This window comes from Pinus tabuliformis, chromosome 7 (assembly GCF_031772625.1).
Source record: "Pinus tabuliformis cultivar Carrire ecotype Pingquan chromosome 7, CPIR1, whole genome shotgun sequence".
Classification (NCBI taxonomy): Eukaryota; Viridiplantae; Streptophyta; class Pinopsida; order Pinales; family Pinaceae; genus Pinus; species Pinus tabuliformis.
Window position 1 is genome coordinate 484,900,271 of NC_142293.1, and position 144,179 is coordinate 485,044,449.

At 36.6% G+C, this 144,179-nt stretch overlaps 1 protein-coding gene, 1 long non-coding RNA gene, 3 other non-coding genes and 2 pseudogenes across 7 annotated transcripts; 2 read left to right on the forward strand and 5 right to left on the reverse strand.

Moving 5' to 3' along the window:
* The first annotated feature begins 35,108 nt into the window (after window positions 1-35,108).
* LOC149248130 (uncharacterized) lies at window positions 35,109-39,834 on the forward strand. Of its 3 annotated transcripts, none has more exons than XR_016266646.1 (2): window positions 35,109-35,815; window positions 39,544-39,834. It is a non-coding gene; the product is annotated as an uncharacterized LOC149248130 (long non-coding RNA). The 3 variants fall into 3 exon arrangements; XR_016266647.1 differs by having other exon boundaries at window positions 39,563-39,834; XR_016266645.1 differs by having other exon boundaries at window positions 35,109-35,673; window positions 39,544-39,815.
* On the reverse strand, window positions 36,139-36,239 carry LOC149248131 (U6 spliceosomal RNA). Its single transcript, XR_016267623.1, has one exon. It is a non-coding gene; the product is annotated as a U6 spliceosomal RNA (small nuclear RNA).
* Window positions 39,835-40,044: 210 nt separating the features above from the next.
* LOC149248132 (serine carboxypeptidase-like 35) lies at window positions 40,045-70,552 on the forward strand. The gene is made up of 5 exons (XM_089447789.1): window positions 40,045-40,136; window positions 40,283-40,335; window positions 40,555-40,628; window positions 69,639-69,717; window positions 70,379-70,552. The coding sequence occupies exons 1-4, from the start codon at window positions 40,045-40,047 to the stop codon at window positions 69,678-69,680; spliced, it is 261 nt and encodes an 86-aa protein (XP_089303915.1). The 3' UTR covers window positions 69,681-69,717; window positions 70,379-70,552.
* Window positions 70,553-101,876: 31,324 nt separating this feature from the next.
* On the reverse strand, window positions 101,877-101,977 carry LOC149248133 (U6 spliceosomal RNA). The gene has a single exon (XR_016267599.1). It is a non-coding gene; the product is annotated as a U6 spliceosomal RNA (small nuclear RNA).
* A 2,075-nt stretch (window positions 101,978-104,052) lies between these two features.
* On the reverse strand, window positions 104,053-104,152 carry LOC149248134 (U6 spliceosomal RNA). The gene has a single exon (XR_016267610.1). It is a non-coding gene; the product is annotated as a U6 spliceosomal RNA (small nuclear RNA).
* A 33,660-nt stretch (window positions 104,153-137,812) lies between these two features.
* LOC149248135 (mitochondrial dicarboxylate/tricarboxylate transporter DTC pseudogene) lies at window positions 137,813-138,748 on the reverse strand (annotated as a pseudogene).
* A 1,022-nt stretch (window positions 138,749-139,770) lies between these two features.
* LOC149248136 (DEAD-box ATP-dependent RNA helicase 8 pseudogene) lies at window positions 139,771-140,546 on the reverse strand (annotated as a pseudogene).
* Between the last annotated feature and the right edge of the window lie 3,633 nt (window positions 140,547-144,179).

Below are 144,179 nucleotides of genomic sequence, written 5' to 3' on the forward strand. Positions count from 1 at the left end.
CTCAAGGATATTTTACAACATATCATATCCATCTATGATTCCGTACCGAAAAAGCAACCCAAATCGAAAACTGTCAACAGAAATGTGCAAGAAGATTATCTCTCTAGGACCCCAAGGGCGTTTTTTGATGGCGCTGCTCAGCAAAACTCTTGTGGCTGCGGGATACACATTATAATGGACGAGAATCTTCAATATTGTATTTCATGGAATGCAGGAAAGGGCACTAATAGCATGGCTGAGGCGAGGGCCCTTGCGGGTCTTCTTGCTTTCTGTATTTTTTTTGATATACAGCCCATTTCAATTTTTGGGGACTCCAAGATCATGGTCGATCATGTCAAAGGAAAATGCCATATCAGGAGCCCACACCTCGCAGGTTGGATGGACAGGATTATGTTTTTTTGGGGACTTATGAGAGATTGCTCCATTCAGCACATTTTCAGGGCTCAGAACCAGCAAGCGGACAGCCTGTCAAAGGATGGTCTTCTTCTAGAAACAGGTACCTGGTCCATGAAGGTAATATATGGCGAGGAATCCTTTATCATACAGGATTTCTCTATCCCTGGCTTTTAATCTCCTTTCATTATCTCCAGGTCTGCTATTTTCATCCTTTTTGTTTTATCATGGCATATGTATGGTATATGAATGATTTTAAACAATCTCTGAATTTCATCCCAGAATCCGCATGTGGTGTATAATCAACTTGTATCTGTTTTTGATGTGCAGCAGCACAAATCGCCTTTTCCTTCATAGAGGGACTCATCCTCTAGTTTTTGTTCCTTATGTATTAGACTTTCCAGCTTCAAAAGCTTGACAATGTACTATCTGGAACCTTTATATAGTCTCAATATAATACAATTATGCTTTTTCTTTCTGAAAAAAAAAAGAAGCAAACTTGTTAAAAAGTATACATCATCCCATTCCATTTCTTCTCGCAATTTCTGTTCAGCGAGAACTGCAGAATTAATTTAATGCTCCGTAGCCGAGTAGATGAGTGCTTAGTGCTGACCAGGTTTAGAGTTTGATATTTTAGATAATGTTTTTCTTTTTAACTTCAGGATTTTATTGTTAACCAGAAAATTTTAAAATTTAACAGTAAATTTGAAGTTCACCTTCATAAATTTTAATAACTGAGTGTAAATATGTAGATTCAACCGATTGATTCTTATAAATCAATCTCTTATTTAGCCCGCCAAAGTATTGTTTCTCCTTATGCCAAAGAGCCGTCAATGCCCATGCCCTATTATATGCCTTCTTTTAAATATAAGGACAAATCTCTTATGTTTATTTGAAAATTTCAAACATGAAACATTGTTATCTAAACTTGTATATAACAAAAGGATAAGGATTTTCAGGGCTTAATCTGCATAGCCCCGGTAAGATCCAGGAAGAAATAGTAGATCACCTGTGTTGTAAGATTTTATAGGTCCTGCCCATAAAAGAGAAGATAGATCAGATCTCCTTGGAGCCTTTTATCATTGGATCAATTAAGTTTAAAAATTTTCATCTCTTTTCCAATTTTTGTAGCTGGGAACCTGGTTACTAAGAAATATGATTATTTTTAAAAACTCAAAAAATTAGTATAAAGATGGGGGTACATTGCAGAGAATATAACTCGAAATTAAAATAAAAAAGTCTAAGAAAGATCAATCTCCCTAATTTATCTCCATGTTTTTTCGTTGGTTTTTTAGATGGAGCTGCACAAAAGGATAGATGTAGAGATAGGAATGATAAGAATGACATAAAATAAGTCTTTTAAGTTTAGAATTGGTATAGAGAAAGGAACAAACAAAAAAAAAAAAAAGTTAATTGCTTGTTAGGCTCTTATTTATTTATTTTTGTATATTTGAAAAATATAAAATGCATATAATTTTTTGGAAATTCCAAATATCTAATAAATTTGGTTGACAAATAAAGTACAATTAGAAACTCTAAGCTTAGCTTCTTGAAAACTCAGAATTTCAAAAATAAAAAATTACTCCTAAGAACTCAACTTTCAACACATTCATAGAAAGCTCAATACAACAACCAACATTTAATCAAAAAAATCTCTTTCGATGCATACAAGATAATTATATTATGAAGAATGTGTTTACAATAAGTTTCAAAGTGCACATTCAATGTATTTAGACTAGTTTGGGCTATCAAGCTTCCACTGTTGTTTATATTTTTACCATACTCACTTTGGATACAGTTTGTTTTTTTGGGGGTCTTTTCAGTGTAAGCTTTTTCGGAGAAAGTGTTGCTTCTGACATTTACTTATTTTTTTAAAGGAATTTTACTTCAGAAAAGCCTCCAGGTGTATATGTGTTTTTTTAATTCTGAGTGAATAAAAAAGTCAATATTTTTTTAAAAAAAAAAGGGCACAAAATGAAAATTTTTGCATGCATAAAACATAAAAATGACTGCCGTGGAAAACAAATAACTATTTTAAAATTTTAATTTGAGAGTCGGAACAAATTTGAAATTCCATGCTTTAATTCAAGGTTCAGAAGAAATTTGAAATTCTAGGCCTGGTGCTGCTTCCCATTGAAGGAGCGTACCTTCTATTAAGATCTCGTACTTCCAAATTCACGTGGGTATGTCAGACTCAGTTGCTTAGTGGTGAGGGTATCGTGGGATTGACGTAAAAACAGGTGGGTATGTGAGTGAACTTAGTGGGTTGGTGGTGGGAAACTCCTATTTCCAATTTTATAGAAAAGTAAATGCGTTTTGATATGGGAGGTAAATAGCGTTGGCTCTCTGAGTGACAGCACGTGAATCGAGATAGCAACGTGGAGAGAGAGAGCGAGTACTATTTGCCTCGCATATCAGAGTGCATTTACTTTTCTATAGAGTTGGAAATAGGAGTTTCTTTGGTGATGAGGGTATTGTGGGATTGACCAAAAAGCAAGTGGGTATGTCAGTAGTTTACGGATAGGCCACTCCCTCCCTTTGGTCCCTTCGAAAAAGGGCTATCCATTCTACCAGACCCGCTATCGGAGTGCAAGAACAGCTATTAGTATGGATGGTCCCTTCGAAAAAGGGCTATCCATTCTACCAGACCCGCTATCAGAGTGCAAGAACAGCTATTAGTATGGATGGAATTTGAAGGGCAAATGGTTTGTTATCCGTATGGATAGAATTTGAAAAATAAATTGTTTATTAGAACGTGATTTGTCTTAATTAAAATAATTTGGTTAAAACAAAAATAAAAACAATCAAATTTAACGACCAAATCTATTTTGAAATTCCAACCTGGCTACCAGAGTCTAAGAAGTCACAGCGGAACGGAGTTTCAGAAGAGGTTATACACTTCATCTATTGCAGCACAGGAAGTGTTATTCAATAGAGTTTAATACGAGCTACCCTATAATTCATTTGAGGGATGGTGTTGACCCAAAATACAAAGGAAGTAGAGGTTAATCATTGCAGAATGTTTGGCCGTTTGGGGAATATATTGATTTTAGGTGGGCCCGTCTTAAAAGAATTAGAGGTTAATCATTGCTAAATGTGTGGTGCTTTTTGGAATAGATTGATTTTAGGTGGGTCCGTCTTAAAAGACGTAAAGAGGTTAATCATTGCTGAATGTTGGGTGTTTTTTTGAAATAAATTGATTTTAGGTGGGGTCACTCTCAATATTGATATTGGATAGAAAAATTAATAGTTAATTTGTATGATTTTGTTATGGGGATTCTGTAAGGCTGGGTTGAATTTGGATATTTTATTGGATAGTTTTATCTTTATAAGGGTTTTTATTATCACTTTTGGTCTTCAAACTAGTAATCTGATAACATAAACTCTACCGAAACCAATTTCAATTTTATGGATAATTATTAAAGAAATGTTACTATATTTAAAAGTTTATTGTTGAAGAAATGTGATCTATTTACTTTGTTACATAATTTTATTTTTATATTTATTACATTTATGTTTTGATTTGATGTAAAAAAAAAATATGGAGATTTCTTGGAATGAGAAGTTTAAGCTTTGTAATTTGCACAATTCAAGTTCTTAACAATTTTTTAAGGTGTTGAATTTAGTGTTACCCATCAGTGCCTTTCTATATTAACCTCATGGTAAGTTTTGTAATGTTGGTCACCATTATAAATTTGTTGATATAACACCATAGAAGTGAAGGATGATTTATAAAACTTTATAAGTGGGAATGAGGGAGCGTTGCAAGAGTGGAGCATATGGAGGGAAATATATTCCAACAAATACTTTTGTCAATAGAGCGTTCCAAAATTAAAAGGGTTGTTTCACACGACAGGCTTCAAGAAATACACCTTCATAAAGTTGCCCTTGCTTCAATCATTCACAGTGTTATCCAAATCCTAATAAGTTGTTGTGCCACGGATTATTGTTATGGCTAATAATATATGGTATATAACGAGTTGAGTTGCTCGAGATGATACCTGGCAATACAGGATGCAAGTCGAGAGTATGTCTTATGTGGTTGTTTTTGTGTGTGGGAGTCAATAAATTCTAGAATGTATTGACCCCCACACACAAAAACAAACACATAAGACATACTCTTGACCTACATCATGTATTGCAAGGTATCATCATGTATTATATTTTATTCTACATTCCCCAATGGGGGTGATACCGCCAAGCCCTACCCTGACAACAAGCATGATTTAGATGTTGAGGAGCAGTATGTCACAAGGTTTGGTGACATTTATTACATATGCAATGCTTGTGACATGTTTGACGAGAATCCTTGCGTGGCTCCTGCTGGCACCCACACCTATGAGTTACCTTTCCCAGTCTCGTCACTATAAATGTGAACGTTGGGTAGGTGTTAGGGGGCAATACTAGGGTGTATGGTTTTATAATCTCTTTTAGGGAAGAGTTATGGCAATCACCATACAAGATCCATTGGAGCAATCAACTATGATATTTGACATCACATTCGTCATGCCTATTCATGAGAGCATGATGGTCAAGTGGTTGGAAGGTATTGAGCAATGTGTCAGGCTTTCCAAATGTCTATTCAGCGACCCCACACTCACTACAGGATCTCCTCTCGGGCTAGTAATTTCATGCTCGTTTGAGCCTTATAGTTGCATGGGGATCTACCCTTGGTTGGTAATAATTACAACAATTGGGGTGGCAAAGCACACCATGTGATCCAAAAATGGATCCTGAATAAACCTCTAAGTCTAAAAGTCTTCACATAAGAGGTAAAAGGTGCCAAATGGCACAAATCCTTTGTAAATCAGAGGAAAATGAAAATCACAAGCTACTTTCAAAAATAGTCTCTTTGCAGAGATCCCTTTATTCTGAATCCAACGCAACTTGAATGGGCAGAAATGGACTTCAGATGGAGAAGTTATCACAAAAAGAAGTTCCCCTTTGTTTTTTGGGAAAGAGGCAAAAATCCTTTAACAATGGGCAAAAGACCCTTATAAGGGAAAATTGCATCGCATGAGGCCAAGAGGAGGACATAAAATCGGGCGGAAGGCACCACCAATCAACAACCTCCGATGATTGGATCGGGGGGTCGGATCGGAGGCAGGCAGTGTATACCCAAGGCAAAGGTCCCGGGCCGATGCGATGGTACGATCGCCGAAATCGGCAGATCGCAATCGGCGATACCACAAGGCAAAGGTGGGACCCCGGGCGATGAGATATCGCGATCGCCAATATCGACGGATCGCAATCGGAGCTACACAGAGGAGCGGCTATAGACATATATATATGCATGATGTGATTAACCAGACCCGATGGAAATCTAAACGCTATTTCATAAGATTTGAGATCCGTCAATTGGCCTTTTTAATGTATTTCCATGTATTTTGTTTACTAAACGAAATACAAAGGGAAGCCATAGAGAGGGATATGGCGACTTGCGATAGCGATTTCAAGCAGACCCGATAGAAATATAAGGCAGAATTCAGGATGTTTGAAGTCCGAAAGACTGTATTGTGGCGGATTTTCCCGAGTTTGAAGGCATTTCTCTGTGTAACCAGAGAATGGCCGTTTCAGGGATTTCAAAGGCCCAATGCCCTCATCCATCACAGATTAGGTGGTCGCCTCCCCTGAATGCGTTATGCAATGATTATTTAATGCTAGAAGAAGGATTTGGGTGGGCAGAGGCTAAGAGCCAAATGGCAGTTGAAGAGACAACGTGCAAGGAAGCCAAGAGCCACATAAGGATGATTGCACATAGAGAAACGGTTGGGGTAGCCAAAAAGCCGGAAGCTCACCTCAAAGGAGGCAGAGAGCTCAATTGAGAAAAAGTTGAATGTTGAAAGTAGTAGCAAAGCCGAGAAAGCAGGGAGAGCTGAAGAGCTACTACACAGGGTAGCTGAGGGAGCCTTTGGGGTCACTTGAAGTTCAAGTGAAAAGCTAGAGAGCTGAAGGTTGTAGAGGGCCAAGAAGCCAGAGCCGAAGAGCCAGAGCCAAAGCCAGAGCCGAAGAGCCAGAACCAGAGCCAAGAGCCAGACCCAGAGTCGAAGAGCAAAAGCGAGATCCAAGAGCCAGAAAGCCAAGAGCTTCAAGAGCCGGGGATAAAAATGGTATCTGAACCCACTGTTTTTGTGTAAAACAGTAGGAGTTGAGCCAAGGGCTTAATCCCAGAGAGCCTAGTCGAGTTGACCAGAGCTCAAGGAGACTTAGCCTAAAAGTTTTGGGTGAACTCCAAATTAAATTGTTGTTCTGTCTGTTTTGTTTATTGTTGCATTAGTATTTATTGTATGTATTTACATATCAGCATACATAGCAAATTTTAAAGCACATAAATAGCCAACAATAAATATAAGCATACACCTATAATTTCAAGCATATTATCATTTCCGCATTGGTTAATCAATAAGACTTGGGAATATTTAAAGCTTTGGGAGTGGGAGAGGTTCTTGTAAGTTAGACAAGAAGCCTAAGTGCCCCATTTTCAGATCAGGTGGTATCGGAGCCTGAGATTTGATTGACCTCACCTTCAAAGAAGGTTATATCAGAATGCTTGATTGACAGAGCAAAGATTGCTTGTCTGAAAGGTGTTTGGGCAGTCAAGGATTGATTGTCTGATTGATGTATGCTTGTTGCAGACTGACTATTTTTTGAGTTTGCAGAGGTGAAGAGAAAGCTATAGAAAGCTCGGTCCAGCAAGGACAAGAAGAAAGAAGAAGTCATTGGCATAATGACAACTTCTACAAGTGAGTCCTCGAATTCTTCTTTCTTCATCATAAGACTCTTTGATGAAGACATGAAGCAAGAATTGTCCACCATGATGGATATGGTGAGAGAAATGTATGAGGATGGAAGGAAGAGCAGCAGACTTAGAGAGCAGTTGAAATCTGTGGAGGAAGAGAAGCAGTTGCTTTCTGACAAATTGCAGGAAATGGAGAGGCAACTTCATATTGCAAATATGAACCTGAAAAGGATGCATGAGTTGGAGACACAGCTCTTTGTTGCCCAGGAAGCCTTGGTCGAGTATCAGCTTGAAGAAGAGGTAAACCATTCCAGTTTGTCTTCAAATTCCTCTAAGAATGCTTATATTGGTTCTTTTGAAAAACATACTAGAGGCATAAGTTCCAAGCTAATGTCCAAGATGGGCCATGAAGGAAAGGGCTTGGGCAAGCATGCACAAGGTATTGTTGAACCAATAATGGTTGAGGAAAGGCCTAAGTATTTGGGTCTTGGCTATGGAAAATATTATGGAGAAAGTTCCAAGGCTGCCATGAAGGCCATTGAAACAACTCCAAGGAGGGGTTGCATTACAGAGTGTGAAGATTGTATTAAGGAGGAATGCAATAGCTTGAAACATCATTTGCATGATGCAGGTGTTTAGAAGCACACACTTGAACCAGAGAGTTGGGGAGACTCCAACAACCTTAAAGAGATTGATGGTGTTCCAAAGGGAGCCACTTCTTCATTTGCTTCACCTCCTCATGAAGGCAATTAAGGTGAAAGAGAAATGTATAAATTTGGTTCTAAACATTTTCCTTTTGATTTTGCAAAGCATGGTAAATTTCCACATATGTATGGGAAAAGAATTGCATGTTCCTTTTGTGGTTTGGATAACCATAATGTTTCTAGATGTTGGAAGAGAATGGCCACACACAAGAAACATTTGAAGAAAAGGAAGAAAGAAGCCAAAGGTCCATTGGACAAGGCAAATCATGCTGTCAAGAGGATGCACATGCAATGCACTTACTGCCATAAGCAAGGACATCTTGCTGCAAAATGTTGGACTTTGAATCCAGCAATGCTTCCACAAAAGCTGAAGAAAGTGGAAAGAGAAGATGGCAGAAATGGAAGTGAAGATTCCATGAATGATGTGTCTCAAAATGATTCACATGATGATGTTGTTGTGCAGACAAAGGTAGTACCTTTGGAAGGGATTGGTAAGGAATGGTTAGAGTTCTTATCCGATTAAGATTACATGTCTATTGATGCATCTACATTATATTTCATTTCAGCTTCGAAAGTACAGTGTGCTTAAGTGAAAGTTGAAGGATGAAATGCATGCATGAGCATGAGATGCATGAACACAAGGATGTTGATGATTTCCTTGTTTTTGAACATGTATGTGTAATTAACTTGCAGGGTTGATTGCTTTGACATGCATGTGGTGCCATGTTGACTTGGAAGAAGTTAACTTGGTCTCCAAATGGAGATAATGATGAAGTGTTTCATCTTTTGAAAAAGAGTCCTAATGGTCTTTTCTACATGCTTGACTTGAAGAGTCATTTGTTTTAAAGGCATGTTTTGTGGGCTTGTTGTCTAGTCCATCATTTGTATGCAGATGTAAGACATGGAGGTGTTCACAAGATGTGAAATCTATTTCTTTTGTTGAAGCAGGAGTTTAGGCCATCCAGTTGTTGTCTATGTTTTTGTTGTTGTTAACAGTTGTTGTTGACAACTTTTCAAACAGGTACAAATGAAAGTTTGTGGAGCAGGTGTAATTCACATTTGTTTGAGCCACCTTGGATCAATGATCAAGGCAAAGAAGTTCAAACCACCTTCTATGACCAGTTCAACAGAAGTTTTGCAGAAAGGCAAGGAGGAAGACAATTCTTCCCAGGAAGACCAGCCCATCCAAGAAGGGAAGTGGTCGGAAACGTTGGTTCAGAGGCACTATGCAAAGGCAAGTTTAGGGAGGCTGAAAGAAGAGGGTGAGTCACTCTCATTTACTGCTCAAATCAACATATCAGTCTTTTGGAGACCAAAAATTCTCTTAGTGGGAAGGCGTGATCTAAAAATGGACCCTGGATAAACCTCTAAGTCTAAAAGGCTTCATATAAGAGGTAAAACGTGCCAAATGGCACAAATCCTTTGTAAATCAGAGGAAAATGAAATTCGCAGGCTACTCTTAGAAATAGTCTCTTTGCAGATATCCCTTCATTCTGAATCCAATGCAACTTGAATGGGAGAAAACGGACTTCAGATGGAGAGTTATCACAAAAAGAAGTTCCCCTTTGTTCTTTGGGAAAGAGGCAAAAATCCTTTAAAAATGGGCAAAAGACCCTTATAAGGGAAAATCACATCGCATGAGGCCAAGAGGAGGACTTAAAGTTGGGCGGAAGGCACCCCCGATCAGTGACCTTCGATGATCGGATCAGTGGGTAGGATTGGAGGCAGGTAGTGTATACCCAAGGCAAAGGTTCCAGGCCGATGCGATGGTGCGATCACCGAAATTGGTGGATCGCAATCGGCGATACCACAAGGCAAAGGTGGGACCCCAGGCGATGCAATATCGTGATCACCGATATCAGTGAATCGCAATCAGAGCTACACGGAGGAGCGACTATAGGCATATATATATGCACGATGCGATTAGCTGGACCCGATGGAAATCTAAACACTATTTCATAAGATTTGAGATCCGTCAATTGGCCTTTTTAATGTATTTTCATGTATTTCGTTTATTAAACGAAATACAAAGGGAAGCCATAGAGAGGGGCATGGCGACTTGTGATAGCGATTTCAGGTGGACCTGATAGAAATATAAGGCAGAATTCAGGATGTTTGAAGTCCGAAAGACTGTATTGTGGCGGATTTTCTCGAGTTTGAAGGCATCTCTTTGTGTAACCAGAGAATGGCCGTTTCAGGGATTTCAAAGGCCCGATGCCCTCATCCATCGCAGATTAAGTGGCAACCTCCCCTGAATGCATTATGTAATGATTATATAATGCTAGAAGAAGGATTTGGGTGGGCAGAGGCCGAGAGCCAGATGGCAGTTGAACAGACAACACACAGTGAAGCCAAGAGCCACAAAAGGATGATTGCACATAGAGAAACGACTGGGGTGGCCAAAAAGCCGGAAGCTCACCTAAAAGGAGGCAGAGAGCTCAATTGAGAAAAAGTTGAATGTTGAAAGTAGTAGCAGAGCCGAGAAAGCAGGGAGAGTCGAAGAGCTACTGCGTAGGGTAGCTGAGGGAGCCTTTGGGGTCACTTGAAGTTCAAGTGAAAAGCCAGAGAGTTGAAGGTTGCAGAGGGCCAAGAAGCCAGAGCCGAAGATCCAGAGCCAAAGCCAGAGCCGAAGAGCCAGAGCCAGAGCCAAGAGCCAGAGCCAAGAGCCAGAGCTAGAGCCGAAGAGCCAGAGCCAGAGCTGAAGAGCCAGAGCCAGAGCCGAGAGCTTCAAGATCTGGGGATAAAAATGGTATCTAAACCCACTATTTTTGTGTAAAACAATAGGAGTTGAGCCAAGATCTTGTAAAAAGGACTTATACCATAATCCTAGAGAGCCTAGTCGAGTTGACTAGAGCTCAAGGAGACGTAGCCCAAGAGTTTTGGGTGAACTCGAAATTAAATTGTTGTTCTGTGTGTTTTGTTTATTGCTGCATTAGTATTTATTGTATGTATTTACATATCAGCATACACAACAGATTTTAAAGCACATAAACAACCAAAAATAAATATAAGCATACACCTATAATTTCAAGCATATTATCATTTCCACATTGGTTAATCAATAAGACTTGGGAATATTTAAAGCTTTGGGAGTGGGAGAGGTTCTTGTAAGTTAGACAAGAAGCCTAAGCGCCCCATTTTCAGATCACCATGTGAGCTCGGGAAAACTTTGGTATCTCTAGTACACTTATCCCTTCATCACTCATGGTCAGTCTTATTTTTACTCTATGGTTATGGTAGATGATGTTTCAGTTCAATTAAATGTTGTCTAGAGTGTTCTTGTTCATTTTGTCACACTCCATCTAAGTCAATGTTCTTCATTTTGTTCCTCCATAACACCAGCTTGAGGCCATCCATCGAATTGGTGGCAATATTTTCACGTTCGTCACTCTAAAGCTCTAAACCAACTGGTGTATCCTTCAATTTCCCTATCTTGGTATGCGGGGTTTTGTATCCGGGCTCGATTTCCTTCTAGTTCTAAAAGGGTGACTTGGGAGTGGTCTCCTATTCTGCTTCCTTCCCTAGTCCTTTACCTCGCCATTAAGTGTCCAATCTTAGTCCCTCTTTCTACCCAGGGTTTCTGGTTTGTGGCTCCACCTCTATCAGATACCCACTCTATTTCCCCATAGGTGTTGCAAGCCACTCTACTCATTTCCTCTACTATTCACATTTTCTCATATGTTTGGGGTGACACCTGATTTCCTTTTGACGGGTTCTATCACCCTCTCTTACAAGTCTTTGCATTCAATACTTGGTTTCTGTTATTGGTCATCTAATTAGTGTGATTCAGGGGGGTACCTTCAGCGTTATGGCTCCTCGAGAGCGTCAACTCAGTCAGAGGGGTGGGCAGTGATCCTCCTCTTCATCAACACACAATCTCTTTGGATGGGATTCAGTGGTTAATTTCTTTGACTTCATCCCTCACGAAGTGAGAATACTGATCCTACTATTAGAATCAAAATAATTTGTAGGGACATATTATTTCTCATATTTTGGAGTCTCTAGACATAGATGTAATTGGGTTCTAAATCCAGAGAGGTTCGGGAAACATCGCCCCCATTTTCACCATTCCAGTAATCTTCACCAACAACTTGACATCCTTTTATGCATGGTTATAAGGGACAAACAAGTTGATAATTATCGTTTGTTTGCAAGACAATAAGATATCAAAAGAACCCTAACGAAGCTTTGCTTCAGCCTCGATGATATTGGCACTAGGCTGGCTAGAGTGGAGAAATACGTTGGCTCTATCTTGGATATTGAATAAGTGGAGGACCAACAAGAGGACCATGAGGCTTCGGGGGTTATAAACAATGTGCCTTAGCTATGGCACCCTTGAATGATCCCTCTCCTCAACAAAAAATAACACCTTCCTCATCAATCCTCATTTATGACTAGTATCCTAGCATCGGTCTCATCCTGCAAATGATGTGAAGGTGATGTGACGGTGGGCTCCCTCCTCTTGCACTCTTGGCTCTTGTTCTACTCGGTTGCAATGACTATCCTAGCTTTCATTTTGGTGGTACTCTTGGCATCTTTTTTTTCTGGTCTTTTCTCTAGTATTTTTAATTTCGCTTGTTTCCTCATCTCTTTTTTGGAGTTTCGTCATCTAGTATGTAACATTGTATGGAATATAAGGTGACCTCAGTGTTTTGATCTATAACACAAATATGCCTCTATGAATGAAACACAAGATTGCTAAATAGATTTTGTCTCCACTTATGGAATAGTTGTGTTTCGGCAAGTCAAGACTTGTTTTTTAATAGATATCATTATAATTTATTTTCTTTATAATAGAAATCATTTACAAGAATTCACAAAAAATTTCATTAGGGAGGGTAGCATAATAATGCGTACTATTTCCTTTAGAAGGGGATCAAAAGTCTCCTCGATGAAACCAACTTTATTCCTAAGGATTTGTAATGTCAAATATCTCTTAAATTGGTTAGAAAAAATCCTTCTTAGCTTGGTTATTTCTTTTATAAAATAAAGGTAAGGTATTGAGTTTTCAACGAACTTGTTTTTATTTGAATGTAAAACTTCCTTTTTTGTGCTAAACCTCCTTTTTTGTGTTAAACCTTTATACATTTATATTGTGAAATATTTTTTAAATTGTATTTTTTTTTTTTTAAGGAATGAAGTAACAAGCGGTTAACAAACCTAATCTTAATTTGAAAATAAAATATACATTTATAATTTTTATTTCTTTTATATTTATTTATTTATATTTATAATTTTTATTTCTTTTATATTTATTTATTTATTTTTATAGAATAGAGACCTAAAATGCCAAAAATTAAATTTTCCCATATAAGTTATTAACAAAATTAATTTTAATTGAAAAACAAATTTTTCTCTACATTGTATTATAAAATATCTCTTAAATTTATTTATTTCTCTTTACAAAATAAAGATATCAATTTTGTTGATTTTTTATGTTGATATACTTTTTCTTTTCATTTTTATCACATTACAAATAGGATGTGTGCTATTTTAATACGACATTTATATGAATTTTGAAAATATATTTAATAATTTTTATTAAAAAAGTTATATCTTTTATTTTATTATAAAAAAGAAAAATAAAAACATTTTTCATATTCTTAAAATTTAATTAAAAAATATAAGTGTATATTAACGAGAATACAAATGTATATCATATTTATAAGGTTAAAATTATGTAATTAATGTGTTTGTGATTTTTTCCCTTGAGAAAATAGCCCTTAATATTTTATTTTTTCTTTCTTTTTAACTTCTTGCCGTTCTATTAAACTAGTCACAATAAATAACAATTAGTCAGATGGAAGGAGATCATAGAGATCATAACTGAGCAAGAACCAATTCGTTAATGGAATCTAAGGTATCAATCTCATGATGTCTTTTTATTCCACTTAAATGAGATGAAACTGTCACAAGCTCCCTTAAGGAAGAAATCTGTGCATCCATTTCTTCTACTATATCCCTAAAGAAAAGTGCAGATTCCCCCAGCAACACATTTCAATTATTGATTTATCTCATTCTAATCAATGTTTGTATTCCATGCAAATTTACATCTTATTGATCAATGTTTTTACCCAAACATGATTCCTCTACAAACATCCATCCAATTTTTATTCGTCTCTTTTTTCTATGCAAGATGAGATTGAGCATGCGGAAAAATAGCTTGTAAATGTCTCGAAAGGCAATATATCCTTCAAATGAATGTTATATTCTCATATTCCAAAACTTGTGTGTATTTAATTTTTTTTTATTGAAGTTTCATTCTATATGGAAAAACTTCACTAGGTTCTAATTTAACATAGGCACGTACATATGTACATAAACCAACTACACCTCTATCAAGATTTAATTTGATGTAAGTGCCCAGGGTATTCCCAATATCCTCCGAAATGGTTGCATACCATAAAGGTAAATGAAAATTGGGAAGACAAACCCACACACATTTTAGTAATGGACCTAGTGTTATGATCAAAAGATGAGAACCAAAGAGTTATAAAAATTCCCACGGTTCCTAAAAAAGGAGAATCCTCCTCAAACATAAACTCTTAATCCACATGATCATAGAACTGAACAATTTAAAAAAAAATCGATCATCAAGAAATCTAACATTTATGAAGGTCCAACTCATCTGGATCTACTAGAACAATGTTGATGTAGGATGCCATTATTGATTAAATATTTAGATGACCATGTTTTTTTTTTTCATATAATGGATGTATAAAAGTGACCTCTAATGTTATGATATACATAGGGACCTCTTAAGCATGGTCCACTTTACATGAACTAGAAAAAATATAAGTTTTGAATTAATCATAGATATATATTTGTTTTTTGCTACATCCTTAAAAGACAAAAGTTTTGAAATAAAGGCATCATAGTTACCACAAATCTTACTTACAATTGCAATAATAAAATAGGGGTTGAATGTTTAACTATGTTGTAGTTGAATAAAGGATTGCAATGGTTAGGTTGTTTACCCTCATATAATAGAAATTGTTGATGCACCAAAATTTATTGTGTCATCTCCATTTTTTGCTTTGGTACTAACATAAAATCTCTAGAATGCACACACATATATAAGTGTCCAATAAGAGATGTAACCATAATTTGAACAAGGTTTTCTTCAAAAACATGGATATAAAATATTTCATAAAACACTTTACATTAGGAATTTCGTTAAAAATTTGACTAGCATCTTGCAAATATCCACCTTTAAGCTTAGTCCTAACAAGATAAACCATCATCTTACTTCCAAGCTCCTAACCAGGAGAAACATTTATGGTAACCAAGAAAAAGCATGGCTAGATCCTTGAACTCTAAGCATAATGTTAACGAGTTGTTATTGCAAGTTTAAAGTGGAGATAGTTAAACTCTCTAAACTCTAAGTTCCTAGAAAATTTCTTGATGTTCCATTTTGAACATCAAGAATAAAAAATGAACATGTAAATTCCGATCGTCATATATTTGTTAGGAAGGGTACACAATACTTTTTGCATCTGACCTGTAAAATTCCTAAATTTATAAAGAAATTGAAAAATCTATCTACTATTTTGTCAATCCATCTCCATTTACTGTTACAATGGTGTGCATATTCTTGAAAAACATAAAGGTAATGTTTCCATCCATGCTATTAAGAAATTGAAGAAATCAAGCTACAATGCTTACATTTATCTCTCTGCAAAATGTAAGTGAATTATATATCCAAAATTGTTCAAAATACCCATTGCATGATTACGTTGACATATGAATAAATCCAACCTCATCTGAATTTTTGCTTATATTGCCTCAATATAAATATCATGCTTTTTCTTCTGAAAAAAAAATGAATAAATCCATGTGAAGAAGAAGCGTTGCATGGTAAAATGAAATGAATCAATTCAATGTTTACATTGAAAAGAGCAGGTACATGTTAGTCCTTTGTGTTAGTTGAGTTCTTGGTTCTCTAAATGTGCGGAAAGATTTATGCAAGGTCTATTAAAATAATAAATATACAAATCTCTTTTTTAATTATTATTCAGGAACATATTTCGCAACTACTAAAGTAGCTATGCAGATGGAGTTATGAAAAGTTGGTTGTGCGGAGCTAGTTGTTCGAAGGTAGCATGTGTGGAGAACAAATGCATGTGCAAGAGCTTTGATTGTGCCGAAAGTTTTGTATAAACTTTAGTAAAATAATAACTATACAAATCTAATTTTCAATTCTTATTTAGGAATGTATTTCACAATGTATGCTCATTAATTAATATCAATTTTGAATGTCAATGACTGACCGAAGAGAGTTATTGAGTGTAAAAGTAGTTGTGTGGATGAAGTTGTGCAGAGGTGCTTGTGCATATGCGGAGGTTATCTGAAAGTTTTGTGCAAAGTTTATTAAAATAATAAATATACAAATCTCTTTTTTAATTCTTATTTAGGAATGTGTTTCACAATATATGCTCATTAATTAATATTAGTTTCAAATGTTAATGACTCACCAAAGGAAATTATTGAGTGTATATGTAATTTTGAAGTTGAAGTTGTGCGAAGGTAGTTGTGCATTTACGAAGGTTATGCAGAGAACAAATGCATGTGACGAATTTGTGTGGAATTAGGGAAGTGCACAAGGATCTTTTAAATGTAATGTGTTTTCATATTAGTAGATTGTGCACAAGAGAAGTTCTTATTCTATTATTAATATATTTTACAGAGTGTGGAGGTTCATTCAATGAAAGCTTGATCAATTTTTCCACACAATGGATGTGCTATTTGAAGGAAGCGTATGCGAAGAACAAATGCATGTGCGCAAACTTTTCCTTGTGCCAAAAGATTTTTCCAAGATTTATTAAAGTAATTAATATACAAATCTGTTCTTTAATTTTTATTTGGGAACGTATTTCACAACGAATGATTTCTGCCCACGATATCTGTGACACACATTTATTAATATCAGCTTCAAATGTCAATGACTAATCAAAGGGTGTTGTTTATGTTGACTAATATGTTGTCTTTGATGGAAACCTTATTGATAAATACACACTTGATGGTCCTGGAACTAATGCAACTATTAGATATATTGATACAGATGCTACAATGGATATGGACAGAGAAATGGAAATTCAATTACAGATGGATGACAAAGTCAGTTTTGAGAAAGTATACATGGTTCTTGTGAAGAAGAGTTGCGTACATACAAAGGTCTTGTGAGTAAAAGTCACGCACAAAAACCAAACCATGGAAATATGGTACCCAGGGGTCATTACCATGGTATTGGCCCATAGTAATTAGAGCAACAATGTTCATTTGATCCCGTCAACAAATACTAATGACATTACCAAAGAATTTACCTAAGGTATTGGCTAAGGAAAAAACTATATAAGGAGATGGAGATCAAGGTGTTAAGTGTGAAAGTGAATGAGTTATTCATATGTGATTTGATCTGAAATAGGTGTGCACCAAGGAGCAAGGAGAAGACTCAAATTTGATAGATCTGAAAGTGTAGTAAATACTAATGAATACACTTGCTTGATCTGTTTATACTTGTAGCTAATAATGGTAAATTTGTGGCTATAATGATGTTGTAATTTGAATATGTGATAGTGAGGTTTGTGGAATGGAAATTGTGTTTCCAGTGAAAATTTTCAGATCTGTATACAGGTTTGTTTTTGAATAGTCATGTACATACACAAAGTTGTTTCTAGGTAGTTTTGTATATATTTCGTGATGTATTTTTCAGTATGTTGAGATCTGTATGTGGGTGTCCCACATTATAAGTCTGTACATATGTTGTTCTACTTAATAACTGTCGCATATATATTCTGAGTCAGATTTGGTTAGGGTTTGCATTGCTTCTTAATGATAAATATTGATGGTTACTATTTTATTTGTTGTTGTTTGTCAATGATGTCTCTACGATCTGTATCTGACAATGTTGGTTGGGTTGATTGTGGATTGGAATATTGATTGGTAATGATGCCATAGTGTGGCCATATGTGATTAATTCTATGATTTGTTATTTGTTTAGTACTTGATTAAATGAGTGGTTCAATGTTACAGTGAGCTAAATTATTTAATGTTTAGTAATATGATATATGTATGCAGGTTTTATGCAGAGGAAGCACGTATATATGCAGGCTTTCTCAATAAAATTTATGTATATATTATGAAGTTCATTTGTTTTGAATGGTTTTTGGCTTTAGTGGTTTGACGATTTTGACATTCAGTTGATTTACATAGATTCAGTGGTTCAGATTTGTGTTTCAATATTTCAATCCAGATATTGGTTTGTGCTTATTGTTGGTGTGGGTCTAGTATGAAAATTTGATGAAAGGTGGCCTGCCAGTTTTGATGATTGGTTGACAGGTTGATCCATTCTAAAACATTCTGAAACATGGTCCACAAGGTGTTAGGGTTTGCAACCTTCAGTGAGGGGGTACAATCTCCTTTCCGGTAGGAGCCAGTAAACAAGATTAGTGGGTTGTATCTCCCTTCTAGTGGGTGTTGGAGAACGAATGGAGGTTATAGCCTCCTGTTGGGTAGTAGAAGCCCTGCGTAACAGTCATGGGGCACAAAGCCCGAAATTTTGGGTAAAGATAGGGTAAAGACTCCGCAGGATGCGCAGAGCGCGACTTGTAATAAGTTGAGTCAAAGGGTAGTCCGCTCAGAAATAATGTAAGGAAATGTAAATTGAGTCGGGCCGCCCATGGTTTGCGGACCATGGAAAGGTATAAATAGAGCGAGGCTCTATGGTTAGGGGCAGCTAGTTTTTGGGGATGATTTTGGATCTAAAATGTAATGGGTTTGTGAGAAGGAAAGCCTGAAAGCATTTGTAAGTCTGAGTTGAGGGATTGGGTAGTGGATAGAGGCTCTGCAGCTGTGTGTGCAGAGGCCTATAAGAGTCCGCGGTTGTGTGCGTGGACCCCTACAGCTGAGTGCATAGGGCAGATCGAGATTTATTGGTGATAAAGTGGAAATAAAGATAAGTTGCTTCTGAAATTCTGTGTTAAATATGAATTATCGTGGATCTGGCTTTTGTATGGTTAATCTAACTGTTTGATTAATGCGCATATGCTTATGTCAGGAATATATGTGACCTTATGTTTATTCTAAGTACGCGAACCGGTTAATTCTGATAAATGTTTACTTAAAGACCCTAAAACGAAGACTGAATCTATAAACAACGCATTAATAAGTAGCTAGGATTATTCTGGGTCCAGATCTGTGCGGAAGCAGAACAATGCGAGGCTGAAAAATGGCGCGGAAAACCGCTAGACCACATCTAGACATCCCAAGGGTGCGGAAACCTGGTTCCAACACCCTCCCCTGCTACCTCGGGTGAGACCTCAGTCCGCGCTCTACGGGCTGTTGACGAAAGGGCCGGTAGCTGTGGGATTTGTTTGGCTAAATAACTCTTCCGAACTTGGGTCAGGACCATATAAGCTAATAAATGGTTCCGTTGCCGAGACTGGGACCTGCCTAAGGGATGTCTGATGTAGGAGCGTTGGAACTCTATAGAGAAAGAATTTAAGCGTCGAAGGGATCAGGAATAGTAGTAGTTCAGAGTACACCAACACGCAAACTAGAGGTTAAAAATGACAAGCACGATCCAGCATTGAAATGAAATAAGCGGACTTGAATAAGTTGAAGTTTGTTGAAATAGAAGTCCTTAAAGTACCCAGCGAGCTCCTTTCCGAGGGCACTGAAATGAAAGAACATACAGTTTAGTAAAAACTTGGTTTAACTTTAATATTTCAAGAAAAGTTAATCAAATGAGCTAAATTTCGTTACAAGCTCATCTTAATTTCCACCTATGGATGTGGGCCTTGAATCTAGCATACGGTCGGGTAAGCTCTGTTGAACTTTTCAACTGTAAGGTGCATATCAATGATATAGTAATTTTTCATGTATATCCTCTTTAAATACAGTCACCTCGAGCTAACGGAAAATGAAAATAAGCCTTGTCGTTAGAAGAAATATTTAAAGGGAAATATGTTCTATGTAAACAAGTACTTAAAAACATTGATTGTTTCATCTTTAACTACCATCACTGTATCGAGTTAACTGAACACAATTTCATGCTGAAACCTGTAAGGAAAATAAGATTATTCTATTCATTACATACAAATCAAAAATTGAAGGCAGGTAGCATTCCAATTTAACAAAAAATTATAATGTTGAAAAAGAATACTCGGTCTAACATGGTAGAAACAAAAAGTGAACACAGACATAGTTGAAACCTGGTGCTAATCTGAAAGATCAAAACATTATCTGCATCATTTTGCATTTGTAATCTCGGCCACAAGAGGTCACAGGATCAAGTCCCCTGGGAAAAGTAATAAAATGATGCAGCGGTTGTGGAGGAGGGAATGCCCGCACATATTCAACTAGTCTGGCGAGGAAGAGGCCCCTGATCAAGAGAGGGTTTGTGCAACTATGGCCTATCATTGTACCTAATTATAACTAAAAATATTGGTTTTCAATCCGATGGTAGACGTTATTATAATCGTCTAACACCAAAATCAAAATATGGAGGTAAATAGTGATTAATTGAGTGACAAAGCGTGTGTGAGGATGGAAGATAATGAGTCAACATCATGGAAGGGTGGAAGAAATATATAAATGAGAGGGTAATAATGGGAGGAAAATAGAGTAGGAGATATGATGGCATCTTTTCCCATAGGATGAAGTCTTAGCATAGAGGCTCTTGCTGAGAGGCTTCAAGCCTCTTCCTCACCAGATTCGTTTTCTTAGGAGGACTAGTTGGATACATTGGCCGGGGATGAATGAATTCCCCTTGAAATCGTATGGAAAAGTGAGAATGAATGATGTGAAAGTTCTCTCCTCAATGGTATTGGGCACCATCCTCATGCATGAGAATAGATTTTACAAGCCACCTTTAAAGAAGTAGAGGGACATACTCCCAATGGCGTAGTTTAGAGGTTTCTTAGGATAATGACCCTCTATTGCTTGTGCGGGGATTCTGAAGATGAAAGAAACAAAAGTTCCACTGATGTTTTCCTTTATGTTCCTTAGTATGGAATGTGATATGTGATTTTAGTGAATTTTTAAACAACCTCATCCATTTGTCACTTAGAGTTCATGTAATTCATGTAGAATACCTAGGGGGGATAATATGGGGTATAGAGGGAGGTACCCAAGGGAATAATGTAATAATGGGATGGGCCATAGTAATAAATAATGTGGTTAACCGTATCATGTAAGGGACCACAAGTAGTTAGCAATAATGTAATAAGCCCATGGTATTAGATAGATGGTATTAAGGGAACCATGGTAATGACCCATGGTATTGTATGTATGACGCCTATATAGAGGCTAGAGACTCCCCATTGAAGGATGTCAAGGAATATTGTATGAACAAGAATATGGCTTGTGGAGTGTTCTCCTTCCTTAAGGAATGAAAGTATGGTGTTGCCCTACCTTAAGGGTTTGATATCAATAAAGAAGCATTTCTATCTATTTATATCTTCTTATTTCTAGGTATATTTGTATTATCATATATTTTCATATCAGATCTATAACAAGTGGAATGTATTATACCTAGGGGGGATAATATGGGGTACAGAGGAAGGTACCCAAGGGAATAATGTAATAATGGGATGGGCCATAGTAATAAATAAGGTGGTTAACCCGTATCATATAAGGGATCACAAGTGGTTAGCAATAATGTAATAAGCTCATGGTATTAGATAGATGGTATTAAGGGAACCATGGTAATGACGCATGGTATTGTATGTATGAGGTCTATATAGAGGCTAGAGACTCCCCATTGAAAGATGTCAAGGATTATTGTATGAACATGCATATGGCTTGTGGAGGGTTCTCCTTCCTTAAAGAGTGAATGTATGGTGTTGCCCTACCTTAAGGGTTTTGATCAATAAAGAAGCATTTCTATCTATTTCTATCTTATTATTTCTGGGTATATTTGTATTCTCATATATTATTAGATCGTATCTATAAAAAGTGGTACCAGAGCTATAACAAATGGTATCAGAGCACTTTCTTGGGCAAAGCAGAATTTTTATTTTACTTTTTGCAGGAACTCTTTGGGGCTGCGACTTTGTAGATCAGATCTATACATTCTGGTACAAAATATATGGAATATAATTGCATATCTAGGTTGCTTGCGAAAAAATACCCAATTTGAAAAATAAAATCAGCTGAATCGGAGTCCAAATGAGGGAGATATTGCTGATTTAAGAATCAGCTTTGTTGCAGACATTTTTCAGGGCAGCGAGTTTGTGGATCAGATCTGTACATTCTGGTGCAAAATCTATAGAATCTAATTGCATATCATGGTTTTTTTGTGAAAACAATACCCAATTTGAAAAAAAAAAATCAGCCGAATCGCAGTCCGGATGAGGGAGATATCGTTGATTTAAAGCTCAGCTGTGTTGCAGACATTTTTTGGGGCGATGAGTTTGTAGATCAGATCTATATCTTCTGGGGAAATATTTGTAGAATCTAATTATAGGTATGAGTTCTTTGTGAAAAGATACCCAGTTTCAAAAAAAAAAATTGTCGAATCGGAGTACGAATGAGGGAGATATCACTGATTTAAAATCGGCTCTTTTTCAGAAATTTTTGTGAAGGCGGGACAACTACAGTGCGAGTCTGAAATTCCAGTGCCTAGATCGGAATTTAATGAAGATGTAAAAATTTGATGGCTCTGATCCAGAAATAGGGTTAGCACAAATGGAACAGTATTTGTTATGAAACCAACTCACAAAAGGATAGAAACGATAGCTGAATGCCTTAGAATTCAGCCTCTTCGAGGGGGCAACCTCCTTTACATTACACAAATGAACAATTCTTGGATGATTCAAATGACAAAACCTCCTTTCTATATGTAGGAGTCTAAGGGGTCACAATATAACGAAGCCGACCTAACAATAACAATATAAAGGCACAAAAATAACAATAGAGGGATTCTATGGGGCACAATAATAACAATATGGGGACAATAGGGGCACAACAATATTAATAAGGGATATAAATACAATAGTAATGGGGGAATCACTAATATTATAGGGACCTAACATGCCCCTCTCCTTCAAAAAAGTGTTGTCCTCAATGCTTGAGTAGTTCTGGATGCTTCTGTATAAAATTCTCATCCTCCCATGTGGAATCTTCAACGGATAAGTTCTTCCACTAGATGAGATACTCCGAAATGGATCGATTTCGTAGCTGTCGAGTTCTTGTTTCTATGACTGCTTCCGGTTCCAATATATTTTTTCCTTCCTCATTAAGTTTTGGCAATATTGTTTGAACTGGGAGCTTGTCGCCTATAACCTTCTTTAAACATGAAACATGGAAAACTGGGTGCACTCGAGAAGCTGTAGGAAGCTCCAATTTGTATGCCATAGTACCAATATTTTGCAACACCTTGTACAGACCATAATACTTTGGTGGTAATTTATTATCCTTCTTAGCTTGCTTGAGGGATATTTGTTTATATGGTTGTAGCCGTAGGAATACCCAGTCACCTACATCAAAACTTCTTTCGCTGTGATGTTGATCTGCTTGTTGTTTCATTCTATTCTGTGCCAACATGAGGTTATCCTTTAAGAGTTGGAGAACTTGTTGTTGATGCTCCATGTGATGTTCCACTGATTGAACCTTAGAATTTTCTCTTAAATATGATGTGATGGATGGTGGCTGATATCCATAAAGTGCCATAAATGGGGTCATTTTTGTTGCAGTATGGAAGGAAGTGTTATACCACCATTCAGCCAAAGGCAACCATTTGACCCATTGTGTCTGTTTATCAGATACAAAGCAACGAAGATATCCTTCCAAACATTTGTATACTATCTCAGTTTTCCCATCAGATTGAGGATGATAAGATGAGCTATGAGCTAAGTGAGTACCAAGACAAGAAAATAATTCTGTCCAAATATTTCCAGTAAAAATGGGATCTCTGTCACTTACAATAATCTTTGGATTTCCATGTAGATTTTGAATTGTTTCCATAAATGCAGTAGAAATTGTACTGGCTTTAAATGGATGTGATAATGCACAAAAGTGTGCATACTTGGTAAGTCTATCAACTACCACCATGATGACACTCTTTCCCTTAGACTTGGGTAAACCTGTGATAAAATCCATTGAAACCTCCTCCCAACATTGGCTTGGAATGGGTAAAGGTTGTAATAGACCTAGCGTCCTAATTGTTTCAACATTATTTTGTTGACAAACCAAACATTCCGCCACAAAATTTTGAATATTTGATTTAAGGCCATCCCAAAAAAATTCCTTCTTAACCATGTGGTAAGTTTTTAAAAATCCTGAGTGCCCTCCTAAGGGAGAAGTGTGCAATTCCAGAAGAATCTTTTGTTTGAGTTGGGAATTCTTAGAGAGGTATAAGAAATCTTTGTACCATAACGAATCAATTTTCCAGCTAAATGTATCAAATGTACTGGAATCTTGTTCTAACTTTCAAATAAGTGCCCACACTTCTTTGTCATTCTTCCATTCCTCCCTTACTTCATTTATCCAATCTGGTTGGATAATAGAAATGGCACAAAAAGATGCTTCCACATCCTCATCCTTTCTTGAGAGTGCATCTGCCACAACATTTGGCTTCTCTTTTTTGTAGATGATTTCAAAGTCATAACCCAACATCTTTGTGACCCATTTTTGTTGTTCTTCAGAGGATAATCTTGTTCTAAAAAGTATTTAATGCTATCATGATCTGTTTTTACCTTGAAGTGTCTTCCCATTAGGTAGGGTCGCCATTTCTTAAGTGCATGTAGTATTTCCAACATTTCCTTCTCATAAATAGCTTTGTGTAAATACTTTCCCTTTGATTGGACGACTTTCGAAAGCAATGGGTCTTTCATCTTGCATTAAAACAACACAAATTCCATTTCCTGAAGCATCACATTCCACAATAAAGGTTTTTGTGAAGTCTGGTGTAGCTAAGACCGGTGCTTGGCACATTGCCTCTTTAAGATGTTCGAAGGCCTTTGTTGCTTCTGGAGTCCATGAAAATGCATATTTCTTCAATAATGTTGTTAGAGGTGCTGCTATTTTCTCATAATTCTTAACAAACTTGCAATAATACCCTATCAACCCGAGAAATCCTCGCAAATGCTTTATGGATGTGGGGATTTTCCATTCCATAATGGCTTTAATTTTGCTAGGGTCTACCTTAACTCCTTCATGAGATACAATATGACCCAAATATTCCACCTCTTGTACTCCAAAGAAACATTTGGATCTTTTTGCATATAATTGTTTCTCCTTCAATAGTTGTAGCACCCTGTCAACATGTTCAACATGATCCTTCCAAGACTTGCTGCAGATTAGTATATCATCAAAAAATACTAACAAAAATTTTCTAAGGAAGGGTTTGAAAATGGAATTCATCAAACCTTGAAATGTAGAAGGTGCATTGGTAAGGCCAAAAGGCATGACCAAAAATTCATAGTGACCCTCATGAGTTCTAAATGTTGTTTTTGGAATGTCTTCAGTCTTCATTCCGATTTGATGATATCCTGAACGAAGATCCAACTTGGTGAAGTAAATTGACCCATGCAATTCATCCAATAATTCATCAATGACAGGAATGGGAAACTTATCTTTAATAGTGAGCTTTTTGAGCTCCCTATAATCCGGACACATGCACCATGATCCATCCTTCTTGTGCACCAATACTACTCGAACAGAGAAAGAACTCTGGCTAGGTTGAATTATACCAGCCTCTAGCTTTGTTGCAACCATACGTTCAATTCCACTCTTTTGGGAATAGGGATATATGTACGGCCTGATGTTTGGAGGAACACTTCCTGGAATCAAATGAATAGTATGATCATGATCATGAATAGGTGGGAGACCTTTGGGAGTCTCAAATACCTTGGAATGATTGTCCAAGACATTTTGGAGATCTGGAGAAATAGATGATTTCGATGTGGAAACATCTAACGAACATAATTGTGAAATTACACCTCGTTGTTCCTTTTTTATAAGATTTGTCATATCGTTAGAGCTGATTATCTTTCCCAGTTTCCTTGCAATACCCCTTAATTCAACTTCCTTTCCTTCCGCATAAAATTTCATGAAAAGTTCTTGAAAGTTAAAAGCTATTATACCCAAGGATTGTAGCCATTGAACTCCTAGTACAACATCAGCACCTCCCATTGGAATGTAAAGCATTGGGCTATTCAATACATATTCTCCCATGGATAGCTTGATATTATGGCACTTTCCGGAGCAATTTATCGTTCCTCCACTTGCAACCATCACTTGACACTCTGGTGCTGGATATAGGATGCAATTCAATTTTTTTGCAACACTATTACCTTTTTCTACTTGATATCTCCTTCTATCTTGATGGTTTGAGGAGTGGTAATTCCAGCCAATGCATTACAAGTTATGGTCGGATTCGTTTCTTCTTTATCTAGGCTTTGTTTCTGGAGTATATCCTCTTCTTTTTACCTTTCTTGTTCCTTTTCTTCTTCCTCTTCACAATCTATGTAGAATAATTTCTTCTCAGCGCACTTATGACCTTTAGTGTATTTGCTATCACAACTGTAACAAAGCCCTTTTGCTCTTTTTTCTTCCAATTGTTGTGATGTCAACCTTATAGGTTGTGGAAGGCTAGGGGCAACAACACTTCCATATTTATAGTTGTGAGTGGTAGGCTTCCTGATTGCCATAATTTTTCTTTCCATTTTTCTTGCTAACCTGAATGCCTTCTCCAATGAATCAGGTTCCCAAAGTCGAACATCATGTTGGATATTCACCTTTAAAGTTCCTATGAACACATCAATCCTATGCTCCTCTAGAATATTTTTTACCCTTATGTTCAATTTTTGGAACTCCTCAATGTGCTCCATCATTGAAGCCTTTTGTTTGAGACTTATCAATTGGCTAAAAAAAGTGTTGCTTTTTGTATCCTCATAATGTGCTGCCATTTCTTCCATAAAAATTGCCCAAGTGACAATTTTTTACAAGAGCAAAGCTATTGATACCATACAAACTGATTTGGTTCCAAATATAAAGTTGCAATATGTACCTTTTGTGTGTTTTGCATATTATTGAGATCGAAAAATTGCTCCATCTGTAGTATCCATGTTGTCGGATCCTTGCCATAAAACTTCCTCATATCGATTTTTGGAATATGGTGGGTCTTAAATCCAACATCAGAGTCTATGAAATCATGATTATCATTTCTTTTGTTCTCGTCATGAGTTTCCTTTACTACCCTTTCACCATTAGTGACCATTTCTTGTAGCAACTTATTCAAATTTATCTTTAATTCTTCCATCTTATCATCCATGCCATCCATCTTAGTGTCCATGCCATTCATCTTAGCTTCCATGCCATCCATCTTAGCTTACACTGCATACATCTTAGCTTCTACATCTTTCTTTTAACCATCCATCTTAGATTCTATTACTTTTTGTGCGAGTGACATTTGTTGCACTTGGTCTCGTAATTTTGATATATCATGTTGCATTTATTCCTCTTCTTCATGAATCATGCTAGAGCTTTCAGGTTGCTTACTAGGTGTTTGCATTTTCTTTCCTCGGGGCATAAATTACCGATAATAATGCTTTACTGTGCCCTTTGAATTCCTTCAAACTAATTTTTCAAACCAAGCTTATGCAAAATTAAAAAAAAAACTACACACCTTTTTTTCACTTTGTAGGAGCTCAATATTCAATTTGATGTATTTTTGTAATTTTGGATCATCCAATTCTGAAATTGTGACCTGCAGTAGCCTTCTGTGTCATCTTTCCAATGCCACCAGTCTGATCGAATTTAGATTCTCCAATGTGGAGTTATGCACAATCTCCCAAGATGACCTGATTATAAACCTTTCCAGAAGAGAGAACTTGTATGAAGTTCCACGTGTCACTGTTTTGACCTTAGTATCTGAAAAATATACACAGGAAACTACAGTCTGTCCTCTTTCTGTAACTTCTTATGAAATTTCAATCTGATTCTCAAAAGAAAAAGTTATGACGATTTTCCCCAGGTCACCTGTTTTGAATGAAATTCGGGAGTCTGCAAAAATGTCAACTTCCTCAGATCATATTTCCACAAATATAGTGCGAACCACTTTGAAATTTGGACCCAAGGTTAATAATAATTTCATTCGAAATGAGTTTTTTTGTTAGTGTCTGAAACAACACAGAAAAAAAGTTATAGCGCAAATGCCATGATGACCTGTTTGGAGCAGCGAAACCCTAGAATTCAAAGCTCTGATACCAAATGTTATGCAACCAACTCACAAAAAGATAGAAAAGATAGTTGAACACCTTAGAATTTAGCCTCTTCGAGGGGGAAACCTCCTTTACATTACACAAATGAACAATTCTTGGATGATTCAAGTGACAAAACCTCCTTTCTATATATAGAAGTCTAAGGGGTCACAATATAACAAAGCCGACCTAACAATAATAATATAAAGGCACAAAAATAACAATAGAGGGATTCTATGGGGCACAATAATAACAATATGGGGACAATAGAGGCAAAACAATATTAATAAGGGATACAACTACAATAGTAATGGGGGCATCACTAGTATTATAGGGACCTAACAGTATTTCACTCTAGAACACATCATAGATGATGAAACTAAACTACGTGTGGGAGAACTTTGCTTGGACCAAGAAATATGGCAACGGTGGAAAATTACTTGGACCAAGAAATGCTATCCAAGGAAAATTACTTGGCAGATGTTTGCAAAATCCATTTGTGACCACTTTGACTGTAAATCTAATTTTTTGGGTCCTCCTAATAAGCTCAGACAGACGGGCACACAATCTAGCAAAGATTTTATTTTAATAGGAAAGAAAGAAACCAAGAAACCTAAAGGGTTATTTCTGCTGGTATCTCCTTATTGCAGGCTCATGGATATATTCAGAAGGAGAAAATCATTGTGTCTATAAATCCTAGTTGCAAGCAAAATCTTATAAATGTCAATTTGGCAAAAAATTACAAGTTCCAGCAAAACAAATGGAGCACACACAGGGTAATAATGAGGAGGTGCAAGTTTATAAAGATTTGAAGCTTTCTATGGATAAGTATGTGTTGCATTGTGATTTTTATACTTCAGATATGGATAACATAGATGTTTTTTTGGGATATCCTTGGATGGAATCTTTGGGTACTGTCAATATTAATGTGCAGAAGAAATTCATGAAACTCTGGTATAAAAAGAAGAAAATAACATTGCACGATATTTCTATTAAGACCCAAGTAGAGACTATGGAGGCAGAAGCACAAAGCTCTAATGACATTGACACATTAGATGATGAGCCTTTAATGGTCGATAACCAAACACAAACATCAAACCAGGTACCAGAAAAACAGGGACCATCCAAGGAGGCTGAAGCAGAAAATATTACAGGTACTAAAACATCAGATGAGGACTTGGTGGTTGAAGTAATATTGGAAGATAAGAAACAACAGCAGGCACCACAATATGTACCAGCTACCAATCAGGCGCCATTAGGTGGTGAATTAAAGAAAAAGACACTGTTGGTTAAAACTTCAACATATCACCACCCACATCACCCCACAAGAAAACAACGAACAAGATGGCAACGAATTAGCCACAAGGACAACAACCCCTGCATGACAACTAGAGAGGGGTGACGATCCACCTACTACACATCAACACAGAAGAGCTGCCAGGGTCAACTTCTATCTCAAGCGAGCGAGGCACCAACTAGATCGAGGGTTCACCTTTCCCTTGGATGGCTAGATGCACGTGCATGGTACCAGTGGACTACTCTTTTCAATAGATCTTATTATTTGTGTTCTTCGTATGTTTCAGAGACGAAACATGTTAAGGAGGGTGGAATGTAGTATACCTGGGGGGGATAATATGGGGTATAAAGGGAGGTACCCAAGGGAATAATGTAATAATGGGATGGGCCATAGTAATAAATAAGGTGGTTAACCTGTATCATGTAAGGGACCACAAGTAGTTAGCAATAATGTAATAAGCCCATGGTATTAGATAGATGGTATTGAGGGAACCATGGTAATGACCCATGGTATTGTATGTATGAGGCCTATATAGAGGCTAGAGACTCCCCATTGAAGGATGTCAAGGATTATTGTATGAACAGGCATATGGCTTGTGGAGTGTTCTCCTTCCTTAAGGAGTGAATGTATGGTGTTACCCTACCTTAAGGGTTTTGATCAATAAAGAAGAATTTCTATCTATTTCTATCTTATTATTTTTGGGTATATTTGTATTCTCATGTATTAACAGATCAAATCGATAACACGTACTCCCAATGGCATAGTTTAGAGGTTTCTTAGGATATGACCCTCTCTTGCTTGTGCAGGGATTTTGAAGATGAAAGAAACAAAAGTTTCACTGATGTTTTCCTTTATGTTCCTTAGTATGGAATGTGATATGTGATTTTAGTGAATTTTTAAACAACCTCATCCATTTGTCACCTAGAGTTCATGTAATTCATGTAGAAAAGTGACTTACCTCTTCCTCCACCAGTGTTTTTCCTATACTTTTCCTTTTTTTTTCCTTACTATGGAATGTAATTTTTGTTTTAAGTGAATTTTTTAACAACCTAATCCATTTCTCACTTAGAGTTCATGTAATTCATGCAGAAAAATGACTTACCTCTTCCTCCACCAGTGTTTTTTCCTATACGAGGAGTTGCGTAAGCGTGTGTTTTGATTTTCTCAATTCAACTTCATATCTTATGACTTGGTATGTACTAACATGTTCTTAAGATTTGTTTATGTTCAACTTTAGAACCCTTCAGTGCATTTCTCAAATCTTTGGCATTCCTTTCAAATCAAGTTAGTTGCATTTCAAGCATTTAGGAATGCCAATTTCAAATTGTCTTATGAAGGCTGAGGTGTGGACAAAATATATAGACAAAATGAAGAGGAAAATATAGCACTAGGGAATGCAATGGATTAATTTGGCCGGGAGGATAAATTTTATTAAGTCAATTCTCTCCGCCCTCCCCTTATACTAATACACAATTGTGGAAGCTCCAACTGGGATCCAAAAGAAAATTGAGTTAATCATAAGGAAGTTCCTCTGGCAGGGAGGTAAAACAAAGACAAAAAGATCTAGTTTAGTAGGCTGGTATCATGTAACACTTCCTTATGAAAACGCAGGAATATCCATCACGCATCGAGGTCTGATGAACTCAACTTTGGGAGGAAAGCTCATATGGCGGCTAATAACTGCAGAAGCTTCATGGTAGAAGAAAGTTTTAGAGCATAAATACATTAGCACCTCACAACATTAGTTTCTCACCTCCTAGATTCCTAATAGACCATGTTCTCAAATTTGGAAGCTATGCAAAAAATATCTTCCCTTTATACAAGCCAATTCTTCTAGAATCCCTGGGGGAGGATAAGAAATAAACATCTCTACATATAGCATTATGGATAAGCCTTCCCTCTCTTCCTTACAGGACATTCAATATCTCGAGTTATGGCGTCAAAATAAAGGCATTTTAAAATCATATCAAATGTCATCCTAGAATCAACATGACAATATATGGGACAAATGGAATCTTCCTACAGTCCCCCCTAAGCTTCTCCATCAAAGGAACCTCCTCCTCCACCATCTTAAGGGAGCGACCCCTATTCGTTTTAGGCAACAATACAATTTCAAGGAAGCCAACTAGAAGAGATTATTCAGTCAAATCTGGATATGGAAAATTCCAAGATGGTATTGAATAATAGCCCATATGCCCCTTTTGGAAAATTGTTTGGAAATCTGAAAGTCTCCCGAAAATAAAGTCTTCATATGGATAATGCTTAAGGGGAATATTCTCACAACTGACAATCTCATAAAATAAGTCGTCCATGGTCCTTAAATCTTCTCTTTTTAATTTAAAGTTGAGGAATCCATTCATCATCTTTTCATTTCATGCAAATTGTCAAATAATTGTTAGCAAGCCTTGGTAAGTCCTCTCCAAGTCCAATTAAATTCCACTCTTAGCATATATGAATTCTTTATCAATTGGAAGCCGAGTTATCCTTATTCTTTCAAAAATAAAATCATGCTTAAATGCTTCTAGACTATCCTCTCGACTTTTTTATGTTGGCAACACTGGTTAGCAAGGAACAAATATATATTTCAAAACAAAAAGCCCGAAACCAGGAAAGTCTTGGCCAAAACATGGAGTTTTTCCATGGAAACCATTTTCTCCAAAGGTAACAATAAAATATATATCAATCATTACAAAATGGTGACATTGGTTCAACTTCGTCTTGGATAGATCACCTCACATTATCTGTCTACGCATGAGAAATCTTCTTAGTTCAGTTAATTGGAAGGTTCATTTGAAAGATCAGACTTTCAAGGATTGGCTAAAATCTCTCAGGTGGACTTGCCTCTTCTTTGATGGTGCCTCTAAATCAAATCTCGGTCGAGCTAGCACTGGAGGTTTCATTATCGATTATCTGGGATCAAAATCAATTTCATTCGATTGGGGGTTAGGTATTGAACATAACAACAGGGATGGGGCCTATGGCTTCCTTCTCGGTGTTCAAATCCTTTGTGAGCGCAATTTCAAAAATATGATAGTGATTGGAGATTCAATTATCCTCATTCATCAGATGCTAAAAAATACGATTCCAAAAAATGTTGACCTTGGGAAAATAGTCTCTCAAATTCAACATCAAATGAGGATTTTAGGAGAGGTCTCCTATTATCACGTCTTCAGAGAAAATAATGGCAGGGTGGATGAATTCGAAAACAATGCATCTTGCAGACCCCGAGGAGAGGCCAGGATCAACTAGGAGATTTTTATCAAGTATATTACCTAATTTCTTAGTTGATCACATGCAAGAAAGGACTCCAGTCATAATCATTTCAAAAAATTGTCGTTTCGACTTTGGCGACAAACCCTTCAGAAACCCTCAGCATATCCTTATCGGTCAAATCTCTAATTTCCAAGCGAATAGGAGTATCTTCTCGACTTCTTCTCCTTTGAAATTTACTCAGATCACAATTGTTCACTTGACTCTTCATAGAGTTCTCATGACTATGTCCTGCTCTCTCCCTTCCATAAATTCTCCTCATTTCTCCCCTCTGAGGCCCATTCTTTCCTCCAGCATGCAACCTCCCTCTGATTCTCTTTCCTTATCTTCTTATTTGTTCTCTTTTCCCTGTGGTGCTTCGTGTCTCACTCTGCAACCTCACTGCACTTAGAACCATCATAATCCCCAGAAATCTCAGTTCACCCCTTTGTCCTCTCCTCCTTTTGCCCAATGGCTTTGATTCATGGTTGTCCCCATTGTAGCTCCCTGAAAAAAGAACTCGGATAAGTCAAAACTCTACATAATCAATGGAAGGAGCGTTGCTCCTCAGAGTTGGGGTTCTTATATCATTAATGCACCACGCTCATAAATTCTCTTGACAAGATTGTCAAATGTTGGCCCCATATCGAATAAGCCCTGCACTCTCTACGAGACATGGTAAAAAATATTTTTTTGAGAATTCAAGCTCTAACGATCAAAGCGACGTACATCTAGAGAAAGAGGAAAAATCCATCCATCAAGAGTAGGAGGACTAGACAAACCCAACTCAGCCCAAGACCCCATGACTTTTTTCTCTCTAGTGTTTTGTTTCTCATTATAGTGAACAATGAAAAGTAAATGTATTCTTGTACTGCAACAATATGTTAGAATCTACAAGTTAAATGTAGTAGGTAAAACAAGTGTTTTTCATTTTCACATAAAAGGAAGAAGACACAAATCTAGGAGTTTTTCTCTGGTTCCCCTTGCTTAACATTGTACCAAGGTGTTAGCCTCTCTTTTTTTCCAAATGAATATATCATAACCGACCCTATTAAAAAAGAGAAGAAAAAAGAAATATTATTTTTAAAGTAACTTATTTTGTTTATATTCAGTTATATGCCGTTCTTTTAATTAGTAAACGATGAATATATTTCAAAGCCTTGGGTCTATTTGTGATTTCTCTAATGGAAATTGTTGTTCAAGTGATGGCACCATTGAATCTAAGTGATCCAACAATCAACCCGATACTCAACCTCGACTAGGGTAATTTTTTTGTTATCTTACAAACAAATCTACTTTAATTTAGGATAATTGATTTTGGCTTTTACTATTAAACTCTATCATATGTTATAAGTTGGGTTATAACAAATTGAATTTTCTAATGTTTCCTTTGCTCTCAATTAAAGATTGAAAACTAAATCTTGCAAAACACTCATATTCCAACTGTAGGATGACATGGTGCAAATTACAATATTGTTTGCCCATATGCATTCTAGTTTAGATTTACTCATCTTTTGTATTTTGCCTTTTTATTTTGTATTTGACTTATACGACAAAGAAAGAAAGTTCTTAGTCTTTTACATGCTTTTTCCTCGTGATGTTGCAGGAAAAGTAACAATTTAATAAAGAAACATTTTAATTCCACTGTTTCCCTCGCGGCTTTTCCTTTACAACATGTACTGTAATTGCTAATTTTATAAACATTAAAACAAGTTAATTATAATTAAATTTATCTAATTATTAAAAATGAATATTTTTTATTATAAATATTTTAAGATCCTTCTTCGACTAGTAATTTTTCTTTGAACTCCCCTACTTTCAAATTCTCTTCGATATCTCGTGCTTATTGTTGATTCATGGGTTGACATGGAAAGCAGCTGCTACCGTAGTGTTGAAGGATGAGATTGACATAGAACTGTTTTTTTCCAAATTACGGTGCATCCATGATGATGGCTAATCTTCGCGAAACCGGAAACATGGAAAACAAAAATTAACCACCCGTTAAGCAATGTTATTTCTTTTTTCTTATCTCTAGATTGGATAGTTTGGGACATCCAACCAAATGGATAGGGACAACAGGAAACTCCTATTGGGTAGATTATAGAAAAATAAATGCTGGCTGACATATCAGGCATTTGCTTTTCGCCCTCTCTCTCACAGCACGCGAAGGGAGATAGCAGCTTGGAGAAAAGGGCGAAAAGTAAATGTCTGACATGTCAGCCAGCATTTACTTGCATTTGCTTTTCGCCCTCTCTCTCACAGCACGCGAAGGGAGATAAAATGGCGAAAAGTAAATGTCTGACATGTCAGCCAACATTTACTTTTCTATAGTCTACGAAATAGGAACCGCGACAACATAGCAAATATCTCAACCAAAATCATGTCATCCGTCCAATTTTAAGAATATTGCGAAATTTACAATCAAAATAGAGATAATCAACAAATCACAACCACTCATCCCCTTCCATTTCTGATCACATGACAGCCTCTATGAACCATTCATCTATTGCATTTCTGGTCACATGAACTCCACTAATCAAGGCCTCCTTATTTCATTGTGGACATGGAGGCGGAGAGTATCATCTCATAAAGCTGGAGCTCCTGCCGATGATGAGTTGATGTGTTGCCGGGCGCCCTGAGCAATGGGATGAGAAAAAGGAATGGATATGGAATGGGATGAAGTGTAGTTTTAAAGCCATGGGCTTGGCAACAGAGATTATCATCTCGTAAAGCTGGAGTTCATGGAGTGCATAAATGGCAGCCTGTATGCGCTCTATTGGCTCAATCCGCCGTGCAACAGATCAACTCATCACTTAAATCTGCAGCACCCCATGAGCTCCAGCTTTATGAAATGATACTTTCTGCCACCATAACTCGTTTCTTTATCATCCACTTTAAATCTGCAGCACCCCATGAGCTCCAGCTTTATGAAATGATACTCTCTGCCACCATAACTCATTTCTCTATCATCCACAGCAAGTGGATGATGATTTATAGAAAGTTATGACAGTCTCGGGCCGGGGCGTGGACCAGATGGAGGTTAATATGATCTGGCAGAGACCTTCAGCCGATGGAGTCATGATGAAGGTAATTCCACCATAACTCATTGCTTTATCATCCACAGCAAGTGGATGATGATTTATAGAAAGTTATGAGAGTCTCGGGAGTGGAGCAGATGGAGGTTAATATGATCTGGCAGAGTCCTTCAGCCGATGGAGTGTTGATGAAGGTAAGTATGGCAGAGAACTTAGTTCTTAATTAATAATAAGATTTATAATTTCAAGGGCTATGGTTGGTTTTTATTTTCATATCTTTATTTTTTTATTTCAAAGATGGGTGAATCAGTCTTTCATTTCATATTTTTCATATTTTTGATCATTTTCATGAAAATTAACCATAATGGCTGGTTCCAAACGTATATTATAAAATAGCATAGTATAAATGCGATATGAATCCAGAAACTTGTTTGCAGCTTAATAAGTTCATCTATGCTTTTGCATTTCCATTAAAAAAAATTACACTATTTCTCCATGGGTGTATCATCCTTGTATAAGGGTCATGCTAATCTTCTCAATGGGTGTATCATCCTTGTATAATGGTCATGCTAATCTTCTCAGTATCCTTCCAAATTTATTGGCTATCTTCGAAAAGACAATAAATTTACTTATCCATGATTGGGGACAAGGAGCGTGTGAAATTGCTGAAAAGAAGCGACCAAGGAACGGGAATGTCTTAATTGTGGAAGCAATTGTTGGAGGAGGAAGACGCTGAAAATATGTCGAGGAGATAGGGTTTCTTATTTAACATTGAGACGATGGTCTATATACAGCCGGGTGGGAAGGAGAGAACAGGGGAAGGAATTGAAAGGGCTGTTTCGGAGGGCAGGCTTCAAGAACTACTCCGTCAGGAAGCTGCCTTTTTCTCAAGAGCTCACAGTGCTGTCCAAGTCCGAAGAAGCTGTTAGCGCTCCAGATTATTGTGGTTAATGTTACTAGAAGCGCTCATAGTACCGTCCGAATCCTAATAACCTGTGGCGCTCAGGATAAATGTGGTTAATCTTGATGTATATATAATTACTTTGAATTATGGGGTTGCTATTATAAATGTGGTTAATTTTGATTTATATATAAATAGTTTGAATTATGGGGTTGCTAGTATAATTGCTAATTAGCAGTATAGATGTAAACCCAGAGATTTGGTTGCCTTAAACACTAGTTAGATTTCTGGATTATATATATAATTATATAATTTTTTTTTTTTAAGTTTAGTAGGGTTTTTTGATTTTCGTGTCTATTACACATCCCTATATGGGGCAAGAGTAGCCCAAGATTTGAATCCAAAACTTCTTGTTCGGTGAAGCTTCATTTCCATGACCATTGCCACTTAAGCTCTCCCATAAGAATATATAATTATATAATTTAAATTTAAAATATATATTACATTTTCTAATATATAAATAGATTTGATCTAGAAAATTATTTTGAAAAATTAGATTGTAAATTGGATTTTAAATAAAACTAATCAACAAAGATATACATAAAAAAAAATATCAATACTTAGATATCCCAGTTGCTTATTGTTGATTCATGGATTGACATGGAAAGTAGTCCGTGAACTTATCTGGATTGCCCATTCCCTGAATATTTTGGCAATCTAACTGACATGGGCGCTGTCAATCATCATCCATGTACCATAATTTGGAAAAAAAACAGTTCTATATTAATCTCATCCTTCAACACTACAGTAGCAGCCGTTTTTGGGTATTCTTATATCGATTGCGAATTTCCCAAATATTCGGCAGGCAATCGGATGGACATGGGCCGGGAGAGATCGGATGGACATGGCCAGTCAAAAATTTGACCGCGCCCATCTCTCTCCCTCCAATTGCAGAATATTCCAGGAATCGGGATTCGAGATAAAGATGCCCTAAAGCAGCTGCTAAGGTAGTGTTGAGGGATGAGACTGATATAGAACTGTTTTTTAACAAATTACGGTGCATCGATGATGATGTCTCATCTGGGCGAAACTCAAAACATGGAAAACAAAAATTAACCACCAGTTAAGCAGTGTTATTTCCCTTGTGCTTATCTCTAGATTGGAGATTCTGGGACACCAAATGGATAGGGACAAAATAGCGAATATCTCAACCGACGTTAAGTAAGTCAACGATCCAATTTTAAGAATACTGCGAAACATACCATCAAAATAAAGATAACCAACAAATCACAACCACTCATCCCATTCCATTTCTGGTCACATGAACTCCACTAATCAAGACATCCTTATCTTCATTGTGACATGGCGGCAGAGAGTACCATCTCATAAAGAGAGCAATGGTATGAGAAAAAGGAATTGGTATGGAATGGGATGAAGTGTGCTTTTAAAGCCATGGACTTGGCAGCAGAGATTATCATCCTGTAAACCTGGAGTTCATGGTGTTCATACATGGCAGCCTCTACGGACTCTATTGATCATGTTTTGGTTCATGGCCCCGTGCAACAGATCAACTCATCACTTAAATCTGCAGCACCCTCATTAGCTCCAGCTTTATGAGATGATACTCTCTGCCACCATAACCCATTGCTTTATCATCCACTGATGATTTATAGAAAATTATGAGAGTCCCGGGAGTGGAGCAGATGGAGGTTAATATGATCTGGCTGAGACCTTCAGCCGATGAGTCATGATGAAGATAATGAAATCATCTATGGTTTTCCATTTCCAAAAAAAAAAAATTGGACTATTTCGAAAAGACATGTAACAAATTTACTTATGCATGATTGGGGACAAAATTGCTGAAAAGAAGCTAACAAGGAACAGGAAAGTCTTAATTGTGGAAGCAATTGCTGGAAGAGGAAGAAGCTGAAAATATGTCGACCAAATAGGGTTTGTTATTTAACATTGAGATGATGGTCTATACAGCCGGGTGGGAAGGAGAGAACAGGGGAAGGAATTCAAAGCGCTGTTTCGGAGTGCAGGCTTCAAGAGATACACCATCATCAAGCTGGCTTTTTCTCAAGAGCTCACAGTGCTGTCCAAGTCCGAATAAGCTGTTGCGCTCCGGATTATTGTGGTTAATGTTACTAGGAGGGCTCATAGTACCGTCCGAATCCTAATAACCTGTGGCACTCAGGATAAATGTGTCTTGATATATAATTAGTTTGAATTATGGGGTTGTAGTTAATTTTGATCTATATATAATTAGTTTGAATTATGGGGTTGCTAATATAATTTCTAATTAGCTGTCTAGATTTACACCCAGAGATTTGATTGCCTTAAACGCTGGTTAGATTTCTGGTTTATATATAATTATATAATTTAAATTTAAATTATATATTGCATTTTCTAATATATAAATAGATGTGATCTAGAAAATTATTATGAGAAATTGGATTGTATAATAGATTTTAAACAAAACTAATTAACAAAAATATACATAAAAAAAATATTAATACTTGGAATATTATAAAAAAATTATTTTTTTTTAAATTTTTTTATATAATATATATCATATATAGTTGATATTGAATTTTTTTTTATTTTTTATTTTTTTATATAATATATGTCAGATATAATTGACATTTAAATTATTAAGCTGTAAGGCCTTTTGATAACAACTCTCTGTGTACTACTCTGCACCATGTATAGAGTGTTAGAGGATTGATGATAGACGATTGACGATATTTAAGTCGTAAGACAATAATTAATAGTAAAAAAAACTTATAATTAGTGTGTTAATGGTCATAGTTTAACGTGGAAGCTTATTCCCCTCTACGTTCTCAGAACAGAGTTTCTTGATGCTTTGACTTGGATTATTCTATTTGTTTATCAATTCTTCCCAAAACCTTCCCTTAGGATCTCAGAAGAGAGCTTCTCTTGCCGGGATTATTCTATTTGTTCATCAATTCTTCCCAAAACTAACGAAAATTTTCTTAGAGTTCCTATTCATTTTTTCAGGGTCTCGCTTTTCTTGCAGGGTTTCGCTGTTGCAGCTTTTACTTTCTCGCTGCACTTCTGATGCTTCTCCAATCTTTTAAGTGACTTTAATGAATGAGGTAAATGGATCTTTTCACCCTTTGTTTTTCAGAGAAGGAAGGATTGCCCTTAAACAAAGCCCGAACCTCAGATGTCTCACTAATTTAAGCATCATGAAAATAATATTTTAATATAAATAGCCTCGTACAGGAGAATAAGCTGTAAATAACCATCATGCCTTTAAAAACTTAACAATGATTTGTAGAAAAGAAACTGTTATATGCCTATAAACCTCACCTTATTAAGCTTTGCATATGGTGTTTTGATTTATAAAATAAAACCTGGAAGGACAAAGATGGTGCAGAGAAACATAAAATCTTTAATGTTTAACTAAGAAATTGTTATTCTTGGAAAACACATATATTTAAATATAAGACGTTTGAATTGGTCGAAAGCCTTAACCTTTTTTAGTTATGGTATTCTATGGACTGTTTTCTTGGACTCACCTGTTGGAGTTGGATTCTCCTATTCAAATACATTCTCCGAATTGAAGTGTCTCGGAGACAAAATTACAGGTAACATTTTAGCCTTCACCCTGCTTTGATTTCACATTTTTTAAACTTTGAGTCGTGTTAAGCTTATGTCTAAAAGCGTTGAATAAACTTCTAGTCGAACTAAATTTGAAAGACAATTACGGTTTTTTGTTAAAATGGTTGGAAAGGTTTCCAGCATACAAGTCTCTCGAGTTTTACATAACAGTAGAGAGTTATGCAGGTAATTTGACTTCAGAGTTTATATATATTTATATTTTAAATTATTTAAAACATCTTCCTATGCTGCATTATTATAATATACATCTTCCAATTTAATTCATTTGAAAGAGTTCCTAGTATATGAATATAATTGATTATATCAAATTACACTATGAGGTCGGATGTTACCTAATCAAAGTGATTTTCTGACATTGTGGTTGGCTGTATCATTTTTTCCCAGGGCTTGTAGAGGTGATATTTGATCGCAACAACGGCACAAACAAGGACACCGTCATTAATCTCAAAGGCTTCATGGTAAACACTTCCAAAAAAATTTCAGTTTCAAATCTCCACTCATGTATAAGTGTACTCACAATATTTGTTATTTGAATTCACATAAGATTACAAGTGACAAGTGCTTTTGCGTTTAATTCCACTTGGACCGACTTACTGTCCATCGCTTTTCTGCAATCAACCGTTTCATTAATTAAATTCTAGATATGACTCAGGTTGTCTGCTCTAGATAACGAAGTGTTAGTGGAAGGTTCGAGGACTAAACCCAATACTGTTTTAGGTCTGGACTTTAGAGAGGGATAGTCACAGAAGTTTGAGAATATTTCAACCAAATAATAAGCCGTGATAACCATCACTATGTGCACTTAAATTGTCAAAGGAAGATACAAAATCTCATCAATATTATCAGGGGAATCAGTTAGGTCATTTTGATTAGTAAATGACAAAAAGGCCTTAGGTAATTACTAGTATGAATGTATTATTATTAAGTTGGAGTTTATAAAAAATTAATAATAATATTGTGGGTAGAATCACCGTATTTCTATGGAATCCGTAATTTCCACTATGGGGATCCTATTTACTGGTTTGGAACGTTTACCAACACCTGTAGGTTTTGGTGTAACTAAAAACCTCTTCATGGTATGAGAGCCTAGACCCAGGTTCAATTCCCCCGAGTTGCGTTTGAGGGGGGCTGTTGGAAGAATCACCGCACCTCTATGGAATCTGTAATTTCCACCCTGGGGATCCTAGTTACTGGTTTGGAACGTTTACTAAAACCTAAGGGTTTTGGTGTAACGGAAATCCTCTTCATGGTATCAAAGCCTCGACCCAGGTTCAATTCCCCCGAGTTGTGTTTGAGGGGGCGTGCTGGAAGAATCACTGCACCTTTATGGAATCTGTGAGTTGCGTTTGAGGAGGGGTGCTCGAAGAATCACCGCACCTTTATGGAATCTGTAATTTCCACCATTGAGATCATATTTACTCGTTTGGAAAGTTACCCATACTTGTGGGTTTTGGTGTAACTGTGGGCACCAAGGGGGGTGTTGGAAGAATCACCGCACCTCTATGGAATCCATAATTTCCACCCTGGGGATCCTAGTTACTGGTTTGGAACGTTTACCAAAACCTGCGGGTTTTGGTCTAACGGAAAACCTCTTCATGGTATCAGAGCTTGGACCTAGGTTCAATTCCCCCGAGGTGCGTTTGAGGGGGGGTGCTAGAAGAATTACCGCACCTTTATGGAATCCGTAATTCCACTATGGAGATCCTAGTTACTAGTTTGGAACGTTACCAATACTTGCGGGTTTTGGTGTAACAGTGCTTGCGAGTTTTGGTGTAACTGTGGGCGCCAAGGGGGGGTGTTGGAAGAATCACCGCACTGTTATAGACATTTTTGTGCCTTACAGCATTGAGCATGAAATGTCCATAATCTAAGGGATCCAAAGTCCCTAAACATGTTGTTCCTACCCCTAGAGGAACAAGGCTAACTAACCACAGCAATTCACAGAAGTTCTCCACCTGAAACTGCTCAAAAACAAGTCAATTCAGGATCATGTCAACAACTCCACTGACCATCTACGCTGAATGTCAAAGGGTACACTGGCTACCTGCGCTGAATGTCAACTGCAACACTGGCTACCTGCGCTGAGCGAGATTGGACAAGTGGCAGACTCATTCCTCAAGGTGTCAATGCTCAGGAAGCTTCCAAAATGACACTTGCCTCAGGGAATTCGACTGGTGATGAGTAAGAGGTTCCAAATCTCCAAGTGGAAGCAAGAACCTCCAAGTGGAATCAAGAACTGAAAGTGGGAGAGGACACTAGTCAGATCTCAAGCTGACTCATCCTCTCTCCAAATATCTATATATGGATCTCTCCTCCATGAGATCCAGGAGGCTGGAATTTTGTGAATGCAAAGAATTGTTGTTGGTTTGAGGTTAGAGCTATTGGGTGATTTGCTTTGAAGGAGGTGAAGAGGAGATTCCTTTCTGCTGGGAAGGTGATGCTGGATTGGGCCTCTTATGGTTGTATCACTTCCTGAACTTTACTTCTTCATCAATAAAGCCATTTGAGTTTCTTCTATATGCATGTATCTCAATGATGTTTTGTTGTATTTGCATATTTAGTTTATTCTAATCCTTAAACTAGTTATGAATGTATGCTTCTTGTAGTTTCCCTCTCTTGCCATTTTGCAGGAACTTGGTGTAACTGGGCCAGTGAAAGAGCAAGGAGCTGGGGGCAAGCAGCAAGGAGTGAGATTGGGTCAACAAACTAGCGGAAGACATCGGTTAGTTAACTCCTTCTCCTCTCTTTACATTTCATAAAGAAGAACACTTAGATAGTTTTGTCTTGTTTGTTGCTGAGGTACTATCACTCCTTAGAGTGGGATAGGGTCATTCTGTATTGGATACTTTTCCCAACAACAAATTGGCGACTCCGCTGGGGATCGTATCTTGTTGGTTTGTTTGTGTTTTTTGCTATTCAATTCATAAACTCAAAGAGTACCGAATCGAACTGCATTTGGATTTTTCAAATGCAAAGTAGAGGGCAACTACTCTAGCCCAATTACTGGGCCTGTTTATGATCTGAAGAGCTGATCCACAAGTGCTCTAACAGCTCTTAGTGATAGATCTTCATCCTCCTTTGAATCATCCCTTAGGTTGTACTTGATTGCTAGCTTTGATTTGGCCAAAAACTGTGATTTTAACTGCAAACCGTAGCTCAAAACCCAGAAACAATTCTCGTTTCTGCTTCAGCGCAGACCCAGTGAAGAGGTTCTGCATTTCAACGCAGGTCCCGTGAAGGCTACCTGTGCTGAATGTCAAAACCTCTGTGTTAGACCTGCGCTGAAACAGTCCTTGCCTTGTGTAGTTGTGGTTCCCTGTGTCTTTTGCTCAGTTTTTATCCCTGTTTTTTGCAGCCTGTTATCAGTCAATGTACCTATCTGAAACCACTTTTCTTTGCATCAATTCCGCCTCGGTTGTATAAAGAAATTGTATTTGTTCTTTGTGTATTTCTTACATCATTTGCAGTTTCCTATTACGAAAGTTAAACTAGTCTTACTGTGACCCCTTAGATCTAGACCTGTCATAAGTGTCGTTTTGATCTTAGGAGTAAGTTTGTTTGCTGTTCACAGTTGATTTAGCTTTCACTTTCGTCATATGGTTTGAATTTATGCATTTCTAGTGTCGAAACAAGTAAATCATAAGGTGTCTTTTGATTTTGGACATTGAACTTGTTTGTGTTTTCAATTGAAATCGAATTCAAAGTTATACAACAACTTTCTTTATATAAACATCAATATTAAGAAAGAGAAAAGAAATACCTGCATTTGTGCATTTGCATTTTGACAGCTTGCATGTTGATTTAGGAAAAAGTGCATTATTGTGTGCTCTATGCTCTGTGAGAAAAGATGATGTCTTTCTTTTCCCCTAGTAGCTAGGATTTTCATATGTTGAAAAGATAGAAAAATATTGCTTATCATCTTTAGACTGCATTTAGGAGTTGTACCATACATCTCGTGGTGATCCAAAAAGGCAAACTTCTAAATAAGATCAATCTAAAATAAATTGAATGAACATAACAACGCTTTGTAACTTAACGCACAACATAGAGGTCTAGGCTAGAGACGTGTTCCGGCGTCGTTAAGCCTGATATCTTACCGTTGAGTGGTTGGGTGATTCCTCCACGGTGAAGCGATAAGTATCAGTACGGACTGTGCTCCCACGTACCGTCGCGTATATATTGGGAGACCCCTATAGGAATAAAGCCTTTATCCATAGGAAGCCGTGTCGGCCGCCCTACTGATCGCAATGCAGTGAACACAGCATTCACGAAGATCGACCGCCCGTACCTTAAAACGTATTCTGCAGTTTTGCGAAAAGTTTGGCACACCCTCTGCCTAGAACTCCAGAGCAGTTTCTTTTGGCCTTTCTCAAACTCTATAACAGAAAAAGTCCATCCGAGCATTTGTCACTTCGGGCTCGTTAAAACATCGAAGGAGACTAGAGTCATCTTTAACTTTTTCTCGACTCTTTAAAATTGAAAAAGCAAGTTGTGTCCAAGCGTCGTTAAAATTTATTTTAAACGGAATAATCATCACCTTTCCCTCGTTGATCTTCGAAGTTAGTCTCCCTTCATCACAAAGTTCTTGTAGAATCGCTAGGAAATCTTTTGGATAGACTAAATATGTCTGAACAACCGTCGACATCCAGGACTGTGTCATCCAGCGCAGCAGTGGCAGAACCTCCTGCTGCTACTCCAACGATGTTCGCTGGTATACCATCTGTCCCGGCAAATTGTCAACAACAGGCCGGAGTCCAATCAGGGACGACGACGTGGTTAGTTCCTATTTCTTCATCTGGATTATCATCTGGTATTTCTTATGTTGAAACTCAACAAATTAATCCAATGTGTCTTCAAAGGCCAATTTACCCTTTAAGTACTGGATTTCCACCATATGGAGGCCAGTATGCTCTTTCATTATTCCCTCCCAAAGGACAACCATATGGGAGTTTACAACAAAGTTCAGGTCAAACTGGAATTACATTCAGCGGTTGGGTACCGATACTGCCTCAACAACCAGGGGTTGTATATTCAATGCAACCAGTACACCCTGTGTCGAATATTCCCACCATACCTGCTATAGTGAATGCGTCACAAGTACAAGCTCTACCTGTTGTATGTCAACCCCAAGTTTCTCAGGTTGCAATACAACAGCCTCTTGTCTCTACGACTCAATCACAATCTCAGGGTAGTGCCTCCTTATCTGGAGCGACTCAGGCTCAAACAAGTACTGTGACTCCTCATCTTGGTCAATCATCCTGTATTGGTCAACAGCAAATGGTCCAACAACCAAAGCTGGTTCAATCTCAACAACCGCCATCCCAGCAATCATATCAAGGACCTGAGCAACAAGTCTTTGTAAGTAATGGGCAACCATACTATAATGGTTATGCCCATCAACCTTGTCAAAGTTGCCAGCATTATGCTGGTTTGCAAAGACCCATTGCTCAGGCGATCCCATCTTATCCTGGATATGCTTCGCCTAACCTGAATCAACAGTTGCCCTTTGTAGCAACTCTAGAATTACCAGATCTAAACCGACTGACGAATGATCCAATTGCTTATGCCCCTTGGTGGCCAGCGATTCCGCATAATCTTTCGTCAGATATTCCTAAATTTAATGGAAATCCGGGTGAAGATCCGTCGAATCATGTGATGAGATTCCATCTATGGTGTTCATCAAACACCTTGAATGATGATTCGATAAGACTTCGCCTCTTTCAGAGGATGTTAACGGGTCCAGCGGCAAAACGGTACATTGAATTGCCTAGAGCTTCGTTCGACAACTTCAGTACCTTAGCCACAACCTTTTTAACCCATTTTCAATTACCGATAAGGTATGAAACGGGAACAGAACTCCTTACCAACTTCAAACAGACGACCGCCACCCACATATCTGATCATATACATGAGTGGCGACGTCCTCGTAGGATGGTAAAAACGTACGTTCCCGATCAGCTATTAGCTGAATGGTTTATCAAGTCATTACTTCCTACCATCACGGAAGATGTGGCAAAGGGGGGAGTTGTAACGGAAGAGCAAGTTATCGCTCGTGCCCAATATCTGGATTTGGTCTATACCCAGTCAGGCACGCTCTACGACAAAATACCTGATGCCCCTAGACCGGAATTCTCAATTCCTCCTCCTCCTAAATCAAACAATGACTCTCACACCGGCGATGGCGTGATTGCCACGACAAACGCGAAATCGACAAAGGCTACTTCCAAGAAAGCCCGTAAGATTTCAGATCAAAATGCAAATGAGGAACTTCTTGCCTCGGAAGTAAATGCCGTGTCAACCAACAAGGGCAAACAACTGAAGCAACCAGGGGGCAAGAAGAAAAATAAAGGGAGAAAAAGGAAACCACCTGCGGGGTGTCATATATGCGATGAGGATCATTGGACGAGAGATTGTCCACATATACCTGAAGTTAAGAAACTCTTTAAGAGTTCAAAAACTTCAGCAGTATTGACTGATCCGTTTCCAAACCCGGGAACCAAACTGGTTGCTAATCAAAATGCTTCCCGATCCCAAGTGCTTATGTTGTCTACCTCAAAGCAGCAGAATGATGCTTTGACAAGGAATAAAGATTACGGGAATCCACAACTGTCGAATAACAAGGCTAATGAACAACCTAGTAGTTCGACGACAACTTTGACCGAAATTGGGCCACCCATCATTTCTGAACCAATGATAAAGTCGCCAAAGAGAGTAGTACACAAATCGACATTTAATCCTCGTGCCAAAGTAGCACAGAATTATAATATAGTAGAGGACCTGGCCCAATCGCCGTCCGCTATGTCGACACTTGAGGTACCGCAAAATTGCCCCTCCCAAGAGCAAGCTTTATTATCAGCAATAGGTGGGATTGGCCCAATGGATTCCAATCTTGTGGCCTTTGATCATAAAGGATATGACCCTCAGTTACCAGCTCAACTAGCTTTCCTTATTCAAGTGAAAGCCCTCAACAAAACTGTTCATCGAACAATTATTGATGAGGGGGCATCTACATGTCTTATGTCGATGAGTTGGTGGAAAAATTTTGGCTCACCACCCTTGTCGAAATCGTCAACGATGTTAAAAGCATTTGATGGACGATCATACACTCCATACGGGATTTTAAGTAACTTGCAAGTTGAACTGGGGGGCAAAACAGTAGAAGTTGATGTTGAAGTAATCGACGGAAACCTCGATTACAACATCCTACTGGGAAGGCCTTGGATATATGCCATGGCCGCAGTTGTGTCGACCTACTTCAGGAAGATTGCATTTCCCTTTCAAGGAGGAATTACAGTCGTCGACCAACAAACTTTCTTCCCCGACAGTTCACAAGTTACGGGAAGCATTCCAATGATCCATGGAAGCAATCATTCGCTTCAAAATATTGGAGTAGGTCTCCTAAAAGACCCTGCGTTAATGGGTACTTTTGCCCTACCGCCTGCAAGTAATCTGGCGGAAGTGGCCACAGTGGAAACCTACAATATGAAATCTTCTATATCTAATGGATTCGGAAGATTCCTAAACATTTTTTCAGCATGGATCATCGCCCTAATAGAAATACTGTAAATACAGTGGGCTCCGAGGACGGTTCTTATCTTATGTCAACCTCGTTAAAAAATGAAACAAGGAATCATGAGGATAGTTCTTTTACTGTGTCAACCTCATTAAAAAATGAAACAAACCCCCTTTTCAAATCTCAAAGGTGAACCTTCATTCCAACCACCGAGTTGAATGCAATGAAGCTTGGGGGGCATGCACCTCGATTTGCGTTATTATGCTGGGGGCATGAAAACTTATCACCGAGCAGTTTTAGCACACAGTTCATGCTCGTTAAAAAATAAATGCAAGATCCGAGCAGTTTTAGCACATAGTTCATGCTCGTTAAAAAATAAACATAAGATTGAGCAGTTTTAACGCGGAATTTATGCTCGTTAAAAAATAGAAAAGCGATTGTGAGCAAGCTTTCCCCTAGAGTTCAAGCTCATCCAGAAAAAATGAACCAAATTCCCGGTAAATAACCACTGTGAATGTAAAAGTTATCAGCCATTAAAGCCTTGGTCGTGTTTGCACCGTCACCTCCACTTTTCATTTGGCCGATCATTCACCTCCATTTGATTGTTTACCCATTTTGAGGAACAGCTGCGAAGAGTGATTTCACCTAGCCATCCTTGTGACACTGCCGTGATTGGAAAATTCCAACCTATACCTGGAATCAGCTGCTAACCCTGTTCATCACTCGTTCCTCAAAAGACAAGTCTTCTTTAAGCTCTTTTCAACTGACTCGTAAAATATGAAAAGATTGCCGAGTTTTGGCCTTCCAGCTTGTTAAAGCGACCGGAAGTGCTATCCCTCCTCTAAATTTTAATCTTTTTGGACCTGAGGGATTATTACACAAAAAGATCGAGCGCTTGTTTTGTTCGGCTCGTTAAAACTACCGAAAACTCATCCCTTTTGTATTGTTTTATACTTTTTCGGACTTAAGGGATTAGATGACGAAAAAGGAACTTTGGAGTTAACTTTATGCACCTTTTCAGACTCTCTAAAAATGAAAAGGACCGAGTTATCCTTGTCGTTAGACTCGTTAAAATCATTAAATAGCGACAAACTTGTCTTTAGACGAGAACGAGTTTCCCTATCGCTAGGCTCGTTAAAACATAGCGATGGGCTTGCCCGAAGGGCAGGTTATAGAACAAGAATATGTTATCCTCCTCAAGCTTGACAAAAATAAAGAGGTACTGGTCAGCAATGACTGGGGAAAAATTGGGAGAAACTCAAAGAAAGCTTCGATGGTAGCAAGTCGCTCTTGAACATGACACTTTTCCTCCACACCACAATCGGGTTGGGTTGTTTCATTCACCGGTCACATCACCATGGTCTCGCCATACCATCCATAATTGGGGTAATGCTACCGATCCATCGCATCAGTGTCGCCATATGTTCAAGAGAAGTCGTTCAGAAAGAGTCAACCGTGTCCCATCCACTGCCATACATTATCCTTCATCCTTTCATGACCGCCACCCTGAATCATATGTCACAGATCGTTTTCACCTCCATCAAAATCATTAGCTCCGTTCCGTGTCACTGATGTGGGATTCATTAAGGCCCTCCTTTGACGGATCGCTTCTTGTCGACATCAGCTCATTATCCACGAAGTTGATCTAGGAACACCCCCTTCAGTACTTTGAAGCTTGCATGCCTCAATGGCAAGTTTCTCACTTCCGGCGACGGGTATACATCAATGACCTTCGACCAGAAGATTTTGCGTGGTGTTCGACGCCAAGTCCTTTATTCACACCACGTAGATTGTACTGCAGTACCTTGAGGGTCATTGTCATTATTGGTGATTCCTCTCGTGCTTGTTAACAGTTTACATCATTGACCGGTAATCAAGCGATGTCTTTCCATGTTCGACTTCAGAACAATTCTCACATGGATCGACTTGTACTTAGAGTGAAGATCGAACGAGTTTGAAGACCCCGGATCTAGTTTCATCCATCCGGGCTGCGATATATATTCAGGAAAAATAAAGACATTTTGACATGTACATCATTGCAGCAGATGATCATCCTACTCAAAGGATGATAATTCCATCAAAATTATCAGTCTACCATCAGACGATCGTCTGTTCTATGTACGAAAATGAATTTATAAAGCTGAGCATGGGAATGCCCGCCTCAGCTAGATCATGAAAGCAGTATGAATCATAATGTATTGTATTGTATCTTATTACAGGTCTCCTTCCAGCAATTGGATGAACTTCGGATCCTCCTGGTAAAGCATTTCACCCGATAAACGACCTCATACTTTAGGGGGCAACTGTTATAGACATTTTTGTGCCTTACAGCATTGAGCATGAAATGTCCATAATCTAAGGGATCCAAAGTCCCTAAACATGTTGTTCCTACCCCTAGAGGAACAAGGCTAACTAACCACAGCAATTCACAGAAGTTCTCCACCTGAAACTACTCAAAAACAAGTCAATTCAGGATCATGTCAACAGCTCCACTGACCATCTGCGCTGAATATCAAAGGGTACACTGGCTACCTGCACTGAATGTCAACTGCAACACTGGCTACCTGCACTGAGCGAGATTGGACAAGTGGCAGACTCATTCCTCAAGGTGTCAATGCTTAGGAAGCTTCCAAAATGACACTTGCCTCAGGGAATTCGACTGGGGATGAGTAAGAGGTTCCAAATCTCCAAGTGGAAGCAAGAACCTCCAAGTGGAATCAAGAACTGAAAGTGGGAGAGGACACTAGTCAAATCTCAAGCTGACTCATCCTCTCTCCAAATATCTATATATGGATCTCTCCTCCATGAGATCCAGGAGGCTGGAATTTTGTGAATGCAAAGAATTGTTGTTGGTTTGAGGTTAGAGCTATTGGGTGATTTGCTTTGAAGGAGGTGAAGAGGAGATTCCTTTCTGCTGGGAAGGTGATGCTGGATTGGGCCTCTTATGGTTGTATCACTTCCTGAACTTTACTTCTTCATCAATAAAGCCATTTGAGTTTCTTCTATATGCATGTATCTCAATGATGTTTTGTTGTATTTGCATATTTAGTTTATTCTAATCCTTAAACTAGTTATGAATGTATGCTTCTTGTAGTTTCCCTCTCTTGCCATTTTGCAGGAACTTGGTGTAACTGGGCCAGTGAAAGAGCAAGGAGCTGGGGGCAAGCAGCAAGGAGTGAGATTGGATCAACAAACTAGCGGAAGACATCGGTTAGTTAACTCCTTCTCCTCTCTTTACATTTCATAAAGAAGAACACTTAGATAGTTTTGTCTTGTTTGTTGCTGAGGTACTATCACTCCTTAGAGTGGGATAGGGTCATTCCGTATTGGATACTTTTCCCAACAACACGCACCTCTATGGAATCCGTAATTTCTACCCTGGGGATACTAGTTACTAGTTTGGAACGTTTACCAACACCTGCAGGTTTTGGTGTAACGGAAAACCTCTTCATGGTATCAGAGCCTGGACCGAGTGTCAATTCCCCCGAGTTGCGTTTGAGGGGGGTGTTGGAAGAATCACTGCACCTCTTTGGAATTCGTAATTTCCACCGTGGGGATCCTACTTACTGGTTTGGAAAGTTTACCAACACCTGCGGGTTTTGGTGTAACGGAAAACCTCTTCATGGTATCAGTGCATGGACCGAGGGTCGATTCCCCCAAGTTGCGTTTGAAGGGGGTGTTGGAAAAATCACCGCGCCTCTATGGAATTCGTAATTTCCACCCTGGGGATCCGAGTTACTGGATTGGAACGTTTACCAACACTTGCGGGTTTTGGTGTAACGGAAAACCTCTTCATGGTATCAGAGCGTAGACCGAGGTTTGATTCCCCTGAGTTACATTTGAGGGGGTGTTGGAAGAATCACCTCAACTCTATGGAATCCGTAATTTTCACCCTTAAGATCCTAGTTACTGGTTTGGAACGTTTACTAAAACTTAAGAGTTTTGGTCTAACAAAAAACCTCTTCAAATATTAGGTTTTAATATTTAAGTTGTAATGTTTCTTTTTGAGAACTTTCTAGGTATGAGATAAGCATCTTCAATGAAAATCAATTGTTTTTAATTCTATTGAGCGTATAGAATATGGTATATGCAGTATCAATTGTTTTCAATTCATACAATTCGATGTAGTGACTTTGAACGGAATGAAAAAATAATTTTATTGATATCGTTTGGCCAAAGATGTGACCTGTCAAACATGGATACAAACTTTGAATAATTCATTTTAATATACTTTATCTTTGCAATGAATGATATAATTAAAAGCGAAGATGTTTCAATTTGCTTTGTATCCCTTGGGAGCAAAGTGTTAGCTTTAGCATTATAATAACAGGCTTAAATAGAATACTGTATGTGCTGGACTTGCACGTTTCTCTAATACCACGCTTGAATAGAATAGAATTGCACGTTTCTCATAACCGTTATATTTGTTTTTGAGTTAGATGATAGAAATAAACGTATTTGACATCTCATTGTTATCCATGTCTGCTCCGAGCCTTCCTAGTCAACCCAGAGGCCGATAAATATGCTTTCATTGGAAGTAAACGTCTAACTGAAACAAATGATGGAGGGCTCGAGATGCGATTCTCATGGAAGATTTCTGAGTGCATTTATTTAAAGTAACAGTCATGGTTTCATAATCATAGAAATTGAAATCATTCTATCAAATAAAACATAGATAACATATTTTTGAGATGTTACAGTTTTGTTTTCTTACTTGATTAAGCATCATCAAAATAACATAGCATCTAAATTCATCATTTAAAAATAAAACATATGTTATAATCTACGAGGATAAAGATAGTTAGTTATGAGTAAAAAGAAACTAAGGATTTATGTAGTGGGGAATATTTGTTTCGAGTAAAAGAAGATAAAAATAGTTAGCTATGAGTAAAAGAAATTCAGGATGTCGTGGCGAATATTTAGCTCCCAGTAAAAGAAATTGGCAGTGGGCAACAAATTTATTGTTAGGTAAGTTAGGTGATATTAAATCTTTGTATAAGTTACTTTGTACATGTTAATCTAGCATTATTATGACTTAGAAGAAATTGATATGTTTTGTGACATGGTGCACCTTACACTCATACATATGGCATATATATTATAATTGAACGTTTTTATTTTATTTTAATTTATAATATAAAAAACGCACATCTTTACCATTGTTATGAATTCACTTGGCAATCTATCATCATATAATGTGTTGGTAAAGTTATGGGTTCTTTCAATGAACTTATAAACATTCTTGAAATCATTTGAACGATTTTAGATTTTGTATGCCATGACTATAGAGGTGTTTTCATTTTAGGTTTCAATTTAAGGTCATTTTTACTTTTAAGTTTAATTTGTTAAAGTTTTCAAAGGAGTTGATTCCCATTAAGGTGAGTGACAAGATAATAGATGAGCTTATTCATGATATCACTTTTTCAAATATGTGTTTTTCATATCAATGCCCAAAACACTATATTTTGTTATTGCTTACTCATGAACCAATATGATTATATGTGTTTTTCAAATCAATTCCTAAACAACTATATTTGTTATTGATTACTCATGAACCAATCTTATTTACAATAGAATTTCCTCTACCCACATATACTACATAGTTTTGTAATGGTCCTCTTGACGGTGTTGGACCCGCCAACATGTCACAAGATCTCCCTGGTAAGAAGTCCCAACTAGACCTCAAACTGTTTGGTGTAGGAGTCCTAGCAGCGGGTTGTACAGTATCACCTTGACGCGGTTGCATGCAAAGGTAAGTAGGATGTCCTTGTTGATAGCAAGAGTGTGACATGCGGAGCAAGCCAAAGAAGGTGCATGAATGGTTCTAACACGCGGAAAGTGGAATGAGTGCGCCCCTTGGAAACTTGTGTAAACACGCAGCTTGGACGGGAACACACGAGAAAAGATGCATCACAAACTAGAAGACAGGTGAACCAACAATCGAAATTGATGGTTAAACCAACATCACATCTGAGTAAGATTCATACATACATATACATAAAGTGTCTATACATACATGTGTAAGCAAAGAGATACAAATATGATTAGAGTAACCAAGTTAAACGAAATACAATAACAACATATGCATGAAACGTGTTGGCTTTGTTACATTAAGAAGTGAAAGTTCCAACCATACAATACAACCATGACTAACCACTAGTCCAAATAACAGAACGTTACAGTCACTTCTGCCTGCTCCTCCAAAGAGATGGACTAACTCTGCAGTGTGGAGAAGTCAAGGCTCATTACAATACTCTCCAAAATTTCTCTAAGATACTCCTATTAGAAGCTTGGCTACCCAAAAGCCTCTACAATGAGTTATGAGATACTATAAATAACAAAGGGTGGGGTGACACTTGACATTCCCCTTTGCGACTCTTCACCTACCCTCATGACTCTTCAACTACTCTATGACGGTTACATTCAAATATCAACACTTGGACTTCCACTTTACAAGATGTTACATACAATTTGCACATGTAGCCCTGTGAGATAAAATAGGCTTGAGAAAGCCATGCAAGGCATCACTAAGACTCAGGCAACTCTGGGAAGACCAACTCTGTTATGAAACCAACTAACAAAAAGATAGGAAAGAAAGATAAACACCTTAGAATTCAGCCTCTTCGAGGGGGCAACCTCCTTTACATTACACAAATGAACAATTCTTCGATGATACAAATGGTAAGACCTCCTTTCTATATATAGGAGTCTAAGGGGTCATAATATAATCAGAGCCGACATAACAATAGTAATGTAAGGGCACTATAATAAGAATAGTGGGCTTCTATGGGGCACAATAATAACAATATGGAGACTACATGGAAACAAAAATATAATAAGGGGGTTTTTCTAATAACAATAAGGGGTTACACTAGTAGTATAAGGACCTAACATGCCCGTCTCCTTGAAAAAGTGTTGTCTTCAATGCTATAGTAGTTCTTGATGCTTCTGTATAAAATTATTATCCTCCCATGTGGAATATTCAGTGGGTAAGTTCTTCCACTTGATCAGATACTCTAAAATAGATTGATTTCGTAGCCGTCGGCTTCTTGTTTCTATAACTGCTCCAAATTCGAACATGATTTTTCCTTCCTTGTCAAGTTCTTGCAATATTGTTTGAACTAGGATCTTCTGCAACTTTTGAATGAGTGGCCACACTTCTTTGTCCTTCTTCCATTCGTCCTTTTCTTTGTTTATCCAATCTAGTTGGATAATAGAAATAGCACAAAACAATGCTTCCACATCCTCATCCTTTCTTGAGAGTGCATTTGCAACAACATTTTGCTTTCCCTTTTTTGTAGATAATTTCAAAGTCATAACCCAACATATTTGTGACCCACTTTTGTTGTTATCTAAAGATAATATTTGTTATAAAAAGTATTTAAGACTATCATGATCCATTCTTACCTTGAAGTGTCTTCCCATTAGGTAAGGTCACCATTTCTTAAGTGCATGTAGTATTGCCAACATTTCCTTCTCATAAATAGTTTCCTTGAGATGTAGTCATAAAAATACCCAATCACCTACATCAAAAATTCTTTCACTGTGATGTTGATCTACCTGTTGTTTCATTCGATTCTGCACCAAACTGGTGTTATCCTTTAAAAGTTGGAGAACTTGTTGTTGATGCTCGATGTGATTTTTCACTGCTTGAATCTTTTTCTTCTTGATATGTCCTTCTATCTTGAGAGTTTGAGGAGTGGTAATTTCTTCTAATGCATTACAAGATATGGTCAAATTCATTTCTTGACACTCGATGTGATCTTTCACTTCTTAAACATTTTTCTTCTTGATATGTCCTTCTATATTGATAGTTTGAGGAGTGGTAATTCCGGCCAATACATTACAAGATATGGTCGGATTCATTTCTTCTTTCTCGATGTGATATTTCACTTCTTGAACCTTTTTCTTCTTAATATGTCCTTCTATCTTGAGAGTTTGAGGAGTGGTAATTCTTACCAATGCTTTACAAGATATGGTTGGAATCATTTTTTGTTTCTCTGGGGTTGGTTCGTGGTGTATATCCTCTTCTTTTGATGTTTCTTGATCCCTTTCTTCCTCCTATTCATAATCTATGTAAAACAATTTATTCTCAGCACACTTATGACCTTTAGTGTATTTGTTATCACAATTGTAACAAGGCCCTTTTTCTCTTTTTTCTTCCAATTGTTGTGGTGTCAACCTTGTAGGTTGTGAAAGGCTAGGAGAAACAACAATTCCATCTTTATAGTTGTGAAGGGTAGACTTCCTTGTTTCCATAATTTTGCTTTCCACTTTCCTTGCCAACTTGAATGCCCTCTAGACCAATGAATCAGGTTCCCAATGACGAACCTCACGTTGAATGTTATCCTTTAAAGTCCCTATGGAGACATCAATCCTCTGCTTCTCTGGAGTATTATTTTCCCTTATATTCAATTTCTGAAAGTCCTCAATGTGCTCTGACATTGAACACTTTTGTTTGAGATTTATCAATTGGCTCAAGAAGGTGTTTCTCTTTGTATCCTCATAATGTGCTATCATTTCCTCTGTGAAAATTGACCACGTAACAAGTGGTTTACGAGAACAAAGCCATTTATACCATAAAATTTGATCTGGTTCTAAATATGAAGATGCAATAAGTACCTTTTGTAACAGTTGCACCTCATGTATATCAAAATATTGCTCCATCTGTAGTATCCAATTTACCAGATCCTTGCCATCAAACTTCCTCATATCGCCATTTCTTGATTTTAGGAGTTTGATCTTGAAACGATTGTAACTTTGTAACTTCAGATCTCCAAGTTATGAAATTTCATTCTGTAGTAACCATCTGAGTACTCTTTCTAACCCCACAAGTTTGATAGTAATTGTATTCCAAGAGATAGAGTTATGTCCACTCTCCCGCAATGACCTAATTATAGACTAGTTTAGTAGAGAGAATTTGTATGACATGCCACGTGTCACTGTTTCGACCTTAGGTTCTGAAGCTGATACCCAAAAAAATACAGTCTGTCTTCTTTCTGTCACTTTTTAAGAACTTTGAATCAGATGCTTCGAGCGAGAGTTATGATGATTTTCCCCAGGTCACCTGTTTTGGATGTAATTTGAGAGCCTACAAAAACCCTAAATGTATTGAACTATATCTCCACAAATAGAGAAACAAGATCTGAAATTTGGCGCCAAGATGCACCATGATTGCGTCTCAAATGGGTTTTAATTTCAGCATCTGAACCTTCGTAGAAAACAAATTATAGCGAAAATTCCATGATGGCTTATTTCAGATTGAATTTTGGAGCTTGCAAAAACCCTAGTTTCCTTAGATCATATCTCCGAAAATATAGCGAGACAAGATCTGAAATTTGGAGCTGAGGTTCCAAATAATTTCTGCTGAAATGTGTTTTTGTTTTAGCTTCTGAAACTTCGTAGCGAAAAAGTTATAGCGAAACTTCCACGCTGACCTGTTTGGAGTAGCGAAACCCTAGAATCCAAAGATCTGATACCAAATGTTATGAAACCAACTCACAAAAAGATAGGAAGGAAAGATAAACACCTTAGAATTCAGCCTCTTCGAGTGGGGAACCTCCTTTACATTACACAAATGAACAATTCTTCGATGATAAAAATGGCAAGGCCTCCTTTCTATAGGAGTCTAGGGGGTCATAATATAATCAGAGCCGTCATAACAATAATAATGTAAGGGCACAATAATAACATGAGTGGGCTTCTATGGGGCACAATAATAAGAATATGGGGACTACATGGGCACAACAATATAATAAGGGGATTGTACTAATAACAATAAGGGGTTATGGTAGTAGTATAGGGACCTAACAAACTCTTCAACATCCTCACGATGGTCGATGGTGGTGAACTAATGCCAAGCTTGGTAGTCCGCGATGGTGTCTGTGTACTCCGTGGTTACATCTTTCTGGAAATGAACTCTTACCTCCGTTGCATCCAGGAACACTAGTTTGGATCTTCTTTCCAACTTGTCTCATAACATGTGCGTCATTGTCTTGAGTTTTTCTGGACCAACGACATACTGATGCACAGTGTCCGTGCTGATCGCCAAGTCTACACTAGTGGCTATGCACATCAACTCGTCAAAGTACGTGTCGAGCTCCAGTCGGACTTGATTCTTTGTCTTTTCCTTGGTGAGTGTCCCAATAGATGTGATCACATGCACTTTCACAACAACATCCATGCTTTAGAAGACCCATGCATGTGAAGCCTGTAAACTAGTGATGAGCTGCGGGAGTTCCTCATAGTTCTGGATCTGACTTCGGATGCATGCCTTCAACTCAATCGCCTTGGGCTTTATCAACTTCGGAAAGTGTAACGAGGCTCCCTTGTATCTCATTGTCCATGTTTGCATGCGGTCGACAACTGATCCAGGTGGATATTGATGGCCACCCACCTATTCCACTTGGACCTCCACCATTGTTTCTTTCAGTTTTTTAGTTTCCTTATTTGCAGCACAATTTACTATTTTTGGCATTTTTTGGGTCCTAAACTTCTGGAGCCATTTTGAGGCCGTAAACGACGTTTCTTGGGAATGATGGGAGCAACATGGGTCCATGGACCGATGTTTCTCGCTCAAAAGTTGTAGTCCTTGGATAGATATTTGTAACGAGGTATTGTGTGCATCAAACGAAGATCGTGTGCCAAAGTTACGCCCCAGGAAGTTGATGTACCTATTTACCCAAAACAAGGCCCATAGTTTGGTGCTTCATCTCCTAGGGTAAGATTTTTGGATGTTTAGGGTTTTCCATTGTTTCTCAACAATAAATAGGCCTTCGAACCCCATTGTAAGACAGTTCAGAGGCATGTAGCTACCACATCTCTTCTCAGAGATAAGCTACCATTGCCCGAGCTAGTTTATTTCAATTTCTGTTTGCAAGCATATTTCAATGTTTTACATCAATGAAATGAAGTATTATTTCTGTTACATCTCTGTATTTATGGTCATATATGTAATCTGTTGCGTTCCTATTTAAATCTAGATCAACAACAGTATGCAGGGTTGAGATGGACAACTTCCTTATGCACGATACCAAATCTGGAATACAACATTCGCAATACTGTATCAAGGGACAATACTTCATCCAGTATCACCTTCTTCAACTCTGATATGGCGAATTCTATAACCTTTTCTCCTCCCTTCTTGGTCATCTGTAAATCCTTCGCCATTCACTCATTCTCTGCTATCAAGAAGCGAACACTCGAGCTAGTGGCTTCGACATATGCTCCGGTAGCATCGGCTCTTAAAGTACCCAATGAGCTCCTTTCCGAGGGCACTAAAATGAAAGAACATATATTTTAGTAAAAACTTGGTTTAACTTTAATCTTTCAAGAAAAGTTAATCAAATGAGCTAAATTTGGTTACAAGCTCATCTTAATTTCCACCTATGGACGTGGGCCTTGATTCTAGCATACAAACGGGTAAGCTCTGTTGAACTTTTCAACTATAAGGTGCGTATCAATGATATAATAATTGTTCATGTATATCCTCTTTAAATACAGTCACCTTAAGCTAATGGAAAATGAAAATAAGCCCTGTCGTTAGAAGAAATATTTAAAGGGAAATTTGTTCTATGTAAACAAGTACTTAAAAACATTGATTGTTTCATCTTTAACTACTGTCACTGTATTGAGTTAACAAAACACAATTTCATGCTGAAACGTGTAAGGAAAATAAGATTATTCTATTCATTACATACAAATAAAAAATTGAAGGCAGGTAGCATTCCAATTTAACAAAAAAATATAATGTTGAAAAATAATACTCGTTCTACCACGGTGGAAACAAAAAGTGAAGACAAACATAGTTGAAACCTGGTGCTAATCTGGAAAATCAAAACATTATCCGCATCATTTTTCATTTGTAATCTCGGCCGCAAGATGTCACACGATCAACTCCCCTGGGAAAAGTAATAAAATGATGTAGTGGTTGTGGAGGAGGGAGTGCCCACACGTATTCAACTAGTCTGGTGAGGAAGAGGCCCCTGATTATGAGAGGCTCTGTGTAATGATGGCCTATCATTGTACCCAATTGTAACTGAACATATTGGTTTTCAATCTGATGGTAGACATTATTATACTCGTCTAACACCAAAATCAAAATATGGAGATAAATAGTGATTAATTGAGTGACAAAGAGTGTGTGAGGATGGAAGATAATGAGGCAACATCATTGAAGGGTAGAAGAAATAGATAAATGAGAGGGTAATAATGGGAGGGAAATAGAGTAGGAGATATGATGCCATCTTTTCCCATATGATTAAGTCTTGGCACAAAGGCTCTTGCTCAGAGGCTTCGAGCCTCTTCCTCACCAAATTAGTTTTCTTAGGAGGACTGGTTGGATATGTTGGCCGGGGATGAATGCATGCCCCTTGAAATCGTATGGAAAAGTGAGAAGTAATGATATGAAAGTTCTCTCCTCAATGGTGGTGGGCACCGTCCTCATGTATGAGAACAGATGTTACAAGACACCTTTAGACAAAAGTAAAGTTAAAAAGAAGAAGAAAGACAAACTCACAATGGCGTTGTTTAGAGGTTTCTTGGGATAATGTCCCTCTCTTGCTTGTGTGGGGATTCTAAAGATTAAAGAAACAAAAGTTTCACTGATGTTTTCCTTTATGTTCCTTAGTATGGAATGTGATATTTGATTTTAGTGAATTTTTAAACAACCTCATCCATTTGTCACCTAGAGTTCATGTAATTCATATAGAAAAGTGATGTACCTCTTCCTCCACCAGTGCTTTTCCTGTACTTGTCCTTTTTTCCTTACTATGTAATGTAGTTTTTGTTTTGAGTGAATTTTTTAACAACCTAATCCATTTGTCACTTAGAGTTCATGTAATTCATGCATAAAAATGACTTACCTCTTCCTCTACCAATTTTTTTTCCTATACGAGGAGTTGCGTAAGCCTGTGTTTTGATTTTCTCAATTCAAACTCATATCTTATGACTTGGTATGTACTAACATGTTCTTATGATTTGTTTATGTTCATTTTTAGAACCCTTCAGTGCATTTCTCAAATCTTTGGCATTCCTTTCAAATCAAATTAGTTGCATTTCAAGTATTTAGGAATGCCAATTTCAAATTGTCTTATGAAGGCTGAGGTGTGGACAAAATATATAGACAAAATCAAGACCAAAATGTAGCACTAGGGAATGCAATGGATTAATTTGGTTGGAAGGATAAATTTGATTAAGTCAATTGTCTGCCCTCCCCTTATACTAATACACAATTGTGGAAGCTCCAACTGGGATCCAAAAGAAAATTGAGTTAATCATAAGGAAGTTCCTTTGGCAGGGAGGTAAAACAGAGACAAAAAGATTATGTTTAGTAAGCTGGTATCATGTAACACTTCCTTATGAAAAAGGAGGAATATCCATCATGCATCCAATTTTGATGAACTCTACTTTGGGAGGAAAACTCATATGGAGGCTAATAACTGCAGAAGCTTCATGGTGGAAGCAAGTTTTAGAGCATAAATATATTAACACCTCACGACATTAGTTTTTCACCTCCTAGATTCCTAATAGACCATGTTCGCAAATTTGGAAGCTATGCAAAAAAGATCTTCCCTTTATACAAGCCAATTCTTCTAGAATCCCTAGGGGAGGACAAGAAATAAACATCTAGACATATAGCATTATGGGTAAGCCTTCTCTCTCTTCCTTACAGGACATTCAATATCTCAAGTTATGGCTTCAAAATAAAGGCATTTTAAAATTAAATCAAATATCATCCTGGAATCAACATGACAATATATGGGACAAATGGAATCTTCCTACAGTCCCCCCTAAGCTCCCCCATCAAAGGAACCTCCTCCTCCACCATCTTAAGGGAACGACTCTTATCGTTTTAGGAAACAATACAATTTCAAATGGAAGCCAACTAGAAGAGATTATTTCGTGAAATCTGGACATGGAAAATTCCAAGATGGTATTGAATAATAGCCCATATTGCCCCTTTGGAAAATTGTTTGGAAATATGAAAGTCTCCCCAAAATCAAAGTCTTCATATGGATAATGCTCAAGGGGAATATTCTCACAACTGACAATCTCAGAAAATAAGGCATCCATGGTCCTTCAATCTTCCCTTTTTTATTTAAAGTTGAGGAAACCATTCATCATCTTTTCATTTCATGCAAATTCTCAAATAATTGTTAGCAAGCCTTGGTAAGTCCTCTCCAAGTCCAATTAAATTCCACTCTTAGCATATATGAATTCTTTGTCAATTGGAAACCCAGTTATCCTTATTCTTTCAAAAGCAAAATCATGCTTAAATGCTTCTAGACTATCCTCCCGACTTTTTTATGTTGGAAGCATTGGTTAGCAAGGAACAAATATATATTTCAAAACAAAAAACCCGAGACAAGGAAAGTCATGGCCAAAACTTGGAGTCTCTCCATAGAAACCATTTTCTCCAAAGATAAAAATAAAATATATATCAATCTATTACAAAATGAAGAGAGACATTGGTTCAACTTCGTCTTGGATAGATCACCCCACATTGTCTGTCTACCCATGAGAAATCTTCTCAGTTCAGTTAATTGGAAGGTGCGTTTGAAAGATCAGACTTTCAAGGATTGGCTAAAATCTCTCAGGTGGACTTGCCTCTTCTTTGATGGTGCCTCTAAATCAAATCTCGGTCGAGCTAGCACTGGAGGTTTCATTATCGATCATCTTGGATCAAAATCAATGTCATTCGATTGGGGTTAGGTATTGAACCTAACAACAGGGATTGGGCATGTGGCTTCCGTCTCGGTGTTCAGATCCTTTGTGAGTGCAATTTCAAAAATATGATAGTGATTGGAGATTCAATTATCCTCATTCATTTGATGGTAAAAGATAGGATTCCAAAAAATGCTGACCTTGGGAAAATAGCCTCTCAAATTCAACATCAAATGAGGATTTTGGGAGAGGTCTCCTATTATCATGTCTTCAGAGAAAATAATGGCAGGGTGGACGAATTGGAAAAAAATGCATGTTGCAGACCCTGAGGAGAGGCCAGGATCAACGAGGAGATTTTTATCAAGTATATTACCTAATTTCTTACTTGATGACATGCAAGAAAGGACTCCAGTCATAATAATTTCCAAAAATTGCCCTTTCCACTTTGGCGAAAAACCCTTTAGAAACCCTCAACATATCCTTATCAGTCAAAGCTCTAATTTCCAAGTGAATAGGAGTATCTTCTCGAGCTATTCTCCTTCAAAATTTACTCAAATAACAATTGTTCACTTGACTTTTCTTATAGTTCTCATGACGGTGTCCTACTCTCTCCCTTCCATAAATTCTCCTCATTTCTCCCCTCTGAGGCCCATTCTTTCCTCTAGCATGCAACCTTCCTCTAAGTCTCTTTCCTTATCTTCTTATTTGTTCTCTCTACCCTGTGGTGCTTCTTGTCTCACTCTACAACTCCATTGCACTTAGAACCATCAGAATCTCCAGAAATATCAGTTCACCCCTCTGCCCTCTCCTCCTTTGGCCCAATGGCTTCGATTCATGGTTGTCCCCATTGTAGCTCCCTCAAAAGAAGAACTCAAACAGGTCAAAACTCTTCATAATCAGTGGAAGGAGCATTGCTCCTCAGAGTTAGGGTTCTTATATCATTAATGCACCACGCTCATAAATTCTCTTGACAAGATTGTCCAATGTTGGTCCCATATCGAACAAGCCCTGCATTCTCTGTGAGACATGGTCAAAAGTAAATTTGTTGAGAATTTAAGCTCTAACGGTCAAAGTGACGTACATCCAGAGAAAGAGGAAAAATCCATCCATCAAGAGTAGGAGGAGTAGACAAACCCAACTCCGCCCCAGACCCCGTGACTTTTTTTCTCTCTAGTGTTTTGTTTCTCATTATAGTGAACAATGAAAAGTAAATGTACTCTTCTACTACAACAATATGTTAGAATCTACAAGTTAAATGTGGTAGGTAAAACAAGTGTTTTTCATTTTCACGGAAATGGAGGAAAACACAAATCTAGGAGTTTTTCTTTGGTTCCCTGGTAAACTGCTTAACATTGTACCAAGGTGTTAGCCTCTTTTTCTTTTTTTTTCAAATGAATATATCATAACTGACCCTGTTGAAAAAGAAAAGAAAAAAGAAATATTATTTTTAAAGTAACTTATTTTGTTTCTATTCAGTTATATGTCGTTCTTTTAATTAATAAATGATGAATATATTTCAAAGCTTTGGGTCTATTTGAGATTTCTCTAATGGCAATTGTTGTTCAAGTGATGGCACCATTGAACGCAACATCTACTAGGGTATTTTTTTTGTTATCTTACTAACAAATCAATTTAGGATAATTGATTTTGGTTTTTACTATTAAACGCTATCATATGTTATAAGATGGGTTATGACAAATTGAGTTTGCTAATGTTTCCTTTGCTCTCAATTTAAAGATTGAAAACTAAATCTTGCAAAACACTCATATTCCAACTGTAGGATGACGTGGTGCAAATTATAATATTGTTTGCCCATATGCATTCTAGTTTAGATTTACTCATCTTTTGTATTTTGACTTTTTGTTTTGTATCTGACTTATACAACAAAGAAACAAAGTGCTTAGTCTTTTGCATGTTTTTTCTTCGTGATGTTTGCACGACGAGTAACAATTTAATTCTACTCTTTCCCAAGTGGCATTTCCTTTACAACATGTGGTACAATTGCTACTTTTATAAACATTAAAACAAGTTAATTATAATTAAATTTATCTAACTATTAAAAATGAATATTTTTCATTTTTAATATTTTAATATCCTCCTTCGACTAGTAATTTTTCTTTGAACTCCCGTACTTCAAATTCGCTTCAATATCTCAGGTGCTTATGGTTCATTCATGGATTGACATGGAAAGCAGCTGCTACCGTAGTGTTGAAGGATGAGATTGACATAGAACTGTATTTTTCCAAATTACGGTTCATCGATGATGATGGCTAATTTTGGCGAAACCCAAAACATGGAAAACAAAAATTAACCACCAGTTAAGCAGTGTTATTTCTTTGTCCTTATCTCTAGATTGGATATTCTGGGACATCCAACCAAATGGATAGGGACAAAATAGCAAATAACTCAACCGAAGTCATGTCATCGGTCCAATTTTAAGAATATTGCGAAATTTACAATCAAGATAGAGATAATCAACAAATCACAACCACTCATCCCATTCCATTTCTGATCAGATGACAGCCTCTATGAGCCATTCATCTATTCCATTTCTGGTCACATGAACTCCACTAATCAAGGCCTCCTTATTTCATTGTGGACATGGCGGCGGAGAGTATCATCTCATAAAGCTGGAGCTCCTGCCGATTCCCATGATGAGTTGATGTGTTGCCGGGTGCCCTGAGCAATGGGATGAGAAAAAGGAATGGATATGGAATGGGATGAAGTGTACTTTTAAAGCCATGGGCTTTTAAGCTGGATGATAAAGAAATGAGTTATCATGGCAGAGAGTATCATTTCATAAAGCTGGAGCTCATGGGGTGCTGCAGATTTAAAGTGGATGATAAAGAAATGAGTTATGGTGGCAGAGAGTATCATTTCATAAAGCTGGAGCTCATGGGGTGCTGCAGATTTAAAGTGGATGATAAAGAAATGAGTTATGGTGGCAGAGAGTATCATTTCATAAAGCTGGAGCTCATGGGGTGCTGCAGATTTAAGCGATGAGTTGATCTGTTGCACGGCGCATTGAGCCAATAGAGTGCATAGAGGCTGCCATTTATGGAATCCATGAACTCCAGCTTTATGAAATGATACTCTCTGCCACCATAACTCATTTCCTTATCATCCACAGCAAGTGGATGATGATTTATAGAAAGTTATGAGAGTCTCAGGCGTGGAGCAGATGGAGGTTAATATGATCTGGCAGAGACCTTCAGCCGATGGAGTCATGTTGAAGGTAATTCCACCATAACTCATTGCTTTATCATCCACAGCAAGTGGATTATGATTTAAAGAAAGTTACGAGAGTCTCGGGAGTGGAGCAGATGGAGGTTAATATGATCTGGCAGAGTCCTTCAGCCGATGGAGTCATGATGAAGGTAACTATGGCAGAGACCTTAATTCTTAATTAATAATAAGATTTATAATTTCAAGGGCTATTGTTGGTTTTTATTTTCATATCTTTATTTTTTTATTTCAAACATTGGTGAATCAGTTGTTCATTTCATATTTCTGATCATTTTCATGAAAATGAACCATAATTGCTGGTTCCAAACTTATATTATAAAGTAGTATAAATGCGATATGAATGCAGAAACTTGTTTGCAGCTTAATAAATTCAAGGAACGGGAGAGTCTTAATTGTGGAAGCAATTGTTGGAGGAGGAAGAAGCTGAAAATATGTCGAGGAGATAGGGTTTCTTATTTAACATTGAGATGATGGTCTATACAGCCGGGTGGGAAGGAGAGAACAGGGGAAGGAATTGAAAGGGCTGTTTCGGAGGGCAGGCTTCAAGAGCTACACCGTCATGAAGCTGCCTTTTTCTCAAGAGCTCACAGTGCTGTCCAAGTCCGAAGAAGCTGTTGCGCTCCAGATTATTGTGGTTAATGTTACTAGAAGCGCTCATAGTACCGTCCGAATCCTAATAACCTGTGGCGCTCAGGATAAATGTGGTTAATTTTGATGTATATATAATTAGTTTGAATTATGGGGTTGCTAGCATAAATGTGGTTAATTTTAATTTATATAAATTTAGTTTGAATTATGGGGTTGCTAGTATAATTGCAAATTAGCAGTATAGATGTACACCCAGAGATTTGGTTGTTTAAGTGGTTGCCTTAAACACTAGTTAGATTTCTGGATTATATATAATTATATAATTATTACTTTTTGTAAGCTCAGTAAGATTTTCTGATTTTCATGTCGTTACACACCCTTCTACAGGGACGGGTAGCCCTAGATTTGAACCTAAAACTTTTGGTGCCACTTAAGCTCTCCCATGCAAACATATAATTATATAATTTAAATTTAAAGTATATATTGCATTTTCTAATATATAAATAGATTTGATCTAGAAAATTAGATTGTAAGTTGGATTTTAAATAAAATTAATCAACAAAAATATACATAAAAAAATGTCAATACTTAGATATCCCAGTCGCTTATTGTTGATTCATGGATTGGCATGGAAAGTAATCCATGGACTTATCTGGATTGCCCATTCCCTGAATATTTTGGCTATCTAACTGACATAGGCGTTGTCAATCATCATCCATGTACCATAATTTGGGAAAAAACAATTCTATCTTAATCTCATCCTTGAACACTACAGTAGCGGTAGTTTTTGGGTATTCTTATCTTGATTGCGAATTTCCCAAATATTCGGCAGGCAATCGGATGGACATGGGCGGGTCAAAAATTTGACCGCGCCCATCTCTCGCCAGGCAATCCGATGGACATGGGCCCGTCAAAACCGCACCCATCTCTCTCCAATTGCAGAATATTCCAGGAATCGGGATTCGAGATAAAGATGCCCTAGAGCAGCTGCTATAGAACTGTTGAAGGATGAGACTGATATAGAACTGTTTTTTTACAAATTACGGTGCATCGATGATGATGTCTCATCTGGGCGAAACTCAAAACATGGAAAACAAAAATTAACCACCAGTTAAGCAGTGTTATTTCCCTTGTGCTTATCTCTAGATTGGAGATTCTGGGACACCAAATGGATAGGGACAAAATAGCGAATATCTCAACCGAAGTTAAGTCAACGATCCAATTTTAAGAATATTGCGAAATATACAATCAAAATAAAGATAACCAACAAATCACAACCACTCATCCCATTCCATTTCTGATCACATGACAGCCTCTATGAACTATTCATCCATTCCATTTCTGGTCACATGAACTCCACTAATCAAGACATCCTTATCTTCATTGTGACATGGCGGCAGAGAGTACCATCTCATAAAGAGAGTTGATGTGTTGCCCGGGGCCATGAGGAATGGTATGGAATGGGATGAAGTGTACTTTTAAAGCCATGGGCTTGGCAGCAGAGATTATCATCCTGTAAACCTGGAGTTCATGGTGTTCATACATGGCAGCCTCTACGGACTCTATTGATCATGTTTTGGTTCATGGCCCCGTGCAACAGATCAACTCATCACTTAAATCTGCAGCACCCTCATTAGCTCCAGCTTTATGAGATGATACTCTCTGCCACCATAACCCATTGCTTTATCATCCACTGATGATTTACAGAAAATTATGAGAGTCCCGGGAGTGGAGCAGATGGAGGTTAATATGATCTGGCAGAGACCATCAGCCGATGAGTCATGATGAAGATAATGAAATCATCTATTGTTTTCCATTTCCATATAAAAAAAAAAAAAATTGGACTATTTCGAAGACATGTAACAAATTTACTTATGCATGATTGGGGACAAAATTGCTGAAAAGAAGCTAACAAGGAACAGGAAAGTCTTAATTGTGGAAGCAATTGTTGGAAGAGGAAGAAGCTGAAAATATGTCGACCAGATAGGGTTTGTTATTTAACATTGAGATGATCGTCTATACAGCCGGGTGGGAAGGACAGAACAGGGGAAGGAATTCAAAGGGCTGTTTCGGAGGGCAGACTTCAAGAGATGCACCATCATCAAGCTGGCTGTTTCTTAAGAGCTCACAGTGCTGTCCAAGTCCGAATAAGCTGTTGCGCTCCGGATTATTGTGGTTAATGTTTCACTTGTCCAAGTCCAAAGTCCGAATCCGAATCCTAATAACTTGTGGCACTCAGGATAAATGTGGTTACTTTTGATTTTTTTTTCAGAGAGAAAATCATCATAGTATTATATTAAGAAAATATAATGAGCATTTACAATAGAACCATTACATGTCAGCATCCAGAACTGAAAATGCAGGAAAAGTATAGCTGAAGCCTGGCTCAAGCTAGAATCTGGGACATTGTCGATAGAGATCAGAACAAATTCTTATGAGTAGACCCAAAATATCAAAACAAACAGGTTGTCTTCCAAAAAAGAAAAGGAGGAGCTGTAGAAAAGGATCAGCATAGTACAGAGAAAGAAAGCTGAGAGGGGATAGAAACAAAACAATAGAAGAAGAACCATCATTGACAAGCGGGCTCGAGCATAGCTGAAATGTGCACCAACGTGGAGCTGATAGGAGCCTTGGAGTCCTGAAAAATGCAGGCATTCCTCCACTTCCAAAGGCACCAACACGTGGTGATAAATAAGGATCGCCATTCAGGGCGTTGGGCGCTCCACCACTTAAATGCCTCTTGAACTGTAGAGAAAACCTGTAGAGAAAAACATATATAATTAGTTTGAATTATGGGGTTGCTAGTATAATTGCTAATTAGCTGTATAGATTTACACCCAGAAATTTGATTGCCTTAAACGCTGGTTAGATTTCTGGTTTATATATTATTATATACTTTAAATTTAAATTATATATTACATTTTCTAATATATAAATAGATTTGATCTAGAAAATTATCATGAGAAATTGGATTGTATAATAGATTTTAAACAAAACTAATCAACAAAAATATACATAGGAAAATATTAATACTTAGAATATTAAAATTATTTTAAATATTTTAATCATAAAAATTTTATTTTTTTATTTTTTTTATATAATATATATCATATATAGTTGATATTGAAATTTTTTAACTTTTAAATTTTTTTATATAATATATGTCATATATAATTGACATTTAAATTATTAAGCTGTAAGGCCTTTTGAGAACAACGCTCTGTGTGTACTGCTCTGCACCATGTATAGAATGTTAGAGGATTGATGATAGTCGATTGAATATATTTAAGTCGTAAGATAATAATTAATGGTAAAAAAAACTTATAATTAGGGTGTTAATGGTCATAGTTTGTCGGAACAGAGTTTCTTGATGCTTTTACTTGGATTATTCTATTTGTTCATCAATTGTTGCCAAAACTGACGAAAATTTTCTTAGAGTTCCTATTCATTTTTTCAGGGTTTCGCTGTTGCAGCTTTTACTTTCTCGCTGCACTTCTGATGCTTCTCCAATCTCTTAAGTGACTTTAATGAATGAGGTAAATGGATCTTTTCGCCCTTTGTTTTTCACAGAAGGAAGGATTGCCCTTAAACAATGCCGGAATCTCAGATGTCTCACTAATTTAAGCATCATGAAAATAATATTTTAATATAAATAACCATCATGCCTTTAAAAACTTAACAATGAATTGTAGAAAAGAAACTGTTATATGCCTATAAACCTCACCTTATTAAGCTTTGCATATGGTGTTTTGATTTATAAAATAAAACCTGGAAGAACAAAGATGGTGCAGAGAAGCATAAAATCTTAACACATATGGTATTCTATGGACTGTTTTCTTAAGAGGCAAGCATGTTATTCTTGGACTCACCTGTTGGAGTTGGATTCTCCTATTCAAATACATTCTCCGAATTGAAGTGTCTTGGAGTCGTGTTAAGCTTATGTCTAAAAGCGTTGAATAAACTTCTTTTTCGTTAAGGTAATTTGACTTGAGAGTTTATATATATTTATATTTTAAATTATTCTAAAACATCTTCCTATACTGCATTATTATAATATACATCTTCCAATTTAATTCATTTCAAAGAGTTCCATGTATATGAACATAATTGATTATATCAAATTACACTATGAGGTCGGATGTTACCTAATCAAAGTGATTTTCTGACATTGTGGTTGGCTGTATTATTTTTTCCCAGAGCTTGTAGAGGTGATATTTGATGGCAACAACGGCACAAACAAGGACACCGTCATTAATCTCAAAGGCTTCATGGTAAACACTTCCAAAAAAAATTCAGTTTCAAATCTCCACTCATGTATAAGTGTACTCACAATATTTGTTATTTGAATTCACATAAGATTACAAGTGACAAGTGCTTTTGCGTTTCATTCCACTTGGACCGACTTACTGTCCATTGCTTTTCTGCAATCAACCGTTTCATTAATTAATTTCTAGATATGACTCAGGTTGTCTGCTCAAGATAACGAAGTGTTAGTGGAAGGTTCGAGGACTAAACCTAATACTGTTTTAGGTCTCGACTTTAGAGAGGGATAGTCACAGAAATTTGAGAATATTTTAACCCACTAATAAGCCGTGATAACTATCACTCTGTGCATTTAAATTCTCAAGAGGTGTAAATGTGTTAGAAAACTTGCATAGATGAATCTAGCTAGTAAAGGTTGAACACATAGCTTTGCAGAGCAAAAACACTAAAAGAAAATCGAAAGAAAAAAAGAATAATTCATTAAAAAATAGGTTACAATGCTCATGATATAGCATTACTGGGTGAAGATCCCATGGTAATGCACCATAGTGGTGATCAATGAGAAGACTCAACACCTACAACAAGTTCCGGAGAGAACTAGCCAGTTGCAGAGTGAAAGGAGGAGCAAATCAGGGAGTAAATCATGCAGAAGAACTAACCAGTTGCGGATTTAAAGAAAGAGCAAATCAGGGAGTGAATCATGCAGAAGAAATCTTGCATATAGTCCCATGCTCTAACTAAGAGTCCGCATGTAGGTGTGTAGTACTTCTAACACCCCCCCTAAACACCACTATGGGGAAAAATAGAAAATGGGCCCTAGCAACGAAGGCCAAAGGTCACCCAAAACACAGTGCAACTTGTACTAAAATTGAGGAAAGAGGGAAAACTTCGTAAGAACCCCCCCCCCCCTTCAAAATACAATGTAATCAAAAGAAAAGAGGAAGAAAAGACAGTTGCTAAGCAACTGTGTCCTTCACTCCAAGACGATCGCGCAGAGAGCGAAACTTCTGCTCAGTGAATGTCTTGGTGAAGATGTCTGCAGTTTGTTCTGCTGAAGGACAGAACTGCAAATCAATGACCCGATCATGTACTAAGTCTCTGATGTAGTGCATATGGATCTCTATGTGCTTCGTCCGCTACCGCTGTACTGGATCCCTGCAAAATTTGAGAGTGCTCTGGTTGTCACACCAGATGACAATGGGTTGGTGGAACTGGACGCCCAACTCAGTGAGGAAGTGTTGTAGCCACAGAGCCTGAATGGTGATGTTGACTACTCCTCTGTACTCGGCCTCGGCTGAAGAGAGAGCAATAGCAGCCTGCTTCTTGCTCGACCAACAGATAGGGCCAGACCCTAGACTGAGTGAATATCCGGAGGTGGACTTGTGATCAATACTGTCGCCTGCCCAATCAGAATCAGTGAAGCCAAGGAGATTAAATGCAATGCCCGTTGCATAGTGAATCGTGAAGGTGATGGTGCCCTGCACATATCGGAGGATGCGCTTGGCAGCATTCCAGTGTAGCTCATGTGACTCCTGCATGTATCTGGAAACTGCCCCTACTACATATGAGAGATCTGGTCTGAACTGGGTGAGGTACAATAAGCTCCCCACTAGCTGTCGGTAGAGAGTGCTGTCAACTAATGTAGTGTCACCTCCATCCTCAAGGCAGACCCCAGACACAAAAGGAGTCGGTGCTGGCTTGCAGTTAGTCATGTGAAATCTCTCGAGAAGATCACGTGCATACTTAGCCTGAGAGATTTTGATGCCTATAACATCCTGGCTGATCTCAAGACCAAGAAAGAAGTGTAATGGACCCATGTCCATCATCAAAAACCTATCATGCAAGGCCCTCTTGACTGCAGCAATGGCTGAAACCGAGCTGCTGGTGATCAGGAGATCATCCACATACAAAACTAAGATAAGAAGATAATCATGTGTCCTAAGCATGTAAACATTTGGATCAGACTTACATCTTTCGAAGTTTTGTGATAAGAGAAAAGAATCCATCTTCGTATACCAAACTCTCAGGGCCTGCTTAAGGCCGTAGAGAGATTTCTTCAGTCTGCAGACCAAAGATGAATCCTGAATGAAACCATGTGGCTGCTCCATGTAAATCTCCTCTGATAGGTCTCTGTGAAGAAAGGCATTCTTCACATCCATTTGATGTACTTCCCATCCCTAGGCAGCCGCAATGGCAAGTGTAAGGCATATGGAATCCATCTTTGCTACTGAAGCAAAGGTCTCGTCATAATCAATGCCATGCACTTGTTGGAAGCCTTTAGCTACTAGCCTTGCTTTCTGTCTGGTGATTTGTCCATCTACAACACTCTTGGTCTTGTAGACCCATTTGCATCAGACAAGTTTCCTTCCTGAAGGAAGGGGGACCAGATCAAAGGTCTGGTTCTCGAGGAGGGGGTTATACTCCTCCTCCATGGCGGACTCCCAAGATGGATGCCCAATAGCCTCAACATAAGACTGTGGATCAGAAGAATGAACCAAATGACAATGCCAGGATGGCGATGGTTCAATGGCAGTGAGGGTAAGAGGAGGCTCAGTAAACTTTGAGCTAGTCCATTGCAAATCAGAAGTATCCCCCACAAGACCATTTATAGCAGCTGGGTGGTCTTGTGCATATATCTCATGTAAGCTCCTTGTTCTCTGATTTATGACAGGGGAATATGATTCACTGCTGGAAGCCCAATCTGGGCTTGGATGTGGACCATCATATGTATGCATTGGATTTGTATTTGAAGACTCTGTCTCTACATCTGCATTCTCTACCGCGACATCTGCATGCTCTGTATCTGCATCTGAGTGTACTGAGTCATCGTCTAGCACATGAGGTAGATAAAAGGTGTCTGCGTGCGGCAATTGAGGTGCATGCGAGAGACTTTCCTCAAATTTGACACTTTGCTCAATGATGAGCTTGTCTGTAGAGGAAATTAGGAGTCGGTCTCCCTTCACACCATCAGGGTATCCAACAAAGATGCATTCAATGCTCTGTGGGTCAAGAGCTTTCCTCTTTTTAGAGGGGATCCTAGCCCATGCTCGGGAGCCAAAAACACAGAAGTGGGTGACCTCTGGTTTAGTGTCGCTCCAAGCCTCAAAGGGGGTTTGATCCTTGATAGACCTATGAGGAGATTTGTTCTGGATGTAGTTAGTACAATTATGTGCTTCAGCCCATAACTTATGAGGCAGTGACTTAGCATGCAACATGCAGGAAGCCATCTCTTTGAGAGATTGGTTCTTTCTCTCAGCAACTCCGTTCTGCTGCAGAGTGTATGGAACTATGTACTGCAACTGTATGCTGGACTGAAAGCAAAGGTTCTGAAGTGATGTGTTAACATATTCCCCCCCATTGTCTGTACGGAGGGCTTTGATCTTTCTCTTTGACTGTGTCTCAACTAGTGTTTTGAAATCTTCAAAGTGCGCAAAAACTTCAGATTTGGCCCTGAGAAGATACACCCAAGTATACCGTGAGAAATCATCATTAAATGTAAGCACATACCTTCCTTTGTTGATGGAAGGATGAGGAAAATGCCCCATGAGATCACTATGGATCAGATCTAGAGGAGAGGATGCTCTGTGAGTCTTGCCAGTGTCAAAATTTTCCCTAGGATGTTTGCCAAGGACACACCCTTCACAAACTCCATTGGAGAAACTGATATTTGGCAAGCCTTCCACCATCTCATGCTTGCTTCGCTGTTGCATATACCTGTAATTTAAGTGACCAAACCTCTCGTGCCAAAGCCTACTACTATCATCAACATGTGTAAGCAATAAGGAGGATTCAGATTCAATAAATTCAGAAAATGTATACAGTCTGGCTCCATTATTTACCTCACCGGTTGCAATTTTGGAGCTGCTACGTAGGTCATATATGTTTACTACATCTGGAGTGAATTCCACTCTCTTTCCGGTGCCAGAATGAGTGATTTGATAAACTGAAAGCAGGTTTACCGAAAGTTTTGGAACATGAAGCACATCTTCAAAGCTTCCGTGTAAAAGTTCCACTCTACCTTTTTTGGTGACCTCAATAGGCGAGTCATCTCCCATGAGGATGGGAGGTCCTTTGCATGCATCCAAAGAGGAATAGACTTCCTTTGTAGTAGCCATATGATGTGATGCACTAGAATCTATAATCCATGCATCAGGGGAAGAATTAATTGCAACTAAAGCATGAAAATTGCTACCTTTCCCGCGTGGCAAATCCTCAGTTTTCTTCTTAGCGCCCTGAGGGATGTGGTCCCCAAGGTTGTGCTTCTGAAGGATTCTTGCGATTTGGTCAATTTGTTTCTTCATGCAAGAGGATTCTGGATGGAATCCTCTTTGACAGTTGGTGCATCTGTTTCCTTTCTTCCCTTTCTCATTTCTCGAGACGGAGGAGTCATTGAAGGGCTTGGTGTACCCTTTGTCTTTTTGCTGCTGCTTTTTCTGATTTGAATAAGATCTGTGATTTTTATTGTGGCTGCCATCATGCATAGCAAGTGCATGCGCTTTTGGAGGTTTGATTTTCCCCATGCCAATGAGTTTATCTTGCTCAAAAGTAAGGGACTCCATGAACTCTTTGAGAGAAGGCATAGTGTAGGATTTACCTGTTGCAAGCCTTATTGAATGAAATGTAGACACAAAGATGGAGTATTCCGGTCCGAGCTTTGACATAATAGAGAGAATTTGGTGACTCTCCTCCTTGGATTTGTCAATTCCACAACCCTTGAGTTGCAACAATAGATCATTATATTTGGTGAAAAAGTCTTGAATTCTGTCATAGTTCTGTGGATCCAATGACAACAGCTCCACCTCAAGTAGATGTCCTTTCATCTCATCCTATTTCCCGTAGGGTTCTTCAACCTTTTTCCAAATCTCATTGAGAGTATTGCAGGCAGATAAATGAAACTGCAACTCTGGAGAGATGCACATGCATATGGATCCGTGGGCCTCATCCATACGGTTGAGGTACTTGGATTTCTCTATGGCTAAAGTGGGTTCCACTTCTGCAGCCATGGTAATCCTGTACAACCCTTTTTGACGAAGGTATCGAGCCATTTGGTCCTTCCATTCATGATAGTTGTACGGTGTTAGGATCGATGCTTTGGGAAACTCCATTTTTCTGTCGATCTTCGATCTCCAAGCTGTAATACCTGCAAAATAAAGTACTGGTGCACCTTTTATCTAGCAACCTGTGGGCTCTGATACCATGTAAATGTGTTAGAAAACCTGCACAGATGAATCTAGCTAGTAAAGGTTGAACACACAGCTTTGTAGAGCAAAAACACTAAAAGAAAATTGAAAGAACAAAAGAATAATTCATTAGAAAATAGGTTACAATGCTCATGATATAGCATTATTGGGTGAAGATCCCAAGGTAATGCACCATAGTGGTGATCAATGAGAAGACTCAACACCTACAACAAGTTCCGAAGAGAAATAGCCAGTTGCGGAGTGAAAGAAGGAGCAAATCATGCAAAAGAACTAACCAGTTGCGGAGTGAAAGAAGGAGCAAATCATGCAAAAGAACTAACCAGTTGCGGAGTTAAAGAAGGAGAAAATCAGGGAGTAAATGATGCAGAAGAAATCTTGCATGTAGTCCCATGCTCTAACTAAGAGTCCGCATGTAGGTGTGTAGTACTTCCAACAAGAGGAAGATACAAAGTCTCATCAATATTATCAGGTGAATAAGTTAGGTCATTTTGATTAGTAAATGACAAAAAGGCCTTAGGTAATTACTAGTATTAATTTATTATTCTTAATTTGGAGTTTATAAAAAATTAATAATAATATTGTTGGAAGAATCATCGCAACTCTATGGAATCCATAATTTCCTCCGTAGGGATCATAGTTACTGGTTTGGAACATTTACCAACACTTGCGGGTTTTGGTGTAACGGAAAATCTCTTCATGGTATCATAGGACTGAGGTTGTTGCATTTGAAGGGGGGTGTTGGAAGAATCACTGCACCTCTATGGAATCTGTGGGATCCTAGTTATTAGTTTGGAACATTTACCAAAACATGCGGGTTTTGGTGTAACGGAAAACCTCTTCAGGGTATTAGAGCCTGGATCCAGGATCAATTCCCTAGAGTTGCGTTTGAGAGGGGGTGTTGGAAGAATCACTGCACCTTTATGGAATCCATAATTTCCACCATGGAGAACCTAGTCACTGGTGCATTTGAGAGGGGATGTTGGAAGAATCAGCGCACCTTTATGGAATCCGTAATTTCCACCCTGGAGATCCTAGTTACTGGTTCGGAACGTTTACCAATACTTGCGGGTTTTGGTGTAACAGTGGGCGCCAACCGGGGGTGTTGGAAGAATCACCGCACCTCTATGGAATCTATAATTTCCACCCCTGGAGATCCTAGTTACTGGTTCAAAACGTTTACTAATACTTGCGGGTTTTGGTGTAACAGTGGGCACCAATCGGGGGTGTTGGAAGAATCACCGCACCTCTATGGAATCTGTAATTTCCACCCTTTGGTGTAACGGTGGGTGCCAAGGGGGGGTGTTGGAAGAATCACTGCACCTCTATGGAATCCGTAATTTCCACCCTAGGAATCCTAGTTACTGGTTTGTAATGTTTACCAACAACTACGGAAACCTCTTCATGGTATCAGAGCCTCGACCCAGGTTCGATTCCCCCAGGTTGTGTTTGAGGGGGGCTGTTGGAAAAATCACCGCACTTCTATGAAATCCATAATTTCCACCATAGGGATCCTAGTTACTCGTTTGGAAAGTTTACCAACACCTGCAGGTTTTGGTGTAACGGAAAACCTCTTCAAATATTAGGCTTTAATATTTAAGTTGCGGTTTTTCTTTTTGAGAACAACTTTCTAGGTATGAGATAAGCATCTTCCATGAGAATCAATTGTTTTTAATTCATATTTAGCGCATAGAATATGGTATATGCAGTATCAATTGTTTTAGATTCATACAATTCGATGTAGTGACTTTGAACGGAATGAAAACATAATTTTCTTGATATCGTTTGGCCAAAGATGTGACCTGTCAAACACAGAAAGGTTTGATGATACATTAACTACAAACTTTGAATAATTCACTTTAATATCCTTTATCTTTGCAATGAATGATATAATTAAAAGCAAAGATGTTTCAATTTGCTTTGTATCCCTTGGGAGCAAAGTGTTAGCTTTAGCATTATAATAACCGGCTTAAATAATATATAGTATGTGCTGGACTTGCACGTTGTTCTAATAGCACGCTTGAATAGAATAGAATTGCACGTTCCTCATAACCGTTATATTTCTTTTTGAGTTACATGATAGAAATAGACGTATTTGACATTTCATTGTTATCCATGTCTGCTCCAAGCCTTCCTCGTCAACCTATAGGCCGATAAGTAGGTCTGTGCATGCTTTCATTGGAAGTAAACGTCTAACTGAAACAAATGATGGAGGGCTCGAAATGCGATTCTCATGAAAGATTTCTGAGTGCATTTATTTAAAGTAACAGTCATGGTTTCATAATCATAAAAATTGAAAACATATTTTGAGATGTTACAGTTTTGTTTTCTTACTTGATTAAGCATCATCAAAATAACATAGCATCTAAATTCATCATTTAAAAATAAAACATATGTTATAATCTACGAGGATAAAGATAGTTAGTTATGAGTAAAAAGAAACTAAGGATTTATGTAGTGGGGAATATTTGTTTTGAGTAAAAGAAGAAAAAAATAGTTAGCTATGAGTAAAAGAAATTCAAGAATTATGTCGTGGTGAATATTTATCTCCCAATAAAAGAAATTGGCAGTGGGCAACAAATTTATGTGTTAGGTAGGTTAGGTGATATTAAATCTTTGTATAAGTTACTTTGTACATGTTAATCTAGCATTATTGTGACTTTAAGAAATTGATATGTTGTGTGACATGGTGCACCTTACACTCATACATATGGCATATATATTATAATTGGGTGAACGTTTTTATTTTATTTTAATTTATAATATAAAAAATGCACATCTTTACCATTGTTATGAATTCACTTGGCAATCGATCATCATATAATGTGTTGGTAAAGTTATGGGTTCTTTCAATGAACTTATAAACATCCTTGAAATCATTTGAAAGCTTATTCATGATATCACTTTTTCAAATATGTGTTTTTCATATCAATGCCCACACCACTATATTCATTATTGCTTACTCATGAACCAATATGATTATATGTATTTTGCAAATCAATTCCTAAACAACTATATTTGTTATTGATTACTCATGAACAAATCTTATTTACAATAGCATTTCCTCTACCCACACATACTACATAGTTTTTTAATGGTCCTCTTGACGGTGTTGGACCCGCCAACATGTCACAGGATCTCCCCGGTAAGAAGTCCCAACTAGACCTCAGACCGTTTGGTGTAGGAGTCTTAGCAGTGGATTTTACAGTATCGCCTTGACGCGGTTGCGTGCAAAGGTAAGTAGGATTTTCTTGTTGGTAGCAAGAGTGTGACATGCGGAGTAAGCCAAGGAAGGTACATGAATGGTTCTAACACACGGAAGGTGGAATGAGTGTGCCCCTTGGACACTTGTGTAAACACACAGCTTGGAAGGGAACACACGAGAAAAGATGCATCACGAACTAGAAGATTCATATATACATATACATAAAGATTCTATACATACATGTGTAAGCAAATAGATACATATATCATTAGAGTAACCAAGTTAAACGAAATACAACAACAACATATGCCTGAAACGTGTTGGCTTTGTTATATTAAGAAGTGAAAGTTCAAACCATACAGTACAACCATGGCCAACCACTAGTCCCGATAATGGAACGTTACAGTCACTTCTGCCTGCACCTCTAAAGAGATGTATTAACTCTGCAGTGTGGAGAAGTCAAGGCTCCTTACAATACTCTTTAAAATTTCTCTAAGATATTCCTATTGGAAGCTTGGCTGCCCAAAAGCCTCTACAATGAGTTATGAGATACTATAAATAGAAAAGGGTGGGTGACTCTTGACATTCCCCTTTGTGACTCTTCACCTACCCTCATGACTCTTCAACTAATTTATGACAGTTACATTCAAATATCAACACTTGAACTTCCACTTTACAAGATGTTACATACAATGTGCACATGTACCCATGTGAGATAAAATAGGCTTGAGCAAACCATGCAAGGCATCACTAAGACTCAGACAACTTTGGGAAGACCAACTCTGTTATGAAACCAAATAACAAAAAGATAGGAAAGAAAGATAAACACCTTAGAATTTAGCCTCTTCGAGGGGGAAACCTCCTTTACATTACACAAATGAACAATTCTTCGATGATACAAATGACAAGACCTCCTTTCTATATATGGGAGTCTAAGGGGTCATAATATAATCAGAGCTGACATAACAATAATAATGTAAGGGCACAATAATAACAATAGTGGGCTTCTGTGGAGCACAATAATAACAATATGGAGACTACATGGGCACAAAAATATAATAAGGGGGTTGTACTAATAACAATAAGGGGTTACACTAGTAGTATAGGGACCTAACATGCCCCTCTCCTTCAAAAAGTGTTGTCCTCAACGCTTTAGTAGTTCTTGATGCTTTTTTATAAAATTCTTGTCCTCCCATGTCGAATATTCAGTGGGTAAGTTCTTCCACTTGATGAGATACTCTAAAATAGATAGATTTCCTAGCCGTCGTCTTCTTGTTTCTGTGACTGCTCCAGGTTCGAACATGATTTTTCCTTCCTCATCAAGTTCTTGCAATATTGTTTGAACTGGGATCTTCTGCAACTTTTGAATGAGTGGCCACACTTCTTCGTCCTTCTTCTATTCGTCCTTTGCTTTGTTTATCCAATCTATTTGAATAATAGAAATAGCACAAAACAATGCTTCCACATCCTCATCCTTTCTTGAGAGTGCATTTGCAACAACATTTTGCTTCCCTTTTTTGTAGATAATTTAAAAGTCATAACTCAACATATTTGTGACCCATTTTTGTTGTTCTTCTATAGATAATCTTTGTTATAAAAAGTATTTAAGGCTATCGTGATCCATTCTTACCTTGAAGTGTCTTCCCATTAGGTAAGGTTGCCACTTCTTAAGTGCATGTAGTATTGCCAACATTTCCTTCTCATAAATAGCTTCCTTGAGATGTAGTCGTAAAAATACCCAATCACCTACATCAAAACTTCTTTCACTGCAATGTTGATCTGCCTGTTGTTTCATTCGATTCTGCACCAAACTGGCATTATCATTTAAAAGTTGGAGAACTTGTTGTTGATGTTCGATGTGATTTTTCATTGCTTGAATCTTTTTCTTCTTGATATGTCCTTCTATCTTGACAGTTTGAGTAGTGGTAATTTCTTCCAATGCATTACAAGATATGGTCGGACTTATTTCTTGATGCTCGACGTGATCTTTCACTTCTTGAATATTTTTCTTCTTGATATGTCCTTCTATCTTGATAGTTTGAGGAGTGGTAATTCTGGCCAATGCATTACAAAATATGGTTGGATTCATTTCTTCTTTCTCGATGTGATTTTTCACTTCTTGAACCTTTTTCTTCTCGATATGTCCTTCTATCTTGAGAGTTTGAGGAGTGGTAATTCTTGCCAATGCTTTACAAGATATGGTCGGATTCATTTCTTGTTTCTCTGGGGTTGGTTTGTGGTGTATATCATATTCTTTTGATGTTTCTTGATCCTTTTCTTCCTTCTCTTCATAATCTATGTAAAATAATTTATTCTCAGCACACTTATGACCTTTAGTGTATTTGTTATCACAATTGTAAAAAAGCCCTTTTGCTCTTTTTTCTTCCAATTGTTGTGGTGTCAACCTTGTAGGTTGTGGAAGGTTAGGAGAAACAACAATTCCATCTTTATATTTGTGAGTGCTAGACTTCCTTGTTTCCATAATATTGCTTTCCACTTTTCTTGCCAACTTGAATGCCCTCTCGATTAATGAATCAGGTTCCCAAAGACGAACCTCATGTTGAATGTTATCCTTTAAAGTCCCTATGGAGACATCAATCCTCTGCTTCTTTGGAATATTATTTTCCCTTATATTCAATTTTTGAAAGTCCTCAATGTGCTCTGACATTGAACACTTTTTCTTGAGATTTATCAATTGGCTCAAGAAGGTGTTTCTTTTTGTATCCTCATAATGTGCTTTCATTTCTTCTGTGAAAATTGACCACGTAACAAGTGGTTTACAAGAACAAAGCCCTTTATACCATAAAATTTGATCTGGTTCTAAATATGAAGATGCAATACGTACCTTTTGTAACAGTTGCACCTCATGTAGATCAAAATATTGCTCCATCTGTAGTATCCAATTTACCATATCCTTGCCATCAAACTTCCTCATATCGCCTTTTCTTGATTTTAGGAGCTCGATCTTGAAACAACTGTAATTTTGTAACTTCAGATCTCCAAGTTATGAAATTTCCTCCTGTAGTAACCCTCTGAGTCCTCTTTCTAACCCTACAAGTCTGATCGTAATTGTATTCCGAGAGATAGGGTTATGTCCACTCTTCTGTGATGACCTAATTATAGACTAGTTCAGTAGAGCGAATTTGTATGATGTGCCATGTGTCACTGTTCGACCTTAAGTTCTGAAACTGATACCCAACAAAATACAGTTTGTCTTCTTTCTGTCACTTTTTAAGAACTTTGATTCAGATTCTCCAAGCGAGAGTTATGATGATTTTCCCCACGTCACCTGTTTTGGATGTAATTCAGGTGCCTGCAGAAACCCTAAATGTATTGAACTATATCTCCGCAAATAGCGAAACAAGATCTAAAATTTGGCGCCAAGATGCACCATGATTGCGGCTCAAACGGGTTTTAATTTTGGCGTCTGAACCTTCGTAGAAAACAAATTATAGTGAAAATTCCATGATGGCCTGTTTCAGATTGAATTTTGGAGCTTGCAAAAACCCTAGTTTCCTCAGATCATATCTCTGAAAATATAGTGAGAAAAGATCTGAAATTTGGGGCCGAGGTTCCAAACAATTTCCGCTGAAATGGGCTTTTGTTTTAGCTTCTGAAACTTCGTAGCGAAAAATTTATAGCGAAACTTCCACGCTGACCTGTTTGGAGTAGCGAATCCCTAGAATCCAAAGCTTTGATACCAAATGTTATGAAACCAACTCACAAAAAGATAGGAAAGAAAGATAAACGCCTTAGAATTCAGCCTCTTCGAGGGGGAAACCTCCTTTACATTACACAAATGAACATTCTTAGATGAAACAAATGACAAGCCCTCCTTTCTATAGGAGTCTAAGGGGTCATAATATATTCAGAGTCGACATAACAATAATAATGTAAGGGCACAATAATAACAATAGTGGGCTTCTATGGGGCATAATAATAACAATACGGGGACTACATGGGCATAACAATAATAAGGGGGTTGTACTAATAACAATAAGGGGTTACGCTAGTAGTATAGGGACCTTAAAAACTCTTCGATATCCTCATGATGGTCGACCGTGGTGAATTGATGCCAAGCTTGGTAGTCCGTGATGGTGTCTATGTACACTGTGGTTACATCTTTCTGGAAACGAATTCTTGCCTCCGTTGCATCCAGGTACACTGGTTTGGTTCTTCTTTCCAACTCATCTCATAACATGTGCATCATTGTCTTGAGTTTTTCTGGACCAATGACATACTAATGCATAGTTTCAACACTAATCGCCAAGTCTACACTGGTGGCTGTGCACATCAACTCGTCAAAGTATGTGTTGTGCTCCAGTCGGACTTGATTCTTTGTCTTTTCCTTGGTGAGTGTCCCAATATATGTGATCACATGCACTTTCACAACAACATCCATGCTTTTGAACACCCATGCAAGTGAAGCCTGTAAACTAGTGATGAGCTGCGGGAGTTCCTCATAGTTTTGGATCTGACTTCGGATGCATGCCTTCAACTCAATCGCCTTGGGCTTTATCAACTTCAGAAAGTGTAACAAGGCTCCTTTGTATCTCATTGTCCATGTTTGCATGCGGTCGATAACTGATCCATGTGGATATTGGTGGCTACCCACATATTCCACTTGGACCTCCACCATTGTTTCTTTCAGTTTTTTAGTTTCCTTATTTGTAGCACAATTTACTATTTTTGGCATCTTTTTGGGTCGTAAACTTCTGGAGCCATTTTGAGGCCGTAAACGACGTTTTTTGGGAAAAATGGGAGCAACATGGGTACATCATCCAATGTTTCTCCCTCAAAAGTTGTAGTCCTCGGATAGATATTTGTAACGAGGTATTGTGCACGTCAAAGAGAGATCATGTGACAAAGTTATGACCCCTGGAAGTTGATGTACCAGTTTACCCAAAACAGGGCCCATAGTTTGGTGCTTCATCTCCTAGGGTTAGGTTTTTGGATGTTTAGGGTTTTCCATTGTTTCTCAATAATAAATATGCCTTTGAACCCCATTGTAAGACAGTTCAGAGGCATGTAGCTGCCACATCTCTTCTCAGAGATAAGCTACCATCGCCCGAGATAGTTTATTTCAATTTCTGTTTGCAAGCATATTTCAATGTTTTACATCAATGAAATGAAGTATTATTTCTATTGCATCTCTGTATTTATGGTCATATATGTAATCTGTTGTGTTCCTGTTTTAGTCTGGATCAACAACAATATGCAGGGTTGAGATGGACAACTGTCTTATGCATGGTACCAAATCTAGAAATCAACATTCGCATGACTGTCTCAAGGGACAATACTTCATCCGGTATCACCTTCTTCAACTCTGATATGGAAAATTCTATAACCTATTCTCCTCCCTTCTTGGTCATCTTTAACTCCTTCACCATTCACTCATTCTCTGCTATCAAGAAGCGAACACTCGAGCTAGTGGCTTTGACATATGCTCTGGTAGCATCGGCTCTTAAAGTACCCAGTGAGCTCCTTTCCAAGGGCACTGAAACGAAAGAACATAGAGTTTAGTAAAAACTTGGTTTAACTTTAATCTTTCAAGAAAAGTTAATCAAATGAGCTAAATTTGATTACAAGCTCATCTTAATTTCCACCTATGGACGTGGGCCTTGATTCTAGCATACGGTCGGGTAAGCTCTATTGAACTTTTCAATTGTAAGGTGCATATCAATGATATAATAATTGTTCATGTATATCCTCTTTAAATACAATCACCTCGAGCTAAGGGAAAATGAAAATAAGCCCTGTCACTAGAAGAAATATTTAAAGGGAAATTTGTTCTATGTAAACAAGTACTTAAAAACATTGATTGTTTCATCTTTAACTACCGTCACTGTATTGAGTTAATAGAACATGATTTCATGCTGAAATGTATAAGGAAAATTAAGATTATTCTATTCATTACATACAAATAAAAAATTGAAGGCATGTAGCATTCCAATTTAACAAAAAAATATAATGTTGAAAAATAATGCTCGGTCTACCACGGTGGAAACAAAATGTGAAGACAAACATAGTTGAAACCTGCTGCTAATCTGAAAAATCAAAACATTATCCGCATCATTTTTCATTTGTAATCTCGACCGCAATAGGTCACACGATCAAGTCCAAGTAATAAAATGATGCAGTGGTTGTGGAGGAGGGAATGCCCGCATGTATTCAACTAGTTTGGCGAGGAAGAGGCCCCTGATTAAGAGAGGCTCTGTGTAATGATGACCTATCATTGTACCCAATTGTAACTGAAAATATTGGTTTTCAATCTGATGGTAGACGTTATTATAATCATCTAACACCAAAATCAAAATACGGAGATAAATAGTGATTAATTGAGTGAAAAAATGTGTGTGAGGGTGGAAGATAATGAGGCGACATCATTGAAGGGTAGAAGAAATATATAAATGAGAGGGTAATAATGGGAGGGAAATAGAGTAGGAGATATGATTCCATCTTTTCCCATAGGATAGGAGTATCTTCTCGAGCTATTCTCCTTCGAAATTTACTCAAATCACAATTGTTCACTTGACTCTTCATACAGTTCTCATGACGGTGTCCTGCTCTCTCCCTTCCATAAACTCTCCTCATTTCTCCCCTCTAAGGCCCATTCTTTCCTCTAGCATGCAACCTCCCTCTGAGTCTCTTTCCTTATCTTTTATTTTTTCTCTATGCCCTGTGGTGCTTCTTGTCTCACTCTGCAACCCCATTGCACTTACAACCATCAGAATCTCCAAAAATACCAGTTCACCGCTCTACCCTCTCCTCCTTTTCCCCAATGGCTTCGATTCATTGATGTCCCCATTGTAGCTCCCTCAAAGAAGAACTCAAACAGGTCAAAACTCTGCATAATCAGTGGAAGGAGCGTTGCTCCTCAGAGTTGGGGTTCTTGTAGCATTAATGCACCACGCTCATAAATTCTCTTGACAATATTGTCCAATGTTGGTCCCATATCGAACAAGCCCTCCACTCTCTGCGAGACATGGTCAATAATAAATTTGTTGAGAATTCAAGCTCTGGCGATCAAAGCGACGTACATCTAGAGAAAGAGGAAAAATCCATCCATCAAGAGTAGGAGGAGTAGACAAACCCAACTCCGCCCCAGACCCCGTGACCTTTTTTCTCTCTAGTGTTTTGTTTTTCATTATAGTGAACATTGAAAAGTAAATGTATTCTTCTACTGCAACAATATGTTACAATTTACAAGTTAAATGTAGTGGGTAAAACAAGTGTTTTTCATTTTCACGTAAATGGAGGAAAACACACATCTAGGAGTTTTTCTCTGGTTCCCCTCGTAATTTGCTTAACATTGTACCAAGGTGTTAGCCTCTTTTTTTTTTCAAATGAATATATCATAACTGACCCTGTTGAAAAAGGAAAGAAAAAGAAATATTTTTTTTAAAGTAACTTATTTTGTTTATATCCAATTATATGTCATTATTTTAATTAATAAATGATGAATATATTCCAAAGCTTTGGGTCTATTTTTGATTTCTCTAATGGAAATTGTTGTTCAAGTGATGGCACCATTGAACGTAACCTCGACTAGGGTATTTTTTTTTGTTATCTTACTAACAAATCTACTTTAATTTAGGATAATTGAATTTGGTTTTTACTATTAAACTCTATCATATGTTATAATATGGGTTATAACAAATTGAATTTGCTAATGTTTCCTTTTCTCTCAATTAAAGATTGAAAACTAAATCTTGCAAAACACTCATATTCCAACGGTAGGATGACATGGTGCAAATTACAATATTGTTTGCCCATATGCATTCTAGTTTAGATTTACTCATCTTTTGTATTTTGCCTTTTTGTTTTGTATTTAACTTATACAATAAAGAAACGAAGTGCTTAGTCTTTTCCATGCTTTTTCCTCGTGATGTTTGCACGATGAGTAACAATTTAATTCTACTCTTTCCCAGATAGCATTTCCTTTACAACATGTGGTGCAATTGCTAATTTTATAAATATTAAAACAAGTTAATTATAATTAAATTCATCTAATTATTAAAAATGAATATTTTTTATTATAAATATTTTAAGATGCTCCTTCAACTAGTAATTTTTCTTTGAACTCTCATACTTCAAATTTGGTTCAATATCTCAGGTGCTTATAGTTCATTCATGGATTGACATGGAAAGCAGCTGCTACCGTAGTGGTGAAGGATGAGATTGACATAGAACTGTTTTTTTCCAAATTATGGTGCATCGATGATGATGGCTAATCTTGGCGAAACCCAAAACATGGAAAACAAAATTAACCACACATTAAGTAGTGTTATTTCTTTGTCCTTATCTCTAGATTGGATATTCTGGGACATCCAACCAAATGAATAGAGACAAAATAGCAAATAACTCAACTGAAGTCATGTCACCAGTCAAATTTTAAGAATATTGCGAAATTTACAATCAAGATAGAGATAATCAACAAATCACAACCACTCATCCCATTACATTTATGATCAGACGACAGCCTCTATGAGCCATTCATCTATTCCATTTCTGGTCACATGAACTCCACTAATCAAGGCCTCCTTATTTCATTGTGGACATGGAGGCAGAGAGTATCATCTCATAAAGCTGGAGCTCTTGCCGATTCCCATGATGAGTTGATGTGTTGCCGGGCGCCTTGAGCAATGGGATGAGAAAAAGGAATGGATATGGAATGGGATGAAGTGTACTTTTAAAGCCATGGGCTTGGCAACATAGATTATCATCTTGTAAAGCTGGAGTTCATGGAGTCCATAAATGGCATCCTCTATGCACTCCTATGTTACCAGAAACGGGAAACGGGAAACGGGAAACGGGAAACGGAACGAGAAATGGGAACGATACGAGAAACAGAGTCTGTAGGTTTCGTGTATAAGAAACGAGGAGAGATAAAAAACAAGATTAAAGGTTAACAATATAAAACACAACATTAATCATAAAAATCTAATGTTTCCACATGTGAAGTTTTAAAGAAACATTTATAAAGAGTGTTTTACTTTTAATCATAAAAATCTAATGTTTCCACATGTGAAGTTGAAAAGAAACATTTAAAAAGAGTGATTTTGTTTTAAGAAAGATGTCATAATTTTCCAAATCCAAAAATTTAGCCAATCATTAATTCCAAAAAAATAGCAAACATTTATGAGAATAAGAGATTTGAAATATAAATAATTAAATGTATCTCTAAAGCCACTTCTAGCAATTCATATGCAAAAGACAAATAAACTTAATAATCTAGATTGTCAAGTTCATTTTCTAGAATGGTTGTTGAGCTTGACCCAATTCCAAAAGCATTATTATGGTCACTAGACTTCTTGGTACTATCAAGCATGTCTTCAGCATTGTCTTGTGTCACCTCAAGTGGAAGCTCATCATCTCCATCATCTTGTGAACCACCATAATCCCACATTCTAGTGGGTCCAGTTTTATACTCTAGTTGTTGTCGAGACAACAAGCGTAGATTTGAGTGTACAAACACCAAATCTTTTTCCTTTTTTGTACCTAGGCGATTCCTTTTTGATGAATGTATAAAGGCATATTCACTCCAGTTTCTTTCACATGCAGATGAACTAGTAACCTGTAAAACAAAATTAACATTATGTTAGCAATAGACATTTGAAATCTTAAAAGGAAAATAATAAAAATTGAACATTAGACTTAATTTCTTAAACAATAAATCCATACATTAAAGGTATTCAGTATTGATCATACCTGTGAAAGCAAATGGATAGCCAAACTATGAAGCAAGTGAGTCCCTATACCATATTGCATCCAAAAGTCTATGGGTCCAAGTTGTTCTCTATTGTATGCATAGTCTTCATTTACAAAGTGGTCTTCTGATTTCAAGTGCTTTCCCAACTCAAGTCGTAAAGTAGTGTGATCCTGACGATCGTAACACCTACTTATAAAAGTGTTCCAATTTTGCATCACTTCCACATCTGTAGATGGTTTCTTGTGAAACCATTTAGGATTGAGTAAGAATGAAATTGAATGAAGAGGGTTATGAATCATTTTTCACCTTGTCAAACTAAGTTACCACACTTCATTTCTACTGTCTTTGTCAATCCTAGAATTTTCATCTTCCATTATATCATGAAGTTTCTCTCTCATTTGATCCATACTCTCAAAAACATCTCCTAAGCATGGTTGATCACTATCAAATATGCGAAGGGTGGAAACAATAGGTGTGATCAATGTGACAATATCCTCCACTCTCCTCCAAAAATCCTATAAAGAAATGCCAATAATAATGTCCTCAACTTTTGGGTCATCTCCAATATGAGAACCTTTCCATCTTTGCGAATCCATTGATGCCACCTTCTCTCTCAAAGATTGATGCATTTTAATAAAACGTTGAAGCATGATGAATGCAGATGCAAATCTAGTCTCAGTGCATCGAAGAAGCTTAGGATTTGCATATTTCCTATAAATTGCTATGGATGCTGCATGATTAATAATAAAATTTTGTAGCATCTTTGCTTCATTTATAGTTTTCCCAACCCATGCAATGTTATTAATATCTTTCAGGAGCAAATTCATGTAGTGCACAGAACAAGGAGTCCAAAAAATTGCTGGATATTCATCCTCAATCAACCCCCCAGCAAGGACATTATTTGAGGCACTATCTATAATAATTTGGACCACATTTTCTCTTCCAATCTTCTCTATTGCCTCTTTGAAGAGATCCATTAGGTATGAACCATATTTTGTTTTTCTTGTGGTATCATGGGATTTTAAGAACATAACTCCTTTCAAGCAAGATGCCAAAATATTGATAAGGGGACGATGGTTGACATCTGTCCAATCATCTGAGACAATGGAGACCCCAAATTCTTTCCAACTATCTTTAATGTCATGAAGTCGAGCTTCAACCCGAGCCCTCTCTTCAGATAACACTGTCGTCCTCATCTTTTCATAACTAGGAGGCATGTAACCTTTAGGGGTAGTGTTAACTAGATCCCTCACCATTTCCTTCCAATAAGGAGATCTACAAACATTGAAAGCTATGTCGTTTGCGAAAAAAAATCACCCAATGGATGCATCGATATTTCACCTCCCTTTTACATCTCATAAATTTTCAAAGTGGGAAACTGAAACTTGATGTTGAGAATAAGAGTGTTGACCACCAACTGCCAATCCACTAGGATTGTTGTTGGTTTGAATTGAACCTTCAACAATATGTCTCAATTTTTCAAGTTCATTAAATTGTTTATGTAGAGATGCTTTCTCTGTTTTAGGTACATTCGTACATATAACTGTTTGTTCTTTTTTTCCCATTCCAAGTAAATGCCATCGAACTCTTGCTACACTCCCTTTTTTTGTGTTTTACAATAAGGGCAAAACCAAGATTTTGAACCGCTTGATCCACTTGCTCCTCCAGCATTTCACGGCCACCCATAGCCTTGCTTCAAAGGCCTTTTTTGCTTCTTGATATTTTTTGCTTTGGACTTTTTTTGATACTCCTGCGGAAGAAGTCTGTTGGGAAAGGGGTGGTCTACTTTGTGAAGCTGGTGAACTTTCTTCCATTGTAATGACAAATGAGTGGAATAAAGAATAGATAATTCTCTTCCACAACCAATTCTAATCTTCATGATTTGTATTTAAAAACTAATTAAAAAATAAAAAGAAAAATAAAACTGATACTTAATTAGAAAGTACAATTAACAAAGAGTTTGAAGAAATAAATGTATTCACTTGCATAGTTTAATGTATTGCATGAGAGAATATACTCATAGAGCAATCATAATTTCATTTGATGTAAAATTAAATTCAAAACTATTAAATTTCATTACTATACTTAAATTTTACAATGTGATATGTAGTAAGTGTAATTCTATTAATTATTTTAACTTCAAGATTAAAGAAAAACATAAAATTCTATTAGTGGTACAAAAAATATATATATTTAGTGCCTATTATTCAATTATTGTTCACTTCAATGTTTTTTCTATTATTGCTATTTGACCTTTATGGGTGGAAAAAGTAGTCCCTACGAAATTTTAACATAAATTTGAAACATAAACATTAATTAAGTAATTAACAATTGTGAAGGCTAAATTTATGTGCATTTGATACTATCCAAATGAGTTAAACTAAACTAATTTTGTGAAAACTGAAAAATCTATAACTATGCATACAACTAAAACTAAAGAAATTGTAAATGATAAATACGTAAGTACTTAAAAAAATAAACTAAAACAATTGTGAACACTTAAATTTTTACATCACTTAAGTGCTTGTACAAGAAGTAAGAGATAAGTGCTTGTACCAGGAGCATTTGAGTGTAATAACAATAAAAAAGTATAACATTGCTTGACAGAATATGGTACAAAGAAAATTAGATAAATTTATCTTAATTTGATGGAACTAAAAGAAAGTGGCCCTTACATGTTGAACATGTGTTTACACTATTTACGAGATTACTATTTATTAAGTTATAAAAGGAAAGAAATTATATTGTTACAAGAGATTACTATTTATGAAGTTATAAAAGGAAAGAAATTATATTGTCACAAATGACCTGGTCAAACATCAAGAATATAACTAGAGAGCACCTAAGGCTATGCAAAATGTCTTCTAACACTCTGGAGACATTACATTCATTTATATTATTTTCTAACCAATGAATCATTTGTTTTCAATAAAACTAAAAAAAATTGCATCACACAACACATTCATTATATTATTTTCTAACAAATGAATAATTTGTTTTCAACAAAACCAAAAAATAATTGCATTAGACAATGCATTCATTTATATTATTTTCTAACAAATGAATCATTTGTTTTCAATAAAAGGAAAAAATAACTGCATCAGACAATGCATTCATTTATATTATTTTCTAATTGTTTTCAATAAAACGAAAAAATAATTGTATCAGACATCACCGAAAAATATTTTGTTCCTAAGTGTTTAAAAATGCATAAATCTAGGAGGCAATTGGATTACATGGCAAATGATGATTGACAAGGGAGATTGGCAAGGGAGTAGTCTTCGCCCAAGAATAGTCATAGTGATCTTTTTGGAGTATTTGCAGGGCAATCCTAAATTGAAAAAAGTGTCTGATTGATTGGCATACTGTGATGGTGAAGTGAACAATGAAGTGATAGAGTGGTGGTTTTGGATTTCTTGGAAATGAAATGTGAGAATTCTTTCGTGGAGAATATATCTGGGACGTGAATTTTATTCTTGTTTTTATTATTGTTGTCTGGGTACTGGAGTCTCCCACCAAGGATTTGAAGCTCTGGTGAATTTGGGAATGAGGCTGATGATTTTTCCATGTAATCTGGTTTGGTTTTCTCAAGGACAAATCTCAATGTATAAAGTATGATGTGTGCATTTTAATAGTGAAAGCATAATAATGACTCCTTGTTCTACAAAAAAAAAATAGTAATTTAATTGTAATGTTATTATCAAGATAGACACCAGATTAGTGTATGACACTTTCTTACTTGTGGGATTGGGGAGCTTCCTTTACATAGCTATTCAATTTGTAAAATTTATAAGTATGATGTATGCATTTTAATGGTGAAAGCAAAATAATGACTACTTGATATAAGGAAAAAAAGAAAATAGTAATTTAATTTTAACGTCATTGTCAAATTAGACACCAAAATGGGTGTATGAGGTTTTCTTACTTGTCAGATTAAGAACATGTATTTACATAACTATTCAATTACTCAAATTTATAGATGTGTATATACTCTATTTCTTTAGACTTGAACCTTTAAACTTTCAGAAAGAAAAACATACTAACATAATGTAAATGTATGAAAATAAATTAATATATTAATATTTCAAAAGATAAATTTATTATTAAAAAAATTATAAATTAAAAAAAAAAACAATATTGACACTATTACATTAAAATAAAAACTTTATAATTTAAAATGAAAACTTTAAACTAAAATTATAAAGTGAAAACAAAACATTCAAACTTGATCGAAAAGATTATAAAGTGAAAACAAAACATTCAAACTTGATCGAAAAGCTTTATCAAAATTATTCAGGATAAAACTCTTAATTTGTTTAAATTAAATCTATTTTATAAAACAAATTAAATCTACATTATATTTTTATAAAGAATAATAACAAGTATCCAAAGAAAAGAAAGACAATACTTTAAATTAAAATGAGATATATAAAGGCTGAAAAAATTACTATCTAAGAAAGGAAAAGAAAAGAAAGAATAAAAATATTATCAAAGAATGCCGAAAACTTACAATAATAAATCTTATAGCTATACGGCTAGAGCTTCATGGAGATAGTGGCTACATACTCTTTTAATCAACATTATAAAACCTGAAGAACAACTAGCTTAGAGCTTCATGGAGATAGTGGCTACATACTCTTTTAATCAACATTATAAAACCTGAAGAACAACTAACTTAATGGCTGGTTGCTTTAAATTTTCGAAAACTTATATTAAATATAATATGCCATGTTTCATCAATAATTCAATATCATGCATTTTCAAACCTGCACAAGAACGACGCTTAAGAGTATCCATTTTGGCCCTGGCTTTTCCTTGCTTAAGGTTGAAGTAGCTTTTTGATGATCTCAAAGAAGACCTATATTTTCAGAACTTCAAAACAGCGAAGTTAAGTGTGTCCTTTCTCACCCTTTATTTTCGTTATGATAGCGTAAGGTTTAAGTAGCATTTTGAGGTTGAAGTATGTTTTTTGAGTTCTCAAAAGACATGTAAGATAAAACGTAGACATTTATCATTATCTAACCTTTTATTTGTACATGACCTTCTGCCATTTGGAATTGGTTCTATCGCAAAGGTTGGATACTTGAAAGAGCAGCTCGTATGGAAATCAATTTCCAGAAAACAACCATTTTATTAGGCTATAACCGCAATTAATCTCTACCTCTCACGAAACATTATTTGAAAGCATAATTAATAACTGTTTACTCGCAATTAATCTCTACCTCTCAGCAGGGGCATTTTGTCTTTGTTTGAAAACAGATGTTACCTACTACGGTTTATTCTGTCAAGAAATCTCCCCCCTCATTTAATAAATGAACATATTTCATGGTATCATATTCTTTAAATTCAACAAAAAAAATCGAAACCACAGCTAAAATAAGAACACCGATATTCTTTAAATTCAACAAAAAATTGAAACGACAACTAAAATAGGAACACCATTTACAGCGAAGCCCACAATAAGCATGTTAGTGTTCTACCCAACCGTGCAAACTATATTCAATGTTAGCAACAAAAATCCATTATCAATGCAGGAAGAGAGCAATCGAAATGACAATTTGTTGCATCTTAAGGATCAATTGCTAGCCTAGGTTCATTGAAATAATATGAAAACATACCCGGGAATTGGGAATTCTCACAAATCTAGAATGCTATGGACTCTCTTCGATGGGCTCCTCTGTGCTTCAACTGCTCTTGACCGGTGTCTATTGAATGGCAAATCTATGCTCCTCTCCAGCTTAAATCGTGCTTAAACCTCGCTTTATGGGCAGGGACAGCCGCTGACTCATAGAACTCGACTTGGAAACTGCTATTTTTGAAATGGACCAAATCAGAAACTTTTGTTTTTTAAATGGGATTTAACATCAATTGAGGAAAAACAGAGACGAAACCAAAACGTTGCAGCGAAACCAGATAAATGTTTTTGCATAAAAAGTTGTGGGAAACGATCAGTTTCTATTGGGAATTTTTCTGGTAAAATTCCAAAAACAAATTAACTGAACACAGAGACAATGCTCTGTTTTTGCCACAGGATCTTAACACAGGGAAGCTATAAACAAATTATTTTCTGAGAACAGAGTATTACACACACCCACAAAATCTTTGTATTCATTAATCAAAGACAACTGCTGTTACAAAAATATTCTTCCTCTGAGGGATTACACCAAGACCATTTCAACAAAAAAAATTACTCTGTCTCCTCCTGAGATTTTACACTGCTGTGTGTAAAAATCTCTTACATTCACTGCTATGTAAAAACAAAATCTTACATTTACTGCTGTAAAGAAAAATTTCTTTTAGATGTGCTACTGCCCATTATATTTCGTTTCTTCAACAACAAAAAATATATTCATGCTACTGCATTTTTCATATTCACACTGTTGTGTGAAAAAACTTTTACATTCGCGAGCTGCTCTGTTTTTTTTGCTTGGCATTACAAAAAGTCAACCTAAAAAAAAAACGTATTACATTACATATATTTTTAAAAACAAAAAAAAACATGACCATACTCCCGTACAAAATAACATAAATCTTTTACCTACATTTACGATCTTGTAATAAATTTCATTAAATATGTTACTCATAAAATCGGCGGTCAAAATGAAACTTCATGCAATCTCCATTTGCAGGCCTGTACGCAGCTTTGACTTTAATCAACGGTCATCATCCATCCTTGCAATTGGACAAATATCGCTTGCCCAAACAAAAATGAACAATACGTCCCGATAAAAAGTTGTTTTGCAAAACGTACAGGGGGCACACGTCAAATGGTGTACAGTAGCGGAGCCCCTCGGAGGAAAACCACTTGCTGAGCAAAAGCGGTGCGATGGAGGTTCAGTGGTTTTCTGAATTAAATGTGCACGATTCAACAGTTGCGCAGTTGAAATTATTAATATTTCAACACTCCCTTTTACTTTCAACCGCTGGGTTATCAGTTATACCCAAACATTTCCTCAAAAATTCGAAACTTTTCTAGTCCAATGGCTTTTTCAGAATGTCTGCAACCTGTTCCTGAGTCCTGCAATGTTTTAAAACAATTTCTCCATTTCTTACCAATTCCCTGATGTAATGAAACCTTTTGTCAATGTGTTTCGTTTTTTTATGAAACAATGAATTCTTGGATAATGCAATAGCTGAGCTATTGTCACAAAAAATCACAGTTCCTTTTGCCTGCTCTTGGCCTAAGCTCCTTAACATTCTTCTCATCCAAACTGCTTGACATGCTGCTGCTGTAGCTGCCACATATTCTGCCTCTGCTGTAGACAATGCTACAATAGGCTGCTTTTTAGAAGCCCATGAAATGGCTCCTGAACCCATGTGAAAAACATAACCGGATGTGCTTTTCCAATCATCTACACTTCCAGCCCAATCACTATCAGTGTATCCAACTAAATCTAAACATTCTGAGACAGTATATAAAATGCCAAACCTTTTAGTACCTTTAACATATCTCAGAATTCTTTTTGCTGCCTGCCAATGTGCTTCTTTTGGCCTCTCCATGAATCTGGAAATCAAACTAATAGCAAACATTATATCTGGCCTAGTTGTAGTCAAATACATTAGGCTGCCAACTATGCTCTTATACCAGCTAGGATCAAAATCCTTGCTGTTGTCCTCTTTGCTGAGTTTTAATCCCATCACTGTGGGAGTGATTGCTGCCTTGCTGTGTTGCATATTGAATCTCTGCAATACTTCATTAACATATTTTGTTTGTGAAATAAAAATTCCATTTTCATTTTGATATACTTCTATTCCTAAGAAGTATCTCAGCAAACCCATGTCAGTCATTTCAAATTCCTCTTTCATGACTGCTTTGAAATTTTCAATGAGGTAGTCATCATTACCTGTGAAAATAAGATCATCAACATATAACAAAACAATTAGCATTTTACCATCCTTTTTTTTGACGTAGAGGGTGGGTTCTCCCTCACACTTTGCAAATTCATTTTCCAATAGATACGAATATATCCTATTGTACCATGCTCTTGGTGCTTGCTTCAGCCCATAAAGAGCTTTCTTCAATCTGCACACTTTGTGTTCTTGCACTTTCTTTTCATAGCCTAGAGGTTGTTCAATGTAAACCTCTTCCATTAACACTCCATTTAGGAATGTTGACTTCACGTCCATTTGGTAAACTTTCCACTTGTTTTGTGCTGCTATGGATAGAACTGCTCTCACGGTTTCCATTCTTGCAACCAGTGCGAAATTTTCCTCATAGTCTCTCCCATACTGCTACTTGTATCATTGGACAACAAGTCTTGCCTTGTGTCTTTCTATTTTGCCTTCAACATTTCTCTTGGTCTTGTAGACCCATTTGACTCCAATGACTTCTTTACCTTTTGGTAGCTCAACCAAATCCCATGTCTTGTTTCTCTCTATGGCATTGATCTCCTCATCCATAGCTTCTATCCATTTCTTATCCTTAATAGCATCTTAGAAATGAATAGGGTCATCAACATGACAATATAATGCAAACAAAGAATTCATACCTTCATCATAAATGTCACTTAAATTTCTGAACTTCTTACCTCTTTCATTTGGTGTGCAAGTGCTTGAAGACACACTTGAATTTCCTCCTTGTGGTGTGCTTGGAGAAGCACTTTCATTTCTCCTCAAGGGTGTCTCTTGCTGTCCTTGTGTTGGCGCTGCTCTTTGGAGATGTATTTCAGCCATCTCCTCATCATTTTCATCATGAGACAAACAGTTTTTAACATTCACTGTTTTCTCTATGCTTCCATCCCAAGCTTCCTCCTCAATGAACTGAACATCTCTACTCACAAAAAACTTCTTGGTAGATGGGATATACAACCTGTAAGCTTTGGATTCCTCACTGTATCCAATGAGAATACATTTCTCCCCTTTGCTGTCCAACTTTTTCCTTAGCTGATCTGGAATGTGTGCATAAGCCACACATCCAAAAACTTTCATGTGGGTGACTTCTTGCTTTCTCCCACTCCATGCTTCTTCTGGTACTCTGTTCATGACTGCTTTTGTAGGACACCTATTCAAAATATATACTGCACAGTGTACAGCTTCAACCCAATAATCATTTGGAAAATGCTTTGCCTTTAACATGCTCCTCGCCATATCCATGATTGTCCTATTCTTTCTTTCAGCTACTCCATTTTGCTGTGGAGTGTACCTTGTGGTAAATTGTTTGAGTATTCTATTTTCTCTACAAAACCGTAGGAATTCCTTGGAGATATACTCACCTCCTCTATCAGTTCTTAAAACTTTGATATGCAGCGCGCTTTGGTTTTCTACAAGTGCTTTGGAATTTTGAAAATTTTCAAACACTTCACTTTTGTTCTTCAGGAAATAAACCCAAGTCTTTCTGGTGAAATCATCAATGAATGTTAAGAAATATTGGCTGCCTGCTAGTGATGGAGTTTGCATTGGTCCACATAAATCTGAGTGGACAATTTCTAAGGGTGCTTTTGCCCCTATGCTTTTCCCTGATGGAAAAATTTCTCGATGTTGTTTCCCCAAGATACAACCTTCACAAACGCTGTCCGGTTTTTCTATCAATGGTAATCCTCTTACCATTCCTTTTCTACTCAACAAGTTAAGTCCTCCAAAGTTGAGATGTCCAAATTTCAAGTGCCACAACCAATTTTCATCCTTTGGTACGCTTTGGAAAGCCTCTTGTGTAACCGCTGCAATTACTTCTTTATTTTTCAAATCTGCCTTTATTCTGAGAGGGAACATCCTGTTCCTTGTCATCTTCACTTCAGCAATACATCTTTTGTTGGGTGCTCTATCAATGATGGTGCATACATCATTCACAAAGAAAACATTGTAACCCTTTTGAACAAGCTGTCCAATACTTAAGAGATTACATTTCATTCCAGGAACATAATAAACATCTGCTATGGTTTTCCTTTCACCTTTCTTTGTAAATATTTTTACTTCTCCTTTTCCCATAACATAAATTTTACTATCAGTCCCAAGTGTGACTTGTGATTTTACATTTTGATCTAAAGCAGAAAACAGGGCTATGTTTCCTGTCATATGGTTGCTGCAACTGGAGTCTAGAAACCATATATCATCACTGTTTGTTTCATCCATATTACAAGCTAACAGTACATTATTTTGGCTGATATTTTCTCTAGTAATATTTGCACTAGATCTATTATTCATATCATGCTGCTTCTTCCTACATTCATTGGCATAATGCCCATATTTTTTACAGTAATAACATTGGACATTGGATTTTTCATACCTTTGTCCTTGAGCATGATGTTGTCCACTTTGTTGACTGCTGCCTTGGCCTTGGTTTTGATTTGGATTGCTGCCTCTTCCTTGAAAATTTGCTGGGTTGTTCCTTCCACCTCTGTTTTGGCTTCTGCCTCTTCCTCTCTTGTTTCTTCTGCCTTGACCTCTTCCTTTTCCAAAGGACATCTGGGTCTTAAAGGCTTGTTCTAGAGATGAGTTTTTATTTCTACTCAACCTCTGCTCATGTGTTATCAGTGATGCATGAAGTTCATCAACTGAAAAGTTTGTGAGATCCTTTGTTTCTTCTATGGTGGTGACAATCACATCGAACTTTGAGGGTAGGACCCTCAATAGTTTCTCCACAATCCTCCTTTCTTCAAGAACTTCTCCATGAGTCCTTATTTGTGTGACCAAACCAATTACATGTGTGAAGAATGAGTCAATATTGTCTGACTCCTTCATGCACAAATTCTCAAAATCTCTCCTCAGCAACTATAGTTTTGCTGTCTTCACTTTCTCCATGCCTTGATAGGCTGTCTTGAGAGTTTGCCATGCTTCTTTGGATTTCTTGGCTGCTGCTATCCTTGGAAACACACTCTCATGCACTGCTTGATACAAAAATACGAGGGCTTTTCAATCCTTCTTCTTATTGCTCTTCAACAGATCTTTCTCTGCCTGAGTTAATCCATTAAACTCATCTTCATCTCCTGGTTCTTCAAACCCATATTCAATAAGTTCCCATAAATCTTGTGAGGCAAACAGGGCTCTCATGGTTATTGCCCAATAGTCATAGTTTTTCCCATTAAACTGTGGGAACTGAGTATTAAATATGCCCATGCTAGTGCTGGTGCTGGAGCCAGCGATTCTTGCACTCATTAACTATGCTTTAAAATGTTTGACTGTGTATTAAAATAACTCACTGTCTTCAACAGCAACACAAAAAAAATTTGAGAAATACCTGGATCCTTTCTTGACTGAGTCTTCACTCTGCTGGAGAATCTGCTGCAGCAAAAGAACGTTCCTTCACATTCTTTGACACCTTCAAAGAGCCTGGGCAAGCTCTGATACCACTGTTGGGAATTTTTCTGGTAAAATTCCAAAAACAAATTAACTGAACATAGAGACAATGCTCTGTTTTTGTCGCAGGATCTTAACACAGGGAAGCTATAAACAAATTATTTTCTGAGAACAGAGTATTACACACACCCACAAAAGCTTTGTATTCATTAATCAAAGACAACTGGTGTTACAAAAATATTCTTCCTCTGCCTGAGGGATTACACCAAGACCATTTCAACAAAAAAAATTACTGTCTGCTCCTGAGATTTTACACTACTGTGTGTAAAAATCTCTTACATTCACTGCTGTGTAAAAAAAAAACCTTACATTTACTGTTGTAAAGAAAATTTCTTTACATGTGCTGCTGCCCATTATATTTAGTTTCTTCAACAAAAAAAATATATTCATGCTACTGCATTTTTCATATTCGCACTGCTGTGTGAAAAAACTTTTACATTCGCGAGCTGCTCTGTTTTTTTTGCTTCGCATTACAAAAAGTCAACCTAAAAAAAACGTATTACATTACATATATTTTTAACGACAAAAAAAACATGACCATACTCCCGTACAAAATAACATAAATCTTTTACCTACATTTACGATCTTGTAATAAATTTCATTAAATATTTTACTCATAAAATCGGCGGTCAAAATGGAACTTCACGCAATCCCCATTTGCAGGCCTGTACGCAGCTTTGACTTTAATCAACGGTCATCATCCATCCTTGCAATCGGACGAATATCGCTTGCCCAAACAAAAACGAACAACGTCTCGATAAAAAGTTGTTTTGCAAAACGTACAGGGGACATGCGTCAAATGGTGTACAGTAGCGGAGCCCCTCCGAGGAAAACCACTTGCTGAGCAAAAGCGGTGCGATGGAGGTTCAATGGTTTTCTGAATTAAATGCACACGGTTCAAAAGTTGCGCAGTTGAAATTATTAATATCTCAACAGTTTCGCCAGAAACCAGTTTCCTGTCAATAAAAACGAGAAAACGTGGTTTCGAGTCCCGTATGGTTTCTGGAGCTGTTTTTTGCAAGAACGCTGCCAATCGTTACGTTTCTGGTAATAGATGCACTCTATTGGCTAAATGCGCCATGCAACAGATCAACTCATCGCTTAAATCTGCAGCACCCCATGAGCTCCAGCTTTAAGAAATGATACTCTCTGCCACCATAACTCATTTCTTTATCATCTACTTTAAATCTGCAGCACCCCATGAGATCCAGCTTTATGAAATGATACTTTCTGCCACCATAACTCATTTCTTTATCATCCACTTTAAATCTGTAGCACCCCATGAGCTCCAACTTTATGAAATGATACTCTCTGCCACCATAACTCATTTCTTTATCATCCACAGAGAGTGTATGATGATTTATAGAAAGTTATGAGAGTCCCGGGCGTGGAGCAGATGGAGGTTAATAAGATCTGGCAGAGACCTTCAGCCGATAGAGTCATGATGAAGGTAATTCCACCATAACTCATTGCTTTATCATCCACTTGTACTCATTTCTTTATCATCCACAGAGAGTGTATGATGATTTATAGAAAGTTATGAGAGTCCCGGGCGTGGAGCAGATGGAGGTTAATAAGATCTGGCAGAGACCTTCAGCCGACAGAGTCATGATGAAGGTAATTCCACCATAACTCATTGCTTTATCATCCACAGCAAGTGGATGATGATTTATAGAAAGTTATGAGAGTCTCGGGAGTGGAGCAGATGGAGGTTAATATGATATGGCAGAGTCCTTCAGCCGATGGAGTCATGATGAAAGTAACTATGGCAGAGACCTTAATTTTTAATTAATAATAACGTTTATAATTTGAAGGGCTAGTGTTGGTTTTTATTTTCATATCTTTATTTTTTTATTTCAAACATTGGTGAATCAGTTTTTCATTTCATATTTCTGGTCATTTCCATGAAAAATGAACCATAATTGCTGCTTCCAAACTTATATTATAAAGTAGTATAAATGCGATATGAATGCAGAAACTTGTTTGCAGCTTAATAAATTTATCTATGCTTTGCATTTCCATTAAAAAAAATTAGACTATTTCTCCATGGGTGTGTCATCCTTGTATAAGGGTCATGCTAATCTTCTCAATATCCTTCCAAATTTATTGGATATCTTCGAAAAGACATAATAAATTTACTTATCCATGACTGGGGACAAGGAGCGTGTGAAATTGCTGAAAAGAAGCGACCAAGGAACGTGAAAGTCTTAATTGTGGAAGCAATTGTTGGAGGAGGAAGAAGCTGAAAATATGTTGACGAGATAGAGTTTCTTATTTAACATTGAGACGATGGTCTATACAGCCGGGTGGGAAGGAGAGAACAGGTGAAGGAATTCAAAGGGCTGTTTCGGAGGGCAGGCTTCAAGAGCTACACCTTCATGAAGCTGCAATAAGCTGTTGGGCTCGAGATTATTGTGGTTAATGTTACTAGAAGCGCTCATTGTACTCTCCGAATCCTAATAACCTGTGGCGCTCAGGATAAATGTGGTTAATTTTGATGTATATATAATTAGTTTGAATTATGGGGTTGCTAGTATAAATGTGGTTAATTTTGAATTATATATAATTAGTTTGAATTATGGGGCTGCTAGTATAATTGCTAATTAGCAGTATAGATGTACACCCAGAGATTTGGTTGCCTTAAACGCTGGTTAGATTTCTGGTTTATATATATAATTATATAATTTAAATTTAAAGTATATATTGTATTTTCTAATATATAAATAGATTTTGATCTAGAAAATTATTTTGAGAAATTGGATTGTAAGTTGGATTTTAAATAAAACTAATCACAAAAATACACATAAAAAAGTGTCAATTCTTAGATATCCCATTTGCTTATTGTTGATTCATGAATTGACATGGAAAGTAGTCCACGAGCTTATATGGATTGCCCATTCCCTGAATATTTTGGCAATCTAAAGGACATAGGCGCTGTCAATCATCATCCATGTATCATAATTTGGAAAAAAACAGTTCTGTATTAATCATTTTCAACACTACAGAGGGTATTCTTATACAGATGGCGGATTTTCCAAATATTCAGCCGGCAATCGGATCGACATGGGCCGGTCAAAAATTTGACCGCGCCCATGTCTCTCCAGTCGCAGAATATTCCAGTTATCGGCATTCGAGATAAAGATGCCCTAAAGCAGCTTCTAAGGTAGCGTTGAAGGATGAGATTGATATAGAATTGTTTTTGTCCAAATTACGGTGCATTGATGTTTATCTGTGCGAAACTCAAAACATGGAAAACAAAAATTAACCACCAGTTAAGCAGTGTTATTTCCCTTGTGCTTATCTCTAAATTGGAGATTCTGGGACATCCAACCAAATGGATAGGGACAAAATAGCGAATATCTCAACCGAAGTTAAGTCAACGATCAAATTTTAAGAATATTGCGAAATATACAATCAAAATAAAGATAATCAACAAATCACAACCACTCATCCCATTCCAATTCTGCTCACATGACAGCCTCTATGAACTATTCATCCATTCCATTTCTGGTCACATGAACTCCACTATCCATTTCTGGTCACATGAACTCCAATAATCAAGACATCCTTATCTTCATTGTGGACATGGCGGCAGAGAATACCATCTCATAAAGAGAGTTGATGTGTTGCCCGGGGCCATGAGCAATGGTATGAGAAAAAGGAATCGCCTCTATGAACTATTCATCCATTCCATTTCTGGTCACATGAACTCCACTAATCAAGACATCCTTATCTTCATTGTGGACATGGCGGCAGAGAATACCATCTTATAAAGAGAGTTGATGTGTTGCCCGGGGCCATGAGCAGTGGTATGAGAAAAAGGAATTGGTATGGAATGGGACGAAGTGTACTTGTAAAGCCATGGGCTTGGCAGCAGAGATTATCATCCTGTAAACCTGGAGTTCATGGTGTTCATACATGGCAACCTCTATGGACTCTATTGGTCATGGCGCCGTGCAACAGATCAACTCATCACTTAAATCTGCAGCACCCTCATTAGCTCCAGCTTTATGAGATGATACTCTCTGCCACCATAACCCATTGCTTGATCATCCACTGATGATTTGTAGAAAATTATGAGAGTCCCGGGAGTGGAGCAGATGGACGTTAATATGATCTGGCAGAGACCTTCAGCTGATGAGTCATGAGGAAGATAATGAGTTCATCAATGGTTTTGCATTTCCATTAAAAAAAAAAAAAAAAAATAATGGACTATTTCTCTATTGGTGTGTCATCCTTGTGCAGGGTCATGCTAATCTTCAACTTATCGTTCCAATTTTATTGGATATCTCCGAAAAGACATGTAACAAATTTACTTATGCATGATCGGGGAAAAATTGCTGAAAACAAGCTAACAAGGAACGGGAAAGTATTAATTGTGGAAGCAATTGTTGGAGGAGGAAGAAGCCGGAAATATGTGGAGCAGATAGGGTTTGTTATTTAACATTGAGATGATGGTCTATACAGCAGGGTAGGAAGGAGAGAACAGGGGAAGGAATTCAAAGGGCTGTTTCGGAGGGCAGGCTTCAAGAGCTACACCATCATCAAGCTGCCTTTTTCTCAAGAGCTCACAGTGCACTCCAAGTCTGAATAAGCTGTTGAGCTCCGGATTATTGTGGTTAATGTTACCAGAAGCGCTCATAGTACCGTCCGAATCCTAATATGGGGTTAATTTTGATTTATCTATAATTAGTTTGAATTATGGGGTTGTCGTTAATTTTGATTTATATATAATTAGTTTGAACTATGGGCTGCTATTATAATTTCTAATTAGCAGTATAGATTTACAGCCAGAGATTTGATTGCCTTAAACCCTAGTTAGATTTCTGGTTTATATATACAATTATATAATTTAAATTTAAATTATATAATACATTTTATACATAAAAAGGTGTCAATACTTAGCTATCCCAGTCGCTTATTGTTGGTTCATGGATTGACGTGGAAAGTAACCTCCGAGCTTATCTCTATTGCGGATTCCCTGAATATTTGACAATCTGACGATATGGGCACGGTCAATCATCATCCATGCACCATAATTTGGAAAAAAACAGTTCTATATCAAATCTCATTCTTCAACACTAGGTAACAAAACAGTTTTATATTAATCTCATCTTTCAACACTAGGGTAGCAATTGCTTTAGAGCATCTTTATCTCAATTACCCATTCCCTAAAGTAAAAAATTTGACCGGGCTATGTCAGTCAGATTGCTAAATATTCAAAGAATTGACAATCAAGATAAAAATACCCGAAAACAGCTACAACCTTACTGTTGAAGTATACGTTTGATATAAATTTTTTTTATTCCAAATTACGGTGCATCGATGATGATGACTAATCTGGGCGAAACGCGAAACATGGAAAACAAAAATTAACCACCAGTTGACCAGTGTTATTGCCCTTGTGCTTATCTCAAGATAGGAGGTTCTGGGAATTCCAACAAAATGGATAGGGACAAAATAGCGAATATCTGAACCGAAGTTAAGTCATCGGTCCAATTTTAAGAATATTGCAAAATATACCATCAAAATAAAGATAACCGACAAATCACAACCACTCATTCCATTCCATTTCTGCTCACATGACAGCCTCTATGAACCATTCATCCATTCCATTTTTGGTCACATGAACTCCACTAATCAAGGCATCGTGATTCGTTATCTTCATGGTGAACATGGCGGCGGAGAGCACCTGGGGCCATGATGACAAAAAACTGAAGACTCTTTAGAAAAGCTTAATATTTTATTACTGAATATAATTATTTATAGATACATATGAAAGAGAATCAATAATGACCTCCATCTACTTGAACTAATGTTTTTAGAAACTTTCGTCAACTCATATTAAATCACATGACGTGGGAATAGTGGGCGGTGCCATTTGCCGCAGTTGTGATTAATGTTCTAACACTTCCCCTTAATCACGACCACCTAAACTTTAACTTGCGTGCTGGTCTAAATCTCAACTAGGCTTACAAAAAAACATTTTATTTTTGTCTTCTTGGTAAAGGGTCCATGCATGGTCATTCTCTAGTGTAGTTTCATCTTCACTTTTCTAGCTTTCTTTATTAACTTCCTCTGCTCCTTGTTTAGGTACTTAACATCAGCAACTTTTTCTGGATTGGGATGCAAGGCAAGATCCCGAACTAGGTAATCCAATTCATGCTCTCCCCACTTTCCATGAGGAGCCACCAAAATGCACTCATCTTCGATCATGAGCAGCCTTTGAACAACATCCATGGTTGTATCCTCCACTGTCGCAGAAATCTTAGAAGTGGATCCAATCACAGTACTAGCAATTGGGTTCAAAGACAAGAAAGTTTTGCTCTCATATGGAATGGACACCAGCTCTGGATATTTATGATAATCAATAAAATCATTATGTTGATCTAATAGTTCTTGTGACTCAAAAACACTACCTGAATAAAAAATATTACCAGGCCTAAAAATACTTCCAAATGGACTCTCTAAAAATACATCATCAAAAAGATCAATATCCAACATTATCCCACTCATTGTACTCCAATCAGAGTAGTAACCTTGTACCCTGATCTCCACACAGGTTGGCCCCTTCATTATGCAAATCCTCTGCTTTTTATGGAACTCCTCTCCTCTGCTTCTTCAAATAGCAGAACCACTGCTATGCACCACACCTCCTTAGAATGTCGTAGCTCCTCAGAATGTCATGCGCTCGAAACTCCACTCCAGCTTTAGCATCCAAGCTCCACTTAGCTTGCTTCTAAGTATTCACTTGTACACAACGCTCACACCACACAATCTACGTTGGTTGTTTCTCCAGGCTCAACACTCCAACACTAATACGCCTTTTGAATTGTGCTTTCCAAGGCTGCACTCTCCACAACAGTAGCTGCTCAACAAATATGCTTCCATGCTCCACACACAATGGATATTGCAGCAATTTTGTGCACCAAATACACTTCTCCCTTGCACACAATGCTTCTGAACAACGTTTTCCAACAACGAGCTCTCCTTCTCTTGTCAATGTTCAACTTAAAAGGCCTACAATGCTCCTCATATGCCTCACACGCTGGCCTCTATATAATTGGCCAACATCTCTATTCCATAGCAGATGATAACACAAACACCAAGAATAACAACCCCATGTCACAGCCGACAGACTCTCGCAACATCACGAGCAACAACACCACCACCAATTACCACAGCATCATGAGCAACAATGGCTACAACAACGGCAACAACTCTTTCACGTCCTCAGAATGCCTCCATGCTCTCACTCTTAACACAACACTCTTCTTTTAACACAGCCACAGAGGCTGTGGTCCACAATAGGTTCACTAATCTTCACATTCCAGAGGGGGAATCTTCACATTCCCGACCCCCTCTGGAGCTGCAGTGACACAAACATCACACAGTGCTGCACACAAACAAAATACTTGGGAGCAGTCTCGAGTTCTTCATCGCAACATGCCAATCTGACAGTCGGCAGGAACAAAACATATTCCACTTTCAACACAACTCTATGCTTATGTACTGCACCACAACTCTCTGCTTCCACAATGACACAAACATTCACTAGCAAGTCTCCACGGCTGCAATAACATGCTCATCACAACAGTCTTCACACCAGTACGACAAAGTCTCACAGATCCCAGCCCTTTGGTTCATGATGGCAGTTGCAGAACACTGGCTATGATAAAACCAGATCACACACTCCAAACACTCTTACGACTGCAAACACTCTTACGACTGCAACGCACAGCTCTTGGCTCCACCGAGCTTATTCGAACATGGCCAAACACAACCCTTGCTCTTGCTCAAACAACGGCCACAGTGAAAACCCTCAGCCATTAGGGAAATGAATAGCCACACCAATCTTCCCCTAGGAAAACAGTGCTGCTCAGCAATTCCACATGCTCGCAGCTCTTCTAACAATCATGACCGGCTCATTTTTCCACTTGCTTGACCGCCTGACACCACGGTCATTAGCCAACTCTCTCACACTGCTCTACACACAGCAGCACATCAACACTCCCTCACTTTGTTCTATGCACAACATAACAACAACACTCCCTCACTCTATTTTATGCACATCAATTCCTTCACGTTGTTTCATGCTCCTTGCGTGATCATTCAGTAAGAGCACAAAAATTGGCTTGACGCAGCTAATACCACTTGGCCTCTCCTCACAGCGAGTTCTATCTCCTCAAGCTGACCTGAGCTCCGATACCATAACAAAAACTTGAAAAACCTGAAGACTCTTCAGAAAAACTTAATATTTCATTACTGAATATAATTATTTATAGATACAAATGAAGGAGAACCAATAGACCTCTATAGACTTGAACTGATGTTTTAGCAACTCTCATCGACTCACATTAAATCACATGACGTCAGAACAGTGAGCGGCGTCGTTTGTTGCAGTTGTGATTAATGCTCTGACACATGAGCAATGGTATGAGAAAAAGGAATTGGTATGGAATGGGATGAAGTAAACTTTTAAAGCCATGGGCTTGGCAGCAAAGATTATCATCTCGTAAACCTGGAGTTCATGGTGTTCATACATGGCAGCCTCTATGGACTATATTAATCACGTTTTGGCTCATGGTGTTGTGCAACAAATCACTCATCACGTAAATCTACAACACTTCCATGAGCTCCAGCTTTATGAGATGATAATCCCTACCACTGTAACCCATTGTTTTATCATCCACTGATGATTTATAGAAAGTTATGATGATTTTCTCTAACTCTCAACTTTCTATCACTTTTTAAGAACTTTGAATCAGATGCTCCGAGTGAGTGTTATGGCGATTTTCCCCATGTCACCTGTTTTGGATGTAATTCGGGAGCTTGCAGAAACCCTAAATGTATTGAACTGTATCTCCGCAAATAATGAAACAAGATCTGAAATTCGGCGCAGAGCTGCACCATGATTGTGGCTCAAATGGGTTTTAATTTCAGTGTCTGAACCTTCGTAGAAAACAAATTATAGCGAAAATTCCACAATGGCTTGTTTCAGATTGAATTTTGGAGCTTGCAAAAACCCTAATTTCCTCAGATCATATCTCCAAAAATATAGCGAGACAAGATCTGAAATTTGGAGCCGAGGTTCCAAATGATTTCCGCTGAAATAGGTTTTTGTTTTAGCTTCTGAAACTTCGTAGTGAAAAAGTTATAGCAAAACTTCCACGCTAACCTATTTGGAGTAGCGAAACCCTAGAATCCAAAGCTTTGATACCAAATGTTATGAAACCAACTCACAAAAAGATAGGAAAGAAAGGTAAACGCCTTAGAATTCAGCCTCTTCGAGAGGGAAACCTCCTTTACAATACACAAATGAAAAATTCTTCGATGATACAAATGACAACCTTCCTTTCTATAGGAGTCTAAGGGGTCATAATATAATCAATGCTGACATAACAATAATAATGTAAGGGCACAATAATAACAATAGTGGGCTTCTATGGGGCACAATAATAACAATATGGGGACTACATGGGCACAAAAATATAATAAGGGGGTTGTACTAATAACAATAAGGGGTTACACTAGTAGTATAGGGACCTAACAAACTCTTCGACATCCTCACGATGGTCAACGGTGGGGAACTGATGCCAAGCTTGGTAGTTTGCGATGGTGTCTGTGTACTCTGTGGTTACATCTTTCTGGAAATAAACTCTTGCCTCCATTGCATCCGGGTACACTAGTTCGGATCTTCTTTCCAACTCGTCTCATAACATGCACATCATTGTCTTGAGTTTTGTTGGATGAACGACATACTGATGCACAGTGTTTGCACTAATTGCCAAGTCTACACTAGTGGCTATGCACATCAACTCATAAAAGTACGTGTGAAGCTCCATTCGGACTTGATTCTTTGTCTTTTCCTTAGTGAGTGTCCCAATAGATGTGATCACATGCATTTTCACAACAACATCCATGCTTTTGAACACCCATGCATGTGAAGCCTGTAAACTAGTGATGAGTTGCGGGAGTTCCTCATAATTTTGGATCTGACTTTGGATGCATGCCTTCAACTCAACCGCCTTGGGCTTCATCAACTTCAAAATGTGTAGCTGGGCTCCCTTCTATCTCATTGTCCATGTTTGCATGCAGTCGACGACTAATCCAAGTGGATATTGGTGGCCACCCTCCTATTCCACTTGGACCTCCACCATTGTTTCTTTCAATTTTTCAATTTCCTTATTTGTAGCACAATTTACTATTTTTGGTAGTTTTTGGGGTCCTAAACTTCTGGAGCCATGTTGAGGCCGTAAACGATGTCTTTTGGGAAAAATAGGAGCAACATGGGTCCATGGACCGGTGTTTCTAGCTGAGAAGTTGTAGTGCTCGGATAGATATTTGTAACGAGGTATTGTGTGCGTCAAACAGAGATCGTGTGTCAAAGTTACGACCCCGAGAAGTTGATGTAACAATTTACCCAAAACAGGGCCCATAGTTTGGTTCTTCATCTCCTAGGGTTAGGTTTTTGAATGTTTAGGGTTTTCCATTGTTTCTCAACAATAAATAGGCCTTTGAACCTCATTGTAAGACAGTTCAGAGGCATGTAGCTACCACATCTCTTCTCAGAGATAAGCTACCATCACTCGAGCTAGTTTATTTCAATTTCTGTTTGCAAGCATATTTCAGTATTTTACATCAATGAAATGAAGTATTATTTCCGTTGCATCTCTGTATTTATGGTCATATATGTAATCTGTTGCATTCATGTTTAAATCTGGATCAACAACAGTATGCAGGGTTGAGATGGACAACTACCTTATGCATGGTACCAAATCTAGAATACAACATTCGCATGACTGTCTCAAGGGACAATACTTCATCCAATATTGCCTTCTTCAACTCTGATATGGTGAATTCTATAACCTATTCTCCTCCCTTCTTGGTCGATTGTAACTCCTTCGCCATTCACTCATTCTCTGCTATCAAGAAGCGAACACTCGAGCTAGTGTCTTCGACATATGCTCCAGTAGCATTGACCAATGTTGTTGGATGCTTGTGCACATCAGATACGATCACCCATTCCTCAAACTGCGCAGGAGATGTGTGGACATCCAGATTAGACACTCTGCATGATTGCACAACTCTATGTTGCGACTCATTGAAATATATGTTGTGCATATTTGCTTCTGAATTGTCTCATAGGATCTCAGTACCTGCTTGGTTGCTCAGGGCTTGCTCTACTTCCAGATCTGGTGAAGCCGGTGGGTCAACCTCTTGGTTGTAAGGCATGAGGTCAATGTCTTGTTCTAACTCTGACTGCTTCATCTCCGTATCCATCTTCTCAAGTATCTGTTCAATCTCTTAAGCAAAGTCGTGTTCCTACGACTACTCACCCTGTCTGCTTTGTGACAGTTGCTCGGACGAGTCTACCACTTGTAGGGGTGCAATTTCAAGAATCTGTGCATGCTCTGTCAGCTACTATGTTTGTCCCTGCTGCGCTTCCTTCTCCGTTTGGGAAGCTCTTGTTCTTCCCGGAGTTGTTGCTTCAACTCTTGCAACTCCTTCATTGTTTCCTCCATCCTATGTTTATCTCTCTGCCTTTGCACATTACTCTTTTTGTGTTGTCACCTCTTCTCCTCTATCTCCAAAGCTACTTTCTCCCACACTGGATCTGCTATGAACTTGCAGCTTTGTTCTACCTCTACACTGTCAACAATCTTTCTCTTGCCTTTGTCTCGTGTAGGTATGTTACCCTTTGTTGTTGCTGATGATGGTTAGCTCCTAGATGTTGCTTCGCACTTCTTTGCTAATCATTCCACAGTAATGCCGACCAGTTCATTGGGCCTAGAGAAGCTGTGACAATATTTCCATGGCTATTCCTTTGCCCAATGACACACCCCGTGGATCTAATGGAATTGCACTCTTGCACAGTGATCCTTTACAATGAAATGCGGGTCTTATGGATTGAAGCTTCTGGTGCCGAAAGTAAATATTTTGAAATCTTTTCTTGACATTAGCATGCTTGAGATTTCGTATCTCGTACAACCCTATCTGCAATGGAAGAGTGGGCTAGGGTGCCTTTTTCTTCTGATGCAGTCTAGCTGACAGTCATACTGAGATGTGGTATGAAACTTCTTTCATGACGAACTTGTCCATGGAAAAATTTGGAAAAACATGTGGATTATTCTCTGTGTTGTACATCCATATGAAAGTGCCAAAAGGTCAAGCATACCAATCCTCTATGTCAATCCATGCCTCCATTTCTACCTTCGACATGCGAGGTGGATACTGCTCAAATATCATCTCTTACACCGGGGTGACAAAATGGTCTGACAACTGTGTGATGAATTTGTGGAAGCTACATTTAGAAAACAGTTTGCAATAAGTATGTACATAGGTTTCTGCTGATGTCCATGCCCACTTCAAGCCTGGGAACTTTTGGGGGGCACAAACTGCATCCAAGATGTATGCAGACATGTAGATTTCTACCAATTGACCTTTCGGTGGCTGCCAAGCTCCTGCTACCTGTTCCTTTAGCCCGTGAGCCAACATGTCAAATCAGTTGCATGCTTCACCTTCACTAGCCGGTTGGTACAATGCAATCACCCAACTCTGCGGGAAGGTCTCCATGCTCTCTTGGTCGTACAAGTGGCATTCAAAGATGACCAAGTACTGATATGCCTTCTGTAGTATCTTCGTCTTGTAAATCTGGTTGGGTGTCATCCTGAACTTGGCTGGCTCCTTCACCCAACTCTTCAAGATATCCCTGGAGTTTGCACTGCTACTGGGTATGTTGAAGGGTGTCTCCATTATGATCACTGGCTTTGGCAAGTGGTACATCTGCTGATAGTCCTGTGCCCTGAAGGTAGCAATCTTTGTCCTGCTGACATTGCTTAACACCATCGTCTCGGGATTAGTGTGTGAGATGATCCAATGTATCATGTTCGCGCATGGAAACATGGGGTACCTTCATGCTATCTGGTATAGGCTAGAATTGTGAATACTCACATAGACCCTGCAGTCTTCAAGGTCTTCCTCAAATGTGTCTGAGAATGCATCATTGATGTCCTTCCATTTTAGCTTGATGTCCTTGTCTACAATCAACTTAGTGTCTCTGTAAATTGGCAAACTCATAGACACTTTCTCAACTGCTTCCCCAGTTGCAGTTCCATCGGTGTCCTTTGACCCTGCTCTCTTGGAGGCCATTGAATCTGAACTACTAAGAGACTAACGAACACCTACTATACCTGGAGACATGGTGAAATGCATGGAAATCAATCTATCATTGAAACCAAAGCAAACTTGAGGCCTAACATGCAACATACCTGGGAGACTCATGGTAAGGATTGTGCAGTTTTGGCCGGGAGGCCAGGAGACTGACTGTCAGAGCTATGTAAGAGGAATTCCAGACTGTCGGGAGGTTGGTTGACTACTGGAATTGCGCAATGCGCAATCCAGGCTGACTTGCTGGGTGCATAGAGTGCCCAATGCACAATATCACTCAATAATGCATGTAGGCCCAAGGACTACATTGCACAATGTTTTGGGCCAGCAGAGCACTGCCTCTCAGAATTGCACAAAGCTAGCCTGGAGGACAGCATCTGGCGAGTTTTACGCATTTTCCGGGAGCAAGGCAGAGCCTTCCCTCTCAGAAATGTGTAATGCTGTCCGGGCAAGGCAAGGCTTAGGCCAAGGTTGCCCAAATCCACTAACAAGCAACTCAAAACATATGAAGATCTGAATGCATGAAGAAACTAAGCGTAAGAGAAAGTGAATGATCATGCATGAAAACATTGAATCCAAGATTTAGAAAACTGGAAACATGCATGTGTGTGAAATGGGTCGCTGAATCGTCGACCGTTTGTGAAAAACAATGTCATACATGTGACGACAGTGAGATGCAAATGAACACTGAAATGATGTTTTTATAGGATAACATGCATGCAAATGACAACAAGCACTCATAGAAATCAAGCAGAAAACAATCAAACAAGCCAAAACATAAAAAGCGACTGAAATGCGGCAAAAGACATGTAAAGTGGAATTACAAGGAAATAGCTGAGCTGGATGTGCGGAAGACTCCTAGATTTGTTGTGGGATGTTAGAGCTCGAAGATTGATGTGAAGAATGAGCTTTGTAGCGTCGAATAAATAAGTTTGAGGCTTATGACCCGCATGCCACAAATCTAGGAAAAAGCAACACTTGGAGGGAAGTTTCTAAAACGATCTTTGCATGTAACCTCCAGCTGCTAAAAATAAATCCCTAAAATCTAGGGATTCTTTTTTTATGTTTCTTTTTTCTATTTTAGGAAAGGCAACCCATGCATGCAAATCATGTTTGCTGGGTCCCGGAGGGAACCGGTCAACCTGAAGGCACATGCAACAACCTGCAAGACTTGGAGAGGGATTTGTGCAATTTCTGAGCTGAGATGGGTTGTTTGTCCCTGAGGGATTGTGCAACTTCTAGGGTGGGCAAGTGATTGTTGCCCAGAATTACACAATTTTTGGGCTGAGCTGCAGTGTAGGGCAGATTGTGCAGTTTTGTCAAGGAAATTTGTGTGACTACTTTGCGTAATTTTGGAGCCCAACAAGTTGCTGAGTAGATTTGTGTAGTTTTTTGAGGGAAGGCTGGTTCCCCTCTAGAATTGTGCAATTTTCTGAGGCAGTTGCTCAACCAACAATTAGCTTAATTCTGGAATGGCAGCCTGTGAAGGGAGTGAAGAAAAGAGACATGCACAGGCTAGCAAACCACTGAAAAACAAATGAAGCCTATATACTTGATAGTGCAAGACAAGCTGCTAATGATGGTTGGTAGGGAGGCTCCAAAACGAAGCTAAGGAAAATTTTTGGAGGGTGGTTGTAGTCGCTACAAGAGGTCCTTAATCTAACCATGATGCACGGGGAATCGACTTAGGTGTAACTCATCATATAGACGATTACCCTATTATTAACATTGTAACTCAACAAGTAGGAGTTCACACACAAACATATTTATTAATGCAAACATTCCTATCTTGAGTAGTTCTCTAGCCACACTTAACTAATGGGACTATTGGAAAAATGCTTTAAATAATCTTTCCCCATCACAAATTAGTCCAAATGCCCAAAAGCAGTGAAGAAAGGATAATCAAAGGTAAATCCAATTACTTTAATAGCAAGTGGTAAAATATTTTAAGCTTTTGATCAAGTGACACAGTTCAATAATGAAAAAAATCATATTTTCTATTGGAAGTTGAAAGAGAATCTTTCAAGATTGAGAGACAATCTATGTTGGAAAGGTTATAAAATCTGTAAATTTGACATAATATAAGTGATTTCTCATTATGTTCTAGGTTTGAATGACATTATGTTTACTAATTTTTATATTAAGTGATATTCTATATATCATGATTCTTCTCGAATTTATGCCTTATAGCATTTCCTTTGCAACATTTGGTGCAATTTCTATTTTATTTATGGTATGGTATAGAGAGTATGGAGAGATACTGTAGCATACATAAAATATTGTAAAATTTAAATCTTGGCTCAATTAATAATAAAAAGTAAAAAAAAAAATAATAATAAATTTTAAATTGTTATATTGTAACTTTATTTTGGAGGGCAGTTTAGTCATCCAACTGAGGTTAGAAATATGCTTAGGAAGAATTGCATCAATAATTATAATTTACATTGATAGTGCTAAATTAATATTGCTCCATAGACAAATCCTCCTATAGTCTTGCTTTGGTTGGAACTAATACATTGAGAAGTGAAGTGGATAAGTAAATTTATTACTCATGTAGAAGAACTTGCATAAATTTTGGTGGGTGGTAATCACAAGTAGCTATGCCAATATGCGCCACCCCTATTAGAATTGACCACTTTAATAATTTTTCTAATTAATATTTTTGATCAGATGGTGTAAATTGGAAGATACCAGTATATTCTCGTCGTCGCCACTCCATCAACGGATTGAATTGAAAGTGATAACTTCCTTGCATATGTAAGACACATGTTTAAGTGATACTTAAATTAATTTTTTACAAAACATGATTACGTGGATTGATTTTGAAACTTATAAATGTTCACATTCTCAAGCATATGTCTTTTCATCTAGTTGGCAAGACTTTCATAACTTATATACCTACACAAATGAATGTCCAATGATTCATCAACAAAAAGTAGGGTTTAAATAATCTCCAATGATTCATCCACAAAAGGTAGGGTTTCATTGTCATTTAAACAATATAATGAATAAGTAAGAAATGGTAAGGTTAAATTATAATATAGTGTTAGGTTTTATAATTTTTGTGTAAAAATAAATTATGATGGTCATGTGAGGATATATCATTTAACAAAAGCATAAATAAATAAAAATACAGTTGATGTTGTATTCAAACACTTCTGTTAACACTTGGTGTATTGAAAGTTTTGGTTAGCAATAGAGTTTCATTATTACACAACTAAGTGTATAAGGGATAAACTGTAAAGTTAAATTATAATTAAATTATTTTAATACAATTATATTATATTGTTAAATTATTATTATTATATAAAATAATTTTAAATTTGGTGTGTTCATCGCTTTGGTTAACAATAGGGTTTCATTATTACACAACTAGGTGTATAAGGGATAAACTATAAAATTAAATTATAATTAAATTATTTTAATACAATTATACAATTCATCGAGTGGTTTCCTATGCTTTCCATTCTCATAAAATGAAAATTATTAATGATGCCATGCCGTAGTGAAACCTATTAATAACCATATTAATAACTCCATACCATTACCCCTTCTTCATCTCCATTGTTGGTTTTTATTTTGTGCATTTCTAGCTATAGAATCCTTTTGGCTGCCAATATTTGGCCACTTAGCAACCATCACTATAACATAATTTATTAAAAATCACTGAGTAATGAATGAAAGTTAATGATTAAGCATTGCATATTTTCAATTTTTTTATCATGGTTATAACAAAAGTCATTAATTAAACGAAACGATAACAAAAATTATTAATTGAGGCCATGAAATAGCGAGAGCGAGAGGTCATGCAATAGCCAGAGAGGCCACTCAATAACCACTTTTTAATATGCTTGATTATTTTTATTGTCTTTTGATCTCTGCCACTCAATAACCACTTTTTAATATGCTTGATTATTTTTATTGTCTTTTGAGTTCATTGAATGTAGTGCACTTTTAGGTTTTATTTATGCAATAGTAAGAGAGGCCACTCAATAACCACTTTTTAATATGCTTGATTATTTTTATTGTCTATTCTGGTCATTGAATGTAGTGCACTTTTAGGTTTTATTTGATGAGGTTTTATACGTCCACTCGCACAAAAATATCTTAGCAAAAAAGCATATAGACAGGGTGGTGAATAGAATTGAAAGCCAAGGTTCCCCTTTATTACTCAGGTTCAAATTTCCTTTCAGGTTAGCCCATATTTACCTTTCAATATTTTCTTGTTGTTTTATTTTATTAAGTTTTAATAAATTGATTGTGGTTAACAGATTTATAGAGATTGGATACTTATAGAGAGGATCAATACTGATAGAGAGGATTGTGAGGTCTGATTTGATAGAGAGGTTTAGTTGAAAATTTTTTTCAGGTGCAAACAAAAGTGTGAGATAAATTTTGAGAAAATTAGAAATGATGCCAAACATTATATGCATGTTTATTGTGTGTAATAAAACATTCTAATTTTTTGATCCCTAATGCCTATAACATCCTATTTTTCAGTCTCAAAACACCTAATATCCACACCATTAACATGTTATTTGTCCAATTCTAAAATATTATTGAAAATATTAAAAACACTCCACCTTTGAGAGTCTATCTCTTTAAATTCTTCATAGCTATTGCCTATATTTTTTTCCTTTTTGAATCATTTCGTTTAACTCACCGAAAAAAGTCGATAATAATATAATACTAATTTGGTAGTAAAAGTGGAGGACACATTTGCTACACAGGTAAAGTATTTAAATTTTCAAATTAGATTTCGTTAATCAAAAAACATCCGAGATATCCTCGAGAGTAGTAACAAGGTGCATGAAATCTGTTGTTTTCGGCTGCAATAGTTTCATTGCTTTTCATTTGAACCAAAACCTTTTTTTAAGAATAGACAACTATGCTTCAGATCTCAAGAATGAAATTATTTTCATGGACACTCTCGAATGGTTCTCCTCACACTTCCGTGCAAGGTATACAAAAACATATATTATCTTTAATTTAAAAAATATTACTTTATTTTTTAAATTAAAATTAAAATTAAAAACAACATTAATATTTAAATTTAATAACCATACAATATAATGAAAAAAAGAAAATACATCAGTAAGCTGTTCTACATAAAAATTGAAGGGATAAAAACAAGACGCGGGTTTCAACGTTTCCTATTTTGGGATTTAATTATTGATATTACTTTATTTTATAAATTAAATTATAACAACTTAAAATTAAAATTAAAAACAACATTAATATTTAAATTTAATAAGGATAAAATATAATGAAAAAAATAAAATGCATTGGTAAGCTGATCTACATAAAAATTAAAGGGATAAAAACAAGAAAAGGTCGATACGTAAGCAAAAGTTTCTCATATCTTGGGATTTAATTATTGTTTGAAGACTCATGTTTAATAATGGGTTCAAAGAATATTGAATGCAAGAAATGTATATACACTTTTTTCTTTTATTTGGACCTATATTTAATTTCACTATTTTTCTTTTTAGGAACCCTCACACTCTCGAGAAATAAATACGGAAAAGCTTTGTTTCACAAAATACTAAAAAAATATGCAATCTAATTCTTTTAATTCCCTTCAAGTTCATCTAATTTTAGATTACACACAATTACAATTTATATCTTTGTGACCTAAATAATTACTCATTGTTCATGGTTATAGTTGCTTACTGCGACATAAATAATTACTCATGGTTGATGGTTATAGTTGATCAGTCTAGAAAACATCAATTAGTATTTAGATTGGATTTTTCTAGGATAGTTTTTTTTTAGAGTTAGGGTTTCTTTTAAGATTTGGTTTAATAAAATGATAGGTAGTGGATACCTAGAATATGTATATGTATTGGAATAGTTATGTGTTGTTTTAACAAAACATTTTTAAAATTTTTGAGTCCAGTGGCTATAACATTGTGTTAAGGCTTTCCTTATCATTTTATAAAGTTTTAATATTATATGCATGTTTATTGTTTGTAATAAAACATTCTTAATTTGCTTTTAACATTGTGCTTGTAATATCTTTATCACAATATCATAACTTTTCATTCTTTTAGTAGTAAAACAAATCAAATTTATTACCATATTTCTCTTCAATATGGTACTGTGACATAGAATTTCACTCATGTTAGAATTAATGGAGAATGGGCTATTATTGTTATGTAGTTGTGATTTTCCTTTCTATAGTTATTCAGTTCCTATTCTCCTGGGATATCATTTGTTGTCCCTAACAAATTGTATCTATTTAATATTCAGATTAATGCGAAGCTCCGTGTGGCATTTTTCTTGAGGTAGCTCCTGGTGATCCACACCTATGAGCTCCTCTTGTGTTGGTTTGTCATTTCATGTCTTCCCTGTGCAACTCTTGACATGGTATCTGAGTTGCAGGCCTGAGGGATCCGATGCCTGAGTGGGAGAGGCCGGCACGATTGAAGCTAAATCGTCGCATCGTTTGAGGGGAGAGTCTCGCCAATCCACCTGCAACACTTCCACGATTTTTTATTTTCCTAACGGTGTGAATTCACTATGGATACACGTGTAGATCTTCACAGATCCAAGAGGGAAGGTTGCGTCGACCTTGCGGACGACAAGATCGTAGCAGTGTAGTGCTACTACTGCATCCACATGGAGGAGATCTGCGTGAGAGATACTCTTGACTTGTAGTTGGAGAGGCGCCGTTGTTGGATGCTGAGGTGACACGAGGAGTCGTGGAGGCCGGATCGCCAAGGAGAACATCAGAGGAGGCCGAGATCATAGGAGAACAGTAGAGGAGGCTGAGATCGCTTGAGGCAACTGTTGATCTTGAGGCAACTGTTGATCGGCATAAGGTTGGTTGCAGATAGCCTGAGGAGGAGAATGCATTGACGGGGGCGTGATTTGGGCTTGTGTAGATCGACGATGGCATTGGTGGCCTTGGCGGAAGCCATGAGAAGAAGGAGAAGACCGATGCCCTCATAATGTCAGGGTGATATTTTTTTTGGTTTGCCGCCTCTTCAAAACAAAGAAACACAAGGTGATAGTTGCAGACCATTTCTTTTTCTTTTGCTGCTTGATGCTAGTTTGCTGCTCCTCTTCCTCCCCACGGTGGGCATTAGTATGAGAAAAAAGATTGGTGTGGTGCAGAAATAATTGCTGCTGAAGGAAGGCCATCAAGTAAAAAACGAAGGGTGTGAAAACTGAATTTGATATGCATGATATTGAATCAAAGTGATCTCCCATTTTTTTCGTACCAGGATCTAGGATCCTGTTTTAAACCATATAAAGCTTTCTTTAGCCTATAGACTAAATGCTCTTCTCCCTTCTTAATAAACCCCTTAGGCTACATTAAGTATACTTCTTCTTTTAAATCACCAAATTGAGTTCAATCCAAAAAGAGAAGAACATAGTAGAATAGTTTAAACCCCACCACTTAAGAGATCTAGCAGGCTGAAACAACTACCAGCTTGGTATAGGGATTGTGCGCTCATGACTGGTATGTTAAATGGTGATTTAAAAGAAGAAGTATACTTAATGCAACTTGAGGGGTTTGTTAAGAACGAAGAAGAGAATTTATTCTGGAGAATAAAGAAAGCTTTATATCGTTTAAAATAGGCTCCTAGATCCTGGTACGAAAAAAATGATTCATTTTTCCTGATGCATGGTTATAAATGGAGCAAAAATGATGCTAATTTGTATATTGTGTTTAATGATGAAAGGAAAATAGTGTTGATTTTTTTATATGTAGATGACAGGGAGTGCAAAAAAACTCATTAAAGAAATCAAGCAGCAGTTATCACAGAAATTTGACATGAAGGACATTGGAGTAATGCATTACTGTTTGGGTCTAGAAGTTTGGAGAGATTAAAGCCAAACTTTCTTGTCCAAGGGTAAGTATGCTAAGAGTTTGTCGACTAAATTTGAAATGGATGAGTGCAAGGCTGCATTTGTGCCTTTACAGTAGAACACAAACTTCAGGTGAATGATGGTTCGAAATATGCAGATGCAACATTGTACAGACAATTGGTTGGTAGTCTTATTTATTTTAATACAACGAGACCAGAATGAGCTTATGCAATGAGTGTTTTGAGTCAGTTCATGACTCAACCTCTGAGAACCATCGGCTTGCAGCGAAAGGAGTACTGAGGTATCTGCAAGGAACTTTAGACTCTGGTATTTTGTATTCTGATTCATTTGATGTTAGCTTGACAGGTTATACATACTCTGATTGGGTGGGAAATTTAGATGATAGAAGATCAATTATAGGTTACACCTTTAGCATTGGGTTCGGAGTCATCTCTTGGTGAAGTAAGAAGCAGCATATTGTAGCCTTATCCTCAGCAGAGGCGGAATATCAAGCTATGTGTGGAGCAGCATGTGAGGCAGTTTGGTTGCGCAGACTTCTCCAAGATGTAGGAGAAGAAAAAACAGAAGCTACGATTATCAATTGCGATAATCAAAGTTCCATCAATCTGGCTTACAATCCTGTGTTTCATGAAAACACTAAGCACATAGACACTCAATTTCATTTTGTTAGGGAAAAGGTGTAGTCCAAAGAGATTTGTGTTGAATATTGTAATTATTGTGATAATATGGTTGGTATATTTACTAAGCCTCTAGGAAGATTGAAGTTTGAATTGTTTAGGGACATATTAGGTGCGTTTAAGAACTCTTTCTCCATTAAGGGGGAGTGTTAGAATTAATGGAGAATAGACTATTATTGTTACATAGTTGTGATTTTCCTTTCTATAGTTATTTAGTTCCTATTCTCCTGGGATATGATTTGATGTCCCTAACAAATTGTATCTATTTAATATTCAAATTAATATGAAGCTTTGTGTGGCATTTTGCTTGAGGTAGCTCTTCACGATCGGCACCTGTGAGCTCCTCTTGTGTTGGTTTGTCATTTCATGTCTTCCCTGTGCAACTCTTGACAATTCTAACATATTTGTTATTTAAAAGATTTTTTTTTTCATAACCCATAAAATAATTAAGTAAAGATATTAAAAAAATTGTATGCAATAGATTTATATTGAATAAATCTATTAATATTGAACATAAAAAAAATCTAAATAGATAATGAAAACCTTTCTGTAGTCAAATTCCAGAAACACAAGTGGAATTGAACAGTGGTTTTATTGACTATTATAATCTATTGGCCAGTTAAACAATATTATTAATATAAGAATTTAAATAAATTATTATGGAAATATTGTAGTCTATGTTTGATAAACATATTATTTAATAGTCAACCCAATAGATTAGTTGAAAAATAATCAATAAAACTTATTTAAATAATAGAACTCCATTGAATTTCTATTGTTTTTCGTTTGATTAGTGAATCAAACCAAAAAAAAAATCAATATCGAATCAAATTGCAATATATTATCCACAGTCTATGACAATAACAAATATTGAAGTTTCAATATAAATTGACATTTCTTGTAGAAACATAACATTATAAAATATAAACATATAATATATTTATCTATTTAATTTAACTAAAATCTATTTTATGTAATAGATTTATTTTATGCAATTATCAATGTTGTTTATTATATGTAGTAGATTTATGTAGTTTTTTTTTTTTATAGATTTTACATAATAAAATCTATTTTATAGGTTTTTGTTAAATCTATGTGATAGGTTTATTTTATGTAATCTAAAAATTAAAACAATTCAAGGATTAGAATATTGTATCTTCAATATAAAATCTATTTTATGTAGTAGATTTATACTAGCACAACCACATTTATATTAATATAAATGTGGTTGATAAACTCTGATAGGCTTATGATATGATAATTTATATTAATATTAATATTAACCTTATTAACCTTATTAATATTATATTAATAATAATAGAAAGTTAAAATAACTTTAGAAATTAATAATAACACATATAAGCAAATATTATAAAAAATAATTGAACACAAATTAATAAAACAAAGGATGAAATTAAATAAAACATATTAATTAAATGCCTAAATATATAACATTATTTATGATAGAAAAATATGATAAAATAAACAATCAAATTAACAATGAAATATTAATAATAAAAATTAACAACCGAAATAGATATACAAAACCATAACATTAACGAATGTGAAATGTTGCTAAAATAATGTTGGTAATTAAAAAGATAAAATAATGTTACTAATTAAGTATAGTCATAAGAAAAATTAAATACATTGAAGAGAACATAAATTTCGACATCAAAAACAATTGTTGTCAATCACTAACAAGCACTCACGATGGTTAATAAATGACGATTCTAACAATGTTCCACACAGTGAACCATAACATTCACAAATGTGAAATGTTTCTAAAATAATGTTGGTAATTAAAAAGATAAAATAGTGCTACTAATTAAGTATAATCATAAGAAAAAGTAAATACATTGAAGAGAACATAAATTTCAACATGAAGAACAATTGTTGTCAATCAGTAACAAGCATTCACGATGGTTAAGAAATGATGATTCTAACAATGTTTCACACAATGCAACAAAGGAATGAGATGAAATTTTAAACATTACAAAACCAATGAAAACAATCCAAAGTTTAGTAACATTGAAAGAAATAATAATAACAATAATACCACATTAGACAACAAAATTCAACTCTCAACACTTGACTGCAACACAATTGTTTCATATCAGCCTCTTCCAAAACACATCCAGAGCGGAGTCAAAAGAAACACCAATTCAAATCAACAGGATAATGATCACAATACTTCATGCTCTCAAGCTAGTCCCTTCTCGTCTTCCTCCCTGATTCTCTTTGGTGAAAATGATATAAAGTTTGAACATCTGATTTTATTCCACTCAAAACATGGATATGCTCATCAAGGAAATGAGGATGGAAGCCATGTCTTCTATCAAACCTTACACGAATAGAGGTAACAAAACTAATGGTTTTTTTAATTGAATTAATCACTGTGATGTAATAATTACCAACAATGTTCTCCATATCTCTGAACCATTGACAAAAACATACAATTAAAAGTAGTACATTCAAAGAAAAAAAATTAACAGAAACAAAACTATACATTTATGATTTTTCTTATTTCATATTGGAACATAAATATAAAAGGATTCAAAAGAAGAACATATAAAAACACAAACAACTACAATTCACGAAATCAAAGAGAAATTACTCTGAAATAGTCTATTTACTTAAAAAATAATTGATAAACACTAAACTGTAATGAAGATAAATACCCCAAAAATTAGATTGACTTTAATCACTCCTCCTCTTTCTTTTTAAGTGTAACATATGCACTATCTTTCATTTTTGGACAACACTGAAAATAAAAATGTGGTGAAATCCGCAAACCATCTATTGATTTCACTCTCAATTTAGTTGTAAATGTTAGACCCTGCCTTTCTCTATCTCCAATATCTATGGTGGCTCATTGCAAAGTCATCGCCTGTGATTTGTGTATTGCCAATTCCTATGCCATTTGCAAAGGAATTTTCCTTATATTCCTCCTAAGAACACGTGGAATAGGTACAAGAATTGGAAAATCCTTATCAAATGGAGCACCACAATACGTTTCAAATATAACTGTAACAAATTGTAGAAGTTGTGGTGACCTTGAACGAGGCACAAATAAAATATTTTCAATATATCCAAGTGCACCATTAACGAGACCAAATTCAACCCACAAATTACACGTTAACATCACACGCTCTCCACGACATAGAAGTAATTCACACTCCAATATATCATCATCACTATTACTTATTTATCTTATTCTACTACTTTTTGCAACACATCTTGCAATAGGATAATTTAACGCTTTAAGCATTTTTCGATTGTGCGAGTTGACGAGATTATTCAACGCAAATAAGTGAATAGAAGAATGAAACAAAATCCTTTTTGTCGATCCAACAAAGCATCAAGGGGGATCATAAGAGAATCCCAATCAGCAATAGAAGGCTCTGCATTTCTAATATTGGTTAAAATATTGTGAAAATATGCTTTTCTGGGATCATTTCCTTGCTGCCTATAAATTTTGTCCAGAGCCACTACAATGTTGAAGCTTTACCACAAAGCTTTCCCATTTGTTCTACCTACATACAAATGTTTATCCTTAACAGGAGGTAGCTAGGCAAGGTCACTCACAAGAATGATGGACCTACCACCAAAAGGACAATCCTTATTTTCAGGAAAGGCTTCTCACAAACAAGAATCTATTTGTATGAATAGCCTTGGACCTATAAATCTCATCTCATCAATCAATATATATTGAACATGTCTCATTTCCTCTTGGAACACTGCCAAAGCCTGCCCACATAGTGGCTTCATATCTTTTACAAGATTTTTTAAATAAGAATGTATTGTTTTCTCACGTATGTTAAAAGTAGCAATACTAGTTGGAGCAAGCAATAATAATGGACTTTTTCCTTTCGTTGTCGCACTACAAAGAGCATGCGAAATACACCCAATGATAGAAGACTTCCTTGTTCGAGCAGTACCTGGAAAAATCATTTTCAAACAACCATCATTTTCTCCATTAACAAAGTCTCGAAAAATAATTTCAAAAGTGGCTAGTTGTTTTTCTGATAGAGATGAAGGAGACAAATATATGTCTGTAATAAACCCATAATTCAAAACACCTGCAGATTGCATATGTTTTTCATAATTGACCGCTTCTTCTAAGGCATCATTTGACACCATCATTTCTTACCAATTATAATCAACATAAAAGTCCCTTCTACCAAGATTATCAAGGCTTGAAATTTTTACATAGCTTGGAGGAACTAACTGCGAAAAAACCTACCACTCTTTAAAATCTCGAGATCAACATTTTCTTCGTGTATAAGTGGCGCCACATCCTCTTCATCACCTTTATTTTGTAGAGGGAATCGATCAACATGCCACATGTGATATCTTCATTTTCTCCAACTCTCAACAATACTTTTAGTAGACAACCCAATATATGAACTAATGTCACAAAATGGCTTGTATAAAATAAAATCACTCCAAAAAAACGTTTCAAACTCTTCTGGCCCCTCATTAGGAACAACATAAATTTGTGGCCAAACATGAATGATAGTCTACTTTTAACATGGCCTCCATTTGTCTTTCCTATGCTTCTCCTCAAAATTCCATGATCTTGATATTTCTATCAAGCATAAATGTTCCAAAAAAATAGGTCGACTTTGATAAACCTAAATGAAATTGTTTCCATACAAAAATTCATCAGAATGCAGTGAAACCCTTTGGTACACTGTCTTTCCAACATTTAAGGAGAATAATTTCTGACTACAGGCAACAAGAGGCAACTTTAGCAACAAATGGAACGTCTCTTGAGCTCAAACGTCACTCTCAATAAGAGTCTCAGTAACAAACCTTCTATACATTGATAATATGGGATCCTTAAACGCACTCCTATCAACAATTTTGGTCAACATTTAAAGATACATTTTAGATCTTCTCTCTTCCTTTGAAGCATATTTTGCAATATACTTTAAAACCTGATGTCGAGAAACAATTGGCTGACAATCAACATTTTCTCACCACATTGTCAAAATATCAACATTGTGAACATTTAAACGATCATCACATTGCGATGATTGATACTTCTTTCTCCCTTTTTCATCTATCAAAAATGTTGACTTCGGACGAACCTCCCTTGGAGCATGATAACAACATGAAGGAACAAACCCTTTTTTATGTAAATAATAATCAACACTACATTTTTTATGCCTTTGCACATGGTTAACTAAATGCTTATAATATTCTTCAACATTACAAGAATTTTTTCTTTTAGTGTTAAAAACACATGGATCATCATTTAAATTTCAAGGGATGATGACATTTCGATGATGTATGTCATGAAAATTCCACGCTATAACTTATTTGTCAAAGTACCACTTTGCCACACCAACAATAGTCGCATTGGACCAATTTAATTTTTCCATATCCGGTGCTTCACACTAGTAGAAAATGAGAAATTAGTTACTAGGTGACTAAAAATGTTAGTCACCACAACTTTTCCATGTGAAATTCTACAAAAAATGAGCAATCTTAAGTGACCAAACTAAAAACAACTAACATAAATAACTAATTTAGTCACGAGTTAAAATTTGTGACTAGCTATTAAGTAATACAACTAATAATGACTAATTTCATCTAAGAACGAAAATTCAACTATATAACAATTACTACAATAATATGAATCATTTTCTTATGTTAATCATCTTAATTGTGTCACGCAATCAAGACTTACAAGTGATAGGGGATTGAAAAAGATTCATTCAAAGGTTATCATTCCTTAAACACTTATTCATCCTCACAGGGTGTATAGGTGAGCCAACTTTGCATTATTTATTGCTAATAATTTGTAATTTTAAAAATATATATTTTTAATAAAAAAATTATTTTATATATGCTTAAAAAATCTATTCATTGAACCTAATTGGATCTAGTTCCAATTTGAAATTAATTTGAAGAGAAATTTTAATTTTTAAGACTATAATATCAAATAAAAACTACTTAATTTCAAATTAAACAGCCTAGATCCATCTTAACCCCGGATCTATCAAGTGTCGAGAGGGATCCAATCTCTCGAGGTGCAAATTTTTTTTTTCTAGTGCAAAACTTGAGGAAATGTTTGCACTTCGAGAGATTGGATCCCTCCCAGCACTTGATAGTTATAGGGTTAATATGGATCTAGGTTCATTATATAATAATATATAATATCTATATTTGTATTTGTGTCTCTTTCTTATTCCCTCTCTCTATCTCACCCACCAAACATACACACACTCTCTCCCTCTCTTCCCCTTCTCTCCCTCTATATCTCTATCCTTCTCTCTATTCCCTCCTGTTGTGGTAAAACACAACCCCCTCATTTTTGACTTGTTCAATTCAAATAATGGGGACCATTTCTATAAATTTTTTGGCTAAACGCCTTTTAGGATTTTTATTTAGTTGATTATCCTACGATTTTGTTAATTTTTCATTTTCTTTAGATTCTTGTTTTGATTGCTTTGTTAAAAATCGATTTTTTATAAGCTTCCCATTTATGCTTGTTTTACCTCATTTGGTCAACTGGTTTGTAAATGACACTCTTTTGAAGTCTAATCATTTATGTCGCCTGGGTTAAAAATGCATAAAATGTACAATATTCCATTTTTGTAATTAAACTAGTTCAATAATGCATTTATTTTAAATATTAACCCCTAGTTAGTTATCACTAACATTTTTCATTTTTTACTTATACAGCCAAATCATGAAGCATCGGGATTTCAGTAATTTACTCCAATTTTCAAATAAATTACTAATCTCGAAAACCCAGAATGTCAAAGTGGTTGTAGTTTAATTTTTATTTTTATCAAAGCAACTGTAGTTTAGATAAATACATTGTAGATAATTTCATAATTTAATTAAACATCATTAAAATAAAACCAAAATAAAAATTGATATTTAATATTAAATCTTAAATTAATTAAATTAATTATTATATAAAATATAATTAATTTAATTAAATTAAAATTTAATATAAAAAATATATATAAAATAAAAATAAAATTATTACATCGGATCGCAAGATCGCATCGCAAGTTTTCAATTGATACATTTTAAAAAAACTCCAATAACCCTCACCTCCTGATCTGCGAAGGACTTAAAGGGCTTGGGGCATTGACCATAGTCTTCACAATACTTACGGTTTTGTTTAAGTCTAAAAGTCACTCATACGATAGAGTGAAGGAATGAGTAAAGCATAAAGTAGTTATAATATAATATTAGATTTAATATTTAATATTTAAAATAATTAATTTTAAATTAATTAAATTAATAAAATATGATTAATTTAATTAAATTATAATTAGTTATTAATTAGATTAATTTATTTATAAATAGTTAATTATATATTAGTTAGTTAGATTATATTAATTAATATAGTTTATTAAATAATTAATTTAATTTATGATTAATAATTAAATTAGAATTAATTATCAGATAATTAGAGTTTAATTTAGGATTAGAGATTTTATTTAAAAACATGATTTTCTTTAGCCTAGCAACAGAATTTCCAGAATTGTGCCAGATTTGACTCATCAACTTTGAAGGCTCATAGATTGAGTTTTACTTGGCCAAATGAGGCCCATGACAGCTCATTGGAAAGATAAAATCAATGAGAACATTTCTGAAGAGGTTTCACTAACAGATTTGGTAATTTATTGGGTCGAAAATCAGACAGAAGATCAAGCTCTAAATTTTTAAAAAACAAAATCAATTTTATGAGTTTTATTTATTTTCATTTGCCCAAGCCTCTTCTAAGTGCAGATTCATTCAACAATAAAATCCTTGGCCCATGAAAATCATCATATGCATTAATAGAAAGCTCAGATTTCCTTTTCAAATTAATTAATTACATTTGATTGGATTTGTTTTAATGCCAAAAATGACATTTTGATTTTATGGTTGCATCTTAATTTATTTTGATTTCTTTTTGCAGGAAAATAGTAGAAGAGATATGGAGAAAAGGATCTCAATCAATGAGAATGCTCCAGCTATTAAAGATTGGAATTTGAGCACATAAAATTGATTGGACAGATTTTTCTTCAACAAACTTTCCTCTTAAAAATAACGTTGGAAATATTATAAATGGTAGATTGTAGAATGGAATTAGATGTTGCTCTCCTCTGTAATTCTGGAATTCTAAAAGCACTTTGAGGATCTAGAGTTGTAAGTGGGAGGAGTGGAATCTTAGATCTGGAGATTATTGAGGTTTTTTTTCACATTCTGAGTTATGTATAAGGAACAGAGTTTGCACTATTGGATCTCTGGTTTTGAAAGCAGAAGCTTAGGCATTGCAAAGGACTATTAGAGACCAGAGCTAGAGAAATGGATTCAATAAATTGGTATTTCGAATACTATTGTTTTAAATGCTGGTTTCATTTTATTATTTGTGTCAATTCACTTACGTATTTGTGCACTTTTGTCGGTATGGGTAATTTGTCTCTATTTTATGTTATTATTTATCTCTGCTCTTATGGGCTGAATTGTGATTTATGAGTAACAATTTACTCATAAATCTGTCTTTTAATACTGGTTTAATAAATAGTGATATGTTGTGAATTTCTTCCACATATTATTGTTTAAAAATTCAAGTTACTGACTAAATGATCAATATCATTTTGTGAACATCTTCTTGAGTGTTGTCGATTGATTATTTTATTTAAGAGGTTTCAATAGGATGTGTGCGGTATTCATAATGTCAGTTAATTGAACTACTTCATTAGCTTGATATTCATTATAAGCCAGACATATTTAAATCCCAATACTTTAAATATCTTGCTCTTGGTTGGGTTAGATCTATATCTGCCTAATTGAGATAGGATTAAGATAGTTCCTTTTGCTTGCATCTTAGAATAAGTTTGCATTTAGATTAATTTCTACATTCTTTTAAGTCCTCTTCCCAAAGAGGCAAACTTTAGTAGTGGATTGGCTGAGCCCTAAATCAACTTAAGGATCACTTTCTTCCTTGATCAGCAAGAGGGTTGATCTGATGTCTCTTCTCCATTGGTGAATGAAAGTCATATTTTAAAGCCATTGGAGATTGAGAGAAGGTAACTGGACCTAGTTGAACCAGTCAGAACCACCATTCCAAAAGGAAAAGGAGCTACTTTAAGGTCCGGACCGGGTGGTCATCCGCCATGTTGTAGCAATGATTTTAACATTTTATTTAAATCATGATGGCTCCTCTTAAACTTCTAGTTTGGAGTTGTATCCATGGATGTGCATCTTCCAATACTCCACCCGAAGTGGTAAGACTCTTGTCTCAGGAAAAGTTTAACGGTAAAATGAATTCTTATGCTTTTAATCATGTCTTTCAATTTATTCAAAATGTTTCAAATTACAATTTTCAAGGAATTGATGAAGGCATTTTATGCAGAATTTTTACTCTCACATTTGTGGCAAAAGCCAAAAAATGCTGTAGAACTCTTCCAGTAGCCTCAATTCATCGTTGGGATCAATTTGTTACAATTTTCATTTGTAAATTTGACGGCTATGATTATGAACATGTATGTGAGGAAATTGAATATCTACAAAGATTTGAAAATGAGTCTATTAGAGATTTTAATATTCAATTTCATTTGAATTGTTTAAAATTTAAAGTCGAAGATAAGCCTACGAAAGAAGAATCACTAGATTGGTTTGAACATATTTTCTCTCTTCCTTCCATTCCTAAGGCATATGAAATTAGTTCAAGCTTTGTTCCATCCCCTTCCAACGTAAATGAGAATTCCAATAAGAATGTGAAAATAAGTTATGATGTAGTGGTTTCACAAGGCTTAGAAAAAATTTCTAATCAAATGCAAGAAGATAACAACAACAATTTTGGAGAAAAAGCTGCCTTGAAATATGAAAGTTACTCTGCAGTGAATTCAGAAAATCAAATTGCAAATCATCAAGTACAAGTAGCAATCAAAGTAAATAATAACACGCAAACTGTTGTACAAATTTCTGAATTTTTTCGTAAGGACCTGTTCTATACTATATATATATATATATATATATATATATATATATATATATATATATATATATATCTATTTATTTTAAATCACAATAAAATACAACCAGAAGAGAAAAGGGAATTTAAATTTATTCAGCGCTGTTTAACACATCCTTGAATTTCATTTCACTAAACATATCATAAAATTTACATATATTTAATTAAGGCCATAAACAAATCATATAAAATAATATTGCAACACATATGTACCATTCACTAGAAGATGAGACTCCACTTGATTTGCCGTTACTTGTCTTCCCTTGTTGTCGGTCACCTCCGAGAGTGAATGATGACATACTTTTTCAGAATGCGTTGACCCACCGGTTAACCTCCCAGCCTACTCCTTGGGTACTCTTCTTCCCCGCGGACCTCCGAGCTGCAATGGGGTTATACAATGGAGGAATGCAATAGCTGGTAGAGGAGAGCACTCCTTGGCTCAAGAGTCCCCTCTCTAAAATCCTCTACCTCACCAAACTCACTATAGTTTCGTAATCACTGCTCTGACATAGTCTCATCCATCCAACAATAGGGTTCCCAAAAAGGTCCCCTCTCCCATGGCTTGCCCCTTCTTTTATGGGAGTCCTCATAGGTGACACTTGGCATGCCATGCATAATTAATTATTTTTTTATAATTCAATAGTTTGATTATTCACCCACCAATGTGTCACTCTCTCATCAAGGGTCTGCAAAATTATTTACTTAATTTTTATTTAAAACTAACATTTTCCTCACCTCAACAAGATTCCTATTTCTTCTCCTAGTTGCCTCTTGATCCCCTTTGTTACTCCTTAATTTGTGTTCATTACTAAAGTCAATTAATGAGTCAAGATTTGATCCCCTATATACTCCCTAATTTAACTCAAGTTATCTCTTATATGGATATTCTTATGTTGGTTGTTGCCATATGGAGGTTCTCTACATTTCTCTAAAATTTAATTTATTAATCTTATTTTAATTCACCATCCTCTTCTTTTAATTAGGTTTAACTATTTTAGGATTAATCTTTATCCTTACAATTATGTCTCTCTTTCCCCTTTTACCTAATTAAACTACATAATCTACCTGCTATTTTCCAACATGGGAAGGATAGAATTTTTAAGGTAACCTATTTTATTTCTTCCTATGATCTTCTTAACCCAAGTTTTATTTTTGATTTAATTACCTCAGTTTCTAACATCATTTACCCTTGATGTAAATTTACCTAGTTTTCATTTCTTGATTATATTTATTAATTTATTTATTTTTAATGATTCAAAAGGTGCCAAGTTTGGTTGTGCCCTTCAAGAACTTCCCTTGAAGTTCCAAGGGTGCCACACCTAATAGTTTATTTGCGATGCCAAGGGTGCCAAGTTGGTCGTGGCCTTCAAGAAATTCCCTTGAAGTTCCAAGGGTGCCACACCATATGCCCTTCAAGCGTTCAATGACTACGAGGGGAAAATATAGGTGCAACTTCATAGACCGCTATCATCTCTAATGTTGCCTACTATAGTGAGACTAATGGTGTCGGGGATCAAGGGATCTGCCTTAATGCGTGCCCCCAAGTAACATCCTCATGAGAGACCCAACTTTGGGACCAGCCCTCATGACATCATGATCTTCAAGGCGAAGGTGTTTCAACCTTTCCATCCCAAGTCACAGCGGGAGTGCTAGTGGGTGAGATCAGGGACACTGTCCCACCCCTCCCATGTAGTTCCATCCACTTGTACAATCCCATCACCCATATATGAGTCATTCGGCCAAGAAACTAATTTGTGCCTGCAACCACTAACATATCATCAGAATATAGATAAACATATATAGCAGGTTTCAAAATTGACTTAGAATTTCAAAGACAAAATAATATAAATTTTCATCAAACCAGGTGTCGTCAACTTGTCATATGTGAGTGCCTCTGCTGGTTTCCTGCCATACTCAATAATCATCAGTAACAAGGTTTCTCAGTGTTAGCCATTGTCATAATAACATCATTGCCATCACCTAGTCATTCACATCATTGCTCATTGTGAATCGGAACTAGTGCAAGTAGGTAACATAGGGGACACATCCATCATGGCTATCATCATCATAACATCAATGGAAACATACATATCCATCAAAGCTATCAACATCGTAACATCAATAGAAAACATACCTATCCATCAAAGCTATCATCATCATGATATCAATAGAGAGCATACCTAAGCATTAATACTATCATCATCATAATTTCAATGGAGAACATACATAAACATCACAACCACTAATATCACAATCACTAATAATAGAGTCATGTGTCTGGATCCTCAAACTGAGGTCCCCAAAGAATAAAGTATCTAAGATAATGTCATATTAGGGTCAAGAAACTAGAGCAGGCACTACATACACCCCCTCTTAACAATGGACTTCGTCCCAAAGTCCTTAGAACATAAAGGAAAAATGATGACAAGTATCCTAGGAACCCTTCCTGAAACTCTTGCTAACCTTTTGGTAACAGGTATATCTGATTTTTAAATTAAGCAAATTTTCGCTAATGAATTAAAATCAATCAACAAAATCGTTTTCATCTTTTGGATTAAGTAATTTTCTCAACAAATTTATTTATTTATTTATTATTATTATAATTATTATTATTTTTACCTAATTAGTTCTATTAGGCCCTCATGAAACATTGTCATAAAATCTAATGTTTCTCATTTTCATTCCTTTAACCTCTTGAATATTCAAGAATGTCTTTCTAGTATAGTTCCTTTGAACATGAGCTCGAGATGTAATATCCAACAATTTTCTTTGTTATGATCATCCTTCATACTATGTTCATAATGCAAGTCCTTTTTTTTTTCATCAAAAGTTTACTGCCCATTTTCTTCATTCTTGTTGGCCATTTCTCAAGGAAATTAATAATAGGTATGCAATCCCTCCAATCTAAGCTCACATTGGTTGACGTCATAGTTATCTACCATTTTAATCTGACTTGGAATCCGAATATGGGTTATTCCAAGAAAAAATGACTCTTTAGTAAGTGAATATCCAAATTGATTTACTTTCTAGAGGGCAAGTTAGAATTTCCTAAGGTATCTATACCATGGATTCCATTATAAACTAAAGGACTATATATGGTGATCATTGCAACCCACAATTATTTATGTATTAAGAAACAAAAAAACAAGAAGCAGGACAATCACAATCAATATTCATCCCATGGTATGATGCGTTCAACCAAGTAAAATCATTCACACACTGTACTCCTGTAGCTTCAAATTATAGTAGTTCATTTCAAACTACGTCTACATGACCCTATAAGTGACAATGTTGGGGACAATATGTAACAACAAGTGATTTGTATGATCATCATTGCATATGTTAAAGTTCATTGTCATAGATGTTGCAATAATATTATCGTAGAAGAAAAGAGCATACCAATTATTTCAATGAGTCTTTGACATTTTTTTTTCTTCAAGTTTTTCATATGTTCTATATTTTCAAAAGTCTTAAATTCTAAGTTATCCCTTATGATAATTCTACAGTATTTTCCCCAATATCTCAATAAGTGTCATTTTGGACCCTTATCAGTACATTCCCTAAAATGATATTTATAGTATTCCATTTAGGCCATAGGCAGAAAAAAAAATCAAAAGAGGTGGACAATTTAGAAGAAGAATTTCAAGTGGCGAACTTAACCTCATGAGTTTGCAAAAAGATGAATGTTTTTAATGTCAAAAGTGCTAAAACTTAAAACATCTTTAGTAGCAGTTGTAAATAAATAAATAACTAGATACCATACAAATCAAGTGATTGTGCATCAAGATGTAGTGTTTAAGGAATAGTTCCTATGAGTTCAGCCAACTAAGAAACTCTTTGAAACATCACCACATTAATTGATTATAGATAATATCCTTGTTACACCAACTAGTAAGTGATGATGTTAGTGTCTCAACTAGTTAGAGATGATGTGACACATGACCTAACAATTGACGGATTTAATCATGCAGTTGATAATATATCGAGCATTGAATTGATAAATAAACAAGAATACACTAAATAAGGAACTTATGCAAATCAAACAAAAAGAATACTTCCCAATCCAAGGAAGTTGTCTTCTATTTGCAAAGGTGGGAAAATTTTGTTTTTAGTTACATAGAAACTATCGGGATGAATCAAATTGATTATAACACCTACCACGCCTCACCTATAAAGAAAGAGATAGTGACATCCCCTCCTATCACTAAGGTTCATCCCAAAAGAAAAATCACAACGTCTCTCAAGAAAACCCAAGGATACTATTAAGTGGTCATAACTTATGACCAGTGACCACTCCACTTTACTCACTCATACATAAATAATTAAATAAATTGCTAAATTATCATGACAACACATTAAAATTATTATATCCAAATTGTAATATATATTTATATCAATAATTATATTTATGAAAACTATAATTTAATTCAAGTTATTATTAAAATTTTCAAAACAAATTAATTTAATAATATTTTAAAATATACTCATAACTTTTCATGCACGCATGTAAAAATCCTTTTGAAATGAACATTTAATTATTGACTTCTCTTTAATACATACCGTTATATAAAAATTCTATGCAATTGATGTAAATACTAAATTTATTAACCAAGATATTACTACACAAAACATAATTTCAATATGTTAATCTATAATGTGGCACTTATAACTCGTCATTAATTTTTAAAAGAATGGCTTGATTAGTGTTAGAGCATTAAAAATGCTTCACATCCAACCACTCATCTGATTCAAAGCCTAAACAAAGAAAATTAATGTATGACGAGGCCAAGATTAAGTTTTTGGTATTATATGATGAAAAAGACAACTTATTGAAATGAGATGGAACTAGTTTCATTAGTCAAACTTATTCGTATGATTTATTTTATTGTTATTATTTTCTGGTGATTGTTAATCATTAAATTATTATAAATATTTTAAGCACTCAGACGTACTTAGCTATCATAAAACATGTGCATTAACCAGTTCATTTTAAGGATGAGTGCTTCTCAACTGTATGTTTCATTACCACCCTAAGCAAAGTATTTGATTCTTTAACTTTAGCAATTCAATATGTGTATTAGAAATTGTAAAATAAATTCCCTAATCCATTAATTCATAAATAAATCTTCTTTCTTAATTGGTTAAATTCATTGAAAGGGTCCCATTGGTACTTTCCAGTGATGTTTAGTGTCTTCATAGATTTGGTCCAAATTTTTATTGACTTTTAGTAAATGATTTTGCAAAAATCAAATACTTTTATAGAATTAAATTTGTAATGTTTATCTAGAAAGCTTCTCACTCTTGGAATAGTTCTCAAATTATAGTAGTGTTGACCATGGGCCATTTTGGCATATTTTAATTAATGTCAAGAAAGCTGATGTAATTATGGGCAACCAAGGTTTGTGGATGACTTTGTGCTCTTCACATAGCAACCATAAATTATCTCTCTCTCTCTCTCTCTATATATATATATATTTGTTTTAATTAACAAATAATGTTGTCTTACAGTGAGACTTGACTGTACCAATCTGGTGTCAAAATATCTTTGCGACCAATATTTAATTGGTGTAGATAATGGCGAACGAGATCGAGAATCACTCCTCATTATCAAGGCTGGTATCCAATGCTCAGAGTGGCAATAAGCGTTGTAAATGGTGCAATCTATGTTACAAATGACATTGTTTACAATATTTAAACTTTATGCCAAAATCAACTATCATAGATTTTCCTATAACATTGTTTACAATATCTAAACTTTATGCCGAAATCAACCATCATAGATTTTTACTTTTATTTTTGTTATATATATCTATAGTATACCGAGGTAAGCTCAGGTTTAATTCAAATAAATCGAAACCATTAATTTAACCATTCAGAATAATTGTTTTTTTTTATTTGGTATAAAATTACACCAACAATCTTCTGTATTGATTTTTTTTTTTTTAGATTTTCCATAGCTGGTCTGAGTGAACTAATTTATTAAAAAAAAGTCAATTTCGAGGCATGTGCCTGGTGGTCCAAGAATGAATCTATAAATGGTTTCGCCTACAGACCAACCCCTATCCAAGCACAGTAACCAAAAATTTATTATTAGAACACTGTTATGTGGCATATTATTTTATGGCAGTTACTCTGGTAAAAGAAATCGATGTGAAAATTAAACATCAAGGGCGAAAAGAAAACATGAGGCCCTTAATATGAACCAAGAGTGCATTTTCGAGTCAACTAAATTAGGTGGAAAAAGGAGAAACATGTAATAATGTTTCCTATGATCAAAGACAAAAATATTCCATCTCTTCCTCAAGCCAAAAGAAGTCTTACATCCCAATAGATTTCTAAAACTTCTGAATTTGGTTTAAGAATATCCATGTCATCATGACATGGGTAGCAATTCGAATGCAATAAATGGGAAACCCGGTATAGAACTTAAACGGTCCCCCTGCTTTAAATGTTTTCACAAAACAGTCCATGGAGCCTGAATGTGGATACTTCCCACTAGCATCGGGTTGCATCTTTTGTATTTGACTCTTCACATAATCAAAGGGCAGACTACACGTAGATGCAAAAAAAAAAACAAAAATAGCACTTACACTAACCACAGTTGTAGCTTCAGAAAGGCCCATGGTGTCCTTGAAAAGTTCTACATCTTGACCGTAAGAAGCAAGCATGCCCATATTTAAGGCCATTGCTTGGAAAACTGTTGGACCCGCCCCTTTCCATAGGGCTAGAACCCCTTCATCACCACTAATATGGTATAGTGCATGGAATGCATTTTTGTAATGCTGCCGCTGGGCAGCAGGCAAAGTTGCATTAGCCTGCATGCGGATGAGAGCTAAATCTGCGGGACTTCCAACACATGCCTCAATAGCTCCTGCTGTCAATCCACAAAGAGCCTTCTAATAGAGAGGTAGAGGTTTCCCATCATTAGCTACAATTGCTTTGTCTGTCAATATCTTAAATGATCCACGACGTGTTGTTGTATAGGTTGCCTGTCTTAACAGACTAGCTGATAACCCCTTGTAAAAAGCGCCAAAGCCCTCATCCCCCAGCATGTTCTTGGCAACATTATAACCGGAACCTTGACCCAAATAAATGCGTACCTTGATCATGTCCACATGCTGGATGACACACATGGCGAGCATACCAGAGGTTCCTCCATTGACAAATGGCTTCACTATATTCCACATGTTGCCTGTCTTGGGCTTCTCCCTTGCCATCTCTTCTGAAGGATTCGAACACCCGATCGATCTGAAACTACCCTCCTTCCTATTCTTGAGGTCATCAATGATATGAGAAAAAACTGAAGAGAAGAATCTGGTTGTCTATGCCTCCTCAACAAGAATGAAGAAGAAGAATAGGCAGAGATCTGATCTCCGCTGTGCTACCAAAATGAGCCATTATTACTTATTAACTGGACTTTTAGCTAATAAACTTGACGACACTAATAGAGGGGAGGTAATCTTCACATGTTTGTGTTTATGTATTTGTTTCATTTTTTGTTTTTTTGTTTTTTTTGTTTTTAATGGCTATAACACAGCCATTTCCATTGGCTTCGCTTGATTTTCTTTCAGACAATGCAAGCAAGAGCAAAGCGAGGCTATTGCCATCACTTCAAATTCAAGAAGGAGCTGCTAACCAAAACGGTTTCGTTGTGACCAGAGGAGCCATTGCTTCTAATGGCATTCCCGAGATCATGAAAAAAAAACTGTGTAATCAGGGCCAAATTAGACAGGCTTTGTGATTTTAAGGTAAATAAATCCATGCCTACGTGAATAAAAATGGAAATGTGCCAATCAGATTTTTGACAGACACCCTTATGAACATGTATGCAAAGTTGGGGAGTTTGGCAGACGCACATGAATTGTTTGACGAAATGCTTCATCAAGATGTTTGCTCTAGGAATACGCTAATCACATCATATTCTCCCCATGGGCCTGCAGAATAAATGTTGAAACTCTTTCACCAGATGCAGAGATCGATTTTCTGTCTTGACCACTTTTCTTATGCCAGCGTCCTCTTGGTTTGTGCCATGCTGGGAGCTCTAAAACAGGGCATCGAGATTAATGAAGAATTTGTTAGAATCTAGTGCTAGATTGATGGTTTTGTAGAGAGTGCCCTAGTGGATTTGTATGCAAATTGAGGGAGAATAGACAAGGCTCGAGAATTGTTTAACAAAATGTTTTAGAATTTGTCTATACCCCTTCTAAGTTGAAATTTCAAAGAAACGTAATGTCAGTCGAACCCTCATTAGTTTGCAACTATATAACATAATGCCAAATACTCATATGCCCTCATCCCTCTATCTGCAGTAGATGGCTTGATCTATTTGAGGTGGGATTGTCTTTATTTCAGTGCCAAGTTCCTGCTCAATCTTGTACAAATTAAACCGATCCTCATATGTAATCAAATTTACAGCGAGTCCTAGATGACAAAACCTTCCAGATTGCCCTACTATGTGCAAATAAGTTTCTGAATTCTTAGGAAAGTCAAAATTGATAACAACATTAACTGCTTGAATATCTATCATAAAGAGATCTGAAGACACCAGATTTCTATAGGCACCATTATGGAAGTCATGGAATACTTTGTTCCGGTGAGATTGTAACATCTTCACATGGATGTAAAAGCATGAATATCCAAGCTCCGTATTTTTTTTTTTTGGCCAAGAGTTCTACTCGATTAACAAAATTGCAGAAAATTATTGATTGGTTGATTTGGAGCTTGAAAAAAATGTGTTGAGACAATGAACCTTTTGCCTGTCCTCCACAAATGCATAACTGTGTGATAACTTTGAGAGTTAGTTCATCCATAAGGTTTATCACATATGGCTTGCCATAAACCTATCCTTAAATGATTTGACAGTGACTGGAAATGTAGCAGAGAACAATAATATTTGGCGGGTTTTAGGAAGAAATATGATTAGCTGTTCCACCAAAGGTTGAAACTCTGGAGAGAGGAGTTTATCAGCCTCATCCATTACAAGCATTGTACAATCTTTTAGGTTGCAAACACCCTTATTTGTGTAGGGACTAAACCTATAAAAAAAAAAAATTAAGCTTGCAGTGCGCAACAAATGCTTGTATTATATGGTGAGTATTTTGGACAAGCTTGACTATTGTTTATGTTATACAAGGAAGTTTTGGACAACCTTGTTTATGTTATATAGAGAATAGCCACACCGTTTATGTTATAAAGTAGCTCCACCCACATTTACTTAATGTTTATGTTATACAGTAGCTCCACCCATACTTACTAGTTACTTATTCGATGCATATTTTGGAATGGAATATCTTGGAAGATTTTAACAAAGCTAGTCATGCATGCATAAGCCCATAGGTCTCAAGGGTTAAAAATGGCTATGATACCAAGTGTAAGGACTTTTTATATAATATATATATATATATTTACCAGAAGATGAGACTCCACTTGATTTTCCATTACTTGTCTTCCCTTGTTGTCGGTCACCTCCGAGAGTGAATGACGATGTACTTGTTCTGAATGCGTTGACCCACTGGTTAACCTCCCAGCCTACTCCTTGGGTACTTTTCTTCCCCGCGGACCCCTGAGTTGCAATGGGATTGTACAATGGAGGAATGCAATAGCTGGTAGAAGAGAGCACTCCTTGACTCAAGAGTCCCCTCTCTAAAATCCTCTACCTCACCAAACTCACTATAGTTTCGTAATCACTGCTCTAACATAGTCTCATCCATCCAATAATAGGGTTCAAAAAGGTCCCCTCTCCCATGGCTTGCCCCTTCTTTCATAGGAGTCCTCATAGGTGACACTTGGCATGTCATGCATAATTAATTATTTTTTTATAATTCAATAGTTTGATTATTCACCCACCCATGTGTCACTCTCATCAAGAGTATCCAAAATTATTTACTTAAATTTTTATTTAAAAGTAACTTTTTTGTCACCTCAACAAGATTCCTATTTCTTCTCCTAGTTGCCTCTTGATCCCCCTTTTTACTCCTTAATTTGTGTTCATTACTAAAGTCAATTAATGAGTCAAGATTTGATCCCCTATATACTCCCTAATTTAACTCAAGTTATCTCTTAGATGGATATTCTTATGTTAGTTGTTGCCACATGGAAGTTCTCTACATTTCTCTAAAATTTAATTTATTAATCTTATTTTAATTCACCACACTATTTAAGTTATAAAGTAGCTCCACCCACATTTACTTAATGTTTATGTTATACAGTAGCTCCACCCATACTTACTAGTTACTTATTCGATGCATGTTTTGGAATGGAATATCTTGGAAGATTTTAACAAAACTAGTCATGCATGCATAGGTCCATAGTTCTCAAGGGTTCAACATGGCTCTGATACCAAGTGTAAGGACCTGTTATATATATATATTCACCAAAAGACGAGACTCCACTTGATTTATTAATCTTATTTTAATTCACCACAAGACGAGACTCCACTTAATTTATTAATCTTATTTTAATTCACCACACTATTTAAGTTATAAAGTAGCTCCACCCACATTTACTTAATGTTTATGTTATACAGTAGCTCCACCCATACTTACTAGTTACTTATTCGATGCATATTTTGGAATGGAATATCTTGGAAGATTTTAACAAAACTAGTCATGCATGCATAGGTCCATAGTTCTCAAGGGTTCAACATGGCTCTAATACCAAGTGTAAGGACCTGTTTTATATATATATTCACCAAAAGACGAGACTCCACTTGATTTTCCGTTACTTGTCTTACCTCTGAGAGTGAATGACGACGTACTTGTTCCGAATGCGTTGACACATCGGTTCACCTCCCAACCTACTCCTTGGGTAATCTTCTTCCCCGCAGACCCCCGAGCTGCAATGGGGTTGTACAATGGAGGAATGCAATAGCTGATAGAGGAGAGCACTCCTTGGTTCCAGAGTCCCCTCTCTAAAATCCTCTACCTCACCAAACTCATTATAGTTTTGTAATCACTGCTCTAACGTAGTCTCATCCATCCAACAATAGGGTTCCCAAAAAGGTCCCCTCTTCCATGGTTTGCCCCTTCTTTTATAGGAGTCCTCATACGTGACACTTGGCATGTCATGCATAATTAATTATTTTTTTATAATTCAATAGTTTGATTATTCACCCACCCATGTGTCACTTTCTCATCAAGGGTCTCCAAAATTATTTACTTAATTTTTTATTTAAAACTAACATTTTCCTCACCTCAACAAGATTCCTATTTCTTCTCCTAGTTGCCTCTTGATCCCCCTTTTTACTCCTTAATTTGTGTTCATTACTAAAATCAATTAATGAGTCAAGATTTGATCCCCTATATACTCCCTAATTTAACTCAAGTTATCTCTTAGATGGATATTCTTATATTAGTTGTTGTCACATGGAGGTTCTCTACATTTCTCTAAAATTTAATTTATTAATCTTATTTTAATTCACCATCATCTTCTCTTAATTAGGTTTAACTATTTTAGGATTAATCTTTATCCTTACAATTATCTCTGTCTTTCCCCTTTTACCTAATTAAACTACATAATCTACCTACTATTCTCCAACATGGGAAGGGTAGAGTTTTTAAGGTAACCTATTTTATTTCTTCCTATGATCTTCTTAACCCAAGTTCTATTTTTGATTTAATTACCTCAGTTTCTAACATCATTTACCCTTGATGTAAATTTACCTAGTTTTCATTTCTTGATTATATTTATTAATTTATTTATTTTTAATGATTCCAAAGGTGCCAAGTTTGGTCGTGCCCTTCAAGAACTTCCCTTGAAGTTCCACGGGTGCCACGCCTAATATTTTATTTGCGATGCCAAGGGTGCCAAGTTGGTCGTGCCCTTCAAGAGGTTCCCTTGAAGTTCCAAGGGTGCCACACCACATGCCCTTCAAGCATTCAATGACTACGAGGGGAAAATACAGGTGCAACGTCATAGATGATATCATCTCTTATGTTGCTTGCTATAGTGAGACTAATGGTATTGGGGATCAAGGAATCCGCCTTGATGCATGCCCCCCGGTAACATCCTCATCAGCAACCCAACTTTGGGACCTGCCCTCATGACATCATGATCTTCAAGGCGAAGGTGTTTCAACCGTTCGAGAGCAAGTCACGGCGGGAGTGCTAGTGGGTGAGATCAGGGACACTGTCCCACCCCTCCCATGTACTTACATCCACTTGTACAACCCCATCACCCATATGTGAGTCATTCGGCCAAGAAACTAATCTGTGCCTGCAACCACTAACATATCATCAGAGTATAGATCAAAATATATAGCAGGTTTCAAATTTGACTTAGAATTTCAAAGATAAAATAATATAAATTTTCATCAAACTAGGTGTCGTCAACTCCTCATATGCGAGTGCCTCTGGTGGTTTCCTACCATACTCAATAATCATCAGTAACAATGTTTCTTAGTGTTAGCCATTGTCATAATAACATCATTTCCATCACCTAGTCATTTGCATTATTGTTCATTGGGACACATCCATCATGGCTATCATCACCATAACATCAATGGAAACATACATATCCATCAAAGCTATCAAAATCATAACATCAATAGAAAACATACCTATCCATAAAAGTTATCATCATCATGATATCAATAGAGAGCATACCTAACCATTAATACTATCATCATCATAATGTCAATGGAGAACATAC

Bases quoted from the DNA above. Each gene is read 5' to 3' on its own strand.
- LOC149248132 (XM_089447789.1), top strand. From the start codon at position 40,045: ATGGACTGTTTTCTTGGACTCACCTGTTGGAGTTGGATTCTCCTATTC. The intron at 40,137-40,282 runs GTAACATTTTAG...ATGGTTGGAAAG, and splicing joins TCTCGGAGACAAAATTACAG to GTTTCCAGCATACAAGTCTC. The intron at 40,336-40,554 runs GTAATTTGACTT...ATTTTTTCCCAG, and splicing joins AACAGTAGAGAGTTATGCAG to GGCTTGTAGAGGTGATATTT.